The sequence below is a fragment of the Prinia subflava genome, chromosome Z (genome assembly GCF_021018805.1).
Source record: "Prinia subflava isolate CZ2003 ecotype Zambia chromosome Z, Cam_Psub_1.2, whole genome shotgun sequence".
Lineage (NCBI taxonomy): Eukaryota > Metazoa > Chordata > Aves > Passeriformes > Cisticolidae > Prinia > Prinia subflava.
Genome location: NC_086283.1, coordinates 12160484 through 12292247, shown reverse-complemented (window position 1 = coordinate 12292247; position 131764 = coordinate 12160484). Strand labels below are relative to the sequence as shown.

Sequence of the window (131764 nt, the reverse complement as noted above, 5' to 3'; positions counted from 1 at the left end):
TCTGAGCGAGCAAGTGCAACATCGTTTAAACCCACGTGTGCTATGTGTTAGCTCTCTGAACAGCTGGGTTTTTTTCACTTCAGACTTTCTTCCCTAATTATTTACAGACAGACATATGTTCATATTTAGGGGTATTTTGGATTTCTGTTAAAGCAAGCCGAGCTTTGATCTCTGCTGTGTGCGTTTGCTAATTGGAAAATGAAATGACACAAAAATTGACAGTTTTCCCCTCAGCTCAAAACCAGCAGTTAAGTACAGGCTGAAGGAGTTCAAATGGGATTACTACAACTATCACCACCACGACAGCCAGCTGAACAGGCAGGCTTACATAACCATAGTTAAGTTACTCTTTCTCTACACTGTTGTTAGCAGTCATATACATATTTAATGGGTTTTCATTATATCCTGTAAATGCTGGCACTAAAATACTTTCCCCAGGGCATTCTCTGAGTAAAAGAAAGGAGAAAATGACGAATGCATTTAGCACGTGCACCCACAACTTCATGATAAAAGCCAGCATTTCGCCATACAACACCTGTTGTTGTAGCTGGGTTAATTACTTTTCATTGTAATCAACTGCCTGAAATATTTATCATGGTGCCTGTAATTTCCCAAATCTGAAAGCAACACCCATAAAAACAACACAACTTTGACTCTAATATTTCAGGTATGACATTCAGTGGGTTCAGCTTATTTTATTTTTTTGTTTGGATTCCTTGCAGGGTATAGTTCTTAATTCCCGTCTTCCATTAATTCAAAGCTTTTTGTTTAGTTAAAGTGAATCTTCTCTGATTTTACATCAAAATACTACTACTTACAGTAGTGTGTCTACAGCATTCTGGTTACTGAATGTAGATTAGCATAATGCTGCCTTCTTTCTCAATTCCATCTTCAGTCCCCTCCCTGTTCGCTGCCTTCTCCTAAATTACAGGATCCATAAGCCACACAGACCTGTGGTGTGGTCCTGATGAACAATGTAGACTCTGTTTTGTCTGAGATATGAGTGGAGGTTGTTTGGTTTTTTTTCCTCTTGGAAATGGTTTGTACAAAGGGAAGAGCTGTGACTGGAGGAGCCCTGTGGCTAAGCTCTTGGGGAGGTATGTGAAAACCTGTCCTGCAAGCCACCTGGCTGTATCTGCTTCTGTTCATGTTGTAGGTGATGGAATATGGTTTTTGTTGCCTTGCACAGAAGCAGGAATGAGTCTGGTGATGTCAAAGAGCAGCCAGTACTTTTCAACTTTCAGTACTTTATACAGCAAAAGCTAAACTAACATAACAATTATTGTCTCCAAATCCAGTTTCTTGGCAGTTTCAAAAAGTCATCTCAAAGTGTGTATTGAATGAAAACTTGAGAGAATACCCAGTCATTGTACTCCAGATTTTGACCAAGGGCAGTGATGTCCTTGTAGTCAGCAAGTTCTGCAATGCAGGGAGGTGGATGGTTTAACTTCAGCCTTCCCCCAAACCCAAATCCATTATTCTTTGGAGAGCCCGAGGACATTCATTCTTTCTATATAAAGCTGAGGAGTGTTGCCTTTGCCCTATACCCAGAGAAGTCCTATTAACACGGAAATAACCAGTTACCTTTGCAAAGCTGGCAGAATTGGAAGCAAAGCAAATCAGCAAGCCATCCAAAGCTTTCCCTTTCCATGGCTTTGAAGCATGGGCTGCAGTTAGAGCTGAGGGAATATGTGTGAGAGAGAAAACACAAGAACAGAAAGGAAAGCTATGCTGGAACCTCTCTGGAGATAATCCACTTCCTAATCCCAGTGCACCTGAAGGAAATCCTCAGCACTTCAAAAGAAGCTGTGAGGTTAAATGGTCTTGGCACACATAAATGATATTGATGTGAGTGTCTGAGAGCGTACTTTAATAAGTGCTACTGCATCATTCAGCATCTGACACATTGGGTCTTTTCCTCCATGGTGTGTCTTTTGGGAATTATTCTCCTGGGGACCCTGTTGGCCAGGGCATGAGTTAAACCGAGTGGTGCTGAAAACCTCCCATAGGTGCCAGCAGCAAGGTGTTCTGCTCACCTCTGTTTAGTGTTTAGTGTTTAGTGCTCTTCTCCAAAGCCCTTTCAGTGCTCTAAATGGCAGCAATAGTCTTCTCCCTTCTGCTGCATTTGCCTATGTCTGGTGCATGGGAGAGGGAAGGAGCTTTTGGCTGGGCAGGAGCAGCCAGGAGTGTGGGTGAGTTTTGGGGAACCGTGGTATGAACAGATTCTGCTGCACAGACCCTGTCGTTCTGCACTTCTACAAGGCTTTGCTTTTCTGGAGCTCCTAAAGGGAGATGATAAGCCTGAATGATTGCTGGCTAGTTAGCTCAAGCTTTTCTAGTTAGAATGAGCACATGAATGGTACAGGTAGAAACAGATAAGATTTTTTGATACCCTTCTGGCAGCAGAATGAACAAAACGGTACAAAATGTATTCTATTTGGAAGCTAGGATGTTTGGCTTGAACAAGCCTATCCTCTCTAATTTATCCTGATGAAGGAATATTTTTCCCCCCTCTCTATCACAGTAATTTCTGGTATTCCTATTTGATAAAAGGAAGGAGTGGCCGAGTTCTTTGGAAGTCCTACTCCATGGAAGTACTCTAGTAATTGAGATAATTTTCAACAAAAATTAGTAGGTTTTCAATACCTGATTGGATAAATAACCTGGTCTGATCTCCTGGCCAACCCTGATCTGAGTAGGAGGTTGGATTAGACACCTTTTGCTCTCCCTTTCAACCCAAATTACCCCGTGACCTGAAGTCAAGGCATTTGTCTGTAACCACACACTCAGCTGTTGTGTGGTAGAAATGCAATGTGAACAATGGTGTTAGCTCCTTACTACCTCTTTGTAATAAAGAAAGTGTGAGGTCTCCTACAGAGTCACTGGACCAAACTGGTGGGGGTTGCAGTGGCTCCCACTCTGATTTTTGTCACTAGCTCAATTGGTTTAGAAATCAGCTATTTTTTAATCTGTGTTTTACTGTTTATTTCACTTCCTTCTCCCCCCTGCCCCCACCCCCCCCCTCCCCAACTGGTAGCTGCTAAAAGTCATATGCTGAAAATCTCCCAATTTAAATATCAGCTCCTTTAGGGAGTAGGGGGGCAAAGCTCTACCAAATAATCTGCTGCTTTCTTGCTCATTTTCTATTTCCCCTACTTTTCAGGTGTAGCCTCATACTCTTACAACTCTCCGCCTTGCTTTTTTGCTTTTGGAAAATTAGGGTCTGTGTGGCTATTACTTGTATTTTTTCAAGTATAGCTCTCAGGTTAGAGGGAAGTGTGGGTGGTTGGCTGTTCAAGGCTTTAAACTCTGGGCAATTTAAAGAGAGAGTCGTGGCAGACGAGCTGTCCGTCAACGAGATTGTTATTTGCAGGTCTAATGTCATATCCATGTATAACAAGATAGTGATTGACAGGAAAGTTTGTTTTGGAAGGAGCAAAGGTCAAGGTTTTGCTGACAGCTTAACAATGGAAATATTGCATCACCAGGATATTTTATGGAGTGATACATACATCTACATAAATGTAACATATGATGGTGGAACACTGGTGCAAGATGAAGCTCTGAGATAAGATGAAGTTTTAGAACACTTACAAAAATAAGTTATCTGTGCTTTATCCATCTTTTTGAGGAATAAACTCCAAGTATCCGTGGGCATGGCTGGTACAATGAATTTGACCCACATCACATGGAAGAGACTTCGCTGCAGAGCACGGTGGTTGAGTGGCCAAGATGTTAATTGACTTTGTCAGTGACTTCCTTGGGGGATTGTGAACAAATGATTGCACCTGTGCATCACTTTCCCCTCCATTTAAAGGGGAGAAAGCATTTTGTCTGTCTTGAGTTTTAGGTATGAAAACTCCCTAAGCCCTCTTGGCTATAAAAGAATTAGTTTAAAAAACGTGGAAGATATATGAAAGAGAACAAGGGAAAAGACAGATGTTCAGAATATTGGTCCTTCTGGAAGACTTTTCCCAATTAGTCTCTTCTGGATTTTTTTCCCCTTTTCATTTCTTTTTTGAATTTACCTGCTGTACTTCTTTGGGTGAGCTCAATTCCTCTTGCCCCAACCCGATTCTTAAATAACCAATCTTTCTTGACTTTATCTATGAAAACTATTTTTGCATTTAATGTACATTAAACTAAAGACTGAGAGAGTTTTTATTGCTGTCATGGTTGAGATTTAAGCTATTTTTCTTCTTTCTCCTGTTCCATAGTATCCAAGACTCCCTTTCCCCGGTCTCTGCTCCAAAACAGGAATTTTTTTAACTTTCTCTTTCTGCTCAGCAACCTGTTTGTAGTGATCTTCAGTGGTGCCCATGCTATAAACCCAAAGAGGCCAAACCAAATAAACCAGCAAAATAAAAATTCAAAGCAGCTCCCCAAATACCTTCCTAAAACACACAGCCCAAGTGTTTAGTTAACATTTGAATTAGGCACTGAAGGTTAGCAAATTCAGGCCCTGCTGAAACAAGTGGGTCACTGGGAGCTGTGGCTGAGAGTTCTCCCTGCTGCCCTTTGTTCACACCAGGATCTCACAAAAGGCCTCATCTTCTCTGCATCAGGTTTCTTTTCACGGCTTCTCCACCATGGTTACCGTGCTCTTCAACCACTCATATCTTTACTCCTCCCCAGTGATAAGAGCCCTTTTCCTGCATGCATGGAAATCCTTGTCTTTTCCCACACCTGGAAAACTCCAGACCCTGGGCTAACCAAAAGGGCCTCGTTTCCTTATGCCATAAAACAGCAGGAGAAGGCATGAAACAATGCCTCTATAGAAGACAAACAATGATAATGCCATGAAGTTTCTTCCAGTACTACTCATTAGTAGTATTAATGAGGCAGTATTATTCATCAAAGTAATTAATTACTTGAATAATAGATGAATTTGAATTTTTAAAAGCTTAAATTCAGTACCGATAATTTTATTAATCTAAAAAAAATCATCTAATTTAGTTAAAATTAAAAATTTATTACATTGCTATCAGGAATGACAATTTTTGCCTGAGTAATTCAGCACTGTAAGACATTATTCTTTTACTAGCAGCTCTTTATTTCTCACTGTACTTGCACATACTAGCACTTCTGTTCTGCAAGCAGAAAAAGAAGGAAAAAAGCACACAAGATGTACCATTCTTGCCTGATAAGTAATGATGCAAGTAAAGCTGGGCACAACTGTTATTCCCCTTCCTCTTGGCAAGAAATGCTAATGATTTAGGTTTTTATAAGGTCTCATGTCTTCATTAATTGTTCCCATAATATTTTTATGGCATTCTGTGAAATTAAAATCTAAACCCATAAGGTCTACCTCCAAACCAGAATAACCTGCTCCACCACAGTGGCTGGGGTGCTTCAGTACTTTGGGTTCCTCTTGGAAATTTCCCTAGTGCTGGAGCTGCCCCATCCCAAGCTTGCTGACCTGCAAGTGCTGCCCAGTGAGGGCAGAAGACTGCTTTGGGTTTTTTGTGAGAGCAACCCTCTCCCTGCAGAAATGCACTTGAGGAAGGAGAAGTGACGCAAACCCGACCTCCATGTGAGGAATGAGGGTTCATATTGAAATTCTTAGCAAGTGCACCTGCCGGTGGGCTCTGCTCTTGACTCAGTAAGGCTTCCTTTTAGCACTTTGACCTACCAACAGCATCTATGGCGTACAATTCTTCCATCTCTAAGCCACAAAGTATTTTATTCGGATTTTGTAAACTATATAAATAAGTAGTGGTTGGAATCTTATCTAATTTAAACTTTTCACCAGTGAACAAGCAGTAAACAATGGCATTAAGGTTCCTTCCACCTGATTCACGCAAACTGACCTTTGAGATGACTGGATTTACCCCCTAAAGTTTCATGTTCTCCCCTGCCTGGCTTCATGAGGGGGAATATGATCTTTGTATGCTGCTGTTCAGGGCACACTTGAGGACACAGAGAGGTTCTAGTGACCAGCTCATTCCCAACCCCCCTCTGGTGCAGAGCTGTCACAGGTGCACTGTGTGCCCACTGGGGCAGTGATGTCACATTCCAGCAGATTGCCAGCCTCCTGCACAACCCTCGGTATGGCCCACAGGATTTGCCTGTTGAGTTGGCAGGCCAGCAACAGGTTGCCTTTCCAGCAGTAGTCTACATTTTAGGCAGTGTTTGTGGATTAATGTGTCCAGCTCTGGCCCTTAGTCCAAGAGACTACATGTTGCAGGAGTCTATTCTGAAAGCAGGGATCTAGCAGCTCTCAGGTGTGACAGTGGTCAGCAGAGGGATTGTCGTGCAGCTTCCTTCAGGTGTACCAGAGCATGTAGGAGCACAAATGCTTCCCTTTGCTTGCTTTTTCCAAGTCCTAGCTCTGTTTTTATGACTAAGCTGCTGGGGTGGGCTGGGGAGCAGGCAGGTGTGTGATGTTGGGTACAGGCATTGTTAATCAGGTTTTTGGCAACATAACTCTGTTGCATTTAAAGATGTTTTTCTAAAATCCTGTAGAATTTGGTTTGTTTTGTTCTGTTGTTTGGGTTTCTTTTTTTTGTTGTTTTTTTTTTTTTTTTTCTTTTACGTTGTTCTACTCCAGTGTGGTTTTGCTGTACAGTCCTTCGTATAAGTGCTGATATATTCCTACAGCTATTCTTTATTCCCCTTCTACTGTAAGAGCAGAAAAAGCTGGGCAAGCACAGGGCCAGTGCCGTTGTTAGGCTGCCCAGCTGCACCGGGGTGAGGGCAGCCCCACATCTGTTGTGTGCCAGGGGGATGCGCTGCCAGAAACCAGAGCTCAGCTCTCTGCCAAGAGGAGCAGGGCCAGCACGCCGTGAGCCCTGGCTCTTCTGTGAGCTCACACAGGCACAGAAAGCTGACAGGCAGTTCTAATCCACTCTGCTGGTACCCGTGGATGACAGAGCATCAGTGCAGGAAGGAAAAAACCCTAATAATTGAAGTCACACACCATGCGGCAGGGTTGGCTCCTGAGAAAATGACAGGGAATGGCTCAGTCAGGACCACCTGAGCATGCGCCTGTCAGCGCAGTGGTAGCAAATATTGCCTGTATTTTATATTTGTGTTATCTCCCCTCTGCAGAGGAGGTGATATGCCCTGAAATGGTGGTGTATGTTACAGACACACTGTAGGGAAGACATAGAATCCACAGGGGTGTAATAGAAACATGTTTGGTGCGGGTTCTCTTTATTTTTGTCATGTAGGAGCAGGGATGAGCCTCACATCCACGTTTCTTAAGTGTTAATACAGGAATCACTTTAAGAAACTTTCTTAGATTAATTTATAAGGCAATACTACATCAGTGTTACACTGGTGTCACTGCAGACCTTTCTTGGTGACAAGCGAGGGGACGCAGTGGAAGGAATACAAAGGTCAAATGTAAGTGCTCTGGCTAAATGACTACCACTTACTATGTGTCTGCATTATCCCAGGCACTGTGGGCCCTGACCCAGCTGGCTTCAGCTATTGAACCATAATATTTAATAAAAATCACAGTAATCTGAGGTTTGCTGTTGCAGTGTCCACTGCCTGCTGGTACAAGCTTTGAAGGAACGCAAGGGAAGGGTTTCTATCAAACACACTCGCACCCAAGTTCAAATTTACCATTTTTATCTTCAAAGCCCAACCCAAAGTGGGGAAGGGACTGCCTCACGCCTGGGAGATCATGACCTCCCATGACAGCTACATGCTTCCAAAACAATGGATCTGTCAGCCACAACAGAGCGACTTGGAAGTGTGGGAGACAAAGATCTCTAGGCAACTTGGCCCACGATTATGGAATGCCTGGAGGAGATCAAAACCACCACAAAACTTGCCACCTTCAAATCAAATTTAAAGACCATGGCTTTTTATTTGTGCTTCCCCCCAGTACACCATCCTCTCAGAGAAAAGAAGAAAGTCAGTGTAAGAACACGTGCTTGTAGGGGTGGGGAGGCAGGAGGTAAAATGGAAATGTGGATCTCTTTAGCTGTTTACTTGCACAGAAGGTGTTTGGGGTCAGTGAGGAAGAGTCTGATGTAAATATTCAGACACCTGAGCATAGTTGGACACAATGTTGGGACTTCTTACAGGGATACTTAGAGAGATGTCTGCTTTACAACGCTCTTTACAGAGCCCTGTATCAGATCCTTATGAAAATCCCGTAGGGGACAGAGACTAAGTGTAAGTTGAGACTGAAAATGGAGCCAATTCTGAAATACGTGTCTGGGAAAAGCTCACAATCAAAAGAATACCCCTAACTCAGTTTTAAGTCTCTGCATCTAAGGGTGTATGTGGTTAAATAGGAGCAGGCATGGGCCTTACATCTACATTTCTGAATGCTTCCCAGGAGGCCCACTCTCATGGACACTTGACATTTTTCCTACATAAATTAAATTGAAGTGATGTCTATGCAATTTAGGATTAGAGGCTCCTCCCAGTGCCTCTCAATAGAAGTGCTGGCATTTTGTTGATATTACTAAGTATTTCTAATATGACATAATGGGAAGAGCAACATTGTGTATACATGAAATAACATATGCATAGATGTTCCGGGAAATGAATAGATTTGTTTTTTTCCCTTTTTAGTAGAAGAGTAAGTAGAGAACTGTGATATACTTTAGCAAGTGAATATCTTACTTGTCCATCCAGTCCTCAACTTCCTGTACAATCTTTTCATATTTAAAATGTGTATCCTTCCTCAATATGTTTTGAGTGACTTATCTATGTTTCATAGGTCTTATTTATTTGGGTTTTTTTGACATTACCCAGAGACTTTTTTTGCTTGTCTATTTAATGTATTCTGAAAATAGATCCTGAGAGCCATCAGAACTATTTCACCTTATTGTTTTTGTTTGCACTTTTTTGATTAAACGTTGTATTCATAGAATCACAGAAAGGAATCACAGAATTATTTAGTCTGGAAAAAACCCTTCAGATCATAGAGTCCAAATGTAAACACACTAAACAGTAAACAAGCATTCAGAGACAGCTCACTGTTTCATTATGAACTACCTATACACACTCATAGCAAGAATTAGTCATGTATACAACATCTGAGAATAACACCAGTAGTTCACATTTTATCCCAAACATCAACAGCTACCATGTCCATTTTCCTGTGGCTGCAGCAGTAAGAAGTTCCTTGGTCACAATCCTTTGCTTGAGAGTGTATCTGCTATTTTGCTCTGTGCCCTAACCCCTTTAGTCACCCTTTTCCCAAAAACTTGGCAGATGTGTGAAAGTGGTAGGGGGATGTGCTGAAGACTGAGAATGAAGAGACATCTTGTAGGAGCATAAATGAAAATGCAGGAATCTCTTTGAATAAAAGACATTGACTGAAGGTGGGTGTTCTGTACCTGAGATTAGGAGAGTGTTGTAGGAACAGTGCAGACTAGTAGTGGGAAAGGGGGAGAGAGGAAGGAAATCACTTTGTCTAGAGATCCCTGGATCCCTCCCATGGACCATCAATATCCACCTCCTGACTGCTCCAGGAGACTTGCTCTGGCCCGTTCTCCAGAGCTGCTGAGATGTCTTGACCTGTCCCATCAGCTGCTCACTTCTCCAAGTAAAAGCATTCTCTCATGTCAGCTCAGCTGTGTGTTTGCTTATAGGAAATAAAGGCTGCTAGGACAGAGTGCTAAACTAAAGTAGTAAACTAGTACAGAGCCACAGATGTAGCAAGGGAATAGCTTCACTTACCTATGGATTTGTATGTTCTTGGAGTTCCTTTAACGCACTAGTAGCGAGAAGCAATTTCATCCAGGTAAACTCTTGTTCAGGACTATGCCCATTGGTGACATCCGGAACAGTGTCTTCTACTGCAAACTGTGTTAACACAATTGTATGCAAGGTAGTCACCATTGTTTACTATTCAGTTTCAGAGGACTTGGTAGTAAATGCACAAGATGCACTGCAGGATGGGAGTAGCATTTCCCACAACTGTGGGGCTTGAATTTCTAGCAAGACAATCATGCTTGAAGACACGGGAGGCAGAGGTGACTTGCTACATATCACTTCTGCACTGATCCATGGAGATATCCCTTTCTATCTTTCTGATAATTTTTTTCCTTTGTCTTAGACTGCAGCTAAATTATATTTTCCTCAATAAGAATTCTTAGGTATTGATAAAACTGTTTGGTTTTTTTAATAGCTGTGAATAGAAAATAATAGTGAATATCTGTCACGCAGGTAAAATGTTGACAGTTTTCACCAGCCACCACACTGTTTACCCCTCTCTCACCAGCAGTCTGCAGGGTGCTTTGCTTAACTACAGACAAATCTCAGGATTTTCAGCCATGTAGAAAGAGCTAAACCACAAAAATCTGTTTAGTCTGTGCTTTACCTGACAGACCTCTTAAATTTAAGACTGTGTGCAGATACCAAGCCTGTGAAACCTTTGCCTATAGAAAGACACTAGATTTTTCCAACCTGCTCCTGATCTTTGTATTCCCGTGGGTGATTCTGGATTGAGTTCACCAGCTGGGCTTTAATCGTTCTGTATCTGAATGATGGCATTTCTCTGTGTGGGGGTGCCAGAAGCAGGTCTCCCTCTCCATACCAACAGCAATCCTTCCCTGTTAATCCCCTCCATGTGGCTAATCCCACTCCAGGTGTAGGCGGTGGCCAGGCACCAGAGCTGCCGGACCACTGGCAGATTCTCTTTGCTTGTTTGCCTGTTTTTGCTGCATGGTGTTTTCTTCTTCCAGAGGAAAGTAAATTCCTGTCAGGTCTGGAATGCCTACTTTGTACGATGACAGCCTTCTTTCCTTTTTATCTCTGAAGAGCCCCAGAGCAAGGGAATTGTTTGGATGTACAAAGCATTTCTTTTACAGAAGAGAAATGCTTTTGCTTGTAGGCTGTGATGCAATTCAGCTTTCTGCAGTATTAGTTTCCACTCCTTTTGTTTTTCACTGTCAGCAAGTGTTACTGTGTATACTACACCACATTTTCCTGTCTGTGACTAAGGATTTCTGTATTGGCCAAGGATGGAAATAATAGTAAAAAAGGTTCTGGTGGCCGTGGGACTTGTTCTTGTCAAAAATCCCACTCCCATGGCAGCAAGGCCTATTAGAAGGTAGCAGTCTTGTCACCACAACTTTAAGTCCTAATAATTCAACCAAAAAGATAAAACGAAATGTGGCAACTTTATCTTGCTCAATCTCTTGCATAAAGTCATTTCTCAGAAACTTGATCAGTGGTAGAGACAACAAGCATTTAAAGGGGAGAGGCTTTGAGAGGGGAAAAATCCATTCACATCCGAGTTTTGAAAGATGAGTGAAAGATGGAAGAAAACATGATATTACAGAAAACTTTTTGCTTCTCTTGCACAGTGAACAATTGACCCAAAGTTTAGGATTTTGAGATTCTTACGATTAATAGGCCAGTTAGAGATTTGAAATTTACCTTCTATGTGAAATAACATTTGCTTTATGAAATAATTATTGATTGCAAATGCTTCTGCCAACAAAGAAAGAAAGAAAATAGAAAAAAAAAAGTAGAAATACCTTTGATAAAAGCAGCTATATCTTGTTCACAGATCATTTTTAGAAGTGGCCTTTACTAAAAATGTACATGTGTTCCTACAGACCAGCGACAGGATTTCCTGTGTCTGTTACCTGCCTGGCTTCAGAATAATTGTTTGAATGTAATTGATAGTGTGGGTTTGTTTTAGGAGTTGGGGAAAAAATTATCTATTAACTGTAAGTAGCTTTTGCCTAAATTTTTTAATGTAGCAAAGAAAAGCCAGTTTCTGCCCCTGTCACAAAGACAAGTCTGTGTGTTACTGTGGTGCAAGGTGGTTTGAGCTGAATGAAAGTCGGGATGGGGCACTGCTTCCATAAAAGATATACTGGAATTTAATTTTTGATGTGAAATCCATCACAGGCTGCCTATAAAGTTGTTAGGAGTTAAGTGTGTGGGGTTGAACTCAGTGTTTTGGGAATGAGGGTGGGACTTGCTTGTCCCAGAGAAGGTGGGGAAGAAACTCCCCACACTGCCAGCAGCAGGGACTCATCTGTGAGAGGCTGGCAGAGCCGCTGCTTCAGCAGAGCTGCCTGCTAACCAGTTTGAATTTGTGTAGGTGGGAAGGTCTTGCAGGCTGCTCGGCGTACGGCAGTAACCCTGCAGAGCACGAAACAGGCTCGTGAGGCAAGAGCCGGGAAACCAGGCAGGATGAGCCACGCAGAGGAGGGAAATGGCAAGCACAGAGGCAGAGGTGTTCCGCAAGGCTCTGTGCTTGCCTCCCCAAAGCAGGTTGTAATGAAGCTCTGCTCTCGGTGCAGTCTGTGGCCCACACGCTGTCTCTTGGAGTTTGGTTGATAAACCAAGGCACAAACCTGAGCGATAATACCACAGGGGAGGGCTGTGGCTTATCTTTCAAAATGGCTGAGAGGTGCACACAAAATGAGCCAAGGTGCACTTTTCACTGTCTTGAAAAGGGAAAAAAAATGTGACCACTTAGGTCAATGAATTCTAATGTGTGTGCCTGATATGGAGAAGAATGTAGCAGGTAATAGAAATAATCACAAAGCTGAAAAATTTTCCTTTTTACTCTCCTTTTTGGTACTGGGCACATCCTTGCATGAGGTCAAGTTTTTCTGGGACTGGATCTCCTTTCAGAGATAAGGGCAGAGTAATTTGTTTCCCTTTGATGGGAACATGGGTTAAAACATTCTTTGCCAGTACTAAGATCTTTCTTTGTTCTTTTGTTGGTATAATCAGAAAAAGGACTAAAAGAGCTTTTAGTCAATACCAAGAAACTGCCAGCTTCTGAAGTTCAGTTACTTTTCTCCTCTGAGAGTAATATCGTGACAGTATTTTGTGTTTTAATGGGCACAAATATCAGTGCCTTCATGCAATGTGAGCTTAAGTCCTTTCCTAAATGAGCAAGTAACTTCAAACTTGGCTGTTCTAGTGATACCGATAAATTTCTATTTTCAGCAGTTACTTTTAATCATTTATTCTGGATATTAATTACTGTATACCAAACTTCCTCAAACCTGTTAATATCTGTTTTTCAGTAAATTTCTGTCAAGATTTGATATTCAGATTTGGTATCTGCAACCATTTATTCTAGTGACTCAAGTAAAAACCTCACAGTAGTGTTTGTGAGAAAATTCAGACTATTGCACTGGGAATGGATTGATTTAACCGATGCAATGTTGATGCTAGCATGACTTTAGAGTTTGTGCTCCTGCGTGAGGCTGCTGTGTGTGCCTGCAGAGAAACTTCTAACAATTTTTTGATATGTGGCATAGGGCTGTTTTTTTCATTTTTCGTACTTAGCTTTGCTGCTGTCAGTGGGTAGTGAACTGCTCCTTTGTATCAAATGTGTTGTATGGAATGGTTAAAAATGTATTTGCTAGTGCAAAAAAACATGAAAATAAATAAAGGGCACATGACTCCTGTTTCTAGTGGATTCTCTTTGAGCTGGATTGGTAAAAGTTGAACTACCACATTTGGGCATGAGCTCAAAAGAGCACCTGCTTTGGGTTGCTGTAGATATTTCAGTAAATGAAAGAACTAAACCAGTCTAGAGAAAATTGGTAGTAGTTTAAAAAATTATTTGAAATAATAAAATTGAACTTGTAAAGCTGTAGGGTTGTTTTAAGAGACAGCTAAGGGAATAGTGGAAAGACACAGAATCCTTGTGTTCTAGTCATTTCTAATATCAGAAATTCTTCATGCCTTGACTACATCTTTGAGGTCATAGGGTTTTCCCTAGAGAGTTTACAATGTTTTTGTAATGTCATTTATTGGAGCAGAGCAGTGCAAGAGTTGCAGTGTGTGAAAAGGAAAGGGAGTTTAGCAAATGCAAGGCTTTTGTTGTTTTCCTGTCTCGTGTAGGGATGTAGAAAACAAAAGGACAATTACTGAGAATTTCTCTACTTTCTATGGTAAGGTAGGGCTGGTACCTGGGGAAATAATGCCGGTGGAGAAGAGCATTTTGGCCACCTCCTCCCTTCTGTATGCCTCCCAGTCCCAGGGATAGTGCTGCTGTGTGTGCTGACCTCGTGTGTACAGCATCCCATGACACAATCCATGTGGCACCCTGTGGATATCACACCAGATATACACTCACATGTGTCTGCTTGGGAAATCCCAGAAATCCCTAGCTCTCAGGACAGGAGTGAAAACCAAGTTGTTATGTGGAGCACAACAGTTATAGGCCAGCAGCTTCTGATTGGGGCACTTCTATAAAACGGCATAGAAATCTGCATGTGAGCTTTTGTGTAGTGCTTAGGAGTGCTGGGGAACATGCTGACTCGCTGAAGGCTGTGCTATTTATAAACAGTTAAGGAATCAGGGATTTAGAAGGCTATAAAAGTATTTTCTGCCATGCAGAGATGTACAAATTGAAGTAAAGGATTTTAGCACAGATCATTTAGTCGGTTGGGCAGCACACGTGAACAAGACTCCTTCACCACAGCACTGCATGTCACCTTCCACCAAGTCCTCTGCTCTTTCCTTATACATTATCCCTTTGTAGGCTTTGTTGTTGTTTTTCCAAACTCAACAAGAGATCACACAAATACAAACGCCCATGCACAAGGTATGACTTGAGTTACCGTCGCACCCTGGAGAGTAATACTCCTCGCTGGTTTTACATGTCCCTTCTCTGTGAGGATTTCCACGTGATGCTGCTGGAACAGAGCAACCAGGAGGCAGGAACAATGTCCCTCTATACGCCGCCGGGCCCGCATTGTTCCGCGCAGAGCCTGCTGATGAACGTGAGATGGCAAAGTCCTCGTCATTAGGCGGAATTCAATAGCGAATCAAAGTTCGAGGGGAGAATAGGCCGAGCTCAGCTTCAGCCTCCCTTGGGTCCTGCTGAAAGATTAGAGGGAAAGAGTAGGGCCTTGCTAAGTTGAATGTATCAGATTGTTTTCCAGCAATAGTTACGCCTGTTGTAAACCCCTGAGAAACACCCAGTTTAACTCTTTGGAAAAAAGCATCCCACAAAATCTGGGGAGAGGGCATGTAACAGAGGGAAGGGTGATGTTTGATTTTATTTCTCTGCTAATCATTGCAGAAAGAATAATTTCATGGTTCAGAAATTCTAGTCTGTATAAATCAAGCTACGATCTTCCTGAAGGGATGACAGCTCTAAATTTTAGTGCACATATGCGACCCGAAGGAGCCAGGCTCCAGGAAGACAGAGTACAATTTTCCTTGTTTTCAGTGTTCTTTTTCTGTTCCAGATGCTTGACTACTGGAAGATTTTGTTTAAATTCTTTGTCAATTTTCCACATTGCTTCTCAAAGTGTTGTAGGTGGGGTGTCTGAGAGCTGTCACCACAGGGCAGCGAAGGAGTTAATGCAGAGTGTGAAGAGGGAGGGGGAGTGACCCCAGGAAAACTCCCCTCCAGCACCTGTACCTCGGGATCAGACAAAGCTAACAATAAGAAAGCAAAATGCGTTAGGTGATCTTCCTCCTGTGGTGCCTGAAATGTCACTGGGCACTGGCTCCTCGCCTCCTATTTCTAGCTCCCTTTCACTCCAGGCTCTCAGTTAAAAGACAGATGATGGCACCTCTTTGTACCAGAGCCTGGTGATCAGCTGGGTTGTCCCAGGAGTTTTAATTCTTTTGTTAGTGCCTTGGGATGTGTTATGTAGCAGCGATAAAATCTCTACCAAGAGAGCTAAACATGGGCCAGAGAGATCTCCACATTGATAGAGACGTAAAAAACCCAAAAAGCCAACAAAACAGGCAAAACTGGACTTGGGGCCCCTTCTTCTCCTGGCCTGTCCAGGTGCTGTGCTGGGGGTTGCCCCCTGCAGTTTTACCCTGTTCCTTGCAGTAACTTGGGCAGCTTCTCATAATCCAGTAAGCATCCCCCTGAAGTCTCTCCAGAGCTGTTTCTGTAGCTTCTTGGCCATGTCGGCAGGGACACAGGAACTTTCTTTCTTTGCCTTCTTAGAGGGAAGCAGAAGCTCTTGAGGATGCAAGGATATTTTGGTTTGGTGGTTATTTTGTTTTTGTTGTTTGTTTGTTTTTGTTTTTTGGTGGGGTTTTTTGATGGTTTTTTTTTGTTGTTGTTGTTGTTGTTTTGGTTTTTTTTTTTTGTGAGTGGGTTGCTTTTTGTTCAGGAAATAAACAGGATTGGAATACATTTGGGATTTTATGGATGCTTATCTTAGTTGGGTCTGTTCAGGCTGTAGATGCCAATGCTTTGCAGTGCTGCTCTGTGTCTCACAATGTTGATTTTTTAATTTGATATCAGGCATTTCTCTTAGTTCACATTATTGTAGAACCTAGAATTTCTGAGAATAGCCTTGAAACTTCTGCTTTCAAACCTCTTCTCCAAATGTCTAGCAATCTCTCTCTCTCTTAGTCCTCCCTTCCAAGATACCTTCAGTTTTGTGACCAGAGGAAAGTCACCAAATGAGAAACTATATACTCAAGATACTTTTGGTTTTAAATCCATTGTTCTTGCTGGAATAGAACCCCAGTATTTGAAATGGACAAGTTACTGGTCTGAGTGAGGACTATGTCTCCTTCTGTAACATCAGTGGCCCCCAGTGCCAAACCAGACACCCTCACTGCATTCAGCCTGGGACTTCCCTGCTCACTAGCTTCTCCGTTTCCTGATGCCTGTCATTCTCCACTCTCCTACAAGTCTTCCCAGTAAGTCCAAAATCTCATTATTTCAGCTCAGCGTGTAAAAAAAACCCCAAAAAACCAACAAAACAACCAGTAGAAACTAGCAACGTCTTTTTATTGTGTTCTAAATGTTTTGAGGGTCTCAATGAAATTCAGCTTAGCTCACCCCAAGGTCTTTGGTACACTGCAGGTACATCTGCCAGCCCAGCCAGCACTGCGTGTACTGCATGGGATGTCTGCCTGAATACTGGAGTGGATTTTAGCCCAAAATGTCTTTAAAAATGGTTGCAGATCGTGTTCTCTGAGTCAAAGCCACCTCTCACAAAGGACCTTTAACTTAGAGAAAGTCAAAGCACACTCACCTGGGAAAAGGGTTTGAGCCAAGCATTTTAGAATAAGAGACCCAGGATACAAAGGGCACCACAAATAATTGCAACATTAGTAGGCGGAAAACTGTAGCTAACCATCCTGTCCAGAGAGGCATGACTTTGAATGCTGATCAAGGCTATTTTGTCTTGCTGACTGCTTATAGTTTGGAGAGGTAGACTCATGGGAGTCTTACTAAACCACTAACTCACCATGACTGACCCCAGTGTATCGACCTTTCACACGACATGACTCTGAGCCAGCAAGCTTGAGTTTACTGATGTGTTTCAGACTAATTAAGATTGGTTTTCTTTAGCATTTCTAATGAAATCCTACCTCCCCAGAAGTATGCATGCACACAAAAAAAGAGACCCCAAATGAAAACCGAAATGAAACAAGATGAGCTACACAATAGTGACAAACTATTTTCTTTCTTTGCTTTATTAACCAGTATAAATGTCGAGTCCCTGTCTTAAACAGCCCTAGGCAGTACAGATTTTTTTTTGCTAATACAATGATAAGAAAAAAGAATGTTCCTTTTTTTCCTCAGAAGAAATACTGTCTCTGTAATCTGAGTTGCTTTCCACATTAAATCTGAACCTTAAAAAGCAGTCAAAGCATTTAGAGAAACATAAAGGTTTGAGGACAGTTGATGTTTAAATAAATTCTTCTGCAAGGTAAGAATTGTCTTTAATTTATTTTTCTGTCTTGGAGGCTACCTGAAAGAATGCAAATGAAATATTCTCATGCAAAAATATACTGATTCTCTGATAAATTTTTAAATCCCATCCTATATGCACTGTCATTATCAAATATTTGATAATTAAATGAGAGATATTTGAAGTTGATTGCCTCCTTTAAGAAATGTGATCTGCCTCCAATATTTTCCTTGGTTTTATTTAAACCTCTAAGGAAACTGGGCAGCAGGGAAGCCTTCCTTTCCCATGGTGCGTGATGAATGAGAGAAAGCACAGGGATAGTGCCCTTGAAGTGGGATAGTCAAACACACCTGCTCTAATGCAATTGCAAAGACTGCTACAAAAGTGGTCTTTGGGCTACTCTACTTGCCCCAGACAGTTCTTGGCTGTCTGAGACAGGAGCTGGGGAGTTGTTTTTGCTGGCTGCATGCAACCTGGGAAGACACTCAAGACCTGTGCCAGAGACCTGTGCTCTCAGAGATATTTTGTGCCCATAGCATCAAACAGGGAAGACTTCCTGCCCTGTACTGTGTGGTCTGACATCAAGCTTGCAAAATTTGTCTCACTCATTTGGGAAGGCTTCTCATAAAAACCAGTTGGGCATACAAAAAATAAGCACATTTTCCACCGTCTGTATGTTTCTGTATGCATTTGCATGCATAGAAGTAGTATAGAAAAACATAGCTATATATTGTATGAGTGACTACCTGATTGCTGATTATTAGTGTACCGATTTCCATGCTTTTGTGGTGTGAAGCTGGTCCCCATGTCTATAGTACTATTATAAGGAATTAGGCTAATGATATTATAGAAAAGGTGTACATTATGCATTTTTAAAGCAAGAGCTGCCATGAAATACTTCCAGAACTGGAAGCTTTTTTTTTTGTTTGTTTTCTACACTATTAGGAATATACCATAGGATACTAGGAGTCACATGTGGTCTCTCTGCCTTCTCTGTCCCTAGGTATATTGTAATTTGAGATGGGGGAATAACCGCGGTCCCACTACGGCATTTGAGTTCTCAGTTCATGAAAAGTGCACTAGACATTGCCTGTAAATATTGTCCCTTAGAGTTTCAGAACAGAGAGTAGAAATCTAAAAGAGTAAAAATGAAAATTTGTCCCGCTTGTTGCTGTGAAACCAGAGAGTTATAAAGGATCTCTGAACAATATTGAGTTTGGGGTAGCACAATCACATCACAAAAGATTTACCTTCACTCTGCAAACTCAATATAGGGCAATAACAATCTATTACAAGCAGAGCACTGCAACGTCAAAGGAATATTTAAAAGAACTAGACAGAACCTTTAAATCACAGAAATTGAGTTAGGTTGTCCCAGAGGAAACACCCTGGGGACAACTCCTAGCAGGATTTTTAAGAGGTGTTGCTCAATTACCAAAAGGTGTATCCAATGTGTATCTTAAACATTAATCTGTCTGCTTCGAAAAACCTAGGGGACAGCAAGCAAAAGGCACCAGTCCTAAACGAATTATTAGAGTGGCAAAATGGTAACAATTGCCATGTACATGCATGTCCACGTGTCCCCTAGCTCAAAATAAGGGATCCTGTTGTAAAGGCCCCATCTGCAGCAGCTGTGGAAGTAAGACCTGAGATCTCTATCTCAGACACCATTCCCTAAGTGGGCACGTCAGCTTGCACAAGAAAGAGGTGGCATACAAGTGTCATTACAGCAGTGACAAAACCAGCAGGTACAGTGAAGCACGGATACAACAAACATGCCAGCTTTCCAGGCACAATTCCAGCTGATGCTCCTTTCTCAGTTGCTCTTTACTCTTGCCATACCTAAGGATTTATGGAACAGTTATAACTTGGTAAACGGTTAAAAGTAATTGTCACTGGTGTTGCATCAAATATCCCTTTTTTTTCTGAGACATAACTTCTTAGATCCTCCTCTAGCTGCCTGTTCTACACAGTGCAACAGCTCATGGCTACAGCTAAGGAGGCATTGCTGCAGAGGGATGGAGTCATCTGAGTTGCAAGAGAAGCTGATCCTGGCTGTAGTGGCAGGGTTGGCCTCATGGATGTTGTAGGACACTGCAGGAGTCACGTCAGTGCAGCCACAGCTGCCTGTGCCCTCTGAGGGACAACACAGGGACACCATGGAATGACCCAGGCTGGGATGATGAGCCTGGCCCACAGTGTCCCTGGAGCAGTAATCCTTTCAGAAAAACCCCTCAGATCCTCTCTTCTGGAGTCTAAACCCCAGCTAATAACTTAGCCACTGACTATGCCATTTGTATAATTTGCTGTTAATGTGGTGTTCCTCTATTACCTGCAAAGTTTCTTTGGGGCATCAAGACAAGATCCTGCTGCAGCCCTTGACTGAGGGCATATATTAGATTTTATTTAGCCTGCAAGGCAGTTGTGCCACCACTCTTTACAGTATTTGCAAATTTTTCAGTCAGTAATGATAACAAATGAGACAAAGCTAATATTTATTACGCTTCTTTTCCAGATGCTACAAAATGAACAAAAATGAGTGTGATCATAATTTTGGTAAAACAGAAATCTGTACTGAATAAACTGTTTGTCTGCTGATGAGAAAGCACTATTATCAAGGAGGCACTAACCTCCATTACCTCTGTAAAGACAACTGCCAGATTAACTAGATGCTGATATTCTGCAAACATTCAGCAAATAAAATCAGATTCAAGAAGGTGAGCACAACAAAACAACCTTCTCCACCTGTGTCTCACCAATACCTCTGCTCTAAGTTGTAACAGTGTATGTATAGAGCCACTAAGGAGGTAAAATAGGAATTATTGTGCACCTACATTTCAGGAGAACTTGATTCCAATTAATGGAAGGGGCAGTTGGGTACTTAATGAAACTGTCCTTAAATCAAAGGTAATTCAGAGCAGGTCACAGGATTGGGTTAACTGCAAAAAGCCTCTTGCTTAAATCCCCAGGTGATACCTGACACACCCAAGCACTAACTTTTAAGATGAGAGTACAGAAGATAAGCTCAGAGTCACACAGTAGTCTCTTTGCATTTGGCCCAAGAACCAAGCTTAAAAATACAAACAGGCTGTCCTGCACAGAGCGTGAAATACTTAAATGTCAGAATAGTATTGTTAGGGCTCTATCTGTATGCATAGCAACTATCGTGTGTACAGCAGAGAATAGAGCTGCTTTCGTGAAGGCAGGCAGGAATAAAAGCCCCTGTATCCTGTTTTAACCATTCCCAAGTGGCTTTGAAAAAAAAAAAATCTTTAGAATTAAAATGTTATTGACCTCAGTGACACGTGTATTATGTCTCTCAAGGCCAACAGTAAATATACAAAATGTTTATGTAAATATATATCTGTTTAGTGAAAGTATGAGTCAATAGAAGAAGCATTCCCGTAATAGTTGCTGAAAAACTTTGCCTTTTCAGGAGGGCATTGAGAGAGTTTTATTAACTTCAACTTTTTTCCATGTTCTTCAAAGGGACCATTGTGGGACACTGGGCCACCTAATCCCATGTCTTTACACTGTAATGCATAGGAGAGGGGTGGGCAGTGCAAGAAGTCAGGTTGTTCCCAGATGCCTATGACAGAGCCAGGTACTGCTGTAATACATATGTTTAGGTACTACAACAAGTGTTTTCTGTCCTGAAAATGGCCTGGGTGCACCAGGAAAGGCTGCCTGTGATGCATATTCATCTCTCCTGACCCAGGTGCTTTGGGTAAACAGAGATGTCTCTCCCTTTCCATGGGTCTCTGCCTGTGCCCTGTCTCATGAGGCCCTTGGTAGCATCTGCAGGGGTTTGTTGTACCCAGTAACATAGGGAGTACCCATCATAGAGGTGCAAAATTAGCTTGTAATTACCTCCCTGAGCTGGGCAGCCTCGTGCACACTGGCAGTGCTCATGCATGCATTCAGCCTGAAGCAGAAGTGGGGTGGATTTGTAAGGCAGTGGGTGGTCAAATTCCCTATTGCAGCAAAACAGTGCCTTCCCCTCTGTGAACTGTCTTCTGGAGCATGCTTCTCCCTAGATGGTCACTTCCATTTGTGGGACCATGTGAAGGCAAGAGGGATTCCAGGAACAGGCCCTGGAGAAAGCTTGGCATGTCTAAGGAAAGGTATTTAAAGGAACATCAAGTGGAAGGGGAGACAGCACTGATGGTTGCATTCATTTTGTTGTTATGCATGGAAATTTCCTTAAATCTGAGGGAAATAAAAAAAAGAACTATTCATCCAGAAGGGTAGTTCCCTTAAATTCCTAAAAGGAACAAGTTTGGTACTTACCTATTTATGGGAATGCATCTGCATTCTGGAAAGTAACTCAGGAAAGAGATGTACCAGGAGATGTGATGGGAAAGGTGATCTCCTCAGTCAGAAAGAACTTGGTCAGAACTAGGAACAAAAGTTCTGAGAGAAATTACTTTAGGTGAACAAGGTCTGCTGCAGTTTCTCTGTTACTTCTAACCTTCAGCCTTGATCTCTGCAGTGTTTAAAACCAAGGATGTCTCTCCTGGAGACATCCTGAGGATAGCCATAACTCTAAGGGAAGAAGCTAAATTGTTTGATAGTTGATTTTGTAAATGTATGATTGGTTTGTGTAAAACATCTGGTGGACTTATTCTGATTCTATGGTTTTGTTTTGACTATTTGCATCTTTTCAATAAGAAGTTAGCAGGTAGAAACAAGGTAGTGAATCTAGATCTGTGTGAAACTGAAAACAGAAGAACTCAGTCTCTGTCTTGCAACAACGAAGTTTGTAAGTTGTGCTGCAAAAAGATGGTGCAATCCATCTGTCTTCTGTTTTTGATGTACTATTTCTGTGGACTCTGTGGAGCTGCAGCTGGTCAGACCAGTATAACCAAGACTGAGAGAACTAATGAGCTTTTTCTGAATCAAGGATAACAATGGATTCAGGGAAATGGTGAGGATTTACCAGTCCCCCAAAAGGAGCTGGTACCAAGTGAATTGACATAGGAGAGTCCTAGGCTGTTGAGAAAGAAAGAAGAGGGCTACGACTTCCGTGGCCAGACATGTTGCATTTGTCAGGAGAGAAACATCTCCCCTTCCACTTGTTAATCCTGTCTGTAGCTTCTGTCATCAGTAATTTTGAAGCACAACCTTTTGTCCTCTGGAACTAGTCTCCTTTTGAAACAACACAAAGTCAGACCCAACAGGAAGAACGCTATTGATGGACAAAGTGTTTCTCCACCAATATTAAGAGTCCCTTCTTACCATGGCTGTTGGCAGGAACTGCTTTCCCCTGGAAAATAAAGGGTATGTTAACAAAACCCTTCTAGACCTTAGAGAGCAGTAGGTGGGGCAGGTCTTCCCCATCTATAAATTCTCCTAGTGCTTTCGTTTTCACTTCTGTGATGCTAATACTTTCCCTCTCTAATTTCTCAGCTAATTAGCTTATCTCTTCCCTGCAAGTTGGGGGAATAAAAATATAGCTCCTGATGGAGTTCTCTGATGTTCAGGCAGATATCTTGAGAACACAGATCAAACTGATAGTAGGCTATTTTATAGTGCCTTAAAAGCCACTAAAAAACTAGTAAGGCCCATTAGACTTTCTGTCATGCATATGATGAGAAAAATATACCAGCATAAAATCCACTTTATTGTCCTGCCGTGACAGGAGCAGCTATTGTGCTGGGAAGCTTTTTGGACGGAAGCTCTACCTTAGTGTTTCTGCTCTGCTGGCTGGTGAGGTTTCGGGGATGGCATCCAAACAGAGAGGCTTTGTGATAGGCTATCAGTGACCCGTGAGGAGTACAACACACAACCCGCTGGTTCGACATGAAGGAGAAGCTCAGTAAAAGCAGAGAGACCTCTTTCAGTTTCCCGTTTCAAACCTTAACTTTGACTTCCTGGCACAAAGATTGGCTTGAAGAGCTGGTACCAGGGTATATTCCAGGCTCTTTTCAATGTGAGCAGAGTTTATCTGGTCTTCCTTAGCGGCATTGCTCCTTTGCACTTTCCTCTCTGATACCTTTAAACAGACAGGAGAAAATGCTGCACTTTGACAGGGGTCCATATTCACTTTGTACTGCAAATATTTTGCATCCACTGTGCTAGAAATTAATGGCAAATCATACTTTCTGTCTAAAGTACTATTTTATAGTCTATAAGGAAAGCAACCAATTCCTTGTTTTTTATCTTCAGCAAATTGCTAAATAATTATTCACCTTTTAAGAATAACTGCTCTGCAGTTGCAATTTATGTGCTAGAGAACCTGGGACGACTTACAGGATGCCACACAATCTGTGCCTGCAAGACTAATCCTGACAGATGTCTCCCACAGCTCCCTGTAAAAGGAGCTGCTGTTATCAAGGTCCAGCTGAAACTATGGTGAGAAATTCAGAAGTCAGCATGGAGTTACCTGCCCCAGGTGTTTCCAGAGCAAAAAAACCTCCAGAGTTAGCCCTTCTCTTACTCCCCTAAACAGAGGATGTGTCCATGGAGCACAAATGATCAGAACTACCACTCCTGTAATTCTTCCTTGTAACACTTTTCAAAATTCTCTTTAATTTTGCTTTGCAACTGGAAACTTCTGGAAAGTGCCCAGGTTGGTGAATCTGGATTGATTGAGAGTTTCCTTTATTATTCAGGGTGGACAATGGTTTTTATTTTCATAGTTGAATTTCTGTCTTTAAAACTCTTTAGGCAAGCAAAACACTTGGGGACGCTAGATATGACACATACATCTCTATGGTGTGCTCAGGAAAGACCTGATGGCACAGCCAGTGGCTGACAGTTACTTTCTATCCTTAATTGCTTATCTTCCAACAGATTTCCAGATTGTTGTCCAATTTCTCCTGCCCCTTCTCCTGCATTTACATCATTAGTGGGAGAGGAAGTTTATATGAAGCTCCTTACAGAGCTATTTTGGTTTATTCCAGATGCTGTCTAAAGGTGATAGCTGATAGGGGATGTGCTCTTTTTCCCTTGCAACCTTGAGACATTATCTTAGCCCTGTTCAGATCTTACCAGCCCAGTAACCTGGGGCTCAGTCTGGCTTTCTGTGTGTGGCAATGTGAGCCCCATTCAAATCTACACTTCCATTATGTCTCTGAAATGTGCTTTAGTGTGTTTTTATTCATGCACTAATAGTGTTTTCCTGTTGAGAGTGTTTTCTGCATTTAATGAAGAATTCACCACTTGATTGCATATATGAGCAAAGTGTGATATGCTTTTTGGAAGTTGTTTTACAAATAATTTTCCATAAGTTTGTGTTTAAAAATATGGGTTTTTTCTCCATGACAAACTCTTGGTTTGTTCTGATTAAGCTTCGTACTAGAACAAGTCCATATTTCTAGTTAAACTTGCTGAAATTTGTGCCACTACTCTTTAAAGACAAATCAGTCCTATATGTACTTCAGTATTCATTAGAGGCTAATTAGTAATAGTACTCTTCAAGAGCATCTCTGAAAGGTATTACTGTTTCAAACAACTGCCAACTCCCTCTATTCTCAGATCAAACCACAGAAAACCACCAGCCCTTACTTACTGTTTTATTACTGTATTTTTTTATTTACAAATGCCAGATCTGCATTGGTATTTTCCCTTAAAATCCAAAAACAAACCCAGGAGAAAAGTAGAAAGGAGCAGCACTCAGACTTCTCTGTTCAAGGCTGGATTAATAAAGCTATCTGCTTTTCAGCCAGCAAGTGTCTGTGGGACAAATGTGGGAGTGTGAAACCTCTGTAGCCACTGCTGCCCAGCCTGTTCTGTCTGTGAGATCTGTCAGAGCAATGCAAAATCCTGGGAATCCAGGTCCTTCTGGATTCTGTCAGAAAACTGCTATTGCCTTCACGTTCACTGCCTGTTCTCGTTCCAGTGTGCATGGTTTGATTAAACTGTTACCTGTGCACTGGCATTTTTCTCACTTAAGCAGAGATGAATTCTGTAAGCAATGAGGCCGGCTCATAACAGAAGTGAAACTGCTTTGACTTGGGTGATCAATCACACAAGTTAATCCACGCATAAAAGCTGAGCTTCAGCTCTTAACTATACACTGGCCACAATCTCTGACTTTCATTTGCATTTCTTAGTTATAGAAATAGGAAATTTTGAAAATGTTCATGTTATTTCTTACACTGCTCCTGAGGCTTTAAGGGGTGCCCTTGGTTATTTTACATGCATGGTGTTTCTGATCTCTACAACATTGTTTTACTGCAAATTCTTAACAGTCCCCAACCAGAGTTTCAAACAAATCAATAAAACACATAAACAGTCAAGGCAGAAGGTGAACTTGGTATCAAAAAATCCTGTTTTGTGTGTAAGCAGTTTGAGCTAAATAGTTTTTGTTTCAATCAGAATTGTGTATTACTCTTAGTCAATTTCAAATGTTGCTTTATTGTAATTTGCATTATTTATGGTGGAGATTTTTTTTTTTTAACATTCCCAACTCTCCCTATGATTTAAAAGCAAACTTTTCTTTTTGATTCGAGCTGCTGGTAGAAGGCTCTGTCTAGGGCTGAGAATTCATGTCGACTGGCCCATCCCCTGCCAGGCTGCACTGACTCCCTCCGCCGTCCCTGCAACCTCTCCCATGCTGCTAAGGTCCATGTCAGACAGGGCCCCCTGACATGTTACCCTTTCAGTCACTGCTTTCTTCTGAGAGCTGTCACCACCCCCTGGAAGCACATCCTCAGTGTAGACACAAGGGTCCTACCAGCCCCGGCGGCAGGCTGGAGATGTGAAAGTAAAATTTATGTCTAGTGGGACTTGGGTTGCAATGGGTGTGTCGGGTTTGGGGTTGTTGCAGAGCAGGGCTTGCACTGAGTATGGGAATGGGTCCTGCCTGAGGCAAGCACAGAAACTGCCAGAGCGAGTCCTTCCTCCCCCCACTGAGGCTGGGGCTCACAGGGAGATGTTTAAAAAGCCTTTGGAAGAGGTTTCCCTGAATGCCAAGATGCAGGATTGTCACCTGCAGTTATCATGTTTAATTGCTTTGCCTCTGTTATCAATGGCAATGTGTTAAGATATTACTTTTAAAGTTATTAGTAGGAATATTGAGAGTAAGCAGTCATGGCTGGGAATAGCAGAAGGTGCTGGAGGGAGATCACATAAATACATAAATATATATAAATATATGTTTCTGTCCTTTGGTATATGCTAATCTTTCATTGTTGTTTGTTACATGTCACATAATCACATATAGATGTATGTGTTTCTGTCTCTTGGCATATGCTCTCTTTAAGTGTTGTTGAGCCATTCTGTCCTTTTGTTTTTCTGTAGTTTGTTGGGGGTTTTTTTGTGTGTGTGTGTGGTTTTTTGTGTGTGTGTGTGTTTGGTTTTTTTTTTAATGTTCTAATTATGGCCTTATCACTGAAATTTCATGAGTACTGGTGCCAGTACAGGTGCCCAGGCACTGACCATGGGGGACTGCAGGGGCTCCATCCCCTGTGGGGTGAGGCCAGAGGCTGACCCATACAGGACACAGGTATTGCCAGCCAGCTCCAATGGATCTAGTGCAAGGCACAGCTGTGCTTCCGGAAAAATGTATTTAAGAAAGGGTAGCATGAGAAAAACAGCGTAAGAAGCAACTCTGACAGCTCTGGTACCTGGTCACTAAGTATTACCCACGACAATAGTATTTGCAAGTCAGAGCAGTGCTGAAAAAAATCAAAGCCCAGCAAAATCCTTACAGAAGCACCTCAGGTTGAGAAACTGTCCTATGATTTTATTTCTTCCTCACCTTGACCAGCTACATAGCTTTCTCATCCCCTTTTTTTTTTCCCCTGAACTTTCCTCCAGACAGAGTGTAATGGCTTTATTTTTAAGATTGAACAACCTTTTCTAATTGTAGTCACTGGACTCTAATTTCAAGCTCCCCACATACTGTAAATGCAAGACTGCTGCCAATCAACATGGAAGAACCTTGAATGAACTGACTCTTTCTTAACTTTATTAGAGTAATTCATATTTGGTCCCCTTCCCTGCCCACACCTCTCTCCCCACAGTTCAATTTCCTTGTCAAGTTGTAAAACTCTGATCTTTTTTCCTAACTAAATTTTTTGGACTCCAAATAGAAAGCAGTATAAAAGTTGTACCATTAGCCTGCATCATCCCTTCTCACCCCTTCACACTACAACTGAGTTTAGCCAAGTTAGACGCAGTGCAGAAGCTTTAATTTCCAGAACAAGGAACCTTGCTTGTTTCCCTGAAATACTCTCTTTGTCAGGATCCACTTTTCCCACTCTGCCCTCCAGGGTCAACTCTCTGGGCATGATTCAAATCAATTCTTGCAAAATATTTGTACGTGAGGTGAACTTTGAGATTCCTATTGCTCTGGACCGAAGGTAACTTCATTATTTTGTTGGTGCATTTGTATTCTTGAGCAAGAGGTGCAGCTGCTGTAGTTTCCCAATGTGCCAACAAGATAGGATGCACAAGTGATGGTTTCATACTTGTCCACTAGAAATTAGGGAAAATTTTCTTGTATGGCAGGTTAATTCCAATTTTAACCAACTACATCAAGTCATCCTAGTGTGATAAAAATTGATCAATTCTATGAACATCTTATTTATCTTTCTTTTTTTTTTTTTCTTAATTTCAATTTGGGTCCTATGAAACTACAGATTTAGGGGTGCTGACAAAATGCATTTTCCCAAGTTATTTTACTAGTAATAGGATCTGTTCTGAGAAGAAAAATAAGTACGAGTTTCAGTGAGCTGAGCTAAACAGTGGTGAAAAATGTGGGTGCAATTTGTCTTATCTTTCTGACCTATGTGAAAAATCACTGTGATTTTGTAGCTGCAAGCAGCAAATCCTATTGATTTTTCTTTCCTCTTTCTCGAGGAAACAAAGCTTCAGTTTCCACTTGATTCTAGTCTCCCTCTAAACTCTACTCCTTAATTAGAACACTAGAAAACTGTCCTGTAGAGTTTTTCCTGCTGCCACTGCGTATTCATTAATCTCAATACAGAAGTATTCCTACCCACATCTGTGTGCTGCCTCAGTGCTTCACATCTATTGGCATTTGGTCCAAAATACCTTTTTGAATCTGATTCTATCTCTGCACTGGATTATGTGCATACTGAAGTCTCTCCTGAGCACATCCCCTGTCCCTGTGACTGATGGAGTGTTAGTGTTAGCCACGGCAGGTCAGTGAGTGTGCACCCCTCCAACCTGTGCAGCTTGGCTCTGTCAGCCAAGTATCTCCTGTCTGCTGAATCACATTCTTGTACTAAGGCAGAAAAATGCAAAGCCTCAATTTATGTGAAGAGCATTTCCTAAGCCACTGCCCAGGGATGGCAGTGGTCACAGAGGTATCCCAAAGCTCTTGAGCAAAGCAAATAATGCAAATCAGGCAGTGCCCATTAATAACAGGGAGTGTTAACGTTATTAGCACCTTGCTAAAAGGGTAAGTGGGGTAAAATGTCATATTCAGGTCTGTGTTCCTTATGTCTCAAGTACCAGATTTTGTCTAGTCAAAATCTAGAATTAAATTTCACATAGTTTAAAAATGAAAAATAAAAAAAAAATCCCACAGGTGGTAACTGTTCTCTGTGAAAGCAGGGACACGTCCTCCAACTGGATGGCAAATATCTACTGCTTAAAAGACTCTTAAGGTGAAAGTCATAAACCATGGCTGTATTTAATGGTTATTGCACTAAGCTGATTTTGAAGCACACTACATATGTTGTCCTGAGGGATCAATTTCCTACATGAAATGCATAATTTTAATATAGCGCAGAACAAATTTGTCCATGTTTGAGGATGCCAATTGGAAAGAGGTTTAAAGATTTCTGTTGTCTTTATCACCTGGCTGTTAAATATGGCTAAGTAAAATACTGAAAATAGGACTGATTGTAAATTTAAGAATGCAGTAAGGAATAGCTTTTGAAGACTGTTCAGTGATAAAGAATCTTTTTTTTTTTTGCAGTCCAGAATGAGAGGCATGACAGATTGTCTCACACTGCCAGCTCGTGGTGTGCTGGTTTTTTGGGGTTTGTTGTTGTTGTTGTTTTTTGTTGTTTGTTGTTGTTGTGTCATTTTGTTTTGGTTTGGTTTTTTGGTCACTACAAGCAGGATATGGATATGTGCATTTTAAAAACCAGGCCTCTTTAGGTAGGAAACAATCTGCTGGCAGGTAGAAATCCATACCTAAAATGAAGGAGGATTTCCTTAACTGAGAACACAACTTAGCACAATAAAATCCTCACAAGCAATGTATTTATTGGAAGAACAAAGACCATCTTTTAATACAAAGGAAAGGGTCAAGGGGGAGAAGAGTGTGTGAAATGTTGCTGCTTGAAAAGTGAATTTCTCTGTGAAGCACTGTCCCAGGATATATCAGCTTTGTGCTTAAGAGCTCAGTCTCATTTAGCTTTACAATTTTTATTGAAATTTCAACAGCAGAGCTGAATTGAGGCAAAGGGTATCACACGTCATGGCACAGCCAGTCTATGATCTGCTTCAGGTTTCCACAACTATTTCTGTAACTTGTGATGCTTAATGTAGCTGTGGAAGATGCATCTCACTGTGGTTTCAGAACTAGGACAGAAATGTGCCCCAAGAGTTTAAATCTACTGACATGTTGTTGGGTTAATATCTAAAAGTTCTTTCTTCTGTTATGAGATCAGAAACTTTTAGACACAAACAGTCTGGCCACACCAGGAAGTTACACCAGTCGGGAGTTCATTCCCTATAAAACATGATATTATTTCAAGGCAGCTAAGAGTCCTTAAGTGCATCCTGGTGCACTTCAGTGGCTGGTGTAAGAGAGGCAAATTTTATGATAAGGAGCTGATTCTTATTTCTGTCACTACCAAGAAGTCCCGCTGCTGATACTTTTAGTAGTGTTGCACAAACATGCTCTGTAGCACAAATTGGTATAGAAACAATTGAGTTCTGCCTTGGATTTGCACATTCCACATTGAGGCCTCTCACAAAGATTTACAGAAAACAGCTCTCATCAGAGTATTCTAAACAGCTTGAGGGGAAAAGATTTTTTCCCCCACAATGACAAAAACCTGTCAATTATTTTGAGGAGCAGGAGTTTTTCCACCTCCCATCTCCCATACACACAGCCCAGTAAGCACCAGAATGGATACCAGATACTGCTCCCTCAGCCTTGTTTCTGTTGTTACTAATTACCCAGATTAGTGATGTTAAATCTTAATGCAGTTTTAAATCTATCATTTTCTTCCCCAAGGATTTTAGCACTCGCATTCTTGGGAAATACCTGCTAGACATTATTTTTCAGGTTGTTTGGAAAACAATACTCTTTTTTCTTCCTGGTTCCCCAAAGAAACTGTTTGCTTCATGTTCATTCTTTGAATTGTAGTTAATTATACTAAATCAGTCACTTCTAACAGCTTCACTTTTTTTGGAATAATTGACTTTTTAAAATCTTCTGTAGATTTTTCTAGATTTTCTACCTGTTTTGTAAGGGTAGGAACAGAAAAGTGTTGAAAGAGAAAATTAGGTTTTGAGATAACACCAAATCATCTTTCACAGTAGAGTTTCTGCCTAAAGTATTTCTTGACCATCTTACCCTTCCCTCATTCTTCCTTTAAGACAATATCACAAAATTTCAATTTTTTTTCCCTCAGCCTTTTTGTTTCTGTTTAAAGGTAATCTTTAGCACTAGCAACTTTTCACAACTTACAGAGCCACATGATGGGCTAGTTTTGACATTTGTTGTAATGTGGCCTGAGGGAAATATACATTTGGCTGATTCATGTAGACTACCCTCTTCCATGTATTGGAAGTCTCCTATTTCTTTGTGCCTCAAAGTTTTGAGCTGGGATTTGGAACCACATTTTGGTACTGTTTCCTGATAATGAGCTGTTTCCAGGCTAAAGACCTACTAAGAGCATTGCAGATTTTGTTGCACTTGACTTACAAGAAGAGATGGATTAGAGGATTGTGTTATGTCACAACATAACAAAGCTTGTAATTTGATAACTGGAAGTAAAATCCAAAACAGGAACAAAGATACAGGAGGCTGAGGAAATCCTGTTCTTAAAATGTAGGTGTTTAAGGAGTGGCTTCTGTATGAGGAATGACCAAGCAGGCTTGGACTTCTCAGCTCACAACAGAGGGGATGTAGTGGGAGGAGAGTAAAGATCAACCAAGTATGGAGCAGTGTGAAGAGAATGCACAGGGATGTGCTGTTTGTTGTTTCATTTAACATAAAATCTAGGGTGCTCAGATCATGGAAGAACCAGGGTAAAAATGAGTGCAGGGAGATGATTTCTTCACCCTTTCTTGAAGTAGGTGTGTGGATGTCCTTGGTAAAGGATATTGTGCATTTTCAAAAGTTTGCATGGGTTCAAGAGGAGAATGAAGAAATGTTCAAAAGACAGTTCTGTGGTTTGTTAGCAAATGAGACTAACCACATCACTTTCAAGAAATCTGAGCTGAAAGCAGCCTGAGACAGCAGCTGGGAGGGTCCTTTGCCCTTCTCTCAGTCAGGCACCTGCTTCTGGACACTATCTGAAACACGGCCTGGAGGGGCCCTTGGACTGAATCAGAACTGCCTTTCTGCATTTTCTGTGCTCCCCAATCCAACCTGATATTAATCACTCTGAGACTCCACTGATTGCTCATATTTTGCTTTGAACCATGATAGAGGACTTCTTGTCTTTAGACAGCAGCTGAAGCAAGATTCCTATTCCACCAACCGAATCCCAGTGAAAGAGGCCACTCTGATCCCGTTCAGGGACACAAGCTCTTAGGGAAAAGTTTGCTATTTTCAACATCTATACTTACCCAATACAGCACATGTATTAGCAAATACTTCAGTATAGATTACTGCAACATAACCTATCAACAAATATTCCACTCATGTGAAATGCCCTAAAAGACGGAATGATTTTATTTGCCACCAGATGAATTTCCAAGAGACACGTAATGTTGAGTCTCAGAAAATTGCCTTCTTCATAAAAGGCAAAGCTGACAGATGCAGGTTCTGTGGCTTTAAATTACAAAACCTTGTAAAGACATATATATATATATATATATAAGAGAATGCAATGCTCTAAACCAAAAGCAAATAAAAATTCAATGGACCTTCATATACTGGTTTTTGTACTCAGAAAGCAAGGTTTAATAAAATTCTTTAATTTTATGGCAGAAGACATGTCAAGTGCAGTTTACATTTCTCAGCCAATAATCATATTTTCTTGCAAGGGGCTGATACATTTATTTTTTAGAGACAGACACAACAAATAATAAGGGTTTTTATTTGAGAGGAGAAACAAGCATTTTTATCAAGATGAAAGGGGTATAATAAATTTATGAGACCTCACATACAGCTATAATATAATAAATTAGGAGGATTAATGGAATTGTGGGCTACAGTAACCCTCACTAGTAGAATGCCTATTTTATGGAGCTTGATAATATAGTTTATCATTGACTCCATGGGAATTCCCACAATATATTAGCTGTGGTGTAACAATAAAGCACACACAGTAAGAGGCATGTCTCTTTTGACACACATTCTCTTCCCACACTTATTTTACCAGGGAAACAACTCCGGTGCAGTTTAATTAAACTGCACTGCAATGAATTAGTCCAGGTCTTAGCCCCCTGACAGTGAGGAGCCTGGCATTACCACAGGGGGCTGTCCCCCCGTGACACCAGAGACTGCAGAAAACCTGGGAAAAAAAGGGTAGGGTCTCTCAAGTGACACTGTCACTGTGCAAGGCCTTAGCTGTCAATCACAGGATTGGCAAAAAACACTCAGACCCCTGCACATTCAACTTTATCTGCCTACATTTGTTCACTTTTATCTGACCTTTAGGAGGAGATCAGAAAGTGACGTGGAGAGACACTTAAAGACCTCCCCATTTATGAAAAAGGTGGACTTTAGTGGTAGATAAAACCCCCCTGTCAGTGGATATTTAGGTGACAAGGCTTTTAGTTATCTTCATGATTTTTACAGTTTTCAGGAACAGGAAGGAATCCAAATCATGATTCTAGAGAAAAGCAGTTTTTATAATGGTAGGTGGCACAGACAAGTGTCAAAATCTGCATCCAAGTGAGAGTGTTTAGGTTCCACAAGCAGAAAGAAATCACAGTGCTTGGAGCCCACGGGATTCCTTGGTATTACACAGGCCATTGAACTGCATGACTTTGGATGTAATTCTTTGAAAGAGAATATAGCTTCCTGGAAAATAAAAATTCACTCTGTATTTAGACATCAGCAGGAACACAAAGGTGATGATAGTCATTGGGAACTGTGTGACTGGTTAGCTGCTGTACCATTTTAAAAAGGGACATCTGATTTTGTGGATGAGTTTACCAAAGTTGCCCTCATTATATGACACCACAGGATGGTGTAATGGCCTGAGTTAAATCAACTGAAGAGCAATCTGTCACCAAATTTCTGTTCCCCCAGAGGTGCTCAAGGGTGCAACCAAATCACCTTAACTTGAAAACCGAGAGGTCTTCAGTCTCTCAGTAAATCATATTTTCCATGCCTTTAATAGATATTTCATATTTTGTATCTCTCACCAGTACACTGAAATAATCATAAGGGTACATACTCTTCAAGGAAAAGAAGTTGATAACGATTTTTAAAACAAAACAATTGAATTGTATAATTCTCATGAACTTGGAGGGGTGTGTAATACAGACAGTGGTATTTCCCTAGAGCCAAATGCTGGAAGGTATAGAAAGGTAATTCCCAATAAAACAGCAAAATGATCGTCCATTATTTATAGATATGCCTGTATGGAACCTTTTATTAATTCATAAGACTATTTAGGAGTAGAAAGCCAGAATTTAATCTTTTAAAAATGCATTTTTGGTTGAGAATACCTTGCTGGACTTAGCTTAACAGTTTCTTTGAACATGCAAAACACACAACAGAGGAATTCATTAGACAATGGCAATTAGATCTCTAATCATGTGGCACTGCTGGAATTGCTGCACTCTATTTAAATGCCAGACATGGTACCTTAGTGATTGGTTCATCCTGTCGCCACATTTCCATCGGCTACTGAGCCTGAGAAATGACAGTCACATTAGATGTCATGTAAAGCATCTGACCTTGCTCTCCCAGCACTTGATCTTTGCACTTCAGGAGGACATTTATCATTGTCCTGCAGAGACAGGACTCAGGTGGTTCAGATTCACCACTGGTTTTCATGTTGTAAAGGCATTATAACATTCCCTTAACTTTATCCTACTGTCACAGGAGGAACAGAAATACAATTTTGTTGCCATCTGGCCAGGTAAATTTACTTAGTAGAGGGTGAGAGAAGCAGGTTCCTGTGGGCCAAAAGAGTGGAAATGAGAGGTGCTGAGTCTTGGAGGACCTACTCTTCAACTCAAATAAATTCCCAGTGCTTGTAACTGCTTTGCTGGTAGAGTCAAAGACTTTTATTAATCAACATTCACGGCTTTGTTCTTTTTATGACACAGGGAATGCAGAGGTCAGAGATTTCCAAGTGGCATAAACATAGCAGATAACAGCAGCCATAGCTGCCATACAATGGTCCTTCAGCTTCAAAAGAAACAGAAAATCCCATCTGTAACTGGTAAACTTTGCATTGCAGCTCTTTCCATATTGAACATAACGGCTGTGATCGCAGTTATCCTTTCAGATATGCACATGGGGATTCAGGAGGACTTCAGGCCCCTCAAAGAGTTTGACTCCCTGTGCTGTTCCCCAAAAGGATCCAATAGAAAGCTCCTTTTTTGTGCTCATGAGGAAGCTGGTTAGGACTCTGTCAGATCTTGGTGTTTCAATTTGTAGGTTTCTCTGTGTAGCAGAGATGGGTTAAGGGTCTGAAAGATGCAGTTAATGCCCATCTCTGTGGATAAGCTGACTGGCTGTCTAAAATGGTGGGGTAAGTTTGCAGCTAATTTCAGACTGCAAGTTTGAGGCATATCTCTTAACTCTTGAAAGGATAAATCCTTCTGAACTGAAATACCTTTTAAAAATAAGGTCTGCAGGATTGTGTTGATCTCTTTTAAGCATGGCATTTTTTAGGGGGACTCTTACTGTGATTGTCCTTCAATCCTTGCTGCTCACAAGTGGTTACTTTCACAGGTGGACAAGGAAAACGGCATTTACAGATATAACCTTGTCTGATTACCCACTCCTGTTTTACTGTTTTCCTGATCCCAGTGTTTATCCCATCCGTTACCTCATTTTGCCTCAGTAGTTAAGCAAATTTTGCTGTCAATACAGAAAAATGCAGATACTTATAAAAGAATGCAAAGCTGGTGGAAAAATACTGCATAAATCCAACTACAGAGTTTGCTTCTAACACCTATTTGCACCAGTCTTTCATTTTTAAAAAATACTTTTGTACTGATTGATAAAGTTACTGTTCAGGAACTTGGCAGAGTTTAGTGGGAAATTCTAAGTCATTATTGTTACATTTTTCTTAACTATTTGAGGACAGATATGAGGCTCTTTCCACTGAATTCAGGCGCTCCACCTCCCACACTGGAGACACTTCACCACCAGAGTTTTGGTTAAAACCAAGCTGTAGCTCCTTTATTGCTGCTACCAAGTTAAAAGAAATAGGAAGCTTTTTACCTATACTGAGCTGAATAAATGAAGGGTCAAAAATCAACCCACAACCGAGCTACAAAATTCATAGATTTGACCTAGCAGTTGTTAGGAAAGCCATTTGATGCTAGCCATTTTTCTAACCACAACATTTCTTGCCTCTGTGGACATGCTGATGGGATGATTGGTTCTAGCATGAGTTACGCACCCAGTGCCAAAGGTGCGGGTGAGAGTCAAGGTCGGTGATGTGACCGTGGTGTCCAAGACAAAGGGGACTTCTGTGGTTCACTCTTCCCCTTGTCATAAGGAGCACCATGTTCTGCTGAAAACCCTCCTTACTGTATAAATTCTGACTAGATCTGGTTTCTCCCTTTAAAACCTGATTGATACTTTTCTGTACTTTGAAATTGTACATTAAATACACTGGCACGTCTGATCACTTAGCTTTCCTTTATACAATATTATTTTTGCAACACAAGGGTAGAGTAAACCTAGAATTCTACATGAAAGGCTCAAACCACCTGTCTTTTATGCTGCAGCTTTCATAATTATGCAGCTTGAACCAGAAAAACAATCCATAAATTCCAGTGCAATGAAGGAATACTTGTCTCGCATTGTATTTTGTGTGGGTGAAGACTCGCCGTGTCTGAGCACCCTAAGGAATGGCTGAAATTCACAGCTTTGTGGTTTCTTTTCTTAATTGCAGATTTCCTGGCTAGCAGGTGTTTTAGGAGGACACAGAAATAAATCTATTTGCAGCCAGTTTGTTAGCTGTGCTAATATAATTCTCAACGCCTGAGGACTTTGCACAGCTGCAGTTGAGTTAGAAGGCCCTGTTGATTCCCTGTACCTGTGTCTGAGACAGAACGTAGCTGCTGCTCAGTAGCTGGGCCTCCTGCGGAGGATCTTGACATCAAAGAGACAAACTAGCTAAGTCATAATTAGCCCCAAGCTTGTTTGGTGTAAATTGTAAACAATATATCAAGTTGACTAATTGTAATGAGTCTAAGTAGCAGACACCGAGCCTTGGGGATTGGCGCGCCGTGTCGCCGCATTAGCTCTCGGTACGGCAGCGGAGAGGGGAGCGGAGCGCGGTGGGTGCGCCGGGGACCCCGGCACTTGAACCCGCGCTGCGCGGGGACATCCATCCATCACTGCCGGCCGCGGGCAGGATCAGGTGCCCCGGCTTCTCCGCACACAGAGCCGCTCGGCCGCGGGATTTCTCACATTAATCTCCGCCGTTTGGGACGCTCCTTCTGAGGTAAAAAGGTTGAGAGCCACCGGAAGGATGGTCAGGAAAGTCACAGGCTCTGTGTTCACCGTTTTGGGTGATCCAAGCTGTCTTTTGAAACACACAACTTTATTAAGGAAAAAACTGAGCCCCTAATTTCCTATTCTGTTTCAAAATGTTCAAACACTTAAATACTGAAACAGGCAATCTGTGAGAGCCTCACTAAATACTTATTATTTACTGGGAAGAATATCCCTGTCATCGTGCAAAAGTACTAAGCTGGGTTGCAGAGGTTCAGTTCATTTTAACAAGAAACAAAACTCGTTGGAGTAGTAATTTTGCCTGACTGACACAGAATCTCTGTACTGCCCACTACCCCTGTTTTTCAAAGCTGCAAGTTCAAAGACTGTGAAAGACAGAATATGAGAAATGCCACACTGTTTGCTTACGTGTGTCTGCTCTATCACACTACCAACACAATACAATCAAAGATTCCTTAAGGGTCAGATTTTTATTAGTTCATAGGAATATAGGAAAAAACACATATATTTTTGTGTAATTTTGTATTTTCTTCATAAAGGAAGACAAATGAACGCATTTGCAAGTCAGCAAGGTATTAGAGGATAAGAAAAAAAATCCTTATGGTTTTTGAGGAGTCCTTGGTGAATTTTTAACAGTCCACCTTTTTTAGAAAACTATTTTCCTCTATTTATCCTCACTAAGAAAAATTTTCCCTGTTCCCCAATGAAATTTGCACTTGTAAGTATATTAGGAATGAAAAAAGGAAAATATTTTTGGGAACAAGGAGTGTATGAGTATTTGATACTGAACTATGTTACGTGGAAGCAATTTAAGAAAACTGCAAAAAATGTTTCAGAATTCAGCTGACATAAGCACTGGGGTATAAAATGTCTATCTGAAAGAATTAAGGAAGGGCTCCGTCAAGACTCAGTCACAGCTCTGCCCTCTTATTCATTGGAAAGTGCATTTCTGGCTTCCGGGAGCAGGGAGAATAGCTTTTTCTACCATCCAGGCAGGCACCAATCCTGAACAGGTCACCATAAGACACAAATCTGAGAAGCCTTTCTCCCAAGGCCAGAAAGAAGCACCCATGGAATACCTTCTTAGTCTCAAAGAAAATAAAATAGAGATGCTGTGTTCAATCTCAGAAGAATCCATCATAAAAAGGAAAGACTTTTTTTCCCTTCTCTTTAAGGTGCATTTAGTGCAAGGTCAAGGAAGGTTGGTGGTTGCAGCCAGCTGCCTGGGGAAAAGTACATGTGAGAGCCTTAATTTGATTACTCTCCTGAAGGACAGTGGTGTTTGTATTTGACAAGGTGTGTTTTGTAAATTATTTGTTGTGCTGGTGGCATCTGTTCAAATTGCATAAAGCAGAATATCACCTGTATTAAATTATCCTTAGCCTGTAAAACCCCTTCCAATCACTCTACATTGTAAATACCTCTCCCCTTTGACCCTTCATTAATCTGATGGTGTTAACTGTTCGTAACTCGTTCAGGTGTTCCTGATTTCTCACAGATTCTTTTAATTCAAATGCAGCAGCTAAAATTTCCTTATATCACAGTGGCAAGCTCGGAGCTTTGGTACTTGATGGGATGGAGGAAGCTGCACCTCCCATAAACTCTGGAACAACTGGCTTGTGAAGCGAGCAGAGTTTGCAGGCCAGCTCGCAAACACCAGGAAAACAAAACAGAACCAATGTGTCTCCAACTGACACTGTCTGTGTCCCACGGTCTGTGAAATAAAAAACAGTTTCTCCCAAGTGAGACTCACTGTCCCCTGGAATCTGAAACCCAACTGTGCCAACTTGACTGGTTTATCTTAGCGCAATGGGAAGAACAGTGAGTCTTTGTCATAGTGACAAAGGAAGAATATTTGCTTGTCACCAAATCCTGCTCAAGAAGATAGCTCCACAGACGTCACGCTGCACGTTTCAGTTTGTGACAAAAATAATATCCCAGTGCCTCAGGAGAGCTATTCCCCATTTTAAAGGGATATGTGATATTAAACAGGGACACACCTAGCACCAGGTCAGAAGGACATCGCTGGCATCAGATACGTAGCTCGTGCTCAGGCTTAACATGGTTCCAACACCCAGTAATACACATATATTACACTGATTTGCAGGAACATGTTTTAGGATGATCTAAAACTAACTTGCTGTGCCACAGGATGATAAAAAGCCTTATCACCCCTGTGCGGAGCTGATGAATGATCAGCCAGGCTCTGCTGGGCACACGCAAGTTGGTGCACTTTGGAATCAGCGTTTAATACCTGTGATACAGAACCTGCTGTTTGACAACAGGGCGTGCTCCCCTGAGGCGAGCCTGTGCAAGAGATGTGTAAAGCACTTAAGAAGATTATTATTCCAAAGGGCCGTATCTGTTTACCCTTTTTATTATATTGCTCCCCCCTGGAGAGCTATCACAGGGATCCAGAAAATCGAGCAATAAAAAGCCACACCTTCATTAAGCCCACACAGCCTCACTTCGTAACAGCATCTTTTTTAGATAGTACCTAACCAGTACTTTTAGTTACCTCAGAAAGGGAGTCAGGTGGTTTTCCTAAGGTCAGTGCAGATAACTGAAGGAAAAACTTTCCATTTTGGCCAACTGCTACTTAAATTATATCCAGATGAAATTTCATCATAGAGTCTGCATCTAAAATACAGTAAGATAGCTGGGCCATGGTTATGTGTATGTTTTTTGCAGCAAGTTTAGAGGAACTAGCATTTGAAGCAAAAAAAAGTGTTAATTTGTGGCCCATTAACCAAATAATCTGAAATCTGTATTATACATAACATGATTTTATCCTGTGGCACAGCTACAATCCCTTGGCTCTTGTTATCTGTCTTGATTCAAAAGGCGCTTCCTTTTTGTTTGGGGCTTTTTATTATCCACAGGTAATGGTACTTAGTGACACAGCTCTTCTACAAAATCTTGAGATGATCAGCAGTCCCTCTGGTTTAAAGGGCTTTTACTGTTGATGAGACTGTTACAGTCCTTTGGAAGGGGTCACTGTGGGTACACCTCGTTTGCTTTTATCTCTTGGAGGCTCACATTTGCCAGTTTCAGTACTTATGGTATTTTATCTAAAACATCTTGTGCCTCTCCTGTGAAAATGCAGGGAGTGAAGCTGATATACTGGGACTGAATACTTATGCAGACATGCACAGATTCTAGAGCTTAAATATATGTACACTGATGTTCATTTCAATCTTGGACTCATTCAAGACTTTGAAGTTCAAAGTTATTATAATAAAACAATCAGTGAAGCAACTGGAGACCAGTGAACCATGTGCACTATTTATCGTAATGACAGGAAATATCATGTGCATCAAACTTAAGTTTAGGTATCATGCTATAGCAGAATGAATCCTACTTGCTATATTTACAAAGTAGTTTAAACATTTTCACAGCTGTATTCTTTAACCATCCCTTAAAGTTTGTATTTACCTGGGAAATACATATGTACAGCCCTGCAGTAGGATCTAACTATGGAACCAGAGAGAAGACACAGGATGGCAGCATCATTGTTACCCTTCATGCACAAAGGAAGTTTAACTCTGTAGAAATTTTTGCATTAATGCTAAGATCCTAACTTGGCTTTCAGGAGGAGGGAGAAGAACAAAAATTCTTGACATTTATTTATCTTTCAGTCCACTACTAATTTTTAGAAAAAAACCTGATTATGGTAGTTTTATTGCTTCCTATTAGTAATTGCTGTAGGATTCTCAAACAAAATTCAAACTGAAATTATAAGATTTGAATTTTTGTCTCTGTGTTGAGCACAACGTTTTGTCACAACTTGCTTTTCTACTCTCTCTTACAGTAATTTTGTTCTCTTTGTTATTGGCTGTTTGCCTGGTCTTGGTGGCATATCCTTCAATTTAAAATGACAACTAAGCCTATCAGTATGTATTATCTTCAGCAGACATCACTGCAGGGAAAGAAAAGTTTTAATGACAAATTTATTGTCAGATGTGTAGTTGTGAAAATTTGGTAGCAATATGAGATCATCAGGCATGTAAGAGTGGTGCTTTGGCCATGAGGGACATGATCTGTCCAGGCAAGAGAGAATAATGTTTTTGTGATTAAATATTCTCATGATTATGCTATTTTGTCTTAGAACCTCTGTGGTGTGAGAGTGGTGCTCACATCTTGCTGGCTGTTGGTGCACCCTCCTGTTGTCACTCCTCCCTTGGAAGGCTCTTGTTCCTCTCAACCTTTGTGATATCTGCTCCCAAAGCAGTTCCTGCAGTTTCTGTGGGGAAACATCTTTTTATCATTTGAGTTCATCTAAGAACATACAGACTAGGAGGAGTTATCACATCTAGGTGTCCCAGTTTGTAGATTTGCTACATGGTTGGGTAAGAAACGTTTTGTCATTAGCAATTTACTTTGCACACACCCTTTTCTTATTCCAGGGGAAAATTCTAATAAAAATATTTCTTTAAGGAATAGTGACTAGCTGTTATATTTCCAGATGTCAATAAAATACACAGATGAAAGAAAACACAATGTCTGCTTGGATTGAGATTAAATGTGAAATTATTCTTTTTTTCCCAGGTCTCAATCAGATCAGAAAACTAAGCTGACCTCCCTTAACTCTCAGTGAAACCTGGTGCAGAACAGAGGTTGGAAGCTTGTGGCCAGTTTGGGGGGCATAATTATTTTAAACTGACTAGCTCAGCCCTTTCTTTACTGACGTGTTTAATGTGCTGCCTACTAGTCAGGTATTTGCTACTGCTGTGCTTATGAGAAAGATCTGGCACTCCTTTAAGTAGATTAAATTTGGTTGTCACTGTTTTGGAGATGCAAAAGTCATTTTGCCAAAGCAGGTGCCATCTCTTCCACTTGACTGTACAGTTAAGGGGTAAAACTTGGTTTTCATCATTTCATTGCTTTGTATTGTTTCATATCTTAACATGTAGCTCATTATTAGACCTTAATTAGACCAGACATCACTTTCTGGGGTCAGCAGGCTTGGGGTGTAGTCCTTTTTTCTGGAATTATCATATCAGTAATACAATCTGTAAAGCAAAGCTTTGGAAGCAGCAGTAAGAGGGGTAACCAGGTTTTGGTGAGGGGAGGTTGAAGGAAAATTAAAACAGAAAGATAAAACCGGATTGCTAGTCCCATAGATGTTTTAAAATATACATCAAAGTCTGAATCTGTGTTCATACAACAGGACCAAACTCAGGATTAAAATGTAGATGAATCTCAACCCAAAATCTGTACACAGGGCTGAGCAATCATCACCAGGAGCATCTGGGTAGTGAGCAAAGAGGAACAGAGAATTCATGCAAGATGAATTAATTCCTCTCTTCATCCTCGAAGGTACCCAGAAGTCTTGGGCAGGTTTTCTATTTTTATGTGGCATCTCCTGGATGGAAGCCTGTGCTTTGCAACACACGTCCATGGGGAGCCGGAGATGCCGGCCTTCATGTGTGTGTTAAATTAGGGAAGAAGTGGAACTGCTGCATGCTGTGTCATCAGCCTGTGCATGTGTAAGAGCCACTGGTGTGAAATTTGCATTCAGAGCAAGAGGCTCGCACCAAGTGGGGCAGCCTGTAAAGATCTAAACAAAGGGCCAGAGTCTCTGCATCCCACCTGAAGAAAATTTCCAAGCGGAGAAAGCAAGTGTCTCTGGGAAACATGGACAGGCCTGCTCCTGCTACTGTTTGGGCAGAATTTATGTGCAAGATCCCCTAGTGCCAGACTGTGTCTGAAAAGGCACTGGTTTTTTAACTAAAATGAAACATCCAGTTCTACCATGAGGTTGTAGCTGGCATGCTGCAGCTTCATGGACTGAGGCTGATGATACTGACAGTCCAGATCTAACTATGGAGCTTGATTCTTTAGCTGTGATGCTGCCTGCACTGGCTCAAACAAGTTTTTTGGATATTTTTCCCTCCATACAGAATAGATTTTATGATGTAAAAATAAAAGTATGTAGTCTTTGCTGCATGCTTACTAGACATCTAACTCTTCAATGTGAAATTACCTAAACAAAATAAAATAAAGCTGGGTGCTTGCTCTGTCCTGAACAAAGCAAAGAAAGGGCAAGAGAGATTATTTTTCCTTCACGTGAACAAATCATAATTGTGAGAAGCATTCAGGCAGCAAGATCATGAGTAGCATATATGACTCTATAATAACCTAGAAAAATAAATAAAGGTGGCTGACATCCTGTTTCCTTTATGACGTACTGTATCATAGAAGAGAGTGGCATTTTTTTTAGTTTTCATTCCAGTCATTTAATGAGATATAGTTTGTAAGAATGTGGCGTGCAGAGGAAGTCACCTCTCATCAAGGGTTTTTTTTTTGTTTGCGTGTGGAAATTGTGAAATGTGTTCACTCACTTACCAGTATTCCTTTATGAGCATGTGTGTGAGAGAAGGTACACCTTACTAGGGATGCCTTCAAATTTGTGGCTCTGATGATCTGAGAAAGTATTAAGAGTAGGTTTTGGCTTACTATGCTGGACAAACAGAGATAAGCATTATTAAGCTAAAAAAAAAAAAAAAAAAAAAAAAGTAAGAGAAAATACTAAATCATCGCAGATCTGGTAATTTTCTGATCACAGGGACTCTCCTAAGAAATATAAATTGGGTGAAAGATTTTCTGTCAAATGTGCTTAACTGTACAGGCACCAGCTTTTTCTGTGGCACATTGACCTGCTGTGAAACTTTTATCTTCAAATTAACAGCAAAAAATACCCTTCTTTACTTTCTCTTTCCCAATTAAAAGTAAAAAAGCAAATATTTTTCAAAGACTGTGTATTAAAATATCTGCTTCAAATCAATACTCAAAAATATTTACAGCAGTTTCAACTTTTTCACTACTGGCTTTTACTGCAGAATAAGGAAAGTTCCTGCACTAGTAAATATTAATTACTAAAAGTCACATTTTCACAGTTTTGTCAACAAAACACAAAAAGAATTCATGAATTTTACTAAATGAAAATTCAAAGAATTTGTGCATTTAACTACTGTAGCTTGATTCTTAGCTCTCTTTCCTGAATATATGTTAGGTCATGTTTCCCAAATGTATTCAACCATGTGATATGTAGTACCAGCTCATTCATATCAGATGAAGTGTGACTGGAAATAAAGCTGGATCTTTTTAAGAAGACACAGTCCTTTGCTCCATATTTCCAAACCAAAATAGCCAAGTTCATTGTATTTTTGCTACATTTCATTACTGCTCTTCTTCCTTCTAAGTGAAGACTAATGTAAAGACAATCACTAAAGAAGCAGCAATCATAATACCCTATACTAACTAAATTCAGACTTACGGCTACCCACAGGAGAAATACATGACAGATCCATTGTTCTGTATTAGCAGGATATTGTCCCAGTATATGAACACATGCAAACTTTGAAGGCTTTGAATATTTAAGGCAAGACACTAGTGGCTCATCCCAGTGGGAACCACAGAAAAGGGGAACCTGATTAAATTTAATGTCATTGTCACTTTTTTTTCCATTGCTAAGAATTATATAGGTAGCCATAGCTACCACACTGTTCAGACACCATGACCACAATATTCTCCCTCAGAGGCTGGCGTCAAGGGCTGAATTATTCACTCCAAGAATGCGATTCATTACTAGATGTGATTCTCTCCGATTAAAAGATTTGTCAGTACATAAAATACATGTACATATTCTAGCAGCTTATTTTAAAATCGCTGTTATGCCCTTGCTAACCTCAAAAGACACCAATTTTTAATTGGTGTAACTTAAGTTTGGAGCACATCTGCCCCACTGAGAAAGCTCTGAAGTAACTGAGCAGCTTTTTACTTTTTACTGTACAACAAATAATGAAGTTGAAAACTGAGCCAGGAATATGTAGGAGGCTACTTACAGACAATGCAATTAAAACAAGGACTTTTAAAGGCAGTTTCTTTAGAAATGTTTGCCTGCTTGAACTGTCCCCTTATCTATTGTTTATCCTGTCAGATGAAACCTCAAATATTCTGCTTAACTGTGGAAAGCACATAATTCTTTCTCCACTGCTGTTTCTGTTGTTAACTCCCAGCTTCCCCGGACTTGCTTCACAGTGCTATTCCTAAGTTGGATAGACTAATTAGACTCATTTCCATCCCAAATAACTTCTGTGAGCATGCCTCATTTACCACTCACTGAGTTACATGAATAAAGAAATGTCTCTATCTGCGAGGATCTGCCCAGTGTAAAATGGCTGGTTCCTCTACCGTGGGTAGGGAATAACATTTTCTCCTGTATTGTGATACTACCACAGACCATTTCGTAATTTTTTTTTTATGCTTACAAGGTAAATCAAGTTCTAAAATAAATACCCAGCTCATGCTGCTGACAAAGTTTAACACCACAGCAATCCTTCCACATATGTCGACTGCTCTGACTGAAACCCAGAGTTTTGAGGGGAGTTTAGGGATGTGGCAGTGCTGAGCATGAGACATGCAGGAGCATTAATGTTTATGCAACTTGATCTCAGTGGGGAAAGTGATGACAGGCAAAGTGGCAGAGTGCCCTATTCTATTCCCCTAATGGTTTCCAGCAAGTAGTGTAGGGTAGGATTATCAGGAGGAGCTGGTAGGTGAGCAGAGAATTGCTTTGCCCCATGGTTTTCTCAACCCCCTTGGTCTCATCTCAGAGTTTGTAGGAGTTGCACAGGATGCTTACTGCAGATTCTGCCACATAGCTACACAGGGCCCACAGAGACAAAATCTGAGAGGAGAAAGAATAAACATGGATGCTAAATACTGAATGCTTATAAACCAGTCCATTTGCCAAAGCTGATTTTAATGAATGAATCAAAAAGTTTCTCTCTCTCTTTTTTTTTTTAATGAAACTGTGTTAGTTGCAGAGAGGCAAGTATGTTATGCATTTATTATCATTTTCCAGTAGTGATTTTTTACAATTAATTGGTCTGTTATGGTTTCCAGAAAGATTTCATATCCATTATCCTATTTTGAATTAAAGAAAAGGATTTCTGAATTATAATGCTAGTAATTTTTGAGTAGTTAATATTTTAAATTAATAATAGGTAATTTAACTAATGTAGCTTCTAACTTGTCAGAGGTCTTTACTTAAATCAGGCATTCTCTCCTGCAATCAACTCTTTAAAACTAAGGTGCCTACTCACAGCAGACAGCTACTGATCTGAACTAAGATACCAGCAATTGTGTGGCCAGCAGGACTAGAGAAGGAATCATGCCTCTGTACTCAGCACTGTGTTCAGTTCTGGGCCCCTCACTACACTGAAGTGCTGGAGCCTGTCCAGAAAAGGGCAATGGAGTTCGGGAAGGGTCTGGAGCACAAGAGTGGCTGAGGGAGCTGGGGCTGTTCAGCCTGGAGAAGAAGAGGCTCAGAGCAGACCTCATCACTCTCTACAACTGCCTGAGAGGCTGGAGCCAGGTGGGGTTTATCTCTTGTCCCAAGTAAAAGGCAATAGGACAGGAGGAAACAGCTTCAAGTTGTACCAGGGGAGGTTTAGATTGGATATTAGGAAAACAAAAACCAGAAAGGGCTATGAAGAATAGGAATAGGCTGCCTACATAGTGGAAAGTATTGGAGCCAACATTCCTGGAGATACTTTAAAGCCATGGCTCCTGTGGGCATGGTTTAGTGGTGGATATGGCAGTGCTGGGTTAATGGCTGGACTCAATGGTCTTAGAAGTCTTTTCCAACATAAATAATTCTGTGATTCTAAAGATGAATTAGAATTTACTGAGACCATTCCATTTAGCAAGACCACAAGCACCACACAAGTGTCTTGAGAAGCTGGAACCAGTGGGACATCCAATAGCCCTGCCATTATCATAGAGGTAACACAATTCCCAACAGAAAAGCCTGAATTTGTGCCAGTGTATTGGGGGCAGCACTGCCAACAGCTGTTGGCCTCCTGGAGGAGTGTGCAGTCCTGCTGCTGCTCTGGCTGGTCCATCACGAGTGATGGAGTGTGCCCTGCCCCAGGTAGTGATGGAGAGCTACTGGCCCACCATCCCCCTCTCCCCCCATGCAGAGGGATGCTTGCACTCTGGAAGCCTTCCTCAACTACAGAAGCAAGATAATCGGAAAGCAAATATTGCCCCAATGTAGTTTTAAGTCAACATTTCGAGTTGCTCCCTGCCCTATTTGATGACAGCCAGAGGTTGGAGGTCACCTACCTGTTGATGATGGCAGCAGGAGCACAGGAGGCAGCCAGCATTCTTCCTTGCCACTGTTCAGCTTGGTTTGTTTGCAGATTGAGTATGTCAATCACAGAACTCATCCCATTCTCTTCACTGGGAGCTTTCTGCTTGTGCAAAAAGGAGGGACACAGAAAACACCCAATTCTTCTTAGTGACAACTCCTATTTTTAGTCCTTCTGGAAAGCCCTCTGCCTCTCTTGAAAATTTGTGAGGGATAACAGTGATAAACGCGGAGGCAGCCTGAACGGGATCAGGATTTGGTGGTAAACATTAATGCCTCTGCCCACAGCACTGGAGAGAAGGGGACCTCGGAGGCCATCGGGATAAGGCGTGTGGAAAGCCGGAGCCAGTGCTCTGCTCTGCAAAGGAAGCCTGGCATCTAGTGGACATTAGCTGTTGCATCACTTCTGCCTTTTTGGTTAGTAGGGCTGAAGGCTACCTATACACCACCCAAAAACTTGTCCTGACCCTAAGTTCGTGTTCGTGTTCCTGACTGCAAGCTGTAGTCAGCTTTTGTTCTAATTGTGGTTAAAAATTCATGGCTACTCCTAAATCTGGTCAATCTGCCGCTTAAAAAGTCGAGCTCTATTATAGACAGATCCTTCATAGAGCTTCATGAAGCTTGCTTTTGTGGCACAAAATCCTATTTCTGTGGCTTTTTCTGCCACAATGAATGCAAATGTGTAAAAAACAATATTAAAATATATGGGAGGAAACCATGCTGAATCGTGCTCAGAAGGAGAGATGTAAGATTCAATATCCATAAAAGTAAATACCTGAAGGACTTGCAGTATCATTTAATCTCAAATGTCTTTTTATTAGTTGTTCCAACAAGATGCAACACCCCCTAAACTTTTTTTCTTACATTCTGAAGGTAATTTGAATGCACATTACTCTCCTTCAGTACCAAGTCAACATTTAAATGCATTATCTTTCTTTTTCTTTATTTTTCTCTTCTTATTCAGAGTTTATACTACGCCAAGCGGTGAGTTTGTGTCACCCTGTGTCACCCTGCTTCAGACAGATTTGTTCCTTTCACTTAGGGCAGTATTTTTCTGTACTTATGCTAAGTTGTGTCTTATTATGCAGTCAGTCCTATTAAAAATAATAGGATTGGCTTTAAAATAAGACAGCATGCAACATTAACAGAAGGAGAGAACACGATCCATATAATAACTTTTTACATTTGCTGATTAAGAAAAATTGTATTACAGTATGGTGTTCACAGTAGTTTAGGAAAAAAAAATAAAATTAATCATTTTCTTATAAATAATTCAGAAGGACAACGGATGGATCTAAATCTCTGAAAAGGCCTTAGTAAGTAAAAAAAAGTTGCATCTTTAAGTTGATTTTGAGCACTTCATAAATATCTGTGGCAGTTTTCTCCCTCTGGTGGCCATGAGAATGAGCTTGCTTTGGTTCCTTAATCAGCAACATCCCTGCTACTGCTCTCCCTCCTTAGGAGCCTGACGAGGAGATTTCTGCCCAAAATGAAAATCGGTAGTGGACTGTTATTGAGCACACAAGTCATTCTTTGCTATTGACAGAATTGGCGAGAGAATTCTTCGGAGTGGTGCTCAAGACATCAGTGGAGCAGTAATTGAACTCATGACATGCAGATGATAGAGCTGTCTTGCTCTGGTAAAAAATTCTGTCAAAATTACATTGTTTGACCAAATAGTCCCAGAAAAGAGAGAGGCCCAAGAATATGTATTTCATTATTGGTCTTTTTAAAGGAGAGAATGTACTTTAAAATAATTTGTTTGTAAAGCTCAGACAGAAGAGGCAAAAATGTTAATGACTTCATGAGTATTTGAAAACACCTGTCAGCATACCAGAAAGTTAGAAAATTAGGCACCACAGTACTTGCTAGGGAATACTTAGCAAAAACTTATGCTATGAAGGCAATATATATTGTGTTTATTTGTGCTTAATGTGCCATGCCAATTAAGAGGCTCATTTGTTTTCATCCCAAAAGGTTTATTCTGTTTTAATTGAAAATGTCAACAAAACCTTAAAATGTGAAGCAACTCTTCAGAAACCCTTATTAACCATTCCCCTTGCCCTGCCCTTCAAAGAGAAGCAAAGATAATCAGTTAGAAATTGAAAAAACTCAAGAGATTAATTTTGTGTGATGTCGCAGTTCTCTTGTGCTGGTTCTCACCATGAAATAAGGGACCTTTTAAAAACGTGTTTTACAGGAAGAAAACAGGGACAACACTGTATTTATATCATTTCCATTGGTTGATAACTGCTTTCTCAGCTTTTGGTTTGCTTATCAGCTTGATTTCCCTGCCTCTGAGGCTGGAGATACATTGGCTGGGTGATCTCTGTGTTCTGCCCTTGGCTTTGCTGGGATTGCAGGAGGAGAAGGAAAATGGTCCATTTCCTGCTGGCCATGGTTGTCTGTCTATCTTTTTGATGTTCATCACAAAGTGTGGTTGGCAACAGGGATAACAGAACCCCTGCCAGCCCCAGCCCTTGGCAGACCAGTGGATCCCTGAGCTCAGCAACAGCTGCAGTCACTGCCAGAGGCTGGAAAGTCTGTCCATGCAGCCATGGCCTGTCTTGCCTTTTGTCCCTGAGCTACAGAGGGGCAGAAGCAGCACGTAGCTAGAGAAAGTGGCATCTACCTCTAGAACCTGTAGGTTGGTTCATCGTACCTTGAGATCCAGTCCTTCATTCAGAATTTGCCTCTTCTTTTTTGTTCTTACCTTAAAAGAAGGAGCTGGGAATTTGGGGGGTTATTGCATCCCTGACAGTCTCATTACTACCCATGTTGTAAATAGACTCAAACACTGTTTTTTCCTTTTTTGACATACAACATATTGATCAACTGTAATGTGTTAAAATCAACTCCATGGGCTTGTTCATGTTCTTTCTCATAGGGTAAAAATTAATTAAAAGGGTTAACTAAGGAAAGCTTCCCTTTGCATGGCTTTCTGAGTTGTCCCACATTGTTCTTGTTAAAACTGGGTGCTTTAAGAAGACAAATTAGGGAGCTGGGAAAAGCCGACTAAGGAAACAGAGAAAGAGAGAAATAATAATTTTTAAAATGTAGTTGGAAGAGGCAGCAGGAGATCATCCAGTTCTTTCTCTGCCTGAAGGCAGGATCAACTATAACTATGTCAGCTTTGACAGATGTTTGCCTAACTGGTTCTTGAAAGTTTCTAATGATGACGAATTCACAACCTCACCAGATGTTATACTCCAGTGTTTAATTATCTCTACGGTTTGAAAGAATTTCTTAAGCCTAATGCAATCCCTACATGTTCTGTTTCTCATGAAAATAGGGGACAGATATTTGTCTACCTCTTGCAGTGTTTTTACATGCACTTGCAGACATGTTCTCCTTGGTACTCTCTGCTTTATATTCAGCACATCCCATTTATTAAACTTTTCCCTACAGGCCACAATCTCAAGAAATGAGAATAAATAGAGGCTGCTTCTGAACTATCTCCAATTCAGCCACAATCAAACAAGCTATATGTCCCAAACTGTGTCCCAAACTGGACACAATGCTCTTGCCTTATTGGGCACCAGGCATAACAGTCCTGCTCAAAGAAAACTGGTCTTAGGAATATACAGTTTTAGTAACATCAAACATGGCATTTCCATTTTTCATAGTGGTATGATCCATTATCATTCCCAGTTCTGCCTCTCCAGAAGAATGGTAACGTAGGCTATTTTTTTCCTAAAAGACAATTAAACTGTATTTATGCCACTCTTAATTTTTTTCCTTTTGATGTATGGAACAGAAACTTTTGCTGTTGAGTGAACACATAATTATTTTCTAAGAATTTCTTTAATTTGCAAGATCACTTTGAATTTTAATCTTAATGTCAGCGCAGGACTTCCAGCATGTTTACAGCTCTGTCTCAGTTTGGTGTAATCTGCATTGCATCCTGTGATCTGAATGGTAAATAAAGGATTGGACAAAAGCCACAGGAACATCCCCCCATATGATCAATTCTTCTATACTGACAACTCACCATTGGGCCACTAATCAGTTCTGGAGTTTGATCTAGATTGTGTTTCTATGCCTAATGGGAATGCCATAGGATATCCCAAGTCATGGATCTGTCATAATGACACACTGCCAAAAGCCTTACTGAAGTCAACCTAGATAACACTTGCTGTTTTCTCCATATTCATGAACCTTCCTGCTCTGCTTCAAAACAAGCTGAATCAGCTTGATGGTGCACATTTTCACAAATCCTTCCTGGCTGTTGCTCCCTAGGTGTGTGTGTGTGGGGCGAGGGTGTGGGTGTGCATTAAGTGATTATAACTTCTTGGCATTTTATTGGCATAATTGTTCTCTCTCATTAGAAGTGTTTCAAGCTTGGTTGTGTCACAGCCCTGAAAGTTATCTTTCACTTTACAGTAAATATAAAATCTCAGTACAGAGATAGGATGGGAAACAGTCATCCTTCCCTCAAATATGTGAAGCTTTTACTGTGTGCAAACAGTTAAATGCCTAGTAACAGTAATCCTTTCTTGCAAAGTTTATAATAATATGACAGTATTGAATTAAATAGCCGTTTAAAAAGTCATGTAAATCCCAGTTTACCTGTGTGACCTTTCTAAGTCTCAAAGCTTTAAAGACAGTTTCTTAATGAGATTTTCAATTTGGAAACGAGAAGTTAAAAACGTTTCTTTAATATCAAGACATGTTTTTTAAAATGAGGCTTATTTTCCTTGAATGCAAAATAAAATGAAGCAAAGTGTATTTGTTCCAATTACAGAAACAGAAATGAAGGAAAGAACTCTGAGTGGAAGTGTATCTCCACTTAATCTTTTTCTGTGTGCATTTACAAAAACCATTACTCCAGTTTTTAAATAACAAGATTTGAAGTAACAAATTATAGGAGGTTATAACGAAACCCAACGAAAGTATAAAAACAGCTCAAACGATGATTTTAGGTTTTTTTCTTAGAAAAATAACTGGTCTATGTATTTTTAGGATTAGATGATTTTTTTTAACCAGTGCAGACATGGATTCTTTTAGCACTCTATTTGCAGTAAAATGAGGGTTTATGATTTAAAAGCATGAATTGGACAAAAAGTGGTATAAAACATAAATGTATGTAATGAAAAATTGTATACGCTTTGCTCCAGCTCCTTTGAGATTCAGAATAGTACATGACAGAACTCTGCTACACTTATGCACTAATAACATGCTAAATTTTATTTGTTTAAGGCCAAATTCTGGTCTTGAAAAATACTCTTTCAGAAGTCCAGTTCAGCCCTTCTTCCTCTCAAAAGTAGCTGGGCAATATAGCTGGATCAGGTTTTATAAATACAATTTGAATACGAAACAAAACAAAACCAAAACAAACAAAACACTGTAAAAATATTAGGTACAAATATGTATTTGCTCCTGTGTCTTTATTTATGCAAGCCTCGTTACATTGTTTTGGTGAATTATGGGGACAGTTATATGAATGCTGAGCCAAAGAACTTGCATTTCCTGTTCATTTTTATTCTGTCAGTTTCTGTACTACACTATGTCAAAAATGCAACACTATAGAAGTTACAGCAGTATTGCCTTATAGAAGCAAGCTAAAAAGTAAGTATGGAAGTACACACTGGAAGAGTACTTGTTTCAAGTGATTCAGGAGAACTAAAAGACCTTTTGGCCTGCACTTTTGAGGTTATGATCTTCTAAAATTGTTCCTCGAAGCAAAAAAGTGATTTGTCTGTGATTTGCAAATAATATGTGAGGTCTCATCTGAAGGTAACAAACCAAAATCCTTGATAATCGTGCATGTTTATACAGTTTTGACACTTCTTTTTGTTCCAATGTTAATTCCTTATGTATTAAATAAACAGCAGGTACTGCTTTCCTTTCTAGAATAATTTTCTCAATACAGATTGTAAGTGCTCAGGATATGTAGGATGCCGTCAAATCAGGGGTGCTGAGGAATGACAAACTGGGCAGTAGATGATGACCCACCTGCTATCATGAATGGATTAAAGGATCTAAAAATAGCCTGCAGTCCTGTGGTGAACTCTGCATGGGTGATGTGCTGTGGGAGCAGAATGAAATGGGAAACTCCATGGTTGTCCCAATGAAACTGGTGTTCCAGCCTTAGGCAGATTTATCCACAGTTCAGCTGGTGCCTGTAGTAATATTCACCGGAAAGTTAAAACAAAATACCCCAGCAGAAGTGTCATGGATGCATGGTTTCAGACAAGTCACAGCCTTTTGAGAGCTTTGACTACAGTTAGCTTGATTTATGAGAGACCATTTGACCAAATGAATGAAATGGGTAGCAAGCTCAATGTCTGAAATTCTACACTCAAGTTTTTATCTCTCTTGTTTCTTAATCAAACACACATAAACTCAAAAAAGAGCAACTAACCACTTAAAAGAAATAGAGAAAAATAAACTATAATGTGTTTACTTTTTAACAAATTATATATATATATATATATATATATATATATATATATATATATATATATAAAAGTCACCCATATATACACACCATAAGCTCAATATTAAAATAACAGTACTGCAAATAAACTACCTCAAATAACCTCAGGTGAGAAAAAAAAATAGTAAAAATGTTCTAGAATGGTAGTAGAATAGTATAATGGTTCATGTTCCTAGAAAACATGAACCACAATAGACAGTTTTAAAGTATCTTCATACACACAAAAAATGATACTTATATAAAGCAATACCAACATAAACCCTGTCATACTACAAAACCAGTCTTATTCTCTTATTCTTTCCCAAAGAGTGGGTTTTTAAAATTGTTTGCTGAGTAGAAAAAAAAAAAAAAAAAGACAACCTTGTCAATGCAATGGAAAGTAAAAAGGAAAAAAAACCCTTGGTAACAGAGAATAGATAGTTCTGACCTGAGGCCTTACTCTGCCATCACTGTGCAGTTCACACAAGAAAATAGTTTGGATATTCATATATTTAGATATGGTGAGGTTGCTACAGCAACATCATGTGCTGCATACAACTCTAGCTGCTTTTTCAGTGGCAGCTGAATTTTTTTTTCACATTTTAATAAATTTTAATTTTTTTCTTAGGTTTTTACTATTATTATTATTTAGAATCAGGTACAAACCCACTGGCATTTGACAACTCGTCTTGTTGCTCACGATTTATAACAAAGCAGAAACACTTTCCACCAATCCTATACAATATTTGGGTGCAAGCCCTAACAGAAGTGCTGTAAGGCTTTACCTGTCACAGACCCTGTTCCTTTTACACTACAAGTACAACTTCAGTGGTTCTCACGAGGTAGCTGAGATAGACCTTCCCTTGATACAAAGTTGCTTAAAGTGACAGGGCACAAAAAGGGCATGAGTCTAAGGAACAATAGTTGAATCAACAGAGACTTGTCAGGAATGGCGGTAGATACATTTTGTCTTGGCTGATTATTTATCCGTGAACAACAATTTTACTGCCTTGCCAATTTGTAAAATGTAGTACAGAATGTGACTCTCTGTATCTCACCAGATTTTAACTCCTATTATCAAACTCCTAAAAGTGAATTTCCTTCTACCAAGGACAATGCAAATTCAGTTTGCATCAATTTCAAAATGAGTAATTTTAAACTGATATTTTTGTTTTCTTTTGCTTCTTCAGTGTACAGGCCATTATTATATATCACTGATCTATAAACCTTCATAAAGTTCTCTGAAGGCCTACATACCATCTGGTATGCTCCTCTATCACTAGCATAGCAACAAAACTGTGTCTTAAGTAAAAACAAGTCAAATGTAACAGCTCTAATGTTGCATGTAAAGCAATTCTGTATATAAATAGATTCTTTCCAAATTTCTGCTGCCATCCTTAGAAAAATAAAATCTCACAAATCAGCCTTAAAAACAATAGCAGACAGCAATCTGTCAGTTCTCCAGTAAGCACAAGCTGTCTAACCAGTGTCATAAGCACCTCAAAAAAAGACATTTTGCCTGCCTTGCTTGCCAGGAATACACAATGGCTTGTTAATAATACTAATACCTACCAATTACCCAGTCTTTCCAAGTTCAAAACACTGTAAAAACTGAAGTAATCTGCTGCAGCATTCTCTAGGTTCATGCTAATTCCTGTAAATAAAGTGCTTTTAAAATCTGGCATGTTCTGGAGTGTTCTATTTAATCCCCTTCATTTTCACTTCATTTTCTTATCTTGAATTTTTCTGCCAATTTATGGGTATTTTCTTATTACTTTTTTCCCAAGATTAATGTTCCTGACTGCCTTGTCACAAACACAGACTGACCTGAGTGTATGCTCCTCTTTACACTTACTTTCTCCAGTTTCGTCTTTCTTTTCTCAACTTTTCAAACTTATTCAACTGTGCAGCCTCACAGCCCATTTGTCTGCATATTCAACAATATTGCTTGAGTGTGCCCTCCAAGTCAGTCAAACAACATGACTTGACATCTATCACATGGCAGAGTTTGTCATCCTTTCCTCATGGAAAAAGTGGTCAGAGTCTTATCAGAGTCCTTAACCTTTGGATGTTCAATGTTTTGCAATTAGTCAGTGTGAGGCAAGCACATCAGTGGTGCTAACAGCAGTACCAATGCTTTGCAGAGAAGCTCATGAGTTTTGCCATGGTTATCAGGTCCCAAGAAAGAGATAAATTCTCTGAGCTAAAGTAAAAGTGTCCTCATGGACCACACTTTTTTCCTGCTCTAACCCACACCCAGCTTTACTTCTGTACCTACAAACTTCTTTATTCTCATTTTTGGGATAACTTGCCTGTTAAGTGGGTGGAATTTCAAGCTGGTATGAGTCTGAGCTTGTGCTGACAGGCAAAACTCTCTTCACACTGACCTGCTCTTTGCATGAAAGCCCATGAAAGCCTTTTTATATGTCAACAGTGAGTCTAGCCCTGGCACTCCCTCTCCAGCACAATTCAGTCCTCCTCAGAGGATAACCTCAGGGGATAACCTCAGATGATCTCTGAACTGCACTGTTCAGACACCAGCCAGTCTGTAAATCCACCTGTGCCTTGGCATCTGCCTGTAGAGGTGAAATCACTCTTCTGTCCACTTACACTGCCACTTATTTGTATTTTGAGTTAGCAGAACGCAGTTTCCAACAAATTTAAACTCATCTATTATTCAAATTGTAGATTAATATTTGATGTCAAGGCAAGACATCATCACTGAAGCTTGATTTCCTTCTCAGGAAAGAATCAGAATCTTTTTGCTTCTCAGGTGTTTGGCCGCTGCAATTTAAAAGTCAAATAATTTTAATGGTGAAGGAACATCCTGTGAGCCCAGAACTACAGAGCTAGTACAATGGATGGGTAAGTGGCTTCTTTTTCTGGCTTTCTGTAAACTAGCATAATCTCTCCAGAATGTCTTTCTTAGCTGCTGCACCTGCCTTCTCAGTATAATTCTTATTCATTTCTGGCAGGCCTTGAAGCACTTCATATCACAGCTGGCTGGTATGTGAAAGGGCAGACATGTAAAGGTAGTTTCAGTACCTCTTTGCCACTTCAACATTTAAGGCCACGATCTCAGCCCATGGCAACGTTCTCTGTGCAATACCAGGTAACCTCGGCTGTCTTGGCACACCTGGCTGCATGTGCTCTGCGACCACATGTCCACTGAAACCCAGCATGGCAGCAGGTCCTGACTCAAGACAGCAAAAGGAGGTGTTTTCCCACCTATTCTGCCAAAGGAACACAATATCAAGGAACATGAGCTGAAAACTGTCCTAAACCCACACCTTTAGATAGGGTACCACCTAAAGGATGGGGTGTCATCCAGAGGGACCTGGACAGGCTTGAGAAGTGGGTTTATGGGAATCTCATGAAGTTTGACAAGGCCAAGTGCAAGGTCCTGCACCTGGGTCAGGCAACCCCTGGTATCAACACAGGCTAGGGAATGAACAGATGGAGAGCAGCCCTGCTAAGAAGGACTTGGGGGGTGCTGCTGGGTGAGAGGCTGGACATGGTCTGGCAATGGGCACTGACTGCCCAGAAGGCCAAACGTGCCCTGCGCTGCATCCAAAGCAGTGTGGTCAGCAGGGAAGGGAGGGGATTCTGCCCCTCTGCTCTGCTCTGGTGAGAGCCCACCTGCAGGGCTGCATCAGCTCTGGGGGCCCAGCACAGCACAGACACGGCCCCATGGATCGGGTCCAGAGGAGGGTCACTGAGACGGTCAGAGGGATGGAGCACCCCTCCTATGAGGAAAGGCTGAGAGAGTTGGGATTGCTTGGAGTAGAAGAGAAGCCTTTGGGGTGACCTAACTGTGCCCTTCCAGTATTTGAAGGGAGCCTACAGGAAAGATGGAGAGAGACTTTTTACAAGAGCATGTAAGTGGACAGAACAATGGGGAATGGCTCCAAACTCAAAGAGAGTAGGTTTATATTACATTCCAAAGAAATTCTTTACTGTGGGAGTGATGAGACACTGTGGCAAGTTGCCCAGAGGAGTTGTGGATGCCCCATCCTGAGACGTGCTCAAGGCCAGGTTGGATGGGTTTTTAGCAGCCTGGTCTAGTGGAAGGTGTCCCTGCCCATGGCAAAGTCATTGGAACTAGGTGTCTTTATGGACCTTCCAACCTAAACTATTCTTTGACTGTATGACCCCATATTTTAGAGTTCCACATCTCCTATGATGGTCTTTTCGCACTTCTCCACCCAAACTTTACAATTTGGAAGTGGGAGGGGCGCGCGGTGTGAACACGCGAAGACTTAGAATCGAAAACTCGTGCGGTATCTGGAGTTGGAACCCGCAAATCTGTCGGTCCTGGCGGCAGCCGGGTGGAGCCCAAGGCCTCCAGCCCCACACGGCGCCGGCTCCCGCCCCCTCCGGGCACCGCCTCCCGCCGCTCTCCAAGAAAAAGGCGCGAAGGCGCACGAGCCCGCGCGCACCGGACGGGCGAGGCGATTGGCGGGTGGGGTCCTGACGTCATCGCCGCGCGCCGGCAGTCCCGCGCACCGCTGCTGAGGGGAGCCAGCCGTGCTCCCGCCGCCCGGGCCGCATCCCGCCCTCCCGCCGGCCCGAATTCCTGTCCCGGGGCCGGCCTGGCTCCTGCCGGCCTTGCCGCTACCTCTCACCGCCCCGCTGCGGCCGCCCCGCTGCGCGACAGGTGCGTGTGGGGCCCGCCGCTCGTGCCCGGGGGGCGCCGGCCGCCGTGAGATGAGGAGGGAGGCCGGGGGAGCGCGAGGGAGAGGAGAGTGGGTGGGAGGGCGATGGATGGGCAGGCAGGAGCCTTCCAGCTGCCTGACAGCGACCCTGGCCGCGCCGGCCGGTCCCTTCTTCAGCGTTTTCCTGTCTGTATTAGACGGGCCCTGCCATCTCTCCCCTTCTCGGCTTTTCCCACAGGAAGGTTAATAATATGAGCCTCTACAATTTGGACCGGTTCCGCTTCGAGAGGAAGGGGAAGGGCGCGGAGCGGGAGTCGCAGTCCCGGCCGGCGGCACCCGATGCTGCTGCGGCGGTGGGCGCCGCTGGAGGGGATGGGGAAGGTACGGATGACAGCAGGAGGCCAGACACTCCGGCTTCGGATGTGTCTGAGACAACTGGTGAGTCAGGTGCTTTGCATGCAGCGTAAGGGCAGTGTAAGTACGTGATTTCTAGAAATAAAGTAGTTGTCTTTTGGTTTCGTGTTTGTCTTTTCGGGTTTTGCCCCCTTTGCTCGTTTTACAAACGTGTTTTTCTGTGCACGCATTTCACAACAGTTTCCACAAAAGTATCCTCATTTGTATGAGATAGTGTATGCTCTAATTGAACTTGTGCGTTTACAGGTAAGTTGGTAACCTTCTGAAATAACTTGGGTTTTTTCCAATTGATTAAATAAGTGCTAAATTAAATGCTGAAAGTGTGTTGTGTTTTCCTATTTATAAACTTTGTTGACACGTACTTTAGTGGAAATAGGAAGAAATAGCTTTTATTTGTCTGATGGATGCAACATTGTAGACTTAACTTTTTAGTGGAGTACTTGGCTAATGCATTGTGGAGCATCACAGAGGGAATTGAAAAGAAAGAGAACAGTTTCTTTTCACTTGGGCCTGGTTTTATAAAGAGCTGAGAGACCTGTTAGTGATTCTCAGAAGCTGTGTTAATGGTTTCGTTGTACTGTTTGTCCTCTTTTGGGGCAGTAGCTTGAGGTTTTCATGGAAGTGTCAAAAATTTGATTGTGTTGTAGTGTATCGGTTTCCTTTGGCTGAGACAGTAGGGATGTGCTGTTCCTGTTTGGATTTATTGGTTAAAACTAATGACTGAAGTTGCTGTCACTGTGTAATCACATTCCCCATATGTTTTTCTCGTTACTTGAGGAACAGGCAGCATCTCCTGCTGATTATTTGGTACTTCTCAGACATGCCATATAGCTTCTGGTACAGTTGTTGATTTACAGGTGTTACTGGAGAGATCAGACGGACTTTGACTATGTATTTATTCAGAAATGAAATAATAATGTCTGTTGATGTTATTTAACCACGTTGTTTGCACATGACTTTCTCTTGGTGCAAGGCAGTTTTCCACAATACCTTATCTACGTGACAACAGAGAACCTTTCATGTGCAAGGAGGAATTCCTCATTTAAAGCTGAGCCAAGCCAGAATTATGGGAGGTGGATTTTACTCTTCCCTAGATTTTCGTTTAGTGCAGGTTGACTGTTTTTAGTTGATTGGGGTGCTCTTGTGTTTGCATTAGAAAATACTAAGCAGTGTTCTGTGTTAAAAATCTATAAAACATGCAAGTTGCCAATCTGGAATTGAGTAACCTCTACCTGAAAAGAATGTTTTGGTGACAGGGAGAACTTTACAGAAGAAGCAAGCAGCTGTTAGTTCTGGCTTCTGCTCATGTGTCTTTGTAATGCTTGTATGGAAAAATGGGCAGTCTGAAGAAATGCATTTTGGAACAGGTGTTCCCTTCCTGTTTGTGGTAAATCATTGTCTTGTGCTGTGGAGGACTTACTGAGTGCAGGGGCCCTTCTTGAACTGTGGATGTAGCTGTGCAGTAGTGGATAGTTCTGCTTGTTTTGTGGCTTACTGTTGTTGGGATTTACTTTATTTTAATGTTACCTTTCTTCCTTTAATCTGGCTGTGGGCTTTGTCAGTGTAAGCATATAGCTAGACCATAACTGCCAACAAATTTTAGTGCTTGTTTTTCAAAATGCTGATTTCCCTTGACTTAAATTCTGCAGGGGTAGCACTGTGGAGAAGGGATGTATTTAGAGGCATGAGTTTAGATACAAGGTAATAAAAAGGAAGGTGAAGGCCAGCCTAAAAGAAATGTAATGCAAGGCTAAGTAGTTGTGAGGAAAACTAGTGGGAGATGATGGTAATTAACAGTGAAACAGGGTAGAGTGCAAGAGCAGGCAAAACTACAGCAGGTGTCCAACTGAAATAAGCATCCCTGGACACAGATGCTGGTGTACAACTGGGTTGCTAATTAACATTTAAAATTGAAATGTAATTGGTAGTGCTCTGCATATATGTAATACTTCATCTTGCAGGGATATTGAGTGTTTAAAGAAGGTCAAGTGGTTTAGTGACTTTTTCTCCCACTTATTTGCACATAAATGTTATGTAACCTATTTAAAGCATTGATAACCTTTTAAGAAATGAAATCACATTTTCTACATCTACCAAAGTTAACAAAAAATGAAATGCTCAGATTTTGTCTGCATAATATGAGGCACTTAAATGTAATGTAGAAGACTAGATTTGATTAGCAGCTGCCTGTCCTCCTTGTTTCCTAATTATTGTCAAGAAGACAGAATTTTTCTTGGTTTGGGTCAAATAAAACAATCAGCTTTGTTGTTGTTATTGCTGAATGGTCACGGAGAAGGCCCAAAGATGAGTTTATGGCACTGTGTGCTCTCTGCTGCTGACTGCACCAACAAGCCAGGCTATGGAGTTGTTCTGTACAAGAAGCACTTTACACCAAGTTCACCAAAAATAACTTGCCCTAATGCTTAGTAAATCATGTGAGGACAACAATTATTCAGATTTCTTCTGAGGACAAACAAAGTGATTAACAAAGTACTGGTACAAGAAACTGGGGCAAGAAGAGGAGAGTGATCTTTATTTCATTTATACAAACAAAAATGCTATTAAATAGCTAATGACTGGGTTTTTGTTCTATTTCCTTTGGTATCGTGCAACCACAGTGTGTATCTAAAAGGAATTACTTTTTCCTTCAAGAACACAAGTAGTTCTGTATAATTTCCAAGAGATTTCTTCAGATTTCTGTTTTATCAAATGCCCTGAAATATGCATGTAACAAAGTTTGGGACTGTCTAAATGTCATCCATCTTCAAAAAATATAGTCAGATGTTGTCGCTTGTGTCATGAGGCACCATTATCTTTTTAGCTATTTTCTTTAGTTTTGTTTTCACAGAACAAACTTATATTGATTGGTAGATTGTTCTAGTGGTAGATTGTGCCCCATTTATGTCTGTAGGTCATGCTTCTCGTTCCTTTGTGTTGCACATGCATCCTTTATGTCTTAATAAGCAATTTGTGGTTTGTTGGCCACAAGAATTGGTCATCTTTGTGCACTTGTCTGTACTCAAAATTACACAGACCTGCCATTACTTTGCAGCCAGGTTGTAGGGAATAATTCTGAACTGCCTTTACTGAGGGATAGAAACCAACTCTGGAGACAGTTACCAAATTATATACAGTACATATCTCTAAAAAGAGTTGGAAAAATACACTGGAGTGACTTACTACAGCTTTTCATGCAAATTAGTATTATTTACTGAATAGTTTTATATCTCTTAATCTGTTAAGGAAACACTGAAGCATCTTAATTTTCATTTAGATGTCTTTAATTATGTAAATAGCTGGATGTACTAAGATAATGAGATTATTCTACACAGTTGTAGAAATGGAGCAGAACTGCACAAATTAGAATAATTACCAACATGAATTTCAAAATGAGGCTTGTATTCAGGTCTCAAAAAGCATGTTTACAAAGCTTCCAAAAAGAATTGAAATAAAAGTTGTAAAAGAAATTAAGCTACAATATATAACCCTGATATTGATGGGTGGTTTTGTTTTGTGCTGTTTGACTATGTATCTTAAATGACTACACTTTGAGATTATAATGCTCAGCTCACTTGACCTGGAACTCCTCTTTTTTTGTTCTGTTGTCATTTTCTTGAGGATCTGAGGAAGTCCTGTCTTGCTTATTTCTCAGTTCCTAGAGTGTAATTCTGCCTAGAGTGCTTATGGGAAAAGGTGATGACTGCAGAACTTAGTGAAGTTTTCTAAGGGTGCATGAGAAGATAATTTGAAGTAATTATCATTTTAAAATGGGTGCTTTAAGAATACCTTAGAATAATACTGACATCTAGGATTATTTTAGCCAATGGAAAAGACTTTCCTTTGAAAAAGTAATACTTACTAGCTTGTAGACTTCAGCAGCATGTGCTTGATACTGCTTTCCAAAACTAGGTGGAAGATACTTTCTATTTGACAATGCTTGTTGGACAATGTGGTAAGCCTCTTAAGTATTGCCTCAGTTTTTGCTTTGGTTTTACCTTTGTTTTCACTTGGGAGAGAAGAAGGTGAGTTTCTTAGAGTGTGGTGTATAATTTGTGTAGGAGGTTGTGTTTAGAATTACAGGGCAGTGTATTCTCTTTTTATGATAGCAAAAATCGGTTGTTGTTGTTGTTGGGTTTTGGTTTTGATGTGTGCATGTAGGAATACTTACGAGTGCTCCTATTTCTGGCCTCAGAGTCAAATACTGGTCTTACAATTGCAGACATTCCTTAATAGTTCTTTTGAATTGCCTGTAATCAGAAAATTCTGCCTCCAACAATTACATATTGTGGCAATAACTTTAATCTGTTACTACTCTACAAGGTTACAGTCTGGTCTAAATATGAGGACTCCTAATTACATGTGTTATTTCTGCTTCCCCCCAATTAGTAGGGTACTCTGTTCAGTGGAATAGGTGAAGGAAAGGCAGAAGACTGAGCTTTTTTTTGAGAGGGAGGATGGATTTTTTCCCCCCCACGTAACTCAGCATTTTATAAGCATGGCAGTTAGGAGCTGTCATGAAGACTGGACAGTAGTTGCTAAATTAAATAAAAATAAAATGTGAAATCACGAAGTGAAACAGTAAATACTCTTTATATAAATATAAACCTTGCCCAAGGTTTATACTGTAAAGAATAAAATTACTTTTAAAACCATCATATTTTTGTAAAATTTCCATGTGTTTTGTTTTAAAATTCAGTAAGGATGCCTCTTAGCAAAGTTGTCATGAGTACGTGTCATTTCTGTGTCACGCTGCTTGCAAGGGAACATGTTTGGAATTTAGTGACCTACAAGGCAAAGATCCATGAAAACTGCCTTGATATCTTCTGTTAATTCAGTATAGATGTGAAATTCTCATATTTCTTACAGACCTGTTTTGATATTGAATCACATTTTTTAATGTATTTTGTATTTCTATTCTATTGTGATAGTCCTTGCCCTGATAACCTAATTTCATAATGCTCCCAAAGGTCTCTTTTGATCCTTCCCTGTGTTCATCTAAAAACTTAATCAGTTTTCAGATGAAGCAACTGCATCAAGGGCAACACATCTGCATCCTAAAATGAACAGATAGAAGAGGGTACTGCTCAGGATGCACTGCCAACATGTTGTTCTTGGATGCAGGGAGGTCTGTCTTGGAACAGTGTACTACTGCTTCAGAACTAATAATTTTTAGGCCTTCCTAAATTTGCATGTGTATGGGTTTTTCAAAATAAGATTCATTTGCAAAGTGAGACTTTTGCCTCTTCTGGAAATCATTACCATAATCCTATATTGTGTTTGGAAAGTGATAGAAAATATTTCAATTTTGATAACTCAGCTAAAATTAGGTCTTTTATCACAGATGAAGGATTAAATGTCATGTAGCTCCTTTCTGCATTTGACTATCAGATGAATATATTCTAGCTTTGTCTCTGTCTCCTGTTTGCTGGCAAATCAGCTTTGCAAACTGCTCTGGGAAACCTGGTGTGACTGTGTGAGTGTGGACTGTAGCTGCAAAGGAGTCTTGGTCCCAGCTCAGGTGCTGCCAGAGTGGCGTCTGGATGGTTGGACAGGGAAGTTTCTTTGACAACGTGAAGTCTTAAGGCTTCAGTGATTGCTTTTTTGTACTGTCATTGAACCCTTGTTGATGTTTCCTCATAGACACTGAGGAAACATCCCTTTAACCACCATTAAGCTCCATTTTAAAGTTGTTTTCTTCTTTTTCTGTAGTGTACTCAGTAACATTTGATGCCATATTTTTTTAGATTACTGGGTGCCTTTCCTTTCAAAGCCTGTGCAGCTTCCTGTTTCAGCAAATAGCTTGTACTTCTAGGATTTATCTCTTTTCTTGCCGTTCATTCAGTGCTGCCAGTGAATTATTTTAAATTTATTTTCCACAAGATTTCTTTCATACTGAAAATGCTCTCTGCAGCTGTCATGTTCTCTGCTCTGTGCATCAATTTTTCTCTCTCATAGATAACAACTTTTAAACTTTGTAGTATAAAAATTGTTTGCTTGATGTAAGAGGGCTGAAGATTGTCTGCCAGGTAAGTTCCCACTTTAAGGAATGCAGCTTACAGGAATTTTCTATGCATGAGGATGTGAGTTCTGTTTAGCTGGCTGTTGTGTCTCTGAAAGAAATCACAGCTGCCTGATGCTCTAAGTACAAATAAATATTTGAAGTCCTAAGTCATTGTCTCCTCTTTTTTCTCCTGTTGAAATGGCTTGCACAGACTATTCCACTGTCCCAGAAACTCCTGAAGCTCAGAGGACAATGAAAGAGTCTTATTTCAAGCGCCATCGAGGGCTGCAGTTCTTTGATGAGTCCGACAGTGAGGACGAGGAGCCAAGAAACGTCGGTGCTGCCAAAGAAACCAGGGCTCCGAGGGATGAGCCAGCCCTAATGTACGCTTTGAGCCAGCTTTCTGTCGTGTCTCTGCACCCTCGTAAGGTGTTCTAAGTGGAAACACTTAACTGAAAATCAGAGCCTAGGTTGGGTTCTGGTTTATTCCTTTGGGATTCAGCTACTCCTAACTAAAATCTACTGGTTTTCCAGGGAAGAAGTATCCAGCTAAAACATTTTCTCAGAGGGATGAGTTCTGTGATGTTCATTTATACATTTGTGCCTTTGCCCTTCTGAAATACTTTTAGTGCAACTTGAAAACCTTACTGTAAAACACTTGCTTTACTAATTTTAAACTGTTGGAGTTGATTTTTTTTTTGTATATGCAACTATATTTGACAGGGAAGCAAATGGATCTTCAGTGTGTAGTATGAGTACCAAGATAAACTTATATATGAGTTGCACCGTGTGTTTCCTTTGGATAGTGAAAACTATTTCATTCCTAAGTGATTTAGAAATTTATATTTTTGAAGGTACTGGGAGGGAAGAGTCGCTGTGTGTGTGTGCTAAAAAGGCAGCATTGAGAGAGCAGGTGAGACAATGTAGATGGACATCTGCAGCCATTTGGAACAGTTTAAAGGAACCCTTGCTAGTTACATGTCTGTGTGGTAATTGTGCCCTGTAGATGTTCTTGTATTTCTAAGCAAAATAAAATGGCTTAACCTGCTTTTTTGATAGTCTAGTTGAATTAATGGACAAAAACCTTTGTGGGAATTGCAGGCTTAACAGGTATAGTCTCTTGTCAGGTTTGCAGTTGTACACAGGACATGGAGTTACTGGGGGTTTACAGCAGAAGTGAAATAATGCATTTTCCTGCTGCTGTTACCTGAAATTCTGACGTTGTGTTGTTTGGTTTTTTTTTAGTGTTTCTCCCAACAAAGTTTCAACTTAAGGCAGCCACTTGAAAAGGAGAAAAAAAACTAGCACTTACAAGTGAGCTCCTGCTTCTGCCTGTGATTTGAGTTGTAAATTGTGCAAGGAGACAGAGGTGGCCAGCTGGTTGCATGCATCAAATTGGCTTGTGTGCAGTGCTATGTAAATGCAGTTACACTGCTTCTGGGATCAATCCCACCTGGAAGCAGTTCAAGTGGTTTTGTACCATGTGGAGCTGGTGCTGATAAGGCACACAGGACACAACTTGCAGGGCCACTGCTTGCTATTCCTATACTGTGTTGCAGTTGGTGGGAGTTAGAGGTGGACAGCAAGGTGGTTCCTGGTGGGATTGATGAACATGAGGCTACATTCCCTTGTATTCCTCAGTATTCCCATGTAGCCACCAGGCACCTCAGTACCCAACACTTTGTCCCAGTATGCTGGCTTAGGTGCTGATTGATGTCTACAGAACCCACAGAGCAGTCTCACAAGTGGCTGTTCTGGTCGAGGTAACAAACAAACGGAGTGTTTGGAAACAAGTGGCAGGAGTTAGCTGGAATCTGTCCAGACTTAGGAACTCTGGCTTGTGCTGAATTCTGGCTTTGCCAGAATCAGTCAATTCAGTGTCTGTATTGTGCATTTTAGTGCATGTGTTACCTAGTTTGGGGGGTTTGTGGGGTTTTTTGGGCGATTACTTCCTTTTTGCAGAGTATCCTAGCTTCCCTCCTTCTGAGCAAGGTACAGAACAGAAAGCACAAAGTTTAGAGTAGAAAACACATATTTCCTAAAGAAAATGTGCCACAAGTTTTGCTACCAGAGAGTCACTGTCTGGACTCTGTTGGAAAAAAAGGCAGAATCTAACACATACAAGTTGATTCAGTGTTACTGAATGCATCTAAATGCATTTTGTGCAGTCCTGGTGGGTTTTGTCTACAGTAATGTTCCGGTAGAGTAAAACATTCATAAGCAAAAATTAATGTGAATTCTTTTTTTCTTCCCTGTATATTGTAGCTCTGAACCGTCTGATCATGATGATGACCAGCCTGAAGAGGAAATGCCCCAGCTGGCACTTGTAAATGGTGGGAAGCAGCAGACAGCTGTGAAGGAGGATGTAGAGGAACATGCCAGAGACTCAAAGCTGCAAACAATGAAGGAACATTTTCCCCAAAGAAGTGACCAAGAATTATTAAAAGTAATAATGCTCAGTTCTTTGAATTTTTTCAGTTATTATTTTGTAGGCAGTTTTTCTAAGCTTCTGACTTCATTACAGGGTACAGTCTTGTGGTGGATTAATACTGTCTAGATGCCAGGTGCCCACTAAAGCTGCTCTGTCACTCTGCTTCTCACCTGGACAGGGAAGAGAATAGAATGACTCATGGATTGTGATAAATTCATGGAGAGATCGCTCACCAATTACTGTCATGGGCGAAACAGACTCGACTTGTGGAAAAGATATAATTTACTGTCAGTCAGATCAGAGTAGGGTAATGAGAAATTAACCTAAATCTTAAAACAGCTTCCCCCAGCCCTCCCTTATTTTGGGGCTTAGCTGTATTTGTGATTTTTCTCTATCTCCTTCCCCCCCACACCAGTGGTACCTGGGATATCGGGACTACAGTCAGTTCATCCCTGCCCTCTTCAGCGGGAGGACTCTTCATACCCTTCCATTTTTCCAGAGTTGGATCCCTTTCTATGGCATGCAGTCCTTTAGCAGCAAGCTGCTCCATTGCAGGTCCCTTCCACAGGGTTACCAGTCCTGCCAGCAAACCTGCTCCAGCATGGGCCATTTCTCCATGGGTCCTACCAGGAGCCTGCTTTCAGGGGGCTTCCCACACTGTCACAGCCTCTTTTGGGCATTCATCTGCTCTGCTGTGCTGTTCTCCACGGGCTGCTGGTGGATCTCTGCTCCACCTTGGACCTCCATGGGCTGCAAGGGCACAGCTGCCCTCACCATGGGCTTCACCACTGGCTGCAGGGGAGTCTCTGCTTCAGAGCTGGAGCACCTCCAGCCTCCTTCACTGACCTTGTGTCTGCAGGGCTGTTTTTCTCTCATGAATTTGTCTTCCTCTCTCCTGCTGCAGATGTGTTGTTCCTCCCCATTTCCCTACACCCCTTCCTTCTTAACTGCTGCTGCCACTGTCACTGATGACTTGGCCTTGGCCAGCAGCAGGACTGTCTTGGAGCTGATTAGCACTGGCTCTCTTGGATATGAGGGAAGCTTCTGGTGCCTTCTCACAGAAGCCACCTCTGTAGCCCCTGCCACTGTCAAACCTGGCCATGCAAACTGTGCAGTTCTTAATGTTGTTTTGTTAATAGCAGGTAGGTGAAAGTACAGCTGTGTATGTTCCACATACATGGGAACTTGGAAATCTATAAAAATGAATATATAGACATGCACTTCAAATAAACGCCTTTAGTGGGTTCAACAACAGTGAACTCCAGGGTATGGAATTTTTTTTGAATATTTCTTTGTTGTGACTTTTAAACTTAGTTATATGGCTGTCTCTGTTGATAACTATTGGTAACTGCTGTTGTTGGAATGAGCTAACTGATGAAACAGAATGAGAAATCACTGCCATCTTCCAGTAGATGAAACACTGTGCAAGCTTGCATTTAGGACATTTAACATGCAAAGACTTAAGGACTTCCACTGAGGCAAAGGGTGGGTTTGAATGTACTGTAATGTAATCTGATTATGCTGACATGTGAACGTGAGAGCTCTTGGCCATTGTCCAGTGTACAGTACGAATCTACAGGTAACTCCTTGCAAGTGAGATATGGTGGTAGCTCATTACGGTAAAATACTTTTAGTACAGTACAAGGTAAGTAAGTTTTTAGCAAGGTTACTTTTCGATGCTAATATGTAACTAGGTTTTTCACTAGCCTTAATTTATAAAGCTGAATGCATTTAGATTAATCTGTAAAGTTTCCTGGTTGTTGAAGTGGCATTGAAGAAATAGAGATGTTTTACTGTTGCTCCTTGCTGGGTATTTTGTTTCCCAGTGGATCAAGCTTTGTGCTTAGGCTCCCTTTGTTTTGGGAAGAACAAAAGGGTTGCAAGTAGTAATTTTTGAATTTTTCTCTTGAACGTTGTAATTACAATTTGTTGTGTATGTCCAGAATGTATCTTTTTCAGTTTTTGGCTGCATAGAGTTTATTTGATTCAAAGACTGATAGGAGTTCATTGTAGCTTAGTAACTTGCTAGAAATGCTGTGTGGTGTGTCTAACTGCTGCTTTGTGACTTAGCTGCTGAGTCTCATGTAAGGCCAATGGTGTTTCTTGTCAGGAGAAAGCAAGATAGCTCCTGTGTCAGCAGAACTTTGTAGAAATTGGAGGCTGTGCAGATTTTTTTCTGCAGTTACACAGCTGCAACATTTTTGAAGGAGGGCAGAGGAATATCAGGCAAATCTGTTGTTCTTTCATGAAGGATCTGGAATACGCTGTCCTGACAAACTTGACACAACTGATGAAGGCTGTTAAGAAAAAAAAACTATGAGCTTTTTGAAAAGGAAATTGTGCCATTGTAGCAAAATTTTAAGATGCTGTTTCCAAATGTGCGCTGATACTTGGGAATCAGGATTCCTCATAACTTCATTTTTTGTGCGGGTTTTTTTCAGATTTGTAACTTTTAGGCCATTTGCCTTTGTTGCTGTTACCTTTCTTGAAGAAAGCCTTCTAGAAGTCTCAAGATGCAGTTTGTAAAACAGGTCTATGTTGGGAGTATGTGAGGATGGAGAAACAATATAGCACTGCAAGGATGTATTGATAAAGGCTCATTATACACTTCATGCAGTTACAGGAAATGGATCAGTGCATCACAATAGTATTCAAACACTTTGAGTTAATAAATTAGGGCATTTTATATCTTGTTTTGTGACATTAGCATTGAATAGTCTTTGAAAAAAAGCTTCTAAGTAAATCTGCAGGGTGTGTTTGTGAAGTAGGAAGAAAGCCATAATAAATAATGTTGTATTAAAGATGTTTCCAATATGTGTCTGAAAGTGTTTCCCAATACAGCTTATGTGATTAGTACAGCTAATTTGATACCTCTTGGTTTTGCTCTTGGATTTTATAATACATGTATATTTGCAGGGCTTTTTTAGTGTGTTTCTCAGTCACAGCTGATCCAGCATTGTCTTCCTCTGTTCAACTGGATTAAATTTCTCCACTTAGCACTTGCCCCTTTTTTTTTTTTGCAGCTGATAGGATCAGCATGTACAGTGGATGAAGCAGTAGCTACTGATTTGAAGCTCAATAAAGGTATGTTTAACAAAAAAAAAAGCCACAAAACAAAAAATCCCAAACTTTAGAAGCTGTAGCTCATTCAATGAAATTGGTTGGGAGGTATTTAAAAATGATAAAGTTTCTGCTGAAAGTTACAGTATTGTTTGTTTATTGTAATAACACAAAACAGAATTTACAGGCTTTGCAGGGAGAAAGGTGAAAAGAGGATGTGCACCAAAAATCTGTAAATAAAACCAGCAAGGGGAATTTGTTCTGTGAAGTTCAGGATTGCTTTGCTTGTGGGTTCTCAAGTGATTCTGTTCTTGATGGTTCCTTCTTTATTCAGAACTTAAGGCAAATAGTAAGGGGTTAGCAGAATTAATTGTAAATGTTCTAGGCAAGCAGTCTGGTAGTATGGAAAAAATGTACTGGGTATGTCGTCATTAATAAGTAGATATTGTTTGTATCAAGGCCTATCACAGATTTTTGTTCAGGTTGTTTTTAAAACCTGCTTGCAATTGTGAGTAAGAACTGTTAGTCTTAAACATTAGACAGATCCCCCTGGTTCTCTAGCAAAACATAACCCAAACCATGCTTTTGAACCCTCAGAGCTTATTTAGGGGTGTCTGTTTTGCATATGAATTTATGCAGTCTCATACTGTTACCAAAGCAAAATAAAAAAACCCAACACATTTTGTGGGAGTGCATTGTAAGTGTTAGATGTGTCAAAGGGTCATAATTCTTGGGCTTAAGTTATGTTTCTTGACATCACCCAAGTCCAGGGTTAAGCCTTGTCTTATATTTTTGATTTGTTGGAGTTGGTCAGGAAGAGTGGAATGCTTATATTATAGAAGGCAGATCAATCATCTGTTTACAGTTCAGTTGTCAAAGGTTTTCATGAGGTATCTTCATGGAAATGATGGAAAAAGCTATTTATGATCACTTAATCACTTCTTGATTAGTTGTTTTGAATAGCTCATGCATCTTTTCATGCATGATCCTATGCATTTGGAGCCATATGGCTAGGATGAAGTTTATGCTGAAGGAGAACTGATTTACTCCTGTTTTTAAAGTACAAAATCTTTTGTTTATTTAATTCCTCCTGTTGTACTTACTGTGTTTTCATTTTCTTATATTCATATAAAGGTGCAAAGATTTTTAACAATTTCCAAGAAGCTTTCAGAACATTCAGGCTAATTTCAGTGAAATGATGCTTTTGTGTTTTGTGTTGTTTGATGGGTTGTTTTTAACCAAGCAAACCGTGAGTTTTATCACTGTGTGCATGGTCAAATTCTTGGATGCTGGCAGTAGGAAACAAGGCTAGCAGAAATTTAGCAGGTTTTGAGAAATACACCGAGTGCTGCTGTTCCTGGAAGACTGATTACTTTTCAAGGATTTTGATAAGTATTAATCCAATTTAAGCTGCTATATGTCCTTTAACTTTGTTGCAGTTCTCAGTGTTTGAACTAAATCACTTTGATTTCTGGTATGTAGGCCCTGCCTTTTGGCCATTTTTGTGTTGATTTAAGAATGTTGTTTCTCATCCTTTTAATATGAGCCACAGAAACTCTTCTTGGCAGCAAAATTCTCACTAATCACAGCTGTTGTGTAAAATATTTAGTCAGGAGTAAGTATGCCTGACAGTGATGGTATAAATCACTTCGTTTTGGACACATTTTTTAAAAATGGAGACATTACTGAACATCTGCTTTAACTGTGTCAATTTCAGATATGCTTTACTTGTTGTGAATTGTTGACTGTGTGAGAGATCAAGGCAAGATACAGTTTTGTGAAGCTTGGCTTTGTGAAAAAGTGTGACCACAGTATCCTTGAATTTTTCTGTCCTTCCAAATGACAAAAACCTTGTATTTATAGCTTGAATTCAATAGTTGTGTAGAACTAAACCAAGAAACAGTGCAGATTTTTAAAATATATCAAGATTAGATTGAAAATACATGTCTAAGATGTGAAATTGTAGTCACACCTGTTGCTTGTGATTTGTTTCTAGTGTTGTTGTTTTCTGTACATCTTGAAAACTACAAAGGTGATGGGTGTGCTTCTGAGCTGAAGCCTCATGTAAATCTGTCTGGTATTCACTACTTTTTGAGTAGTCAGAAATTACTGTTTTCTTTTATCATGATGAGGGAAGTCACAGTAATAAAAGGGTTTTTTTTGTTAGAGGTAGCAGCAAGTAACAGGGGAAATAATTAGAGATGCTCCTCTAAAATTTGAGACCTTGGAGCTACTTTTCTCATTGCTCATTAGTTATAAAATATATGGGGAGAACAGGGGTTCCTCTGGAAGGCCTGGTGGGCTTTGTCTGCACTTCAAGGATGATTCCTATCTAACAGTAAGAGTTTCTTTATCCTTTCAGCTGTATACTCCCTTAGCACAGGAAGGAAAAATTAAGTGTACTTTGAGAAGTGGATGTCTTCAGAAAGTTGTGACTTCTTTTGTCATTTGCAAATATGTTTGGTTTCCAAAGACCACAGGTTGATTTTTAAATAATTCTGTGTTTCTAGGTTCCTGAGACCATGATTTTCCAGATACTTTGTTTCAGTTCAGTTGCCTCTAAAATTGCTCATGATGGGGCTTCCTTCAAAGGCTATCCAATGTTCAGCCCATGACCTAAAAGCAGGAAAATCTTTGAAATACTCCTATATCCAGCCCATGTATCTTTTTAGGGCAAAGAGGGTCACTGTTTTTGCAGGGTCTCTGTTCACATTCAGAATTATCCATCTTGAATACAATTTTAATTGAGCTTAAGAAGTAATAGCACGAAGATGTCACGATCTGATAGATGGTTGTGATGGTTCGTTTTGATTTCAAGTGCAAAAAGAGGAAAAAAGAACTTAGTTTAACTAAAATCAATGTATCTTTTATTGATAACCACAATTTTCCATAGAGGAAAAAGGAAAGAAAGAGAGAGAGAGGAGAAAGAAGAAAAAAGGGGGTTACAGCTACTGACAGCAGACTCGAGTCCTCTTGATGCTGAGCCAATAGACCACCTTCGCAGTCCTCGTGGCGTGCACCAACAGATCCGCCAGAGAGATCTCAGATGGCCCTTCTTCAGGGGAGCTTATTATAGTCCTTTTTCGAGGCAAGGGGCAGCTTGCCAGGTAGATTTCGTGAGCGATGCTGTCTTCTTGCACAATGAGAGAATTGGGCAGGCTGGGCTTTGCAGTAGGTACAGGACAGACCAGTCCAGAGCACAGCTCAGCAAACACGGCTCAGATACCGTGACGGTCCCATTGTTTCTGCACGGGTTTCCAGGGGAGGTCTTGGTCCCGTGAATACACTTGCAGGAGAAACCTGGATCCCGCCTCAGTCAGGCAAGAATTCCTGTGCTGCAGTTTCAGGGTCCTTGGGGTCTCAGCCTCTGTCCTTGTTCGACAGTTGGGAGGCAGATGAGGGGTCTTCAGACTGACTCTCACAGATGGCTCCAATGACTTATACTGCTTGACCCAGCAGCAGCCTGGGAGCTCCTAGTTTGGATATCAAAACAACCACACATTTCTCAAACATAAGGTAGTAGCAGGCATTTCCTGGCAATTTTGTTTAAATTAGGTCTTAGGCAGAATGGTCAAGGTCTGAATGCTGAAGGAGAGCCTCCACATGCACATTCTCTGGATACTTTGAATTGTGCGTCTTTTATTTATTGCGGCCTTCCAGTACAAGAGCCTGTAGTGGCAGAAGAAGGGGGAATGGCTTCAGTTTGAGAGGGCAGGTTTAGATAGAAATCAGGAAGAAATTCTTTACTGTGAGAGTGGGGGGCCACTGGACCAGGTTGCCCAGAGCAGCTGTGGATGCCCCATCTTTGGAAGTGTTCAAGGCCAGGTTAGATGGGGCTCTGAGCAACCAGATCTAGTGAAAGATGTCCCTGCCCACAGTAGGGGTTTGGAACCAAGTGATCTTTAATGTCCCTTCCAACCCAAACAATTCTGTGATTCTATGCTATTTTTACCTAAATATATATAAATACATAGAGTTTGAAAAATATCTTAACAATGTTTTCTGGTATCTCTTAGTATGTCATTAATTTAAGGAAGAGTTGCTAGTACTTCATTTTTCTTTTGGATGTTTTAATTTTTTTTTTCAATATTTATATGCCACTTCTCTGATGTCAGAGTGAATGACTGTAGTAGAAAATTTATTTGGCAGTATTTCCACACAAAGTATCTTCTTGTACAAAAATTTGGCTACTTCATGTTCCAGAGTTAAAACTATTTTGATCATGCAGACAGTCTTCTGGGTGGGAAAGCAAATGTGCTTTTTGTGTGTGGGGAGGTGATGTGCTTATTCACTGGTCTCCCAGGGCAGGCTGAGAGGAGAGGTTTGCCAGAGATGCTGGTACCAGACACCAAAGCTCTGCAGACACTTACTGTTCTAGAGAAGATTTAACTTTCAGTACTATTAGAGATCATGGACTAGGAATTTTCACAATGATTTGTTCTGGTCATGCTGCCTAAGCCAAGCTGGTGTGCAGAAATACTGGTAACATGTTCTTGCCTTCATGAGCCGTGCAAGCAGCAGTCTGGAAGTGCACCTGGCTGGGCAGGCCTTCATGCTCAGATGATAATCTCCTGATAATCACCGGGGCCCAAAGATAGTCAGAAAATTATGGCTCATGTGGACTATTTGTAAGTGATAAGGTTATCACAGTCTTAATATGCATAGTTTTCTTTGAGACATCTGGATTTAATGTTGAAAAGCATTTGGTAACTGCTCTGGTGTGCACCTGAGCCAGAAATCAGTCATCAGCACTTTAAGATTGGCAGTGATGTACGTATTCCAACACACAGATGGGCTTCAGCCTGGAAGAAATACCACCTGAATAAAACCAGACACAGCTACACCTTTATGCAACTTGTATGTAACAACATGTAACAATTATTAAGAAAGAGGAATAAAATGCTATTTCAGTTGTTATATATGAGATGTAATTACTTGATTAATTGCCAGACTGCTGAAGATAACTTAGAGGTAGATAAGCATGTACCTTCAAGCAACTGCTTTGCTTCAAGTTTCAGTGTGTCTGTGGCCTGTAGTAGGAAATTGTTAGGGAGACTGGTAAACATTGTGCAGGTAACAAGTAGCAACTACGTTGTTGTAATAATTAAGGTATCCTACTGTTTTGGGGTGAATTAATGCAAGGAACTAATCCTTCTTTTCCATCTCAATCATTTTTGAAGCTGCTTCTGGTAAAAGGAAACTGAGAGATTCTCCCACAAATTGCAGAACTAAAAATGAGCGAGTTGCAAAAAAGTCAAAAGCTAGTTATGTAAGTACTGTGCTTTTCTCTTTGTGCATTGTAAAATAAACAGAATTACCTGACTTGGTCAGTGACAGTGGTGTGTTTTATCAGAAAATTAAGTCAAATCAGGTCTTGCCATCTGGAGTTTTTTGTACTTTTTTTATTGTTGACATTCTGAATGGGATTACCTGCTTTGTTCTTTAGTGCTTGTGGATTTGTATCACAGTAGCCAGTACACTGCTTTGGTGGAAGTAGTTGATGGCAGGTAGCAGTGTGTGAGGCTTAGTACCATTCAGGTTTTGTGAACATGAGTGGGAATTACAGGCTCTGGATCACTTTTCCTCCTCAGGTCATTCCTTGTATTTCCTCAAGCGCATGAAGTTAACATCTTTTGCTATATCTACTGCTATTCTTTGTCATAGATGTTGCTTACATATTTGAAGCTCTACAACTGAGGGAAATCTTTATAAATGAATTAGTTACATTTAAAGGAATGACTGCTTTGACCTCTGCTAGTAAAGGGAAACTGTCTCATTTCCTGGGGCGTTCAGGATGGTATTTGGCAGTTTTCCACTGTTTTGCAGTGCTCTCATGAGGCCAGCTCCCAGGCACTCCAGTAGACATTCTTGAAAGTCACTTATGTAGAGAAAGGGAATATTACATAAATTCTGAAGGTTGGATGAAGGAGGGTGACTGTGGTGAAATTTAGGCTAATATTGCCCTCAGAGAGAACCAAATAAAGAAAACACAATTCTTTATTAAAGCAAAAATATTACCACTCATTTGTAATACCTTCTTTCTGAAAGAGAGGTGTGAACTGGGTTTGCTCCTCCTCACCAAACGCCTGGTTATGAAATGAGGCTTTAGTTAATTATTAACCAGCCAGCCTAGCAAACAATGCTCCACTGGTTTTATACATCAGCTTGATTTCTGTTCTTAACTGTTTCATTACAGTTAAAGAGAGAAGGATTGGAAAAAAAACCAAATGTGGGATATGGGTTTTTAGAACTAATTATAGAGAACTATAGTGAGAACTTGCAGGTTTTTTTTCTTAGTCTTGCTTTTCCTTGTGGTTCCTATGACCAGAGCATACTTGGGCAGCTCTTCTATGGATTGTAGCTGCTCTCTTAGTGATGCTGTAGACTCACTGAGAAAAGAAATAATGTCCTCTGTTACTCACAGTGGCTCTGGGTTAACATAGTTTGTGCACCTTCAGCAAAATAAATGTTGATCCAGCCTGTTGGTATCTCTGCTGTAGACAAATAGTTCTGTAACCACTTTGCATTCAAAGCTCTAGGAAGAAACTCATGTAGTTCTCAACAAAGCAGAGCAGCTTGTGGCCCATGGAAGTTTTGGCATCTGTTGACTTCCATTTTGCAGGCTGGTAATAGCTGGTAGGGAAGCTACCAGCTTGATGAAAAGTTTTACCAGTTTTTGATGTGACTCCATGACATAATATTTGTGGATATTTTTACCCATAGATCTTAATATAAACACAGCATTTGACATGTTTGTAGGCTGTGGTGGGTTAAACACTGCATGCTTAATAAGTGAATCTGATCACCAACCCTGACATCTTCTGCCTTAAATATCACCCAGAATTGTTAATAACTTTTGATTTTGAAGCAGAATAAACCAGACAGTTCTAAATTATTTGTATTTTGGTATATAACTTTGCACTATGTAAGCTTATCAAGTAAAGAGTCCAAGTTTTTAATGACTGAAGACATTTTCTATGTTTGTGAAGGTTTTGGTCTTTCTTTGATCATTGACTGTGTATGAGGAATCACTTCAGTTTGAATTTGTCATGTCATTTTGTCATTTAGAGTAGCTCTTTAAGGTTAAGCAATACTGATGAAATTTTCTTCTGTTTCTGTAGTTGTAATTAGTTGAACCTAATAGGTACTTTTTTTTAAACATAGCTGGATGATTCAGACCCCAAAAGACGATGGGAGAGGCAAGAGATGCTTGTGAAGAAGTTGCAAGGTACATTCCCTGGACTGGATAAGGAGGTAAGCTGATGTCTCCCTATGGCACATCAGATTTAGAGTTCTTAAGAAAACTGCAGCTGTTGATAGTCCCTATGAAACAGATCTTATTCTGACAGCACTTTTGGAAAGAGCACAGGGTAGGAAGGCTTTTGCTGTTCTTGCTTTTAGAGTGTAGCTTGTCCTGAACTGAGAGCTGTGGAATGTGGTTAGGACTTAATGGAACTTCTCTTCCTACATTTCTAGCCCTATGACAAGGCTCCATAGTCAAATTTGATGACTTATTGTAAAAATGTAAAGGGAAATGATCCCTCCCTGCCTCACTCTTTTCCCCTAGATTGCTAAATATATTTCTTACTCTGTATTACTTTAGTACCTGATGGTCCTCAGCAACTGCTTGAGCCCATTCAGTACTGTGCTTGAAATTGCTGGAAGCTAAGCTTGTTCATGTGTGTTCTTACACTTTTGAAAAGTGGAATGCAGCTCTGCCTAAGCTGGGTGTACTAAGAAACGAAAGGTTTTCTCGTTTTGATTTCCTTTTATTTTAAATCATCTGATTTACAGGGGTTTTCTTTGCCTGCTGCTATTAGGCACAGAAATTTAGCTTGTGCTTATCTCACCACAATACAAAATGTCTTATTTTTCACTAGGAGCTGAGAGAGGTACTTGAGGAACATAACTGGGTGTTTCATGATGCACTGGAGGCCCTGAAAATATTTGCAGACAATGAGGATGGTAAAGACAGATTTATAATTCATTTTATCCAAAGAAAAAGCAAAATTGTGATGCAAATATTTTTGAATGTCCAGCAATTCAAACAGTCCTGACAGCACCATGCCTAGAAACCTGCACTTATACTTGAAATTAATATTACAGGGAGGATAAAAGAAGGAAGCTCAGTTTTTCTGTATTTTTATTTTTGCTCTATAACCAGGGATAAATATCTTTGCCCTGCTGACACAGATAGGCATAAAAAGTTGTAATTACCTATGGATAGCTCTTAAAATATATTTTGGTACATGCCAAAGCTGATACCTGCTCCCTTCCTGCTTGTTCAAAAGTTTGTTTTTTAACTGCACTATTTGTAAATTACTGGTTTTTAAACTGGTAACTGCAGATAACTGCATAGGTAACAAGTGATATATGCTGTTTTGTTCTTTTAAAATGTATTCTAGGAAAGAAACATACTGGAAACAGACCTTGAATTATGCAACCCCTCTGTATATACCAGTACTTTAAACGTGGTAGGGAGCAAAGCGAGTGATTGCAAGTAAATCTGCAAGTTATAACTTAAGTCCTGTTTAATGAGTTGATTACTTTTCAGTGTGCTACACAGCTGTCAGATAATGTACATGTTTTGCTGTATCAGCTATTTAAGGGATAGGGTTAGTGTTCTTAATTGCATTCTTTACAAGTGGAGAGAGCTATCAGTGCTCAGGAAGTTGTGCCCTTCCTGCTGCTTCGGAGAAGACCAGATGTCAGGGTTGGACTCAATCAGCAGCAATCTGGGATTGGGCAGAAGAGAAGCTTCTGCACCGCAAGTGCTCTCTTGCAATGAAGGAGTCAAAACCCTTACAAAGGCACTTCTGAAAATCGCTTGCTTGTGCTGTGTTAAATAATGTCAGTCTTATTTTAAGGCAGCTGAGTTATTTTGACTGGAGATGGCTTCATTCTTTGAGCTTTTTTTAATAAGTATATGTTTTCATTGTCCCACCCCGAATACTGTACTACAATCCATTAAAATGGCAAAAATGTATAATTTTCTTGGTGAAAGAAGGCTTGTTTTCTCAAGTCAGCAGAATTAATATCTCTGCAGTCAGGTGCACTGGGACCAGTATCTCATCTTAGGAGTTCTTAACTGTTTGCTGATACATCAGAGCTTCTGCAGCTCACAAATACTACATTATGATGATCATCTCTATTTTAAGATACTTAAAACCTTCTGCTATTTGAGCATTATACAAATGAGCTTTAATTTTGTTATATTCACAGTTGGAGCTATTTATGTATTTTATCCAGATTTTCTTTTCTGTTCTCTTAGTAATATCTGCTGTTGAGTTCTTGTGTATTAAATACTAGAACTGTGTTTGACAGATCTGTAGTTTTACTTTGGAAGAACAACTTGTGTTTTCATCAGCCCCAAACCAATATGCGTTGACTTGTTGCCTTCTGCATTGCATGCATAGATATGGAATTTCCTCCCAAAAGGAAGGACGCTAACTGGACTGAAGCCTCCACTGAGAGCCAAAGAGAGGAGAGTAAAGATAAGACGAAGCAGAAAGCTTCTGAGAAAGAGCAGAATGGCTTTCAGAAAAAGAACAAAAGCAAAAGGAGCATGTGGAGCACAGAAACAGAACACATGGAGGACGAATCCGCTTCCGAAGATGGTGGAAGCTCCCTGGATGAGGACTACAGCAGTGGTGACGAAGTGATGGAGGATGGCTACAAAGCAAAAATCCTCAGCTTCCTGCAGGATGCTTCCCTGAGCGAACTGACTCTGATTCCCCGGTGTTCTGAGAAAAAGGCTCAGAAGATAATAGCGCTCCGGCCCTTTAACAGCTGGGAGGCTCTGGTAGGTCTGCATTCTTCCTTTCCTATCCCCAGCCTGCCTAGAGTCAAGGTGGCTTCAGCCTAGGGAGGCTTAGATGGGTGGCCTTATCCTCATTAAGCTAAAATGCTGTGTACCTCCTAAGCCAATAGCATTTCAAATAGTGTCATATGACCTGATTTTGAATGAATTAAGGGGTGATTTTTCTGGAAAACTCAAGCTGATTGGCTGACATTACTGTCACTCACTCTGTGGCACAGAAAGTTGGTTGATTTTACTGCAGAAGGAGAAATTAGAGCTTTCACTGTGAGAAGGAGGTGTTTGCTAGCCTGTTCTGAGCTCTTGTAGCTGAAAACCCATGCAGAAGGGAAAAACCTTTACTGCAGACACTTGTATAGCAGCAGCAGCTTCCAGGGTAGCTCCATGAGTGAAGAAGCCAGCATGGATATTTTCAGTTTCAGGCAAGAAATGGTCGCTCTCTTTTTTTTCTTCTTTTGTGCCTTTATACTGCAGCTCACTGTCTAGCATGGTTTTACTAGCTAAGCAATGCAGCCATTTGTAGTGGAGTGAGCTGCTGTGTTTTTTATTAATGAAAGGTAAAGCATCAGCAGGCTAAGCCACAATCCACCAGGGAAGGGAAAACACTGTCCGTTGGTAAGTACATTATCTACTGTCGCTTCCTTGTAACTTTCAGATGTTTACCATGGCTTGTTTGTAGTCTTCACATTTTATACAGTTTCAGTTAACTGCAAGTCCTCAAAACTGCTAAGAGCAATGTCCTGGTAAGAAATTTGAAGTGCATTGTAGCAGATTGTCTTGATTTAATTTGTTAGTGTTTTGGATTTTAAAGCAGTAACTGTACACAGGCCTTTTTACAGAGTAATTAGTGTTTTTTCAGCAGTGTGCATTCTGAGCCCCCCCACTGATACATGCAAGAACTTCTTCAATATGTGTAAAACAATAACACTTATTATTTGGCGCATGAAATATATTACCACAAAACAGTAAGAGATAGGAAACAGAATTTTAAGGAAAACAAAATGATTTTCGTATTCTGTAAGGAGAGAGGGGATTCAGGAGAACGATACTTGAAAAAAATACAAGGTACTGGTATGCTGCAAAAGAAATCCGTTTTGCCCCAAGCCTTTGGCTTCTCACAGAACATCTGTCATACAGCTATTACTTTCTAAACTTGTTGGATTTTGTCTGAGCTTAATTCTTTGCAGAAGTATTTGCTACAGGGCTCTTCTTTTCTCCGTGTAAAATATTTTACAGTAAAAAAAAAAAGCTGCATGGGCCTGTTTGTGTTCAAAATGTGTCTTTCATGAAGATTGCTGCTGTCAGCAGCCACATGTTTATGTAGTATTTTGAATACTTGCCCAGAGAAGAAGTGATTTGCCAGAGGTTTTAGCAGACGTTTTGTATCAGTGTGGATTTAATTGTTTATAGAGATCCAATAGCTCAGTAACCCAGCATTTTTCCTACCAGTTAATAAGGGTGGTCAGAATAATGGAGAGAGCTGATTTAGTTAGAGCATTAAAAAAATTTGCTTTGTTTTAAGGTCTCTTTTTACTGTAATGGTATCTTGTGTAATAGGTGAAGTACTACAAGTTGTTGCCATGTGTTCATTATTGGAATTGAGGAAGATATTAAGACACTCAGTTTGAGATTAAAACTAAAGCTTACTTATTTGTAAATTGAATGTTTTATTCCAGGAAAACATAAATGAGAATGCCTTTTTTGTTATTCTATATTTTTTTTTTTAAGTTGGAGTAAGCTATTTTGTTTCCAAGAGGATTTAAATTAATTTCATAAGCTCATAAGGTTAATAAGAGCACTTGGAAATACTTACTCTTTGGAGTAAATATTTCAAGTGTTTAACTTGATCTAATAATGCTTCAAATGCAGAAAAAAATTTAATGGACATAGTTCTCAAAATAAATGTAGGGAGCTGAAATTGTCCTTGCTCACAAAGATTAATTCATTTGGCAGTTTAGAAATGCCTGTACTGTAGATCAAGTATGTTTTCCAGGAGGATAGTTGTATGCAGTCTTTAGTGCTGGACATGACTGGCTGGGAGAGCCTCCTCTCAAACATCAGCTTGTATGAAGTGTACTTTTACACCTTTACCTTGAGGCTTTAGGTGTATGTCTCCTTGGAGAAGTGAACAAGGTCTGCAAGCATGGCCTCTTTCCAGAATACATTGTATGCAGGGGAAAGTAGTAGGTAACAAAAGAAATTGGGATGTATTTTCTGAGAACATGTCTTTCAGTGCTTATATTCACAACCAAAAATTGCACACTACTTTCTGAGGCAGAGGCTTTGGAAGGGTGCTCCCAGGTGCTTCTGCAAAGCCCAAACATCGAGCTGAGACATAAAAGGAACTGTGACTGGCAAATGGGAGATAACGAAGAGCAGCTCTGCACAGCTGGGAATTGGGAATTAGAATACAAGGGGAGCAGATGAGTGGTAGACAAACTAAAGGATGGTCAGTGGAAAGCATGGCTGTGAGGGCTATGAGTAGAGGCAGGGATGAGCTCCAAATATCAAAGCCCAGCTCCTGGCCTAGTACAGGACTATGTTTGTCATGTACAAACTGCAAACTTCAGAACCACCTTGCACCAAAGCAGCTGAAGTGAAGCAGCAAATGCATCAGGTTAGCAGTGGGAAACTGCTTACAGTAGAACTGGTGTTTGTTGTCAAGGCTGAGCCTGACTTTCACCCTTGACGTTAAAGGGAAAGCTTCCATCATCTTGCAAGTGGTGTGAAGTAAACCCAGGCAGAGTGTGCTGGTGTGGCAATTCCAGGTGTGCTGGGAAAGCTCATGGGTTCAGTTTCTATGATGGTCTCACCTTTTTGGGCCTCATTTGAAAAAAGCTGAGCTTGGGAGGGTGTCAGAACCTCTAGAAAGCAAAGACCACCTGTGGATCTGCTTTATGTTCTGAGCAGAGTAACACCCTGTGTTTCACATGCAAACCAGTGGCTGAAGTATTTCTTGTTGCAATTTGGACATAGTTGTTAATGTGCTGACATGAAACAATACAATTTCTGTCAATAACAGATGGCTCAATTCTTCACACCTTTATTTATGGATTACAGGATTTCTATTCATGCCAACCAAAGCTTTAGTCATCAAAACAAATGTTGAAATTTTGTAGGCACATATTTAAAACTATGGTCTTTTTGATTTCTAAATAGAGGTGTCTGTTTGGAAAACTTCTTCACAGGTGTTGACATGTGTGCCTTAGCCTGGTCCAACCTATGAGTGTTGGTAAACTCTCTGGGGTTTGTTTAAAATGGAAAAAACACAAACAAATACATACCCCCAAACTGTAATTGCCTCACTCCATTTCTGTTTAAAATCTTTTTCTAATGAAAGTTGTTTTTAAAATTCTATTTTAATTTAATCTGGTTGTACTCTTCATCTTAAAACTTGCGGTTCCTCTGCGATGTGGCAATATTGGTGAGTGGCTTAACACATAATAGCTGGATTATATGACTCCTTTTCTGTGGAAGGAATTTTTGGAGGATATATACATATGAAGTCTTGTGCTAAATTTTAACAGATCCCTGGTCTAAAATTCAGAAAAATCTGTGTAAAAACTGCTTCTATTTTAATAAAAGAATGATTAATCCAAAGCATCTTGTATTCTTCAATTCTTTAAATCTATTAATAAACAAAAAAGATGCCTGTTCTTTACAGTGAAGCAGACTTAACTACTTGAGAAAATACTATAATTTTCAATGTGACCCCAGTTACTGCAGAAACGTATTTAATGGTAGGTTTTACTTTCTGCAGATGGCTCTACATGGAATTTAGGAGAAGTCAACGGGCCTATTTTGATACAACCTCAGGCTGCTTGTCTCTGGCATGTAAAATATTCATAATGTGATGAAGATCTGAAATTCAGAGAAAGGAAATACACAGTAGCTAGTGTGGACTTGAGGAAGCAAGTGGTGGAAGGAGGGCTTCTTTGTACTGGCAGTACTTGGTGACCACAGAAAACGTGGCACAATGCCCAAGTCCAGTTTGACTACCATTGTGGAAGAGTTAGGACTGGAACCAAGTAATGTTGAACCCCAGACAGACAGACCCATGACAAAATGTAGTAACCTTCAGTATGGGTTCATTTGTTTGCTTTAATGCCTATGTTGTACTTTCATCTTATACCTTTAGTATCTAATAGGGTTTATTTTAAAGGGTATCTTAATGAGAATCAGTGCTTTTTTTTCCCTTTCCTTTTGGAGTTTTGCTCTGTTAGTGTGCCTGGCCTTCAAAGCTGGCTTTGCACTGTATGTTGCCTCAGTTTAAAGCTCTTAAATTTTACGTTAGAAACCCTTCAGAGGATTTATATCTCTTAAGGTTTCAAGTTTCACTGTGTGAGGAGCTGCAGTGATGACCTTCAGTGTGTATTCACATAGTTTGCAGTGGGCCAAGTGTAAGGAGTATTTGGAGTTTTGAGACAAGATCGGGATGCTGCTGCTGTCTCCTACTTGTATTACTGCCTTCAGCAGCTGTGGATTTTCATTGCAGCTGCTCTTACCAGTGTTCATAGATTTTTTTATTATTATTATTTTGCAGTTCACAAAAATGACGAAGACTTCTGGTTTGTCAGAAGATATAGTGTGGAACTGCAAGATACTGCTGAAAGAGAGGGATGTGGTTCTAAAGCTCATGAATAAATGTGAAGACATTTCCAATAAACTGACAAAACAGGTAACCAGGATTACTAGAGATGGAGGATGTAGATGGAACATAGAGCAACCCTCCATTCTGAATCGCAGGTATCTCTCATTTTTATACCTAAGAAGACAATAACGTATACTTGAAGACTGGGATTTTCAGAACTGTAGTCTCTGAAAGTGGAGTTGCAGATTTTTGATACTTAGTAACTCTCAGTGAGCTAGATAGTGATGTGCAACACTTGATCTAACAGATTTTTTAAGTGTATCAGGAGAGCTGGTGGGCAGGACAAGAGCATAAAAAATTTTAACAATGTTTTATTTCCTCCAGTTTCTGGTGAATGTAACAGCCAACTTAAACAATGGAATCATGAGTTGTTAACTTACCAAGCAAACCTCCTTCTGTAATGGGGGACAGCTTTCAAATATGATTCCATTTCAAAAATGCTAAGTTGGAACAAATCTGAGCAAACTGGGAAAACTGGGCTGATAAAATAAACTTTTTTCAGCTGGATGAAAGACGTTGGTCAGGAAGTTCAGATGTACCAAGTAATCTGAAACTCTGTGTCCAGTCAGAGTGGCAGCAGGGATGTGTTGTGGGGAAGGATTTCTTTCAGAGAGGAATCTCCAAATGGATATTAGGAGTAATGGAAATAGATATGGATATGGTGGAGGGCATTATCCTAATGGTTAGGAAATGTAGGGATGTAGTGGGAATGGTCAAAGTAGCAGCTTGAATTTCAGTTGGATGCTGTTACAAGTAAATAGCAAAAGAATTCTCAGCTGTGTGAAAATAAAACCTGAGAGGAAGCATGTTTTAGTCTTTGAAGGAAGGATGTCAGTGATAGCCCTTCTTTGGGACAAGTGCTGAACTGGGTGACTTGCTGTTGAGTGTTTTGTGGATTGTGTGTTTGAGTTTTTCTTTGGTGCTGACACAAACAGTAATTATGCAACAGAGCAAAATTAGGGATGCAGCTGCAAAATGCCACTTGATTCATCGTGTATTTTAAAAATGAGTGGTTGTGTAGCTGCTTTTTTTCTGGTGATGTATCACTGATTCTAGAAGAGAAGTATTTCTTGTGTTACTCACTTTGATCATTTTAGATCTATGAAAATGCAGATAACCAACTCAGTTTATGTACAGGTGACTGTTTAAGAAAGTTTGTGGTTTTCACTACACAAAGAGGTCTGGAGTGCGTTAAAATAAAGGCAAGGTTGAACCTGCCAGTCTGTGATTACCATAAGTCTAAAGCTGTGTTTCATGGAGAAACAAATGAAAGGTGGTAATAAGCTTGATGTTTTTTAACAGTTTGAAACTGAAGCCATATCAGAAGATTGGTTTGAACTGGTTAGCACTGCTGTATAAACACAGATTGAATGGGATCTTGGCTGATGAAATGGTAAGTGTGAAACCGCTTATTTAAGAATCGTTAATATTTTGCAAATAAGATTTTGTTAAATCTTTGCCTAGAAACCTCAAGCAGATTATAAGTAATCTTAAATTTAAATATTTCTCCAAGACTTTAGAATCTACTGAACTCCTTTCCATTTGGGAATCAAAGGTAGCCTAAGATTTATGAACACTGACAGTTACAAGTCACATGGTGTCTTCTGATGCAGTGGAACCAGTTTCTGCCGCAAAAGGTTATTTTCAAACTATTGAGTTAAACAGCTCCTTGCCCAAAAATATAATTCATTCTACTTGTCCAGCATTTAGTGTAGTGAGCTCCTATTTTGTCCATTTCTTCATCAGTTTCAAAACAGGCAGATAACAATACAGGAAAAAACAAGTGGGTGGAAACCATCTCTGCTTCTCCAGAAGCAGCATTTCCACCATCTCTTGTCATGACGCTCTCCATCAACTTTGAACTAAGAGAGAGAAGCTTACGGGTTTGAGGTTTGGTTAAATGCTGACACCACCCGTAGTTGTTCAACAGATAAAAACTTACTGATGCAGCTGCTGAATTTGTGGTCTGTTGTTTTTAATCCTGGCTGCTGTTCGTCTTCTGATGAACCATGAATGAAAGCACTGCTTTTCCTTGCTATGACTTAGGCAGTGTTTCTCAACTTCTGTATGTTTCATGTTTATAAGAATGCATGCGTTCTGTGGTAGATACAACCACACACAATTTTAAAATTCGTGATGCAGAAAACAGGAAAAGTGAATGTTGGTGGAAATGTAGGCTTATCTTAAATCTGATTCCCATATTAAATTCCACTTCAGAAATATCTGGAATACCCTTTGTACTACTGACTCAAATGGAAATAAACATTTAGTTTCCAAGTAATCATTTTTCTGCACCATAGGTTCAGAAAGGTGGGTTTTTGAAGAGTATTTGAGGGATGAACTTGAACTAAAATGAAAAACTTCATAAATTGAAAAGATGAATCTTTGTTCAAATATTGAGCTGCAATGATAAGGAAGTTGGACTGAGGTTGTACTTAAGAAGGAATTGTCTTCTGTAAAATTGATTAAACAACAAATTTTCTAATCAGATTTCTAATCTTTACTGGGCCATCACTACACTGTAATTGTCTTATGAGTTCAAAATACTTTCACGGACTGTGAATTTTGTTTAAATGGATTTCTTTTTTCTTAGGGCTTAGGAAAAACAATTCAAGCTATTGCATTTCTGGCTTATCTCTACCAAGAGGGCAATAAAGGTCCCCATTTGATAGTTGTGCCAGCTTCAACATTAGGTAAGTTACAAGCTTCAGAAATGTTTTTGTTAGGGGAAAAATAAAACAATCATGGACATACTGTAAAGCAAAGATAATGTAATGAAAGATAATTTGGGTTTCTTATGGATGTACCCAACTCCTTAAGTAATTTGAATTGGAATGCAGACCATACTGCAGACATGCTTGTTCTGAATTAATTAGACTTACCAGGGAAATTTTTAGATGATCTGTCTGCTTCGAAAAAATGAAGCTGCTTGTTACAATCTGAACTTGTGTAGCAAAGTAGTCTTTTTACTTATTGAATATTGGCTGAACTTCCTAGTCTTCAGGCTGTGCTTAGGGTTAGGTTTCATGGCATTTTAAACATTCACTGTCTTTTTTCCTCTTTTACTGCACATCTGTCAAAGCAGATGAAAATCCTAAAATGATGAGGCTAACTGTCTTCTACTAGTGTGTTCTGATTGTTTTATGGCCTCAGTTGAAATTGGAAAGAGTATGGTGGAATGAAATGTTAGCAAAGCTGATGAGATTGAGCAGAAAACGGTTCTTGATGGAGTTAAAATTGGATTTGTTGAATGACAGGGGGAAGTAACAAGTTGAATTTAGAAAGTAGATGCTGCTTTTAATATAAAATACTTTTTTGAGCTTCAAAAATTTATCTTGACACATCAGTAAAGTTTCCAGTTGTTCAACTTAAGTTTGAAATGATCATTTTTAATGTGCTTTCAAACTCCACGGGAATCCACTTTTTAAAACAACCCTTATTAATGCATATATTACTTAAAACCCGAGGTGTTCATAGGTATGTGAAAAAAGGTGCTTTTGTGAAGTCAGTCTTGGAGTCCGAATTGTAGAGGGGGGTCGGCAATGCCTGGGGAGTACAATCTGCTGCCAACTTTCCTGATACTTATCCAGGGGTGTCTCCTCATCCCTGATCTGGGTCTAGCCCCTTCCAGAGCGGCACTAGCAGAGTCCCCCTTCTGCTTTGGTTTGGGGTCAGCACTGGTGTTGGCTGTCAAGCAGCTTCCCCTTGGGCATAGCAAAGTTGCCTGTGGCCACTATGCTGCTGCACACCTGGAGCTGCACAGCTGGGATGTCAGGCCTCTGCCTGCTCGCAGAGGCACTGTCGCTCCTGGTGACACACTTCTGCAGGCTAGTACTGACAGATGAAGTGATTTGCTTTCTGGGGATTTAACTGCCTAGGGAAGAAACTAAGCTGCAAAGTTACACATAGTATTTATTTCATGCAGTGGTTACAGACCATGCAGGGCCTGTTCCTGCAGGAATTTAAAGTGCAAGCTGGTTGAATTACTAAAAGCCCAGTTGGGGCTGATTGAGTTTCTTACATATCGGTTTACCAGTTTTAACATAATGTTTATTAACCTTCAGGTGAATTTAAAGGGACTTGCATTAAAATCAGATGTTTGCTTTGATGCTGAGGTGTGACACAGTAAGACATAATAAATTGTAAATGACTCGGGTTTTGTTTTCATGTTGTCTTACAGATAACTGGATAAGAGAAGTCAATCTGTGGTGTCCTGAACTGAATGTCCTCTTGTACTATGGTGAGGAATCTTGTTAAGAAATGAATGCAGCAATACAGTTGCTTGCATGGCCAGTGTAAGAAAAGATGAATTGCACATGGCAGTGTTGTTTTAAGTTGTTTAAGACACAGATTCATTGATGAGTGATTTCTCTGCAGTGTCCTTAGTTCTTACATGTATACAAATATATATAATTGTACTCATTTTATATTGTTTCCTTCTTTAGGATCCCAAGAAGATAGGAAACATCTCAGGGTGGACATTCATAATAAAGTCATTGATTTCAATGTGATTGTGACTACGTAAGTACAGTTAAAACACTACAGACAGGGAGCTTTAGTGAGGTCCTGCTGACCTCTAGTGGTACAAGAAACCAGACAATTTTAGGAGCTGGGTTTCGGCTAATGGTGAACTAGGGTTTTATGATTGTGTAAGAGATACTGTGTCGTAGGTGCTTTAGATATCTGTCAGCATGTATATTACAGATAATATTACAATTGAAATAGACTTCAGCAGATTTTTAGGAAGTATTGCTGAGAGCATTGGCTCATCAAGTAAACTGAAATAATTTGCCAGTAATAAACTGCGTTGTGGTTGGTTTCTTCCAGGCAGTTTTAGTGCCTCTCATGTACTTTCTCCATAACTCTCAACAATATTAGAGAATTTGATTTGATTTTCATAACAGTACATTGATTTTCAGAGAGAGAGTAAGTGCAAGTGATATTTGTCTTTGACAGATACAACTCTGCAATCAGCAGCTCAGATGATCGAGGACTGTTCCGCAAGCTGAAGCTTAACTATGCAATTTTTGATGAAGGTCATATGCTCAAGAACATGAGCTCTATCCGCTACCAGCACCTCATGACAATTAATGTAAGAGGTTTAGTTATTGCTAAGTTAAAGGGGACCACTCCTGGCTTTTCTGTTTTGTAGTTACAAGCAGGGGGAAAATGGAATGTTAACTGTAAAGTTCAAGTACACACAACTTTAGAGAAACTACATATGCAAGTGGATTTAAGTGCTGGTGTGGTCTAAGGAGTAGATCCTGCACTGTGATCTCTTTCAGAGACATAAGCTTCCAAAGAAATATAATAAATTTCCTGTACCATCATTACAACAATGGTAGTGCTTGAGTTTTGGTATTAAGCAAATTCCCAGTTATACCCTGTCATGGGTTAGCACTGGCCAGATGTTAATGCACCCACGAATATATGTTTTTTTCCCTAACAACTACTGTGGGATGTGATCAGGAACAGAGCAGAGCAGGCTTAAATCTTGAAAACAAAAAAAACCCAAAACTTTATTACATTACATAAAAACAGAGACAGAAAACTCTTAAACACACACAGAGACAGAAATAAAAACTTCTCAGAATATTTCTTCTCTTCTCCCAGTTTCTACCCCCCCCCACATTACTCTCCATAGACCACACTTTTGGGTTTTAAATCAAACAATCACCACTCAAAAAAAACCAATCTTCAATTCAGCAAGGGAGAGAGGAGTCTCTCTCGCACCACAGACTGTTTCTCAGAACACACGGGTCCACCCCTTATGTATTTCCATGTCACCCGTGGCACCGCCCAGAGAAGTCTGCCAGGGTGACACTCTCTTTTTCTTATGTCCAGCGCTCTCACCGCTGTCCATAGTCTGAATCTGCATACAGGGCTCTTTTAAGGATGCTGCATGCTGAGCTCTCTCCCTTTTTACCCAGGGGCCGGGGTTCTAAGAGCAGGTCTCTCCTGAGGGCAGAGGGTGCTACCACACCCTCCCCCTCTCTTCTCTGCTCCCTCTACTCTTCAAGTGCCAGTCACTGTAGCAAAAGCAGGGGCAGCTGTATCCACCCAAAATGCAGTTTATGTTCAAAAGAGACTTAAGTTCAGTCTATGGCTGACATTATGCAAGAAAAGTCCAGCTCAAAAGCCACTCCTCTTCAATCTCTGCCCATCTGGGTTTTTTTCATCTCCTTTTATCATCTCGGTCCAAGGCCGCTTCCCTCTCTCCTCCGAAACCACCAGTCATGAGAATCAATGTCTAAGAAAAGTTTCTTTCTGCCCAGCAAGGGTTAACAGTTTCTATCTCTCGGCAGGGCTGCAGGCTCAGGCACTCCCAGGCTCGGCAACCCCCACGTGGCTGGGCACCTTCTCCCAGAGGGGAGGCGGGGGGGAGCACACACAGAAGGCACTTCCACAGTTTTCCACCCTTCCATCCTGGATGGGGCAGCTCAGTTCCAGTCTTGTCCACTCTCTTCTCCCCCCGGGCCCCAGCTTACTTTAGTTCCACCGCGTGGTTTTCCTGAGCCCGGCCACCTGGCTTCCCCCTCCCCCACTCAGCCCAAAGCTGAGCAGGGGAGAGGAGATGTTTCCACTGCTAAAACTAGAACCCGAAAGAGGCCGAGCCCCCCTGGAGTCCTGCTTTTAACTCTTTGTGTCCTCAGAGGCGTGTCCAAACCTCCGAGTGACCAATCCAGGTGCCAGCAGAAAAGCTGATCACTGATTGGCCTGCTCACATCCCCCTGGAAACATTGACCTCCCCCCGCAACCATGACATACCCCATGGTCATGATTTTAAAGATGCTGTTCTGATTACTGTGCTGAAACCTTGTAGTATTTAAGAACCTGCTCTGATAGGGCTATGTAAGAAGAGCCAGCTTGAAAGTGTTTTTTCTTGTGGCTTGCAGCCTGAGGAAGCAGAGTTTTGAAAAGTATTAGAGTACAGCTTTCTCTGAATATTACGATCTAGCTCTGTAGTATTTGTACAATAATAAAAAACTTACTTACTCACTTAAGATCACTTACTGTAACTTAGTTTTCAAAATCATGTTTTCATCAATAGCCTTTTTAAAAGCTGATCTTTAAGCAATAAAACTTTCTTGTACTTGCAGTTCAAAACTTGTGCTTAGGTAAGGTATGACATTAGAGAACTTGATGTGGGAGCAGCAATGAACACAGTCGTCAGGAGGAAGAAAAAATACCCCAAACAACAAAAAAAAACCCCAACAACGACAACCAAAACAAAGCCCAAACAGAACAATCAAGAAGAAGCTTGATAGATCCAGGGATGGATTTTTAATAGTCTTAAATTGGTGCACAATTCCCCACAGATGTTTAAACAGTTTTGTAGACTTACCAAGGAAATTATTCCATGATATTCCAACTATATAATAAGTTACCTTTATATAACTATATATATAAGTTAATATATAATAAGTTTAAATAGTTATAGTTTAAACGAAGCTCATTTTCTCACTTCTCCGTAGCTGAGGTTTCTTTGCCAATAATGTTTCTTAGCCTGTGTGAAAAATGTTTCTCATTGCTCTTTCCACTTTGGACAAACAGGCCAAGAATCGCTTGCTGCTCACGGGGACTCCGGTTCAAAATAATCTGTTGGAATTGATGTCCCTCTTGAATTTTGTCATGCCCCACATGTTCAGCAGTAGCACAAGTGGAATTCGAAGGATGTTCTCTTCAAAAACAGTGAGTACCACGAATTCTCTTCTTGAAAATAACTTTTTTCTTTTTGCTGGAAGACAGCTATTGCTGCATAACTTCTGTTTTATTGGTATCTTATGGAAAGAGGTAATGTGATTATGAAAATCTAGAAAATGGAACAATAATGGTCAGGTCATGTATGTGAGTTTTAGCTGGAGTTTTCATCAAGTTAGAGAAGTTAAGGTTGGTGGTGTTACAGCTGAAAGCTTCAGACTGTAATTGAATTCTTTCAATGTTTTCTTTAGAAGAGTGCTGAAGAACAAAGCATATATGAGAAGGAGAGAATTGCACATGCAAAGCAGATAATAAAACCATTCATCTTGAGACGAGTAAAAGATGAGGTAACATTTTATCTTTAAAATTATGAGTTTGTGTTATCAAAAAGACTAATAATCTCTGAGACCAACACTATAATTAATAATGAGGCAAAATTACTGATCTTAAAAAATGTTAATGGGTGCATGCAGACTTCAGTGGTCTGAAGGGGATAATGCTGATCAGCACAGGAGTAGATCCCAGGTGTTGCATATAATATTATTTCATGCAGTTCTGGAGTGTGCAGGCCATGTTACTTGGTGGGGAGGTTAATGTATAATCCAGGTCAAGACCTGAGTTGAATTGCTGCCCAAGTTAGTAAAGTTACAAGCAGTGAAAGGAGCTGGGATGAGGAGAATGAAGAGAGTATCATAACAACTGTAAGACAGTGCAGAATTACTGATGGTTTACAACACTACAGGTTTTATCAGGTATCGTTTTGTTTTGTCAGGTCCTTAAACAACTGCCTCCCAAAAAGGATCTCATTGAACTGTGTGTCATGTCTGAGAAACAGGAAGAACTCTACTTGGCTCTCTTAAACAAACTCAAGAAAACTATTGACAGTAATGGTATGTAAGGGCCTCAGTTCCTTTTGGTGGGTTTTTTCATGCTGAGACATATGTTGAATGTGACTGTGGTCTTTGCTTTGCAGAAAGGTCTAATGCTCATAAACAGTTTATATCCCTTTTATGAATTTTTTTTAAAATTCAGGTAATAGGTGAATTTTTGTAACTGAGTTCTTGCAAAAAAAACCCCGCTGAGAGATAAAGATGTTCCAGATGGTTATTTTCAGTAGCAGTGCAAAGATGCCTTCTTTGTTTACAGAGAAAAGCTCCGATATGGGAAATGCAATGATGCAACTTAGAAAAATGGCTAATCACCCTCTTTTGCATCGTCAGTATTACACGAATGACAAGCTCAGGATGATGTCCACCCTCATGCTCAAAGTAAGGGAGTGAGATTCAGAAGCAATCCTTAATTTTTCAGAATTTCTAATGCAAACTTGTTTCTTTCTTTGTTTGTTTGTTTTGTTGTCAGACTTCTGGTCAAAAATATGTCTGCCAAACTTAATTCATTGTTGCTGCTTTTATTTCTCTGCATCTATCCAGTGCTCTAATCAAGCTCTGTAGTTATTTAACACTGATTTTTGTGTCGTTACAATAGAGGAACAGCTGTGGGTCCGCAGTCATCTCCTTTTCATAAGTTCCCCCTTAGCACCTCTTCCCTCCACCCCAAAATTTAAAGCCAAAGTGTTTATGGAAAAAATCTGAGGTGGGCACATGAGTTTAATAGCTTTCTGAGTAGCAAGAACTGAGTAGTACAGAACTAAAATAGCAAAGGCATAAGTATTGATCTGTTAAGGATTTTTTTTTTTTAATTTCTATGGGGTTAGTGCCTGAGGAGCTTGGGGAAAATGGTTGCTTATTTCTAAAATACTGAAAATAATCTCAGTGTGCAGCAGGTGCTCTGAAATACTTGGAGCTGGCTTTGAATATTCTTCAGCTTTTTTTTTAAAAGTGAAGCCAGACAAGATTGGGGGGAAGCAAGAAGTGACACATTGGTGTGTGAAGCATTTTCATCCCTTTTTATTCCCACACCATTGTGCTCTCCAGATGTGGCTTTTTTTTCCTCTTTCTTCCAGGCATGACATCCCTCTACCCACCCTACATCTTGGGCTGGGCTTTGCATATCTTATACCATCTGTCCAAGGATTCGACCTCCCTTTTAGGGAATGTATCTTCAGGGGAAGAGGTCTGATAAAGGGGTAAAATAGGGCTTGATGGAAAGTAGGTAATAGCTATGAAGGTTGAGCATATCCTTCTTAAGTTTTTGGCAGTACAAGCGCTTGTAAGAGCTAAACAGTGAACTAATTATCCTCTCCTATAAACCTGAAGTTCATCTTTTGTTGATTGCATGAGCCATGGTCTAGCATTTGTCCATGTCTAGGTGTATTACCTTTTTCTTTCAGAGGTCATGGATGTTACTGTGTGGTGACTTTGCTTTTAGTTCTCTGAAAAAGTGCATTATTTCCCTTTATTTTTGCTAATAGGAACCCACACATTGTGATGCTAACCCTGACCTTATCTTTGAAGATATGACAGTAATGACAGATTTTGAGCTGCATGTGCTTTGTAAGCAGTATTCTCACATCAGTGACTTCAAGTTAGACATGGATCAGATCCTGGATTCTGGAAAGTTTAGAGCACTGGAACGCATTCTCTCCGACCTTAAAGAGAAGGTATTACAGATGGTTGAAACTTTTCCCTGTCTAAAGAGTGGCTCTAAATAACTGGTTAAGTTAATATCTGCCAGTTCTGTATGCAACCAGTCGCTTTGCTGTGAAGTTTTACAATGTAGTTTAGTACATGTGCAAGATTGCAAAGCGACACTTACAGCTTCTAACGTGCAGCCCTGAGTATGCACATCACTTTAGAGACAGCTGAAATAAATTTTTCCAGTTTTCCAAGTTTCAGAGTATTCATCCCAAGTTAACTACTCTATTAATATATGAGGTCTTGCATAATTTTCACACCTCATGGACTTGGACCTTCTCTTGGCAATTGAATAAGGCTGTATTACATTAGAATAATCATGTGTGTGTTAAGCACGTGGAAAGGTAAGAAGAGGTCCCTGCTTGAAGTCCTGCCCTGAGATTCAAACAGGTTTATTTTGCAAATAAGCATGTGCCATAATGCTCCAGAGTATCCTGAATTTGCACAAGTGGGTGCTGTGGATCTGACTGTTTCAGACAAAATAGTTCTACTCTCTATATGACATGAAATATTTAAGTTTTGAGTGAAAGTATTTTGATGCTTATGGATGAAGTAATCTGCCATTTATGCATCTGATATGTGATTTGTTTGAGCCACCAAAATACAAAGTAATTAAAATTTTAATGCAGTGACAGACAGTGCGTTAATGCAGCAGAACTACTGGATAGGGAATCCTCACTGAAAGTCAATCCTGACTTGATGATTTTCAGCTTAGTCTTTTATTTCAGAAAACAGGGATTCTGTCAAAGTAAAATCATATATTTGCATCAATAAAGAATTCTTGTAGTTCATAGTTGACATGTTTCAAAATTTTTGCTTTGCTTTGTCCTTTCCAGGGTGACAGGGTTGTGTTGTTTAGCCAGTTCACTATGATGCTGGACATCTTGGAAGTTTTCCTAAAACACTGGCAACACAGATACATTAGGCTGGACGGAAAAACGCAGATTTCTGAGCGGTATGTGACTCTTGCCAAAAATGAAAGCGAGAAAGTGAATTCTCTCTTTCATTTTTGAGGTGGAGAGTGGGGGAGGTGGGGGAGGTGACTTAAGACCCTTACCTTTGTTTCCCAATATATAGAAGTCTCTGCTCACTGGACATGGACTATAGATGTGTGATGTTGGATTTCAGATCACCTTAGTAAGGATGAGGCTGAAAGATGAGGTTTAGATGGTGGGATTACAGTCTTAGCCATGGAAATGAAAAATGCGTGTCTTCAGCAGTTCCTGCTGTGTTTGATTTGTGTGTCAGCATGTAATAACACCTGTAGCTATTCCTTGGAAGTATAGTATCTCTCTTTTACAGCAAGCAGATACACCCCTTTTTTTCTCTAGGAGAAGCCATTCTGTATGTCCTTGCTGCTGAAAATGTTGCAATGCTTTTCCTGTTTGAGCAGAGCTGGTTTTCTGTCTCAAGAATTTTTGAAGTTTTTTTGTTTTTGTTTTTGTTTTTGGTTTTTTTATGCTTTTTCCTTAATTTCAAAAAATTGTCATTCTTGCTGTGGTGTTACTTCCCATGTCAAGCTGATGTCTGTTTCTGTCCTTAGATGAGGAGTTAGTACAGAAGATTATCATGAAGTGAAATTCATCCCCTGCCTTCCCATTTGTTTTGTGTGTTTCAGTCTTCCATTGTCTCCCAACTGACTGTGTTCTGTGATCATCAAAAATCCTTTTTTAAGCCTGTTTTCACTCTTTGCTATCTATCTGTCACTCTGTATGTTTCTCTGGTCACTGCAGAGGACTGTTGGTACCTGTTTTCCTGCTATGTAACATCTGTACTTTGGAGAGCTGCTGTGCAGTGCCACTGTCCTCTCTTCCAAAAGATCATCCCAACTTCTGTGTTCAGCTCTGGAGCCAGAGTGGAGTGTGTTCCAAGGCCTGATGCATGGTGTCTTGTGTTCTGCAGGATACATCTGATAGATGAGTTCAATACAGATATGGGTATATTTGTATTCCTTCTGTCCACCAAAGCTGGTGGCTTGGGCATTAACCTGACGTCGGCCAATGTTGTTATCCTTCACGACATTGACTGCAACCCTTACAACGATAAGCAGGCAGAAGACCGGTGCCACAGAGTAGGTCAGACACGGTAAGACTTTTTTTAGTTAGAGTGCTTGGGTTTTCTTGGAGGCGAGCTCTCAAAAGGAGGCTAAAAGAACAGTATTTATGATTAAAAGTTTTAAGCAGAGACTTGTGTAGAGCAGCTCTGGGTTGTGTGGGAGCTAGGAATTGTGATTCTTAGTCCATGTTGCTGGCAGAATAAACCTTTATTTACACTTTCCTCCTTTTCCTAGTTTACTGTAACTCTCAAATTGTGTATAATTCTCAAATGTCTGGTGCTGGGAACTATTCCAAGGTAGATCTGAAGTCTTTTGGACTGTCTGGCCAGGCTGTTTGTTCTCTTCAGGAGACTTCTAAGCTTTTAAGTGCCACCCTATCATAAAGAGTGAAACCATAGAATATGTGTAATTTCAACAATATTCAAGGGTAAAATGGACTTAAGGAGAATTTGACTTGTTTGTATTAATGGAGATGTTTGTGACGGTCCAGACATTTGCAGTGGCTGGGAGTGCAGGAGAAAACGTGTTTTCTAGCACAGTTGTTCCAGAGAAAAATCTAGAAGCCCTTTGCCCTCTCATTCATTTCCTCATCCTTTCTTTTAAACCCCAGCCAGCTGAACCAATGCATAGCATCCTTCCCTTTTGCATTAATCCAAACAAAATTGATATTTTCTTGTCGTTTTCAGAGAAGTACAAGTGATAAAGCTCATCAGTAAGGGGACTGTTGAAGAAACCATGCTCAAAATCAGCCAACAGAAATTGAAGTTAGAACAAGACATGACTGCAGCAGAATCAGGTAGGTGTCTTGCACATACTGATGTCCACTTAAGTAAATTAAAGCTGCAATGTGTTATGCTGCAAAAAAAGAAGGTTCTTGATGCAGACAAGCCTTTTGTTGGTTGGGGTTTTTTATGTTAAATTAGAAAGATGTATTTTTGCTGGTTGTTCTTTGATTTGACTGGAAGAGCCCTCTGAGTCTGACCCAGAAATCAGTGAGCAAGTCCTACAAGCAGAGGATTTTTTTACTGTTTTGGGCATGTAGGCTTTTATCTGTTTATGTGAAATATTTTAAGCTGTACTAATGCTTGTCTTTATTCCTCAGGAGAAGAAGGAACCATACCAACAGATATAGCCACGCTATTAAAAGCTTCATTGGGTCTCTAAAATGTAAATATGTTACAAAATTCAAGGAGGAAAGGTGATAATGTATTCCAAGGACTCTTACAAAGTGATCTTACAAAGATCACTTTTGAAAATGGGGACCTAAGTAGAAATTGTTTTAACAATTCTGCTGCTGCTTAAGATTTGTCAGTATTTTTGTAATTATTTCTACCTCCAGATATATATATATAAACTGTCTGTTTCACTGGATTTCGCGTGTAGATTTTTTATATGTGCCTTATTTGACAATGCTCGAATCTGTTTCTGCTTGTTTTGGTTCATTTGATGTTCCGTACTGGTTTTGTATCAACTTGTTCCAATAAAATTCCATAGACTGACAAAATGTTTTTGTGTTTACGGTGATTTGGGGCAGGTGAGGGGATGATTGTGTGCATGTTACAAATCAATTAGGCAGCTCTCAAACCAGCTGAAATGTTCCAATTAAACTGACTTGCCTTTGTCCAGCAGTAGTTAATTAGCAGTGTGTCATTATACTCTAATTACAATGGTGTGAGGATATTGATTGTTAAAACAGAACTTCTGCCAAATGGTTTGGTCAAGTCTGTGAGTATTCTGGTCAATTGTACATGATTTCTGCAAATTCAAAATGGGTGCGAAATTAAAGCTTTTCCAAAACTTGTTTTCCAAGTGTGGACTAAACTGCTTGGCTTTTCCTAGAAATGTTCTGTGGCTGTGCTGTCTGTCCCAAAATGCACAACCGAAATAAGGTGAAGATGTACTGTATTGTTTGAGAAGGGATATGGGTAAGAATCAGTTTTCCATGCTTCTTTAATTCCACTGGTTCCGCTGGACTAAATAGTGGGATTTAACAGAGACCCACAGGTGTTTAATGCTACAGCTAATTAGGTTGTGTGTTTCTGTTGAGCATGATGCTAACCCAACTCTTATCCCGTTGTACCTGCATGTTCTCACCTGCTTGGTTCCAATGTGGATTGAAACAAGATCCCTGCCTTCAGGGTGAGTTGTGTGGTGTTCTGGGTGTGTATGACCACATTTAATGTGGTCTGGAGGAGCAGTGCTTACCCCTGGGGTCAGTATCTGTCTTTAGGTGCTGTGAAGCTCATGCGTGTTTCTGCCTCTTGTCTTTGTAACTGTTCCTACCCTTTTTAGCTGTGGGTCTCAAGAGATTGCAGGGTCACCATTCTTGGAGATAACCAAAAACTAACTGCAGTCCTGGGCAGCTGGCTGTAAGTAGCCCTGTGTGTGCAGGGGCTTGGACCAGATGAACTCCAGAAAGTCACTTAACTTGAACACGGTTCTGTTTTGCTGATTGGGAAAGATGTATGGAGAGGAAGAAACACACAGCCACTCTTCTCTGAAGTGAGTTGCTGGAGAGGAGTTTTGGGAGCTCAAGAAGGAAAAATATGTGAAGAGTCAGAGCAAAGCACTCAAGGAGTTGCAAATCAGGTGAAGATGGGAACGAGTAAAAGTTGTTTCTGTCTGTTCTGACGGCACCTGACCTGTCTCTCTTAGGGGTTGTTTGGTGTCACTCATGATTCAATGAAATAATACTTGAGGGTGGGAGGGGAAAGTAAACATGAAGGGAAATAGTCTCCCGGCAGTAGCTATTTCCAGCGCAGAGTGCTGCCCAAGTTTGTTGTGGTTTATCTGCTTACACCACACAATGGAGACCTCTCACAAGCACTTGTCTCCCCTTGAGTTTGTGTAAACCACTTTCATCCACAGCCATCCACATTGCCAGGATTCCCACCTGCCTTTTTTCCATTCCTGATTCCTGGAAGAGCAAACCCTCCATTTGTTCTAAATCTGGTTGCCACGACCGACCCCGTTTGTGTCTCCTACTTACTGGCATAGATGCTGAGCTGTTGAATGCTTTTGCAGCTGGTGTGCTTATGGAGAACTGGTGTGGGCAGCAGCTCAGCTGTGCAACTGCTTTTTGGCTTGTTTTGGAGGTTTTTGTTTGGCTTTTTTCAGGGGCACAGCATAAACTTCAATCTTCTCAAGGTTTTTTTGGTTTTTTTTTTTTTTTTTTTTTAGGTCCTTGAATTTTATTGACTAAGTGGGTCTTTTTTTTTTTTCTTTTCATTTTTTTGCATAGTATCCCACACATTTGCCCTCTCCATTTAACTTGCTTTCCTCCAGATTGAAAGACTGCGATACACAAAATGTTGTTAAGATTGCACCTCTCTGGGATGGTGTATTAAGCTTTTCTCCCTTTGAGAGTGCACAAAACATTAATTGATCAAGCACTGTGTTATAGTAGACGGGGAATATGATTGAGACCACACTTCTGTGAATCGGTATTTATTACTCTACGAAATCAGTGTTTTAGATTTTCTTGCAAGTGGATATAAGTTGAGGGTTTTGATTTGATACAGTGTAGCCATCTGAAGTTAAATGATTCAGAAGTGAATAACTTAGTATGCTTGTCATGTTGAAAACTAAACAAGCATTTGTTTTTCTGAGCAGCTGATCTACATTACACTCTTCGGTCTTTTATGGATCCAGGCTGCAATAGCTGGAAGTGCTTGCACTCTCTCCTTGAGAGCCAGAAGCCTGGGGTATTTGTCTGCCAGGTCAGGTTTACAGGACAGAAGTGTCGTACTGCACACATCCCAGTAGAAATCAGCCCATGTTACCTAGTGGAAATGGGACAGAAAGCAGTAAATTTTAGTCGGTAATCTCAAAAGCCAGGACTACTAATATTCTCCAAAAACTGAATTTGTCTGTTTTGAGATTTCATTGGGAGGTTTTAAAGCCCGTTTTTACAGGGCTAGTAGTTAGATTGCAATGCAAAGCTTAACTTCAGTAAATATTGGTTAAAATAAAATCCTGGTGACGAATATTAGTTATGCTACAATATTAGTCTTTCCTGCTGAAACTGTGCTGCAGAAGACTGTTTGGGGGAAAAGGGTACTATGGTTTTACAGAGGGTTTTTTGTATTGCCTTGTAAATGAGTCAGTGATGATAAATAGGGTTCTGTGTAGTCGTGAATTTGTATTCACAAGTGCAAAGGCATTTAAAATGTTTTGTGTCAACATACTTATGAACTGCTTTAGAAAATGCAGATCCTAGTCCTGGTTTGCCTCACTTTCGTAATGTTGTGGAAAACAATTTTCCCTTTGCAATAGAGTGACCAGTTTGTATTGGTAAGAGCAAAGAGCTAAAAACGTGTGAAGAGTTGCTTCATGGTCTGACATGAAACCTAGAAATTCAGCAATAGTCCATTACTTAATTTTTCTGGCAACCTGATGGGAATGGGGGAAACAAAAATTATACTTACAGAGTTCCCCACCAGCCACTTCTTATCCCCTAAGAAAGTATCCAAATCTTTCAGTAGCTCAGGTGCTTTGTTGGTGAGGATATCATCAAATGCTTTTTTCTGGTGGAAGAACAAAATACAGATGTACAGCAGTCAGCAAAACTGAATTTTTGAGTTATGAAAAAAAGCTGAAATATGAAAAAAATAGGATCAGATACCAAAAGATGGCATTCATGGCTTGCTGAGCCATGACTTAAAGCCATTTCCTCCCTTAATGAACACCTGAGTGCCCTTGATGATGACATATCTGTGGTGATGCTGCTCCTTTTTCTGTGCTAACAGAAAAGCACCCAGCATGGCAACAGGAGCTCAGCTGGAGATTTGGGAAGAATCCAGCTATGAGATATGTTCCCAATGTGTCATAGCAATTTTAGGGGGACTCTTTTGAATATTATCATCTCTAGGGTGCAGAGTCTCAGATTTCCAGAATCCCTTGGCGCTCAGTCTTTTCATGCTGTCAGTCAGATGCTGGTCAGTCATCTTTGCTTATCAGCCTTCCTTATGTGAGATGTAGAACTTGGGGTTTGAGCTTTTGATGGGGTTGATTTACCTTTGAACTTTAATGGTCATGTAATTTTTGCTTTTTTGTCTCCACAGCAGTAAGATTTGAAATGGCTAGAACATGTTTTTAAGGGATGATCAAAAGGCTCAGGCCATTGCGTTTGTTAATGGCTGAAGCATGAGGTTATGGTGGTGGTTCTCCACTAGCTGTTCCCCATAGCAGAAGGTCTTAAGGCTGCTTTTAAAAGGGCTAAGCTGTTTCCTTTGACAAGGAAAACTACTTCTGGTTTTCTCTTCTCACCTGCATGGAAACAATTAAGACTGCAGACTGTTGTGATCGTCTGGTCAACCCATGTGGCGCAGTTTGTACAGTTACTGTGCTTGGCCTAATTATGAAGGAAAACACTCAGGCTTGGGTGAATAAACACTAGTGTACAGGAATGGAATTATTTCTACAGCTTTAACTGAGGTTATTGTGAAAAAAAATTAGAAGAGGCAGACACGTAAATGCAGGCTGAAATCAAATCAGTGTTTCTACAGACATGGTCAAAGATTTGACATAATTTTCTGCTTTGTTAAGAGCTTAGTAACTAGATGGGGTGACTGCAAATATCAGCCCAGGAGTTTGCAGTCCAGATATCTCATATCTGCGCCCTGGGTTGTAGTATTTCCTTTCTTTTAGGTAAGTGATCCCCTCCCAACCATTTTTTCTGCAAAGAAAAATCCCAAACTATTGTGTCATCTTGAAGGGTAACAACATTCCCCAATGGAATACAGGAGTGCCCAGCCAAGTTGTGAAGCTGGTGGGGACAACCAGAATCCCCCTTCTGGAGTGGCAGAACCTGCTTGTCTCAGCCCTGGGGCTCTGCAGCAGTGAGTGCAAAGCTGTTGCTAGGCCAGCCATGTTTTGGGAAAGGTGGGGTGAAGGAGGGAGCCTCCACAGGCAGCTTCCAGCTCTGCTCCCCTAGTTTGCTTTGGTTTGTCTCTGCTATTGCCTAGGTGGCATAACACAACCGCTCACCATTCCCAAGGTGTGTGTTCCTGTGGGCACTGGTCAGGCCTGTAGAGGTGTTTTGGCTTCAGGGTGTGTAACTGACTTAAATCTGGCCTGGTGAGACCGTGAGACGCCACTGCGACCACAAGGTGGTGGCAGCGGACCGGGGAGGAGAGAGGGAATGTAGGAGAAGGGAATACAGGTGACCTCACCCCTGATAAGTAACAGCTGTTTTAATTACCCAATACAGCCTTCCCCTTGATGAGTAACAGCTATATCCAGTGAGGATGAGTGTGATAAAAGAAGGGGTTGGCTGGTAAGGGGAGGTTTATCGTGGAGGAGGAACCTGGTGGAGCATGAAGGAGAGAATAATGAAGCAGGATCCTGGGGAAAGAGAATCACTGCTGTGAGGTCAGTCTGGGTCTGCAGTTAGAGCCTGTTGTTGGAACCTGCAGTTGGTCTAGCCAGGTAAAAGTCTGCAGTCAGAATCTGCAAACTCATACTTGCAGTCATAGTTTAGCAGGAAATAACCAGCGGTCAGAGGCTGCAAAGGAAACCCACAGCAGAAGCTTGCTGCAGCCAGAGTCAGAAAATGGTTGGAGTCAGGATTACTAAGCCATGAAGAGGAATAAACCAGAATCCCTTTTATGCTGTGTTTAACAAGAAGTCTGTGCCTGGCTCATTTTTACCCTCTAATAAGAGGGCTGCTGCAACAAAGGAGGACAATGTTGGGAGAGTGGGAAAGGGAGATTCCCGACCATCGTTGGCCCCAGCACATAAATGAGTATGCATATGTGCAGATGGGCACATAGGGGTTGGCTGCTAGCTCTTCCTGTTTAAATTAATCACTGGTGACACAGTCTGGGTCCCTTTGTGGAGAAGTGCTTGGATACAAGCTGGGTCACACACAGGAGTTAGAACAGGAGCTTCCCCATGCAGGGGCAGCAGCGCTGCCTCTACACCAGCACATCAGCAGGAGTGTGGCTCTTCTGAAATGATAAAAACTCATGAGTCAACTTAGCCTCCCTAAACTAGGAAACTTCAAAAAATCACTAGGAAATGTAAGTAATTCACACTTTTAAATACTACATCTCCAAATTTCAGATTTTCATCTGCAAGATTTCAGAGCACTTTCATATTATTTGTTATGGGTTTGGGACACCATTTCTTATTTTGTGGTCTCTGCAATAAGATACCCTAAATGATGTGACATGTTGCCTTTGAATAAATGGAAGGTGGCTGCACTGGTAGTTAAGGGTGAGAGCTGTTGTTACACCTCCACTTCCCTAAAAGGATCAGGTCATCTGCTCGGGTCAGAGCTGCACAGAGCCTTTGTAAGGCTGGAGTGAGCTCACCCATCACTTTCTTCCCCCAGCAACTGATCTGTGTGCTTGCTTTTGGGATCCTGGTGAGAGGCACTGCCCTGATGCCAAAAGAAACCCCAAATACTGTAGGACAAGCCCCTGACTGTGTATTAAAGTAGCCATGACACAACAGCCTGGTGTCAGAAGCACTGCAGAGGGCCAGGGTGGGCTGTGACATCCGAAAAGCACACTGAGGGCTGTACTACCTGCCCTGTTTAGCAGTGCCTGCTGTCCTACACTGCTCTGGTGACTGACAAGCTTTCAGCCCTGGCAGGATGTTATTGAACACCTAGAAGAAATTGAAATCCAGAAGCACTTAAGGATGGGATGGAGCTTTTTATCTTATTGAATTGGCAGAAAGGCTTGAGCATAGGCTCCTTGTGACAAGAGAGGAATTCTACAGTGCCAGCTGGGGTGGAAGTGTCCTGTCTTTGCCCTTTTGAAGAGCAGTTTGATGTAGGCGCATCCTTGGTTCAAGCTGAATTAGTGAGGGGCAGCTCATGATGGCCTCAGAGTTTCTACCACGGATGAAAACAACCTGGTGAAGGAGGAGGTGAAAATAGCCTCAAAGAACTCCATCAGCTTAGCTTTGCTGAGCTGAGCTGATGATCTCAGTGGCTGAGACCCATCACCATCTCCATAGCAGATGCTCAGATATAGGATCATGGCTTACGTGCTCTTTGTTCAATTTAGGGATTGGCTTACTCTCACATCCTGGTTTTTCTCTGCCCAAGGGAACAGTGTCATGAAATCATCAATGGTGTCCACAATGGCATCAGCTAAAGCCTGTTCCACAGGTGTCTGACCTGCCAGACCTGTGGGAAGCAAGCATATGAAGGAATATTAGAAACAGCATCAGCAGGAATTTTTGATACCCCAAAGGAAAACTCTGTGAATATTTTCATAAAAAATACATGTTCTCCAGGTCTTTTGATGCTAGCAATGTGGATTTAACTGCTTGCATCCAAGTACAATCTCATCTATCTTTGCTTTTTTCCTCTTCTGGCCTCGTACAGCCATCCAGTGTAGTGAGTTGTTCTATCTATCACCTGAGCCCCCAGCCTGAACTTTGTTTCTTTATCCTCTCTAATTTCCACCATACATTCAATGAGGGTCAGCATAAATTTCTTTCCTTTAATCTTTGCACATCCAAAGTTTTCAATGTCCTTCTCCATCTCATGGTCTTTCCATTTTGGTCAACACATTTTCCAGAAGTTCACGTGTGAAAGTCAGCTTCTCTTTCCCTATATCCTGCCCACTCAGCTCCATTCAGAACATTTTCATGACATGCCACTTACTTTTTAGTCTTTCTTTGTAATCAGGGACCTCAGCCAAACTTGGTCTTGTTCACAAATCTGCTTTTCTCCAATGTAGTTCTTTGGCTTTCCTGCAGTTCTCTTAATGCCTCTACTGTTTCTCCCTAACTCTGCATTTATGCTTTCACCTCTGTGCAGGTTCAGATCAGAAACTGCAGGCCCTACCTCTGTCAGGTTATCTTCCTTACTGAAACATTGTGCTTTTAAAGGTGAGGGCTGTGCCTTTCCTCTTGGGCTTCAAGTTCTGTGATCCTTCGGCTATGAGTTGTTGGTGTCAGGCACCTAAAAATGCCATTTCTACATTTAAAGAATTAGTGACAGGTATGCAGGCTTGATAGCAGAACTAGCAAGTTTTCCCTATGAAGTTGAAAAGATATTTTCCCCTTCCATGCATGCTCTTTTTCCTGCTGTAGTTGACAGCATGACTAATTCTGGGAAGAACACAGCATGGTCTGAGTGTGCTCCAGATCCCAAGCCTCTCTCATTGGTGCAAGTCAATCGAAAAACATCCGAACTTCAGACTGCAAAAGAAGCATGGCTCCAGATCAGCCTCCCAACAGCAGCCAGCGAGGGAGGAATCTTGGGTGGAAGGCAGACTTTCCCTCTGTTTTTCATCACCAAGTGGGCTTTCCTCATTCTCCTCTCTCGCAAGGAGTAGATTGTATCAAAGCTGGAGGAAATGGGCAGGAACAGGGTATTGCAGACACGCTTGAAAATGTGTTGTGTTAGTGCCTTGAAGAGTAATGCTATGAACTTCTGCTTCCTTCCTCAGTTAGAAAATGGGAGATATTTAGAAAGGCTGGCTACATCCGTTTGCTCATAGTGTAAAAAAAGTAGGCTAGTACTTGTTTCCCAGCCCCCCTCTTCAATTTGCTGATGCCCAGCATGCCATGGGCACATCTGCCTTCAGCCAGAGTAGTTTTGCAGATGGTGTTGAATGACAGCTCATTGACCTAAAGCAAAGCCTGGCCACTCTCTTTGATTACTTGCATTACTAAGTCTCATATCATTTTATCTAACTGGTTGTGTACTTCCACAGCACATAAGTATTTAAAGAAGCAAGTGATGTCAACATCTCCTCTAATCTCTCTGCTAGTCCAGAATTGTTGCCTAAATCTGCTTCAGAGTTCTCCGCCTGCTGTGATAATCCCTAATGCTTCCAAAACCTCCTCCTCCTGGTCATTTCTCTGGCTAGCCTGGAAGCTCAGAGTTGAGCTTTAGGGGAAATTGCCCTGGCAGCCTTAGGGAAACCACAGGTATGTGCTTTCTGTCATGCAGGAACAGGTGGATAAAGTCTACTGGCTGGAGAAGTCAGCCCAAACCCCAGGCATTGTTTTGATTTTTGCCATGCTGGTGTTGAGTTCTGCATGGTTAGGCTTACCAAGCTGTTGATTTGTTTCTGTTTTTACTGTGGATGTATTTTTACCTGAGCATTAAATGTGAGCTTAGAAGAGAGAAAATAGTCAAAGATCAATTTTACCTGCTTCTCTGGCAAGGTATCTTGCCATCGCCAGGCTCTGGTGAATGATAACTCCATCTACTTCCAGAATAGGGAGTTTGCCAAATGGGATTGCTTGGAGGAAAAAGTAAAAAAGAAAAAACAACCAAAATTAAATCACAGCCATTAGCAGTGGGAGTCTGTGACAGATGTAGCCTTACCACTCACAGAGTATGCATTGTTATAGCACTTAACAGTTTCACGCTGTTTCTGTGGAGAAATGCACGGACTAAAAGTAAAAAGTAGCAGTAAGGATGTGATCAGATTGCACTGCATGAAGGCAACTATAGCACAGAAATCAGGCGTTGCATTTCCTCTTTCCTGGCATCGTGCTGTAGAGGCCGAATGTGCTCCTGTACATCCAGAATTCTTTATATAGGGAAATTTTTTAGGGGAATATTAATTTTTCCTTCTCTCCCCTGCTTTTTTCCTTCCCAGAAAGTAAATGTCAAGGTTAAGTACAGTACTACTGAAGATTTCATAGTAGTGCAGCATCCAGCTGGGGCATGAAGCAAGAGACTGGGCAAAGACGGCAAGATATTTTTCATTTATGGTTTTTAATTCAGAAGTAGTGATTCAGAGAAGCATCTACATTTCAGAAATTACATCATGACAAGGCATTTCACTTGACAGTCATCACTTAGACAGCCTTTCACACTGAGCTACAAATGCTAAAAAGATATTCAAATTCATTTGATGTGGCTTTCATAAAAAAACAAAAAACAAACAACAACAACAACAACAAAAAACCAAAAAAACCCCAAACCAGTCAGTTATGGGGAAGAAACATCCAAGCTTTAAATATAGGGAAATACAAATTAAGCAGGTACTGTAGATAATTGTAAGGTGGTTTAAGCTACGAAATCAGTCTTATTTTCTAGTTATTAATTTTGTAATTACATGGCAACTTGGACTACTGTTTTGGAGAAGCTGCTGCCATTATAGGAAATGGAACTGGAACCTTGGAGCTTAATCTGGGGAAAACAGTCATGTTTAGGGCAGTGAGAATCTGCTTGTGGGAACCTGGTGCTGTACACTGAGGGAACAGTACATCTCTGCATTTCCAAGGATGCTGTTCCCAAGTATATGACTGCAAGTGCTGATCACAGCTAAATACTTTGCATCCAATTTTCATCTGTGTTACACTCTATATAATTGAGATTTATATCCATTTTAAGACTATCTTGTGATGTATATAGGTGTTAGTGGAAAAGTGAGAACATTGGCCATTGGAAGCATGCAAAGTGCTTTCAAACCCAGGAGAACTGTTTTTCAGGGCAGCTGGAATGACACCTCTATTCCATGAGGATTTTTAGTTCTTACTAAAAAGGGGACAATAATGTAACCTTATGCATTTCTAACTGTTTAGCAAGGCAACTTCCTAAGTGATGTGGTTTAGCACGCAGTATGTGAATCACATTAGGTACCGGGTCCTAGATGTTGAATCTTGATCTGCAACATCAATTTTGCAGTTGCACAAGACATCCAGGACTCCTCTGTGCATTACACTTTATATAATTAAAATGCATATCCAGTACACAGTACTCATGATACCTTTTTTTCCTGAAGTTCAGCACACGGGGAATTCAGTATGAATTTGGATGCTGAAGAACAGCAGAAGCAAGAAAATTCAATGAGCATGAGCTTCTGTACTCCAGGGAGAAAGCAGGCTCTGCTGGTTGTTATTGAAGCAATAATAGACATGTTGCACAGTAGACTTCATATGTTGATTGTCCAGAGAAGAGCAAGGTGCTGGCAAGTCCATATTCTGTTTCTTTGAGAATCACTGAGAGGTGACAAGTTGTATCCTCCAAATGTTTAACAGGAAAACTCTTCTCTATTAAAATGAGAAGAGCCTTGGTTCTGTGCTCTGGGTTAGCGGTGCAGAGGGCCCTGAGTATCACTGCTCCAAAGCAGCAGAAATGTGTAGCAATGTTTGCTTATGTAAAGGACATCCTTCAGGCCTGTACAAGTAGAGGGGATGAGAGAAGGTGTGACTGCTGGATGTTCAAGTGTGGTCAGCCAGCAGCCTGTTCCACGTCCCCCCAGACTACACAGGGATGTACAACAGTGCCTGATAACAGGAAACAGCAAAAGTGTAGCCAGAGCAGGGGCAATAGCTCCCTCCATGAAGGAGTTAAGCAGCCTTTTTTGGAGGCCCCAGTGGGAATGCTATGGAGTGATGCAATTCTGCCAGGGTCAACATGACTAAGCCAGTCTGTAGCAATAGCTGTCAAAACACACTGTCACTCACTGCTCAGGTTGGGAAACTGTGAGGCTGGGATTGCTTCATCTTGAAACCCACAGATATTTTTGCTGCAGTGTTTACATAGGGGGGAAGTCTATAAATCGCAGCTTTGACTGATATTTCACTTTGTGGGTCACTACAAGAAAAAGTAAAGCCATTTTGTTATTATAGGTTCTTGCTACAGAATGGTAGTCAACTCTCATGTTCTGTTTCTTAGAAATCTGGTCATTTCTGAATTCAAGGGAATTGCTATTCATTCCTTGAAAACATGAGTAATGTCTACTAAGGTCATCCTCCTCAGTGCTGAGCTACTTTCTTGAAGACCTGGTTATTCTTTTCTGAAAGAGAAACTGAGTTTGCAATTGAAAATATAGAAAGCTTTGTTTTGTGTACATAAAATTGCATGATTCTTAATACAATTATAAAACTAATACATGAGAGCAGACTTTATTTTATTATCCCATAATGTCTAAAAGGACTTATGCTTTCATTTATAACGAGACTTGGGGTTTGTTTGTTAGGAGGCAGCAAATCTTTTGCTCTCATTACTGAATAATGGACTCTAAAGGATAACAGATGGTAAATAGTAGATGCTCCTTCCTTTCTTGTGTATTCAAAATGCTTTTTATTTTTTTCTTATCAAGAACAGGAAAAAAATGGGATTTAATGTAAACATAGATTTTTTTCCAGCTGATAGAGTGCATGTAGTTATACACTGATATTGTTGATTATTTAGTTAATAAGCTATAAATGAGTGCAATTCTAAGAGGTTTGAAGAAAGTACACATGTGCTGTCCAGATAATTTTAAAAATCTATTGTTTCTTCTTGGGTGCAGGGCAGGCTATTCTTGAGCACCAGAAAGTATAGCAGATATTCAGGCTGCTTTACAGCTGAAGAAAATAACAAAGACTTGTCAAGGGGCAGAAAATATTTATAATACACCTCCTCCCTATCTGAGGAGAAGGTATAATGGCTTACAAATTTGCATTTTCAGTCTGGAAAAATTTAGGAAAAAATAATCTTTGCCTTTTAAATGTTATTTTCTAAAATTCCTGTAATGACCATGATTTTGTGGAATCTGCTATAAAGTATCTTTTTGTTTTTGTAATTTAGAATAAGATTTTTTTTTGCATGTCTGAGTTTGACTGTTATAGAGAAGAATGTATTTTCTGTGAAATTTAAAGACTTCCTTCTCCAGCTGGAGAAGAGGGGGTTGGATTTTTGTCACACAGCTCAACCTAAAGGAGGATGTGAGGAGCCTTCACACTGGATGGACACCATTTGATTGCTGGAGGTAAGGTTGGTGTTTGACAAATGACCTTGATGTGGCCTCTAGAAACTTGACCAGCTGCAGAAACCACTCCTAGGCCATACTCTTAGGGGCTCCAAACTACATCAAAAACCTGTCTGCACATGGGTTTAAACAGTCTTACCCTTAGACTCATGAATATGGGCTTCTGTTGATTGCTTTGACCTCCTGTGGTGCTTTTGGCCCAATTCTGCTCATTGACATGTTCAAGGAGATGCCCAAATGCCCCGTGTGTATAAGCATGATCCTAAACATGCAGAAGTTTTCTCAGTTTTGGTCAAAGGCATGGTCTGTGTGACTGCAGATGAGCAGAGTAGGTAGGGTGGGTCCTGCCAGGCTCCTGCTTTAAATAAGCAAGTGAAAAGCTGCTGTGTGAGAGTGATGTTTAGGTAGAATCAAGGTTGTGGGGGCAAGGCATGAAACACCATCCTTTGGGGAGCAATTACAACTGAGCCATTAAGCCAAAGTAGTGCAGGCTGGAAGGATGTGCATACCACTTTGCTGGCTTTTCTTTCACCCTCACTGTTTTGGGTGCTGCTTTGTACTTATGTCAGTTTAATCCCTTGTGTATACATACAGATGTGTTTTCCATGTTTTTCAAAACAAGGTTGTCTTACAATGTTTCCAACTTCCACTTGAGCAAATACATTTTGAGAGAAAAGCAGAAAAATCTATTGCTGTCATCATGCAAACAGCGTCATTTCTCAGGCATGCACAAAATATGACCTTTCCCATTAAGTTCCCGCTTGCTTTGCCACTCATCTGAAGTACAAAGCACTGTGAATGCTTGTGTTCCAAATTTAGATTGAAAGAGGAAAAGGGTTTTTAAAAAGCCTCCTTTTTGAATAACTAAACCTGTAGTCTTCTTTAAATTGAACTATTATCAGCAGGTTCTTGCTTTTCATATTATATTGGTTATTTATTTACTTTTTGCATTGCATGCTGAAATGAAATCGGCATGGTCTACACTTCCCATGAAGAAAACCTTGACAGAGGACAAGTCCTCAGACTGATCTGCAATCTGTCTTCTCATTTTAGGAAAATCTCACTAAATTATCTGTACAGTGTTTAGGAATTGGATTAATTCCTTTTTATACTACTTCAATTTTGGTTGGCTTTTGTGACGAGAACTGTGGTGTTTATACAAGTCTCTGCTGGATGCAGAAATGATGTATGTTAAAAACGATGTGTGTTAAAAGTGTGTTAGGGGAAACGATGTATGCTAAAAGCAGGAACATCCCTTTAATTGACTTCCACCCCATCAAGCCCCTAAGGGCTGTGATGACTGCTGGCATCCTGCCATGCCTGTAGGTTCTCACTGGTGTTCAGGCCATCCCTTTCAACACAAACTCCTCACTCATCCTCCTGGCCATGACCCCGTGGAGTGTGCTCCTGTGGGACTGCTCCTTTGTCAGGGACAGGGAGGGGAAACACAACAGAGCTGAGCACAGTTTTGTCCTAGGCTGGTCAGCTGCTGGTGCTGTGCTTCTCACTGCTCTTCTCCTCTATGCAGATACAGTTCTTAACTTTCTCCTTCCCTTACCTCTTTCTTCCATTTTCACTGATCTTCTCCATTATTCTTCTCCTCATTTCTGTCCTGTCCTTCCATCATGTTCCCCCATTTTCCCTGAGCTGACCCGCCCATGACTTGTCCTGCCCATGGTGTAATTGTCTATGGCTCTGATGCAATGCAGCCTGTATTTCAGTGCTTGATTATTGCTCAAAAGGCGAATAATTAATCATTGGCAATTAAGCTTAGATTGGCTCCATAATAAGGCAGCTGGATTAATCAAATGTAGGGGCAAATAAATGTCACAGTCCTGTTTCTTACTACAATACATGTGTCAAAATAAGTTCTCGTTTGCCTTGAAAACTGACCACAACTGCTTTTCCTATCCATTCTTATTTAAATTGGATCATGAGAAATAAATAGTTACTTTGCATATTCTAATAAGAAATATATGAAATATGTGGTTTTTTAATGGTGGCAGAGGAACAAGGCACTTGGGAAATGTAGGGCCAAGCTGGAGGCACCTCAACCTGAATCTCCTAGAAAGGGATCATGATGCTGTGATTTAATCTCAGCCCAGATTTGGTCTCATTACAACTCATATTCTCTTTGGAAGTTCTTGCCAAGCCTTACTTTTTTCCCAGAGGAGATAGCTATGTACACATTTTAGTAGAGCTTCATAGCAGAAAGTCACGCAGGAAGCAGGACAACTGCTCCCCTGAGGAATTTTTGTCTGCTGTCAGGTGCTTCTCAAGATTTATCTATTATCTTGGGAGTATTTTCAGGGCCATTAGTCTGTCAGGTTTCCTAAGGACTTTTCAAATATCATTATACACATCCTAAACCGTTTATGGGATGTTTATGGCCATCAGTGCAGAAGAAGCATCCTTTGCTATGATGATGAGGTCTGTTATTGCCATTGCTTCAAATTGCCTGAAGGAGCCACAGATAAAAAACAGTTGCTGCCTGCCAGCCTCATATGGAAGGTGGTGGTAACTTAGTTCACCATTACAGTGGATTTTCTGCTGTATCATGACTTACGTCAGTGCAGTAATGTTTTTTGAGAGGAGCCCATTGTGTGGAAGTACAGATCTTGTATGAGCCTATTGTAGATCTTGAATTGATTACCCTTTAAATAGGGCATAGTCAAGTCAGAGTGTGTTCAAAGAGAGGTGCAAAGAATGCGTTCATTTACTTCTTAAAAAAATTATTGTCTTACATATAGTGAAGCGTTATAGAAAGCTGCTGCTTGATATTTGTCTGATTTTTAAAATTCTGTGCTAAAGCAGGACAATGCTAATACATACACAAAGGCTTCTTTAAATATATTTATATTCAAAATTGCAGTCTTTGCCCAAAATCATCAACTAGAAAATTTGCCAAAGATGATCTGATTAGTGTCAGAAGGGAAAAAATAAATGCTGAGTTACAGAAATTTTAATTTCTATGTGTATATTGCCAAATAACAGAAGTTCTTGTGTTCTAATGGGCCATCCTTTCATACACAACAAAAACAGCATTAGGTAAACAAAATCAAATGGGACAGTATTTCCGGGAGGAAGAACATATTTATTTGCCTGAAGGTAAGTTAGGATTGCAGCTTATTGGTGGCAGCCACATGAAAAATGCCAAAACAAACAACAAACCCCACCACACTCTTCAGTTCAGGTCAAAAATTAAACTTGCCACATCTGCAAGTCTGTTTTCTAAATGGGCTTTCTGCACATTGATCTTTATGCACAGGTTTTCTGTTTTCCCATCAGTTTTACAGAACCAAGTCTTTTCTTCAGAATAATGTCAGTATTTCCTGGTTTATATGGTATGATGATTTGGCTGACTTGATGTTTCTTGAAAAACTTCATTTCAGTTTTGAGAAAATAGCTGAAGCAAATATATCCTCTCAGATCTCATTCAGAGACCTGACTCCTTGTGCTCCTAGACAAACTTGAATTCTTCAGTTTCTTCCTTATTAAGAAGAAACATGGAGTGTTCTCTTGTCCAAGTTTCTTCCCTAAGTATTTTATTGTTTATCTTGCTTCATCATACTTGAAATTTTAAAAAAAAAGGGGCATCACTTTGTATCTACAGACTGCAGTCAAAAATGGCTTCAGATCTTTCATAGGCAAACATGATATATGCAAATTTGTCTGGTATTTCTTAATCTCACCTCAATATATAATTATGTAATTAATTAATTAGACTAATTTTACTGATTTTTGAGGGTTACAAATAAGCGTCATGCTAAATTGCGTTACTTTAACTGCTGTTACACCAAGTGCAGCTGTAATTCCCTTAATCATTGCTAAACACTTACCACCCTTTGGATTTCACCAGGGTGAGACTGACTGGAATCTGCTACTATTTCTCTTCTTGCTTAGGTAGATCCAGTTAAGGAAAAATAGGAGGAGAAAAGGTCCTTTATATAAAGGTATTATTTATATAAAGGATCTGAATACAGATACAAATGGGAGATGTAAAAAAGAATTCTCAGCAGAGTGAACTATGCTTTTGTATATCCAGTGGGTTGGATGGACCTCCTCATTTCACGTTTATTTTTGAACACAGCAGTAGTTTAACTTTTTGGGCAAGAATCCTGTTATCTGGTGCTTATTCTTCTTCAAGCTGTGTCTCTTTGGAGGGAACTGAGGCACATTTTGAAAACTCGGGATAGCAGAGAATGCAAGACTTGTTTTCTCTAGGGCAAATGCTGTATGCAACACTTAAGAGTGTGAAGGCACACAAGGCCTGCACAAACCTACTCCCTCTCCAGGAGACAAACATTTCTTGTGTTGAGTCACAGCCTGCAAAGTCAGGGTTTTTGGTGCCCTAGGGCAGATTGGGGCACCGGCTATTGGTTTGTTCCAAAGCCCTGTTGCTACCTTTGATTCAGTGTTTTTCTGAATGATTTGCCTATGGGAGAACATTTTGTCTGGAACTACTGTGAGTAACCATGAGAAATGCCTCACAAATGAGGAGAAGGAGGTAGTCATCAGGTGATCTCCAGACAATTTCCTTAAGCAGCATTGCATTTTTATACATGCAAGAAACCTTTACTCTTGTTTTAATTAGCAAATCTCTTAATTGTTGTCTGTAAATGTGCATGTCAGTGGTGGCAGATGGCACCATTACTTTGGTGCTAGAGCTAGGATTCAGGGAGATTTGAAGAGCAAAGTTTTAGACTGCTGCCATAAGATGTAACAGCACTTTCAGATATGCACCCAACTATTTCTGTGTACATGTATGTTTTCCTGGTCAATTAGCAGGCTACATTTCCATTCCCCATCCACTGACTGACTGACTGGGTGTCTGACAGATGTCTGAAATTCAAAGAACTCTTAGACTAGCATCAATTTTGCACAGATGACTTCACAAATCTTAGAGCAGCAGCTCTCACATTTTGCTAAACTTCTTATCTGCCATGGAATTTCATCTAAGGCTGAGTTATAGAGGCTGCTATGAAAGGCCATTATGCAGAGAAAATGAAAAACGGTAATTAACACTCAGTAAGCCTGCCAGCAAACTTTTCAGAGTACAAAAAGAGAAACAAAAGTGTCCAAAAGTTAATGACTGAGCCAGCATTTGTTAGTGCAGCAGATAGAGTTACAAAGTGTGTAGCTTAGAATTTCTAGAGTGTCTCTGCTCCCAGTGTTTCCGTGGTAATGGTGCTGCAGCTACGCATTCACTGTGGTGAACACCTCCTGTACACATAAAGCTTCCCTGGGACATTTATGGAATGAGCACTGAAGAAAAGCATAGGAAGAACTTGCATTGTTTCTTGCACTGGTCAGACATTGGGATCATCAACAGTGTTCAAAGAGTGATGCAATGCTTTTGCCTTGTCTGATAGATGTGTTGTTAGAACATCTTGTCCTAGAATGCAAATGCCTCTGCACCCTTTAAGTGACTAATTATGCTTTGTCTTTTAAATTTATGCTATTTAATCAATATAGAAAACTCCACAGAAGTATATACTTTGTCTATACCCTCAACTTTGTTTCAGGACAAAAGTGAGTGTGCATACATGTGAATATGTGCGTGTAATTAAGTATGAAAAGCCTGCGTAGATCTTACCTCAGGTCATCTGGATTCTTAATCTCACCTTTAGTTTCTACCCTGCTTCCCTGAGAACTGCAGTGAAAGAGAAATAAGCTATACCACATGGTCAATGGCTTAAGCTTTTATAAGGAAAAGGTTTCCAAAGTCAGTCATCCCTAGCTGAAAATAGCCCAGTTCCACTGCTTCTTATTCCTCTCTGTCAATTTTTGCCAGTGTTTTCTAGGCTTGAGTACTACTGAAGGCTTCAATTGCCACTTGGATTAGAGTGTTTGAGTGTTTATCATTCTAGTCACTGCAAATAGGAAAGACTAAACCTACCAAATTTGCAACGTAGAAAAATTTGGTAGTTTGCTGGCTGGGCTTATTAAACGGTGTGAAAGCTTATCAAGAAATATCACTTATTAATAGAAGTCACCTTGTGAATCAGTTGTGTCTTTTCCCCAAACTAAAGGCATTATTCTTCATTCCGGATGTGAAAAGTCCATGTAGCCAAACACAAGCCTAATCCATGAAATGAAGGCATATGTTTCTTACCCTGAGTCATCAAACTCAAGATCTGTTTCATTTGAACAGAGGCTAATTTAATGAACAGAAATAATGAATACCTTTAAAGGCTGTAAAGAGGTTACTTAAACTAAAAGACATGAAATGAATGGGGTACAATAGCCTGAAGGGTACTTTTGGAGGAATTGGTAGGGCTTGTTCATAGGAACAATGATTTTCCGGTAATTCTTTTGATCCTTTTAATTTTTTTCCTTGCTATATCAACTGACTTTTTTTTCTCTTCACTTTTCCACTCTGAAGACCTTTCAGGTTGCAAAGGAGTGTCCTTCCTGACCCTTCTCTCCAATTTGGCTTTCTAAACCCAGGGTGAAGGCTGAGGTGTGGTCTTTGAGATCAAATTATTCAGAGAAGCCGAGATCAACACTCATTTGGTTATCTTTAGGTACATAAAAGCTGTACTGAGCTGATAAGGAGTAAAAGCCTGGCTGAATGAGAGCAGGTAAGGCATTTCAGATTGTCTGAATGTTTGGATCCGGTCTCCTGTGAGAACATCAGCAATGACATTTTGGTTGTCTCACCTTAAAACTCTCACAGGCTTAACTAAATCCAGAAATTAGATGTATCTCTGCTCATGAAACATGCAGGTACTTCTTAAATGGCTTTTCTTTCTGCCAGCATTTCCAGCGGAGCTTTGGCTATAAGAATCAGTGCTACTCACTTGGCTTGATTTTGGGCCAGTCTGCTGCTTCTATCCTGTGGTCTTCGTACTGCTTGCCCGAATAGGCAAAGAGGTAGCGGCTGATCTCTGCTCGTCCCCGCAGGTTGAAGTAGGTGAGCTTGTACTGCGGCATGCTGGGCCCTGCTGGGAGGGGAGACAGAGCTGCTTCAGAGAAAGTTAACTCCTTTTTTACAAAACCGCTCTGTGTGCTTGCTTTTGACAGACATGCTTGTACAATGCAGAGGAAGTATTGCACCAAGTTGTTGCACTTTGCAATAGTTGCATTTCTCACACCTTTTTGTTCTGCATTTGTCAGCCACAGCACACACAGATGTGGGTAAAGACAACTGAACTTGCAGTTCCTCCTTTTGTGAGTCTCTAGAAAGCTGGCTTGATTTTTTTTCTTAAGTATTAGGAACTTTCAGCTTTCACTTATTTCTTTTGTTATTCTAAACTCAGGTCATTTTTTTATAAAGTGGTTCTGGAGGATTTTTCCAGAGTGCAAATCTAAGATTATATTCTGTACCAGAAGATAGTTGTTATCTTGAGCAGTAATTTTGTTCAGGCCTGCCCTGCTCAGCCCCTATTGCTTACGGAGACCTTCATCCAAGACCAGTTCATGAGAATTACCAAACTCTTGTGCTTTTTTGCATCAGTTATTACCCTAGTTATGTAAGGATTCACCCAAAATTATTTTAGAAGAAAGATTTTCAATTGAAATCAAGATACAATGTTGTTTTGAGAAAATCATCATTGATTTTTTTGTACAGAAGCCAAAAGAAAACTTGAAATTACTTTTTAAAGTTTTCATGTGATTTATTTTTTCCTGTGACTTCTAGTTAGGACTCACGTTACAGGAAGGCTCAATTTGTTTCCCAGGGTAACAGGCAACAAAAGAGTATTTGAGAGTCTGATTGTATAGCAAGGATGGTACAGGAAAGGCAAACAGATAAGGTTGCTTTAAACCAAAGGTAAGCATTTACACATAGCACTTTAATAAGAGAGCTCAGCTGAGATTTGAATGTGCTGGTGAAAGGATAGCAAAACAACCATCTGCCTCCTCAGCTAAAGCAAAACCCATTCTCATTTTTACCTTGAAGCAGATGTTGCATTTACCATTCTTTTATATGCATAACATTCAGAGTGTTTGTAAGAAAGCCTGGAACACACATCATCTGCCTTAAGACAGAAAGGAAACTCTTTTTTTTCCTTTTTTTAATGAGTAAGTACTGCCACATAATCTCACAATGGAACAACCCCCTGTTTAATCATCTTGCCCTGAAAACATGTGCTTGAGGAGATATATCATCAGCTTTCACTTTGGACGAAGAAGTTCTTCATTCAGAAACAGAAAAGCTTACACTTAACTCATACTGAAAACAGCAAACTGCTTTTGCCACTTGTTCCTCTAAAGTCAAAATACATACCTTCTGTTTTCAGAGTAGCAAAAGCAAAAAGAAAACCAAAAAAACTCATAGCAACTGAGGACATTAGAGCCTGCTTAATTCATTGTGAATGTTATCTGCTGCCCCACAGCACACAGCAGGCTCAGAAGTGAATTATTAGTGAATGGAGATGTACGTTATTAGTGAATGGAGACTTTTCACGTCAGATGGCCTAGCAGAGAAGCAGGAACAAAGCCGAAAAGTTACCAATGGAGATATCTACAAGTGTTCCAGAGACTCCATTACAATTATTATATCAAATGTGTTCCTTTGCACAGTATAAAAGAGAGCGGCTCCAGGTGAAATTTGTTGCATCAGGATGTGATTAGTTTTTTCAGATATGTTAATTACTGAAACCATGTTTTTCTGCTGCTTGGCAAATGCGGCTCACAGATTACAGGTGCAACCACTTCTTTCTCTAAAGAGAGAAATTTTGACAATCCCAGCTTTCTCATGCATGTTTTAGGTGGCAGATGTTGGCTACTCCATTTTCAAATTTTGCACGCAGATTTATTACTTGGTATGATCTGTGGCATATATGATAAAACTATGTAGGATTATATACTATGAATTTGGATTATGTATCTAGAAAGTTAATGTAAGAAGAGAGAATGAGATTGTAGAAGGATTTTCTTCCTTGTTCTCCCTGTTTCTGGTTCGGTATGGTCATTCAAGAGACAAGAATGGCATTTCTAAAAGAGCATGTGTTATCTGAGATTCATGACAGTGATTCAGGAGCCAAGGGCAAAAAAACCCCAAACCTTGAGACTTACTTTTCAGTTTTTTAGAGGCAAACAAATGCTACTGATTTCATCTGATTTAGTGTCTGTTTCCCTTCTTTAGGAGTGTCCACAGAGTTTTTTTCCTATAAACATCTATAGCAGTCCCAGTGCCTTGGATTTGCTACACCATTCACACATAGCTCCTGTTTCCTGGCTGCCTCTAGCCCATTTAGCCCTGTGTTAGCAAAAGGTTGCTGCCAGCTGGAAGGCATTTAAAAGCATAAAAATAGTAGATTTTTAAGGTGCAGTCATGAGGGAGTGGACACCTACATAGAGAGATGGCTGAGGCCTAAACATTCCAGTAGGTGAGTGTGTTGGAAGAGCCTAATTCTTACAGTGGGAGCACTCTGTACGCAAAGACGTGTCCAGTCAAGAGTAGTGAAGTGATGTAAAGAATTGGGAATTTTGGTTGATGATCAGCAAGTCTCTCTGCCTGTTGTGGTAGAGAGTGGAATATTTTGTCTGTCAAGGAAGCAGCGGAAACTATTGTTTGAGTTGTCTAAAGCAAAGCTAAACAAATTTCTAATGAGCACACCATAAGGAATAATCAAGTGTCTGTAGTGGTGCTGCACTTTCAAGCTTATCATTTTTTTTCCATCCCTGAACAAAAAAACCCCAAAACCAAAACCAGCTCCAAAAGGAGTTTACAAAAAATACTTGACATTTTAAAAGCCTTTATAGGTTTATTGTAAGCATGCTTTTGTAAATGTTTGTAGGTTTTATTTTTTATTTATATTTACTGTGAAATGTCAGGAGTAGTGCTTCCTAAACAATTACGGATAAGTTTCTAAATGAAAGAAATGGTTGTGTTCAGAATAGCTTTTGGCCAAATATACAAAGTAAGCTGTTAGGGTTTTTTCTTTGTTGTCCTCCTTTCCCTCATTTCCCCAGTGTGTTTTATAAAGAAGGGGATCATGAGGAAAAAATTAAAACCATTTAAACCATTCAGAGTTATCAAATTATTGAAAAATATCACTTTACCGGAAAAATGTCTATTTGGTGTCTTTGAGTTGGTTTTCGGGATGAAGATGTTGGGGACTTTTTTGGAGGTGGAGAGTAAGAAAACCTTTCAAAGTATTTAAAATTGTTCTCTTTTTTTAGGTTAATCATGGCTTGAAATACTGAAAGATGGTGGTGGTGGGTGGATCTCAGTGCTCAGACTTGCAGGTATTTTGCTACCTTCTAAGCGCTATTGAATCTTTTCAGGTGAGATCATTGCAAAGCCAGGTGTGTATAAAAGCAGGAGGGGATAGTTTACCTTTCACTAATAGTGCCATCTAAGCAGTGTTTTTCCAATTTCTATTCTGATGAATACATGGCTGGTGCAGCTCTGTACACCAGCCCTGTCCTACACTGACAGCACTTCTGAAAGGAAAGCTCATGTCTTTACAAACAAGTTGATGGGTGAAGGTATGAGTATTAACATCTTTGAAATTAATCTTAATGTCTCTACCAACTCTGGGCAGCAGGTTTGTTGCAGAGCCCAGACAGCTTGACTCCTGAAACAGGCAGTGGTCTGCACAAGCCTGAGTTTCTGAATGTCAGGGTAAAGTAGTAAGTTCAACGGGGGATATGTGGTGTGTGGTTCAGGAAGGCTGTACCTTCCTGGTACCTCAGCCAATGGGGAAAGGAAGAAGGCAACCTGAGGCCAGGAAGTTTAGAATAAAAGGAGGCTGCACCCTCCAAAACCTCAAGAGAAAAAACCTCGTGGGTGTGTGCCTCAGTGGGCCCTCTCCCTTTATTCAAATAAAGTTGTAGGACTCCTCTGTCTTCTTTTTGGACATAAACCTCTGGTATTTGTGGATTTTCCTGATGCTTCAGTCCCAGTTTCATTGCATGCAGCTTTCAAAGCCATGAACTCAACAGCTTTAAATTCACTATTAAATTAGCTTTAATACTTTAAAGTTGTTTACCTGCTTATCTGATTTTCCAGCTTTCCTCTGACTGTGTGAAGCCAGCTTAACTGGCTTTAACATACCTTTAAACAGAGGATTAGTGGATCTCATGATTAAATTCAACTTGGAACCACTCAGTAACAAAATCAAACAGGAAATCTGAGAGAATGTGAAATATATGTAAAGTTGGTATCCACCATTCTACTCCTGAGTAAAAAAATCATGGTGGAGTTACAAGTGTCTAAAAATTTTAAGACAGATTTCGAGTTATTTAAAACCATTTGTGCCTTTATGGAGGTATTTCCTGATGAACTTGGGATGCTTTTATTCCACTTGAAGCAGGACTGAGCAATCAGTTTGAAAACCTCAAGAAAGATTAGATCTAGAAAACAGCACCCAGGAAGGAACCAGCATTTTCTGGGAACTGAAATACTGAGTTTCAGATAGCAGTAGTATGGAAGAGAAAAAGCACTGGCAGACTGGACACTGCTCAGGTTGATTTTCATGCATGTACTCAGAGCATAGAGCCTCTGCTAGCCAGTGTGTGGTCCTGCATGCCCAGCCTCAGCAAAATTAAGCACCAAAACCCTTTCTGGGCTGTCTTGCAGAACAGTGTTTCATCTCTCCTTTGGAAAACGCAGCCCTCAAGGTAATACTAGAAAATATTCTTCTCGTAACAGGTTGCTAACAGGCACCGAAACCTGTTAACTTTTATTCATGCCTCAAAGGAGAGCACCACCATTTTAGGGTCTTCAAGCAGATTACACCTTCAGAGAATGGTGAGAAGCTCTGGAGCCAGGGGCACTTGGCCTGGCAGTATACCTCAACATTGTTTAGGTATTATGCTATAAATCCATTTTCTGAAATGAGGTGCAGAATTACTTTAGAGCTTTAGCACGTGTCACATGCGGGAGGCAGCTGGGACACGTGAGGGGTGTGGCGACCGCCGCCATTTTGGGGTGTCTAAGCGGACAACGCCTTTAGAAAATGGCGGGAAGCTCTGGATGTGGGGAGACTTGGCCTGGTGGTCAGTCAGGGCAGAGAAAACTTCCACCCCTGGGCTGCAGGCATTGAAATTCCTGCTGCCAAGGAAATATTCTCCCTGACTGGCCAGAGCTTGACTATGGGACTATGGAGGAGCCTTAGCATGTAAACAGACTTAACTGCGCCACAACCGGGGCCTGCTGTCTCAATTTCTAGGGGGTGGGAAGCTCATCTAGAGGTTCAGCTCATTCTGCCCCTGCTCGCCTTCTCCCTGCTCAGCCCTGCAGTCTACCCTGCCTCTCTGCTCCCTTTTCAAGCCACCTTCAGTAGGACCACACCTTTCTTATTTGATAAACAGTTCTCAGACATAATATTTCCCACATTTGTGCTTTATTTATGAAGAGAAATCTCTTAAAAAGAACCCCTCCACTATTCCTTTACAGTGGAACGTGACAATGGCAGATACTCAGTATGTGAATTCAGAGAAAATATTTTAAAATAAGGCAGCACATAATTTTCCTGTATAAGGTTTTCCATACTTGACATGACAGTCAGCAGAGAACTTTTCCTGGACTGGGGGTGAAAAGGGAGAAAAAGCAGCTAAGCTGAGCTATGTGTTCACATGCATCCAAAGTCTGACAAAGGCTTGTGGTGCAAAGTCCCCTTTAACTGTACTTTGCGCTGCAAGAAATTAAGGGGTTTGTTGCCTTAAGATTTCACCATTGTTAGAGGATGTCCCTTCAGGAAGCAAGACCAGTAAGGTTGAGGTAAGGTTCAACTGGATGTTTCTAAAAATATAGGCTTGAACTGTGCACTTGGAAAAGATGATGCATTGCACTGTATTCATATTTATTCAGCATGAGGGTTCTTGATTAATTTAGGAGTCACTTATGGAAACCATCACAGTTAGTGCCTGACCCAATGCTGCCCTGGCAGTGGGCCTGCCATAAAAGGAGAAGCTGGGGTTTGTCTGCCAGGTGTCATTGTCCTCTCATGAATTGCAACCAGAGCATGACAATGATTCAGGAGTGATGATTCAGTCAATAGATACCTCTTTATTTTATTGTAAGATTAAGCTTTTATAACAATTCAGAGTGCTTGAGTTGCTGGACCTGATTATATATTCCATTTTCATTATTTTACAGGATCAAAGTATAACAACAAATCAGCTTCCACTTGCATAAACCTACAGGTATCTATCTCTCTGCCAAGAAGAGTCTTGCTTTATGACGTGTGAATTGAAGTTCGTGTCCTCTCTAAGCACTATTCTATCCAAAGGTAAGATGCTTTGTGGACATTTTTCCTTTCTTTTGTTTTTTTTTCCTAGTGCTGCTTCTTTATTAAATTTTTCTGCAAAGTTCTACAGAGGTGAATGGAGCTCTGCCATTCTCCTAATTCTTATAATTATTCATACAGTTTTATCATGTATGAAGTTTGAAGTCTTAAAATTAGTGTCAGCTGAAAGTTTTCCATTAATGGTAACACTGGGATTTCAGAGGCAAGATTGTTCCTTGTCTTCCTTACTCCCAGTGGCAGGGGTAATGTCAACTAGGATACTCAATTTAGAAAAGAAAAGGAGAGAAGCTGGATGGATCTCTGCATATACAAGCAAAAGAATCTTTGTGCTTTGCATTGAAGGAGAAGTCTTTCTTAGGCTGTCATTTCAGGAGTGACCTGACTTCTCCAAGTATGAAGCATGGATTTCTGGTTCTGTTCTGTAGGGGCTGGAGAGAGTTGTACTACTTGTGGAGTACAAAAAAAAAATTAACCAGGGAAGAGACTTAGTCTGTCTTGTTTCACCTGAGAAACCTTAGGAATAATAAGTTCAATTTTGCCCATCTTTGCTTTTTGTCCTTCTCATATATGTGAATTCCTCATCCCTGTGACTGAAGAGCTGAGCATTAAAGCAGCTTGCTCCCTTCTCAGTTTTAAAATTATGTTTTAACTGTCCAAGTGAGTCTTTCTGCCTTTATTTGTTTAAATTTTCACATTCCAGAGGAAGGAACCAGAGAGACAAGACTCAGATAGTTGCTGTAGAAGACAAGTAAAGCAAAGCTTCCACAGCTGTAACTTTATAAACTGCACAAGGTAGGAAAGATAAAAAATATCCATGTGTGGTATTATTTCCTTTTTTATTTAACCAGCATAACAGTCAGTTTTGGGGAAAGGCATAATTGTTTAAATATTCCTGTTTGAGCAGTGCTGAAAAGACAGAAACCACCTGAGAAGTAGCCTTGTCCTGTCTGCGGGCGTGGTGCTGCTCCTCTCCTGGTTACTGGTCAAATTGGTTGCTGCAGGAATGCCTTCAATTTTTTTTTATCTTGGGTAAAAAAAATATTAGCTATTTAAGAGATATTTTCAGCCTTTGAAAACCAAGAATATTGATTATTTGACTGTTTGGGTATTTTTTTCCTGCCAAAAGATGTTTTTATTAATTCTTTTTTAGCAAATAAAATCAAAATTTTTCTGCTTATCTTTTGGGGAGACGGATTAGAGAATATTGGCAGATTGATCAAAGACTGCAAGTCTTCCAATGGAAGATTTCGGTGGAAGTTTCTCTTTTGACAGAAAATAAAATTAAAAACTCTAAGTAATTCTGTCTCCTGTCAGCTCTCAGTCTGACATAAGCTCTCTTTCTGAAAATTGATGGTCTCTTTTCCCCCTCTGGTTCAGTTAGAGAAAATAAATATTTGAATTTGATCTCTTATATTTCTGAGCCAGATAGCAATCTGGACCTTGGAGACAAGAGAGAAAAAATCTGTGCACCCTTTTCTGTTTAATACACAAATCATCTGAAGTAAATGTTTATGTATTTTTATGTAGGGTCAAGTTTTAAAATAAAGAATTCCAAATATAATGGATAATTCTTAGCATGATTTTCAAGGTTAGATACCTTAGAGCATAATTTAGATTTAAAATACTTTTTAGGAGGATTTTGCATGTTCATGCACCTGGTGTGCTGCTTATTTGTGACCTGTGGGGGAAATCAGCATCTGGAAAGGAGAAGTTTTAAGGCATTACTGTGAGAGTATTGAGTGGTCCTAAAAGTTATAAGTATTTTAAATGACCTGATGAGTAAAACTCTACTGCCTCAGCAATACCTGATCTGTCAATAATTGGGCTCAAAAAAAAAAAGGAGCTGTAGGAGACCTTAAAGCAATTATCTCTCTGAGGAAGCTTCAGGTTTGTTTTGCTGATGTGGAAAATCAGAACTCAAAAAAATCATTGAAAAACACAGGAAAAAAAACCTTCTTGTTCTTTTTGTTTTTTGTTTTTTTTTTTTTAATAACCACAATGCATCAGTGAAATCGGAAGATAAGAAAGATATGAAAGGTTTGTTTTGGTTTTTTTTTTAAGCGGGCATCCAGTGTGAGTGGGCAGTGAATGGGTGTCCACTGTCAAGACTTGTAGAAGGAGAATGCCAGACCCCATTGGGTTTCCCTGAGCTGAGTCTGCGATTGCCCCTCAGATATCAAACTGATCATAGTTGATTCAGATATCTGAAATTCACCGTTTGTTTAAACTGAAGTGAATGAGGGAGCTGTCATATGTCAGCAGGATTAAGGAGGAAGGAAAGTGGTGATGGACAGGGCTTTGCTCAGCCAGCTCATCAGCGTGTTCTCAGTCTGCCTGGCTTGCCACACCCGTCCCTTGAGGGACTGAGCATCCCCGGTGACTTTACTTTCTGCCTGATCCTCAGGCTTTGGACTTGCATTTACTTGGTCCCAGTTTTGTGTAGATAACTTCTGGAATTGGTTTGTGCAGCCTCTTTTAGATTAATAAATTGCACATTCAAGACCACAAAATACTGGTAAATACAATTGCAAGAGATCTCGGGAAAGATGCAGACAAAGGGGTGGTTAGGATCATTTCCCAGGAAAAACCACTTAAGTCTTTTATTTCCACATCAGATGTTTTAAGAGTTCCCAGAACCACTTTGTGGTAGAACAAAAGCCTAAATAATCTTCATGCTTGTCAACCCCATGTCATTATTGTAAAATTCATGCCTTGCCTCTCTCTCTGCACTCTTCAGATGAATCAGCATGATCTCATAATATTCCTACAAGCTCAGAGCTCAGTTGTGAACAGTGTTGCTCTGTATTGTTTAGTTGGCTCTCCAAAGCCAGCTGCCTTTGCCAGGATGAATCATCTCCACTTGCTGACCTCTCAAGCATGTGTGGCACAATAATTTGTATAACAACTGTCATGGCCACCTACCATCTTTTGTTGGAAGTGAAAAAGTGGTCTTTTTTCATATCCCAGCCATGTGTGGGTGTGCAAGGGGGAGTACAAGCATCAAATCCTTCCCCCTGCTTGTCTAAACTAATTTGCTCTTGACCCATTGCATATTGTGAATCTACTGTATAATTTGTCAAAAACACCCCATAATTATAGGCATGAAAGAATCAGATGGGCATTTAAGCATTGTATATAATCCTTGTTGCAGGTACAGGTTTGACTGGGAAAGGTTTTTATTCACTTTGTAGTGTTCTCCAGTACCACCCTCTGTGTGTCCTGGTCAGAAATTCCTGGTGTCCTTCTGCTCTGCCGTGCAGTACCTGGCACAGACAACCGTCCCTGGGAGGCAGCAGTGCAGTGGGCTGTGGCACAGATCTGAAGTATTTTCAGATATTTTGAAATTATTTCCCTAGCCAGAGTGATTCTGAGGAGACCCAGAACCTTGCTAAAGGGCTCCTCAGACACTGCCAGTCTCCTTGAGAAGACCAGTGGTGCCAAATGTGGACCTACAGCTCTGAGCAACACCCAGCCAGAAGCCAGGGGACCACCTAGATCTGGCCATAAATGAGAAACGAGCACGACTCTTGAGTTACAGTCACACACTGTTTCATCTGTAAAACCCTAACCTGTGCATTCCTACACTTAAGTATAAAGTAGTTTCTGAGAGGCAGTTAGCAGCCAGTTTCTCATGGAAATCCCAGCTAATCCGGTTGTGGGGCAGCCTACTGCTGTGTGCCTGGCACAGAAAAATGGTCCTTTGGCTGAGACATACAGTTACACATCGCACATTCTTTTTTGTCACACGTCAACTAAACTAAGCTTGTGAGACAGCTTAAACCTTTGTTTGCCTTCCCTCTTTGCATCTGCTACAAAGTATAGTACGCTTTGCCTGGTATCTCTGAATGTCCTTGTTTTCTCTTTTTCCATCTCATGCTTATTCTTTACTAAATCGTTCCAGCAATATGTTTAGTTACTTCTAAAGAGATTCAAAAGTAGGTGTTTCAGGTTTTCTCAGTTCGTTGTTGTAGCTTGTTTTATGAGAGTTTTAGCAGATTACCTCAAGATTAGACAAAGTTCTTCAAAGTGGTGGCACTTTGAAATGTATATGTGGGATTTGGCTGATTTTTTTTCCCCTTTATTTTTCCTCACACTTTGGACAAACTATCAAAAGGGTAAAAAAATCACCTGTTTGAGATTTGCAGCATATATGATAAGTCTCCAGCAGGTGTAAATTAGCATAGCTTTCTGCAGCAGGGCATGCCCCCTGCTAGCCCAACACCAGCCACGTCCGTGGCTCCTAGGCCGTGTAATTACTTTCTGGTGAGATTTCGATCCAAGAAGTTTTGAAAATAAGCACCAGCTTCAACTGCTTCTGCTTTCCAGTTGCTCTGGAGAAGGTTGTGTGGGACAGAGAGCAATGAGAAATGTTATGAGCAAACCCTTAGAGCAGCAGAGCATGTTGGGCAGTGGCGCACGAGTGTGCTGTGCTGGCTAACATGCTTGCTCGCACATGAACCCAGAACTTTTTTAAGAATTGCTTTGTGTATATTTTCAGCTTAAAATTTGGAGAGCTTCTGTCCTATTTCTATACAAATAGATTTAACCGTGTGCCTGGGCATGTGTGCGTCTGCAGCAAGGAGTAATTTACACAATGTGCACCTATTTAGGGAGAGGTGGATTCTATTTTGGATTCAATAAAACAAAAGAATGAACAAAAGTAAACTTAAAAAAGACCTCTGTGTCTTTTTTTTTTCTTTACAGATGTTGCAAGTCTTGAGTATAAAAGTACTATTGTTTACAAACAGTTGTAAGGAGTACAGAAGCCTAGGAAAGATACTTTATAGCTACGGTTTGTTTGCTTGGATAGTCTGAAACGAACAGGGAACAAGAGACGGCTTTTAACAGCGGAAATGTGTGTGGGAGGATTATGTATATAGGAAAATGACAGCAGCTAGAATGAAAGAAAAAAGTCCTCAATGGCGATTTAGAGTATTATTTTGAAGTAAAAGACAAATAACAAAACACCCTTCGACTTTAAGGCAAAAAATGGAGTGAGTGGAAGCAGATGCAGGAGGTTTTTCGCTATAGAATGACGGTGGGAATTAGGACCAGTTAATCCATTGGTTTAGAACACAGGAATTTGAAAAATGAACAGAACAGTGCACAAAAATAACCTAGAATAATTGGTTGGTGCTGCTTAAAATTCATCTAATTTCTCTGACATTAGCCTAGATTTAGCTTGGTTATGTAAGTGAAGGCATTTTAGTCAGCCTTTACATCTAATGGAATATGGGTTTGAAATGGGTTTTCACTTACTGAAAATTCGCTGCAGAGTGCCCAGAGCCTCCTCACTCTGATTTCTTCACAGATGAGGTTGTTTTTCTTTGGCAAGTACCCTGACACGTAGCCTGATTATCAGAGTAGCTCAGCATTGACTGTGCAAGGCACAGATGAGGAGCTGGGGCTTGCTTCTACAACAGGCCTGTGATCTGCCTGCTGGCCTCTGGAAAAGCAATTACTCACAGTTTTGAGTAAAGTCTGCTTTTAGCTTTGCGTGTGATTGTACAGGTGTCCTAAGTGTAGCAGGCAGATTTTAAGACTCCTGTAAGCAGCAAAGAAGGTGCATAAATGGAGTACTTGAGTTACACTTGCAGCCACCGTATGGAGCTCCTCTCTGCCGGTTAGCACCGCTCAGAGAGTCAGGCTGAATAAACCGAACAAAGCTCTCAAAACTAAACACTCTCAGGACTTACTCTACACGCAGCGTAATTTGACACTGTAGCGGTAGCCTAAGGAGGGCAGAGTAGGATCAGAAGAAGCAAGGGGAGAGCGAGGAGCCAAGCTGCAGAGGTAACAAAGCTGACACAGACCTCTCTCCGGTGCGGTGGTACGCGGTCCCTTCCTTGGTACACTTGGGAGCACCTCCTTGGTACACAGGAGTCCCTCTGAGTGCCGACCCCGAAAAGGCTGTCGCGCTCCAGCCCAGGTTGTTAATATGCAGACCGCTCCCGCCCCATGACCGCCTGCATGACTCTCCTCCTCCCCCGTCTCACACACACACGGTATCTGCATCACGCCTGATAACAAGCAAGTTTGCTGACTTGAGTCTAGCAGAGCCTACTGAGTGCTGGAATTCCTTGGCTTGCATTCAAAGCAGATTTAAAGTGATAAAGTGCCATTTGAATCCATATAATAATAAAAAAGACAGGCGCGAGGAATTGAGTCAGATGACAGGTGTTTTTTTCTAAATGTAAAATGTGTGGAAGAAGCCAGGTAATGTCTTTTGTAGATTATTTCTAAGTAATGTGAAGCCCACACTATTCGATCTAGTTATAGAGCAGTGCCTCAAATAGCTGCAAATGGACAGTGAGATATAAAACCAACGAAAACATCCCAAAACCCTCCAACACCAGCACCAAAAAAAAACCCCAACTCCTAAGCCTTTTCCATAAAGAACCAAGTGTGATTTAAGTTGGTGGTTTGGGGGTTTTGGTTGGTTTTGGTGGGTGGATTTTTTTGCTATCCGTGAAGAAGGGTTCGTGCAAACTATGTCCATGAGTGATGCCCTTTAGTAATTACAGCTGTCATGTTGCTGCTTCTCATCTATAGTGGATGTTGTACTTTTCTGTTTGTTTTTTCTTTCTCCTTTTCATTGTACTTTGTCTTTAGCAAGGTCTATTCAATGTTGCTCTGCTTTGCTCTCCTCTGAGCACGGGACCAGAATGCAGCAGAGTTGGAGCAAAGTTTTCTGGTGTTATAGTCCAGTGTGTACCACACAAATCTCCTCTGAGGCTTTCTTTACTTTGCTTCAATAAACAATTGTGTGTGTGTTCTCTGCAGGTGCAGGGAGTGGTGCTAAACAAAGCACTCTCTCCTGGCGTGAGAAGGTGATAGATCACACTCTTAATAATTTGCTGCAGGTCAACTCATTTTCATGTAACACATGTTTTTCCCTGATGTCAACAGCTGAGTTTTCACAAACCAACAGCCTTTACAGCTAAGAAAAAATTTACAAAAAGAACCTCAATATACCTTCTAATTGGGACTTGTGTAGACTAAATGATAAACCAGATTGCTGAGGCTTACCTTGGTGGTGGCACTTCCATGCTTTTAGATTTGCCTTGGCTGCAGATTTGTGGTTTAATATTCCTTTTCTCCAGAATGTCACCTTGGAGGTGGTGATTTTGAATGCATCCCAAAAAGTAAAGTTTGAGGTGCTCTAATACTATATTTCATCAGTTTTTAATAGTTGACTTTTTATAAAGCATCCTGTAAAGGGTAAAATTGTTCCTTCAGTTGCAGAGAAGTCATTTGAGACTTTTTCCTCATTTCACTAGCAGAAAATTGAAGGAATATTTATATTTATGGTTCTAAAGCAAATGGAATTTGAAACAAACTTATTTTATAAATCTTTGCAAATTTTGAGCAACTAGGCCTATTATTTTTTTTAATTTGCAGCAGAGAGTGGAACACAGTAGCGTGTTGTGGGATTTGGTTCTCAGCCTTCTCAAAGGGAAGCAGAAGGTATTATTCTCCAGGAACTGTTTTCAACAGACAGTAGTTTATTCCTACCCTGGCAAGGTTACCAGGGTTATACATGGTAAATCATCAGTAAGCACACTGGTAATCACTGGTAAAC

The 131764-nt window shown here is 40.5% G+C and overlaps 2 protein-coding genes across 4 annotated transcripts; one reads left to right on the top strand and one right to left on the bottom strand.

Moving 5' to 3' along the window:
* The first annotated feature begins 58361 nt into the window (after positions 1-58361).
* On the top strand, positions 58362-100588 carry SMARCAD1 (SWI/SNF-related, matrix-associated actin-dependent regulator of chromatin, subfamily a, containing DEAD/H box 1). Of its 2 annotated transcripts, none has more exons than XM_063422143.1 (24): positions 58362-58572; positions 58809-58951; positions 65197-65368; positions 67251-67431; positions 70440-70500; positions 75657-75745; positions 77641-77730; positions 78357-78441; positions 79893-80278; positions 84837-85039; positions 86247-86337; positions 87538-87637; positions 89125-89184; positions 89390-89465; positions 89901-90036; positions 92499-92636; positions 92897-92992; positions 93418-93535; positions 93792-93913; positions 95017-95205; positions 96076-96194; positions 97142-97324; positions 97982-98091; positions 98398-100588. In XM_063422143.1, exons 2-24 carry the CDS (start codon positions 58822-58824, stop codon positions 98457-98459), a joined length of 2997 nt encoding a protein of 998 aa, XP_063278213.1. In that variant the 5' UTR covers positions 58362-58572; positions 58809-58821; the 3' UTR covers positions 98460-100588. The 2 variants fall into 2 exon arrangements, with proteins under 2 accessions (XP_063278213.1, XP_063278212.1); XM_063422142.1 differs by having other exon boundaries at positions 58363-58572; positions 58809-59008.
* Positions 100589-100726: 138 nt separating this feature from the next.
* On the bottom strand, positions 100727-130191 carry HPGDS (hematopoietic prostaglandin D synthase). 2 transcript variants are annotated; one of them, XM_063422144.1, is made up of 6 exons: positions 129996-130191; positions 117781-117924; positions 107417-107509; positions 105326-105435; positions 101723-101821; positions 100727-101077 (listed from the first exon to the last, which is right to left on the bottom strand). In XM_063422144.1, the coding sequence occupies exons 2-6, from the start codon at positions 117911-117913 to the stop codon at positions 100913-100915; spliced, it is 600 nt and encodes a 199-aa protein (XP_063278214.1). In that variant the 5' UTR covers positions 117914-117924; positions 129996-130191; the 3' UTR covers positions 100727-100912. The 2 variants fall into 2 exon arrangements, with proteins under 2 accessions (XP_063278214.1, XP_063278215.1); XM_063422145.1 differs by having other exon boundaries at positions 117781-117921; positions 129996-130190.
* Between the last annotated feature and the right edge of the window lie 1573 nt (positions 130192-131764).

What these genes read in the sequence shown, in the direction of transcription:
- SMARCAD1 (XM_063422142.1), top strand. Translation starts at nt 58,822, where the DNA reads ATGAGCCTCTACAATTTGGACCGGTTCCGCTTCGAGAGGAAGGGGAAG. An exon ending in ATTTGCAGACAATGAGGATG is followed by an intron (nt 78,442 to 79,892) that starts GTAAAGACAGAT and finishes TTGCATGCATAG; the next exon opens with ATATGGAATTTCCTCCCAAA. An exon ending in TGTCCACCCTCATGCTCAAA is followed by an intron (nt 93,914 to 95,016) that starts GTAAGGGAGTGA and finishes TTTTGCTAATAG; the next exon opens with GAACCCACACATTGTGATGC.
- HPGDS (XM_063422144.1), bottom strand. Translation starts at nt 117,913, where the DNA reads ATGCCGCAGTACAAGCTCACCTACTTCAACCTGCGGGGACGAGCAGAG. An exon ending in CTGGCCCAAAATCAAGCCAA is followed by an intron (nt 107,510 to 117,780) that starts GTGAGTAGCACT and finishes TTTTCCTCCAAG; the next exon opens with CAATCCCATTTGGCAAACTC. An exon ending in AGTGGCTGGTGGGGAACTCT is followed by an intron (nt 101,078 to 101,722) that starts GTAAGTATAATT and finishes CATTTCCACTAG; the next exon opens with GTAACATGGGCTGATTTCTA.